The following is a 122500-nucleotide window of genomic DNA, read 5'->3' on the forward strand; positions in this document are numbered from 1 at the left end:
TAAGAGAAGAAAAGAAGAAAAAAGAAAAGAAGAAAAGAAAACGAAAGGAAAAGAAAGAAGAAAAAGAAGAAAGAGAAAGAAAGAAAGAAAAGAAAGAAAGAAAGAAAGAAAAGAAAAAGAAAAGAAAAAAGAACGAAAGAAAAAAATAAAGACGACAAAGAAGAAAAGAATAAAAGAAATAAAGAAGAAAGAAAGAAAGAAAGAAAGAAAGAAAGAAACCGGGTTAACACGCACCTAATCCAAAGCACACAAGTCAAGAGCTTCTCCATTTCGAAATTTCCATCGAAATGCGGCCGCTACCGCCAGATCTAGAACCCGGGACCCCTCGTCCAGGAAAAGGACCCAGCCATGCACATGTACTACCACATCACAGGCGATGCTGCGATACAAGTGCAGCCATACATTTAGGTGACTGTAGATAGCTTGCGCGTGACTTCATGGACGAAGCTTCTGAACGTACTGGCAGTCCACGATGGCGGCTTTGATGACAAACAAGTTGCGGTCAACCCGCTCTAATGTGATAACGACGTGACAAGAACGCCTCTGTGCGTGAATAACGAAAGCATCTGCATGTGATGTTTTGAAAACATTAATGTGACATCGCAAACGTCGCACTCCCCTATGCCGGTGCTCCAACCCGGCGGTTTCACTGACGCCATTGCAGGCCATCTATAGATCCACCCATATGGCGTCGGCAGTGCGTTCATGCGCAACCGCTCACGCGTTGCAGGCACCGAAAGCGTGCTGCTCTACCGCCGAGCCAAGGACACCACGGGACAAGGATTCCGCAACTGGACCTTTCTCACGGTCCACCTGTGGGGCGAAGATCCGCGGGGTCTTTGGGTCCTCGTCATTAGGGACAAGGTGAGCTCACACCTCGGTAGGACAACGGCCTTGTTCCTAAACAGAATCGATTCTGGCACCGCTGCAGTACGGTCAGGACAACGTTGGACGCCTGAACTCGGTCTCCATGACGCTGAGTGGCACACGCGAGCAGCCCGCCTACCAGGTAATGAACAACGGACGTCGTCGCTACGATGACGAGCAACTGGCACATGACGTCATCGACGCAGTCCCGGTGAGCAATAATACAACGTAGGAAACTGTACGTACGTACGTACGTACGTACAGAGCAGAGGTGGCGTTCTAATTATGAAGCGCTTTCAATTCAAAAAGTAAGGATTGCACAAAAAGAATAACAAAAAACACAGCACACACGGGAAAGAGACGACGTTACGTTGTGTCTTCGTCTTGCTTGCTGTGTTGTTTTGCCCAATCCTTCCTTCTTTGAATCAAAACATCAAATAGAAAGTGCACCTGAAAATGTCCCTTATAAATGAAGATGATTGGAAGATGAAACCAGCGAAAACCGCACGAAGACAGCGAAGAACAACAACCAGGCAGGAGACTTCGCTGTCTTCGTGTGGTTTTCACTGGTTTCATCTTCCGATTACCATGAACCAACTCGCCCAGAAAGCTACGTTACTGAAATAAAGATAATTCATAAGCAAGCCATAACCTTCAAGGTGACCTCAAAGCCCCTGTGCACTAAGATTGTTAACGAGTTTATTCCATTTGGCCCGATTGTTGTCCGCAAGCTATCAAGCGTGTTTTTCGTAAGCGCACATAAGCAGACGTTAAAGGGGTCATGAAGCACCCCTTGGGCTGATTGAAAAAACACATCCTGCGGAAAGCTGACACGGCTATGAACTGCTCTGCCAAATATTACAGTCGTGCGCGCCGCGTAATGGCCACAAGCGGAGCGCGAAGTTGCCGTTTCCCCAGGCACCCTTTTTTCAAACAGAGGCCGGTTCTCACTCTCGTCGGTGGGCGGGGCGTCTGTCCGCTGTACGTCGCAAGAGACATAGCATGCTTATTGGCCGATAGCCGACGTAAATCGAGAGCGGCGTTCGGATCAGATGCGCTTCTTGCCGCGGGGTGCCGCCACTTGCCGGCGCCGCACTCCTCAGTACACGGTAGCCGCACTCGCGCAAGCGAATCACAGCGGGAGAGCGATCGCGTTTCATGACGCGCGCTGGCGTAACTTCTTTCCCCCATGCCATCCCTCCCTGTCTAGCTTCCAGTGCGCTCGCCGGCACGAGAAAAGAGAGAAAGCGCTGGGAGCGTGCGCCAAACCCCCGTAACTCCGCTGATTCTTGACGGATTCGAGAAATTTTTGCGGCAATCGATTCGGGAGGCAGTACACTCCGATACTGAGGCCATTAGATCATTACTTGGAAAAGTGGTTCATGACCCCTTTAACCGACAGGAGCGTAACGCCCCGAATGCACCAGCGTTCTTGGATTTCGCGTGTGCAGTTATTATTTAGAAGAAACGTGTACATACTCTCTATAAACTGTCAGCATAGATTATATTGTGAGAGGTATTCGGTATCAGTAGCACCACGGTGGTTGCCTTCCTTTACTTATATGGAGGCAGGGGATTCCCGGCGTAGTCTTCGATCCGTACACTATCTAACCAACTATAAGCAGTGCAGCGAAGGGTAGCGCTCCTGTCTAACGAGAGCAGGGAACTCGCCCATTGTTCGCTACTAATCTTTCCGTAACGTTTCCGTTCAATCGGCGTTGTGCAGAGGGCGTTCAGAGATATACAGAGGAGGAAAGCACCGTCTAAATCTCTTGACCAGGCCCGTAGCCGGGGGGGGGGGGGGGGGGGGGCTAGCCCCTCCCCCTCCCCCCCCCCCGAAATTTTGATGAAGTAGGTGTTTTACCAAAAAATAAGTAATGAAAATAGGTGTTTTTCTCAAATAGTCAAGGATTTCAGCAAGCGGGGGCCCCCCGAAATAAATTCCTGGCTACGGGCCTGCTCCTGACTGACAGTTTTCGTAGCACTGCGTGGTAGAGTCGGTGAGTTGGATTATACGTATATTTGACTTGTGGTATTCGGGCTTGACGCAGGAGTACGAAGAAGAGGAGGAAGAAGAGGCGCATCGTGCAGCGGTCATCCAGCGAAGTCGCCTGCAGCAGGTGCTGCTCGGAGAGAACCTCATCGAGCCGAACTGAACAACCTGCGGGTGTGTGGCCTTCGAACAGACTCTCACAGAGAGCTGGTCTGCAGTTTAGAGCTTGACGCTCTTAAATCGACAAACTTTTCACATCTAGCTATGAGAAATATTGGAAAAATAAAGGTGGGGGGGGGGTCCTCCGTGTGCAGTGCTGGGCAGTATCGAAGATACATGTATCTTAGATACTATCTTAGATACTCTATGGGTATCTTGTATCTGTATCGCGATACGTCTCGAAAGACGAGTATCTGTATCTGTATTTTCGATACATTCGATAATGCATCGTGTATCTTAAGATACAAGATACTTCTATCGCAACACAGCCGTGCGAAACAATAATCGCTGGTCAAGCTCCGTTTCTCAAGCTGGTACTGGTACCACTAAGCCATCTGAATAAGTATAAAGGCAGTGACGTTATTTTATTTTTACGCCAGAGTCATCCAGTGAGGATGGAAGACCGGGGAGACAAGCACGCGGACGTCTACGCCCAGCCCACGTACCTTTTGTTTTCTCAATTTCTTTTCTGTTTAGTTGCGCCAATGTGGCGACAGTTGCTCTTAGCCACTGTCATGCGTCGCATACTCCACTGCGTGCGGCGTCTATCGCGCAAATTCTGATGTTGTTACAGTGTCGTTATTGAAGATTCTCTTGCGTCTTGCTCCGTAACGAAATGTGATGCGTGCAAGAATGGAGTTGCTTTGCGTCGCGTGGATTTTACGTATCAGCGATTTGAAGGATCTCGTGGACGTATGTTTGACTTGCATGCAATGAATTGACTTATATCCAAACAAGATTTTAACAACTGTACGCCACTGATACCGATGCTAGATCTAATAGAGCAAGCGTTTACCTAACAGAAAATATCTTGGCGTACCGTATTTTTCCCTTCCATCTGCATTTATTCAAAGAATTTATGAAATCATAATTTGATTATTAGCACAAGTGCTTCCTTAGCTGTCGTTTTGCATCACATTCATTACCTAGGTTTCTGTACCCCCGAAATTCGTCCAGCCTTCTATTTTCCCGGGCAACTTTTTTTTTTTGCCATGGAACTACTTTCTTTGGAATAATTAAGCCTTGCCCCCCCCCCCCCCCCCCCCAAAAAAAAAAATACTGGCTACGTGCCTACAGTGCAGTATGTCTTTTGTAACGCGCTCCCAAAATAAGATTTCTGCTTTATTCTTCTAACTGGCTGCTTTATTTCTACTACTGTTTACACATTTACACGTTGCCAAAGGCGATTTTCAAAACAAATAAATTATTATGTGGGCGTGCCTTGAGTATGCAGTACAAAATATTCTGCTTACCGCTTAAGAAAATAGCGAAATTGAGTTTGCATTATGATAATGGAAATCATTAGGAGCCATCTTAAAGATGTTAGGAAAGGTATTCGAGAAACGTTGTTTTACTGAATGCTCCGTTTTACTCATGAGCGTCCCAACGAGCCGTTTCACGCAATTTTCCATAGGCACTGAATTTTCTATTGTCGGAACAGGTAAGTTGACGATACTTCATGCTCATAGCTATTAAGGGTGCCGTCTGTATTGTGTTTCTGTACTCATTCAATGTGAATGCTTGATACATAACCACCTCTCTATTTTACTTATATTTATTTTCCTGTTTTAGGCCTTCTTAAATATTTGTCCTATTACTAATCGCCACGTAATGGGAGCTATAAGCGGCAATAGCGCGAATAGCGGCTGTGTCCTGCGACGCTTTGTGCAACTATATTTTTCTGTGTTGCACATGTTCTCTCCTTGCACGTTAGTGAATATATCAATAAAGAATCCCTTACGCCAGCAGCTAAGTAGAACATGGTAATTCATTGCAGTTTTACTTCATGTACGTATACACCAGGGTACCCTAACCAGGGGTCCCAAACTCAACTTATGGCGTGCTTCAGTCGCGAAATTTAGCTCCAAGGGCCGGGACAGTGAAGATGGTGGAGTCGGAGAGAGTTTGAACAAAATGACGTTTGAAAGGAAGCCTTCCCCATGTCTTATATATAGGTCATTTCTGAAGGGGATTTGGAGTCAGGATTCGAGAAACATGGTACCGATGTACACAAGGACTGAAATCTGAACGCGGATTGAAATGTACAGTTTTTGTTCCACGGTTATGTTTCAGGACATGGTGACCACATATTCCTCACGAAAGAAAGGTTTGAGACCAGTGACAGCTGTGTAGCTCACGACCACCATTTAGAAAATAAAAACAAATGGGACGGAGACGGTCATGTGTGCCGGCCGGGACGCTAGCGAACGATCTCAAACCCCGTATAGACCATGCGTTCCCCTTCACCCCCCCCCCCCCCCAAAAAAAAAAAGAAAAATGTTGCTACCAGCGTTGTTGTTGCTGTACATCTGTCCAGATATACGGTACTGTGCAAACTGTCTTTAACGGACAAGGTAAAAGTCTACACCGGTATTTGCGCCGTCGTGCGAAGGCTTCTTATTGACGTTATTGTGATTACATGGCAACCCGCTTCAGCAAGCTGAGCAGCGACTCCCATCAATTGCAAAAATGACAAGCAAGAACCACTGTCAGCGAAGTGTATAAATAGTTGTCCTGTGAAGAAGCTAAGACAAGCCGCAATACGTTGTTTTGGAAGGAAACTAAAGTACTTTGAGCAAGAAGGGCAAAATTTTTGAGATACTAACAGACATTTCATTCAAGTGAAACAAAATAGAAATTTTCAAGCAAACATTTTCGTGTGTAGGCGTTTGCTGCTACATTATATCGATCTATAATAACAAATTTGAGAATGTATCGAAGTATCTTAAGATACAATTAGCAGCATGGGCGTCCGGAGGGGGGTGCAAGGGGGGGCAGCTGCCCCCCCTTGGAATTTCGAATAATATTTTGCTATGCAGTTGCGATAAGCTACACAGCTTGATTAGCACAGTCAGGTCCTGGCCTTCAGGTTTGCCATTCAATTTCGCGCGTTACAAACTACTGACTAATCTTGCCTGTCATGTCACGGCAGTTAAAGAAAGGCTGCCAGTGCTGAATGGCCCCCCCCCCCCCCCCCGTGCATATGCACCCCCCTGCAAAAAGTTCTGCGGACGCCCTTGATTAGCAGGTATCGTATCGGATACAATTATTGCGGCAGTATCTTGTATCTGTATCTCGAATACTTTTTGTCTGAGTATCTTGTATCGTATCGCGATACAATTTCAAAGTATCTTTGCCCAGCCCTGTCCGTGTGTCTTGTGTGCCTTCTCCGTGGTGTCGTCTCGCGCTGTAAATATGGAAGCTAGAGAACAACACGCCCAACATATTGTTTTGTGGGACATCAAGAAACCCAAATCGCCATGATCGCCATAGGCCACTTTCTGATTTTCTGGTCGCAATAGCAGATGGCCAACTCTCTGTCCCGCATTTCAAGGTAGCTCGCTATATGACAGTCTGAGTACGCTCTAAGAAAAAAAAAAAAGAGTCCTTTGAGTTTTTTGTGTGAGTCTTGACTTGCCAGGTATATGACTGTCTTTAAAGAGACACGTGCATTCCCTTTTATCATTATACTCTCGTCGGAGAGTCGAGGGAACCAAGAGAGAGCTCACGTGTCTCTTTAAAAAGAGTCATATGCGTGGCAAGTCAGGATGTAACGAAAAAAGTAACGCACACCCTTTTCTTTTCCACAGAGTGTACCACTTAACTGTTGTCTTCTTCGTCGCTTTCTCACTTTGCAGGGCGGTCTCATCGCAGAAGACTCTCCTCCCGGTTCCCCGATTGCGCAACACTATGGCAGCCGTCGCGGTGGCCGATGCAGACGTGTTTCGACCCTTAATTCCCTGCACCGAAATGTCACCAACGGAACACACAGTGAATGGCGGCAGTGACCGCTGACGAATAACTGCCTGTCCTTGTCTACGTACGAACCCCAGTGCGCGGAACACCCAATAAAAAGACCTGGGAGCCAGAGTTGGTTGAAACGTCTGGCGCCCAGGCACGTTCATAACCCCGCATCCGTGGCGTGACATGTGTGACATATTAAATGACAGAACGAAAGAAAAGAATTTATAAGGGCTCGTTTTTCTGTGTTAGGCACAACCTTAATGAAAGCCGACAGACAAAAAAAGAGAGAGAAAAAAGAAAGGCAGGGAGGTTAACCCGAGTAAGTCTCTGGTTTGCCACCCTGTGCTTGGGAAGGGGAAAGTGGGTGCAAAAGAATGAAAGAGAAGAAGAACAAGAAGAGTCGGTGACTAGGCGACAAAACAAAGTCATGACTATAGCACCGTCCAAGTACTACACACCGACACTGTCGATGAACAGTCACAATTCGTCATTTAGTCCGGTTTCTCGAAGAAACCGCAAAACGCCCTCAGAGCGGCTCGCGTTGAAGACCGGATTTAAGACGTTGCATGCAGTCTTTTAACTGTATTGTAGTAATTAGGATAATTGCTACAGCGCACTTAAAAGACCACAAATAACGTCCCCTGTATGTCTTCCTTGGCTTCCTTCTCTGTTGGTTTTCATTAAATAACAGACAAAACGTGTTGCTGACCTATAGTTGGTTAATTATTCATAGCTTGTACAAAATAGCACACACACAAAAAAGGAATTTAGCATAAAACCCCGTTATAACGAAGCCTAATTGGAAGCCAAACTTCGTTGTATTAATTATTTCGTTATAACGATTGTCTTTAGTCACGGACTTCATTGAACGTCAGGAAGCGCCGGAGTGCGCTGTATGTACGCCGCACGTCCCGTTTGCTCACAGGCATGAAAAAATCATTACAAGAAATTCCACTGACGTTTATTTATTGGTTTACATTTACGGTATGTCTAGTGACGGTCGCTGCACCTGATTGCAGGCGCAGCACTCAACTGACTCCCATTACTCAGTTGTTCCGGCTCGCCGAGAATAAGTGATAGTAATTTCTGGGGTTTTATGCGCCAAAACCATGATATGACTGTGAGGCACGCCGTAGTGGAGGGCTCCGTAAATTTCGACCATTCGAGTTCTTTAACGTGCACATGGGCCTCTACGATAATTGCCTCCATCTAAATGCGACCACCGAATCCGGGATCGAACCCGCGTCATTCGATCGAGTCAGAATTAACCTTGCGATTCTAATTGTATGGGTGCTGTGCTCAAACGTAGAGTTGATGCAACTGCCGCAAGGCGGTTGTGGCTATTCCTGAGCGAGCGAGCGAGGAACTTTATTGAAAAAGACTAAAGGGATCGGGATCAGGGGTGGAAGCGGGTGAAGAGATGGCTATTCCCGAGGATTCTTTTCCTCGAAAGCCTGCCCTTAGGCATATAGTAATCCGCGGTATCAAAAATACACATGCAAATCTGCTTCATGTATAAAGTCTAACTGTGTTCGTGAGAATAGAATACGCACTCACTGAGACATCGTATAAAACTGTGAGCGTCCAATTACAAATGAATCTGGATTTTTTTTTTTTAGGTGCATTTGCGTTTCGTATGACTTGTTGACGGATGTCATGCTCCTTCGTGCAAAGCCGAGTGCGATGAGAGCGAAAAGCGGTATAGAGCAGGGTGGAACGCGTGCTGGGTGAAACCGCCTCTCCCGGAGGAAGGAAATATGGCGTCAACAACCGGTTTGGCGCCATTGTCAGTTAGCCAGCCAACATCCTGTGAAAGTTTCAAAACATATATTCAAGCGAGTTGCAAGCTGCGTCGCGTGCGGACAGGTTTTAGCCTAATCGCTCAAAAAGATGTCAGTAAATTTTCATTCCGACAACGGCAGGTTTACTCGTCCGCAAGAGATCCTTTCAGAACGAGGTTATATATGTGTCATATGTCACAAATAGTGTCATACGTCATATGTGTCATACATTATATCGTCAAACATCATGTGCGTCATATGTCAGAAAAATAGCTCCTCGTGAGACAATCTAGCTGACTTTTCTGCGCGATGTACTATCGGCGCCAAATGAAACGCGAACATCGGCAAGCATTGGCATTGGTATAGTGCGCGCCGTGATCACCCCGGGCAGGCACTCATATGCGCAGTGCTGCCAAGCCGGTTGCGCGCGTCTGTCGATGGTGAAGACTGGAGGGTGATAGTACATTGTCGGGGATTATGGCGAGCAGACTTACATCAACTTATTCGGAGCCGCGTAGCTTTCTCGGTCACAAGGAATATCCGACATCCAACGCTACTGTACAAGGTCCCCAGGAAATGTGACGTAACCTTATATAATGACTTTGCACCCAGCTAATCCTTAACAGCGGCCGAGAGGCATCGCCTTCTTCAAAATAAATGTATAATTAATTCATTAGTTATTATTAATTAATTATTATCCATCATGACGTTAAAAACCATTCAACTTCGCTGTTAAAAGAAAAAAAACACCGGACACAATACGACCAGCAGGGCTTTGCTTCCCAGCTATCTGATGAGAACGGAGCGATAAAATGGAAACAAATGGAAACAATAAACACGCAGTACACACGACGAGCACCGACAGGCTCCCGACATATGGACCCAACGCAAGCCACACACGACCGCGATGGCGCCTTGGAGGCCACAGCAGGCAGCCACATGAACAAACAAGACTCACAATGAATGTGGTGGTCATAGGTCGGTAAACTCACTCATGAGTCGACTCAGTCAGACTCAGATCGAGCCGTGAGTCTGAGTCTGAGTGAGTCCGGGTGAGTAATATTTTGGCGAGATTGGAGTCCGAGTGAGTCCGGTTGTGAAAAAATTCAGTGAGTCTGAGTCCAAATGAGTCCGGTTGAGGGAAATTTCCGCGTGTCTGAGTCCGAGTGAGCCCTAAGCGCAAAATATATTTCTTGAATGAGTCTGAGTGTGCTCCGCACTTTTTTGTCGACCTATGGTTCCACCTAAACAACTTCAGCATTAATATCAGCCTTATGTCGGCTCACGTTTATACTCCCGTCGACTCACACATACTTCAAAAGCACTAGTGTGCATACGCCAGCTCAATATTTATTGATCAGAGGCGTGAGTTACAGAGAGGGGGGGGGGGGGGGAGGCAGGTGACTTCCCTCGCAAGCTCTTTCACAGGTAGTTCTTGATAAAAATATCTCGTGTGAGTAATGTCTTTCAATAAAAATGTCCTTGCTGGAGTGCAACCACTGATAACTTATATTTGAAGGTACTAGATTAAAAGGCGCCAAGTATAACCCCATTTATTCGAGATAATGGCGTTGACACCATGGTTGAAAAAGCTAATTATGTGCTAACGGACTCATGAGTCGACTCACTTAGACTCAGATCGAGTCGTGAGTCTGAGTGAGTAATATTATGGTGAGTTCGAGTCCTAGTGAGTACGGCTGAGAGAAATTTTAGTGAGTCTGAGTCCGAGTGAGTCCAGTTGAGGAAAATTTTACCGTGTCTGAGTCCGAGTGAGCTCTAAGGGCAAAATATATTTCATGAGTGAGTCTGAGTGAGCTCCACATTTTTTGCCGACCTATGGTGGTGGTAAAACTTTATTGCCCAAAGAAGGGGACACTAGGCTAGGCGCCAGGTGTAGAGAGCACCTCCCACGTCGGGACAGAGAGCCCGAAGCCGCCGCCTCGTGCGCCTCCCGAACAGCCCGAAGTTGGTCTTCTAGTGAAGCACTTTTCCCCCGACGTTCCTTGTTCTGGGTGTAAGCGTCATTCGATACACAACCACATAGCATAGTCTACACGTTCACTGCACTGTCCAAACACATGCTGTCCGTCGGTCGATGTGCTACACGCGCCGGAGGTTGGGGTAAGAGTTCGTCTGGAGCAAGCGTAACGTGACCGACTGGATGCGCGGTATATTTCATATCCGGGAGGGGGAACTCTCGCCTGCCTAGATAGTGCTTAGTGAGCTCATTGTGAGCGAATAATTGATCCCCGTACTCGATATGCGGTCTCGTTGAGATTCCGCAGACCGCCCCCTAAGCTGCCCATGTGTGCCGGGAACCACACGATTGAGTGATCGGTGATATGTTCCTTCCTCCTAAGGTTTGTAGCGTCGTCTTGTCTATCCCGCCTTTGCTATATGCGGTTGTGAAGCTCGAGTGTTTGAGAGTTAGTGCTGTCGCTGCTTGACCTCCGGCTTCTGTGTGTAAAGCGTGAGTGAGCTGTGCGTTTGTCTGTGTCAGTCGATTACTGCTAACGAGTAGGCATGCTTTCCCGGTATGTGCGCTGCATCTACGAAAGCTGTCTGGTCGAGAAACCTTGCCGCGTCCGCTTCGAGGGCTCTGGCGCGGGCGAGTCTTCGTCCGTGATTGTGGATCGGGTGTACGTTTTTGGGGAAGTAAAGCACTGTAATAGCTTCTCGCATGACTTTAGGTAACTGCAAGGCAAATTAAGCCTTTCATAATTTAATTCTGTATGCATCCACTCTTTTTTGCTGCACTTTGTAGGTGTGGCGACGTCAACAAATCAAAATTGGCGCACATTTTTTTTTTTTTCAGAAAGCATATTACTCTGAAGAGGGCGCAGCAAAACGTTACATTTAGAATAGTTGCAAGTTAGCGGTATGAGAGCCTACGAAACGTTATAGCAAAGACATATAAGAAAGCAAAGTAAATTTTTACCTTGTAGTAATTGTGATGTGATGTTTGCCTTCTCATGTGAATTTCTCGTTGTCTCTCTTGTACAGATGATTAACAGAGAGATTGCCTGCAAGTAATTGCACAATGTAACTAATAAATTCTACAACATAGAGAGGTGTTGTAGGATCTACAGAAGCACAGTCGGAGCGTGTGCTTTGCGTAAAACAAAAACTCCAAGAATGAACCAAGGGTTTTACCGGTTTTACCACTGGAGGTCAGTGGGTTTTACCTCGCTGTAGATTGCACCGCCCCTCGCGTCAGCGCGTAGCGATCCCGCCGCTAATAACCGTCGCCGTTTCGTATTCACCCAGCGCCCAATAGGATCCCTCCACGAAACAGGGAATACTCTGGAATCGGCGTGGTCGAGCCGGTGATGAGCGTGTGAGATGCATTTACCTGGGATGAGGTGCCCGCGCGAGCTTCAGGTAAGCTAGTCGCGCCGAACACCTTCGCTGGACGCGGTCGACGACCAGGCTGCCTTGTTGGGCCCGCGCCCCAACAGCAATCGGCGAGCACCGCATCAATTTACTGCGATTACTGTACAGCCCGTTTTCCGGTGTAATCGATTGCTCGTAAGTGGCTAAAATTAACCGCTTTACCGAGCCCCAACGTGATCTTTCGGATCTGCTCGAGTCTTTACTACCAACCATTCCATATCTTTATTGGTTATGCTTAAACAGTGAATAGTATGCTTTGCTAGGTATGTTGTAACATCGCTCAGAAAAAATATATATGTATATATATTGCCCTGTTTGAATTTCTGCTAACCTTTGGATGTTTCGATTTTACAGGTAATGTATTTAGGGTGCGCATTTTTGGTCATCCTTGCCTTGCCGGGGTCGCTTGGCGTCCCAGAGGAGAAAAAGGTTGGTAGCGGTTTCTCTTTATATCTTGTTTGGTTGTTTCTTTCCCCCCTCTCATTATTGCGGCAATTGCCTAATCTCGTTAGCGGTCCGAACAGAAATGAAACTCGCATTGGGCTAACGCTTCTCTTTTTGTTTCTTTTAGCCGGCGCCAAAAACCGAAACTCCTCAAGCCATCGTTTATAACATTCCAAAACCCGTAGGATTTGCCCACATTGCGGAACATTTCGACGATGTAGAAGCATTCAAAGAACGGTGAGTGACCGAACGTTTGTTATTCTCCTTTCTCGGTACTGTTGGTTCTGTTTATGGAATGAATGAAAGTCCACAGTGTCTGTATTAGGTACCGTACATAACACGTCGCGCCCGCATGTCGCCAAATGTGTTTGTGAAAGAGTTTAGCTATTGCGTTTAATCCTCAAGTTTGCGTCTCGAATACGGTACCGGAGACCAGTCGCGGCGGCCAGATAGATACCGAAATATTTAAACCAGACCGATACCTTAATAATTTAATGAAAGCGTGTTTTATTAAGTTACACTGCCGTGTGTTTGAAATGTGTAAATGCACTTCATAGAGGTCATGTGTATGAGTCTCTGCTGAAATGTAGTTGAGGTGTTCGTGAAGTAGATGCACCACAGCTACATTGATGTTGCACATGGACATGTGTTGTTTACCTGTTCACAAGCACTGTGCAATAACAGGATTTGTACATGCATTGCATGTTCCCCATTTATTGTGTGTTTCTATGCTATCGCTGTAACATATTCATGCCGGTCCATTTCTGTTTTTTTAACCTGTATCTTAGGTGGGTGCGTTCTGAAGCGAAAAAGGATGGAGCGGAAGAAAGTGTAGCGAAATATGATGGTGCGTTATAAGCATGTTTTTCAAAGTTTCTTTCACAATTCATGTTGCTGCAGCATTTCTTGAATGAGTGCATCATTCTAGCTCATTTGCCTGAAATTTCCTCTTTGGGTGCTGCGTGCATGTGCGCATGCAGTTGCATCAAAAAGCAAGGCGTCTCTTCAAATTAATGTTCAAAACAGTCGCATACATTTTAAGACTCATCTCATTGTACCTGTGCTGAAAGCCTGAATACCATGGCAAGTCATCTGGGCATTCGCTCATGGTATCTGGAGGTGCTGTATAGGCCCCCTTTGGGGAGCCATTCACTCACGTCAGCGAAAGGAAAAGAAACCATGCAATGGATAGAAGCTGCTGCTCAGTTACAGGGTAAACACAGTTGATTGTCGCATCACCTTGTCACCGCTGCACTATTGAATGCATTATTTGGTAACAAACATCTGTACAACGGCTTCCAAAATCAGTTGGATTTTATTTTTCTTTATATAGAGCAAAAATTGTGGCATAAGGACTTTTCTATTGTATTATTAGCTCGTATTGGCTGCAGACTGGTATGCTCTCCGACAAATTGTGCCACCAGCGCAGGCAACTTATTGGTGCACTTGATGGTACATCTCCCTTCGTTAAAAACAGCTATAGCTGCATATATGTATGAATTAACTGGTCCTCGGTTGTCCCTGATAAAACGGGTAGAGCACAAGGGCATCGCAGACATGAGACATTAATTAGATGCAGGCCTCGATTGCTTCTGCGTGCAATGTGGCAGAGCTATGCGTAACTCTGGCTCCTAAAGATGCCTCAAGAGCATCTCTGGTGGTATCGGTATGCCATTGTGTAACGGCTGGCTCTTCTTTGAAACATTTGTGACCATGTTCCACATTCAAGTGGACATATGGATACTTTTTAGAGTATGCTAGGCGTTTAATAATTAGACATTTATCTGATGTTCATGTAAAGTGTTCTCTCATAGATTCCATGTTCTGTTGACTTGAAGAAGCACATTGAAGAATTCTTAATCCATTCTGCAACAGTTGCTTTTCACTATTATGAAGGAGTAAAATGTTTGATGAAACTAAAATTTCAATGACCAGAAATAATGAGTGCCCAGAAAGGATACACATGTTTAGTTTTAACTTTGCAGAGTTGCCTGTACTAATGCTGGCATCTCGAGTGAACTGTAGTTCTCGTTATTTACATGAAGACATAAATCCAATCGCAGGTCATACATTTGCACTGCATGTCCAGCACAACCTGTATAGGGCATGTGGGGTCTGAGCGATAAAGCCGCCGCTCTCAGAACACACTGAGACAGTTCACGCGGTCGAGCAACAAACGTGGACGTTTATTAAACACTTCGTTACATACGGCGAGCTCGCCGGCCGAATTAGTAACACGCTGGTAACACGCTAAACCTTATACGATGACAGTGAATACTGGGGAAACATAACACACACTCAAGACAACATAAGACATACAATACACCATAACATAAGACATACAATACACCACGAAGGTGGCGCCGCCAATGCACGACTCACCACGAGGGCCTGAGGGAAGCTAGTTGCAGTATCGTCGGTATCGTCCCCCCCTCCCCTGGACCATCATGGCAGACGTCCATCCACGCGCGCCACCACACCCCAAAAGAGACTCAGTGCTGTTTCTATGCACCGGCCTAACTTCTCCGTGGCGGCGCTGCCGCCGTTGAACTCTGGTTATAGCCAGTGCATCCCTGACCTTGGCCGATCATCTCTGTTTACCTGCCAAGCACGCGTGTTGCAAACACAGCGGCCGCGCCCAAGTTATGGCAGTCGCCTTTACAGGGGTGATATAGCACCCCCACAGGCAGTATTGAGAAGGGGGAACGACGCACAGGCCTTGCTTATATTCCTCTTCTCCTCATATGATGGCCTCTTTCGGAGTTTGTCTTTACATGCTGATATCGGTGAGATTAGTCATTAATTTAAGTGGTGTTTTGCATCGTATTGCCCAGCTGTTACATTATGATGCACACACAGAAAGATATTTCACAGGAACAGAAAGGATCTCTACAGAACGTTCATTTCACACACTGTATGAAGTAACGATTTTTCTTTGTATAAATGACTAAAATGCTAAATTTTACAAGCGTTAATTTATATTTATACTGAAAGATGACAACGACGTACAAGGTTCATTTCCTCAGAAGGCAGATATTTTATGAGGGGAAGAAAGGTTATTGGTAATCGATCGAGTACTACAAAGGTAGCATTCCTGTGAGTTCATTGAAAATCCTCGGTTAGAGATCACCTGAAGCTACTTGTGTAAATGTTTTCAGGCAAATGGGAAGTGGAAGCGTCTTCCAAAAGCCACTTGAGAGGAGACCTGGGCCTTGTTCTCAAGGTAGGCATTTCCGTTTTGCCCTGTTGTCTCGCTTAATAATGTAAACCGATTAGTGCATTTTCTCCTGATTTTCCTTGCAGTCCAAAGCGCATCACCATGCAATTGCTTCAAAGTTGAGCAAGCCATTTACCTTCGACCACAAACCCTTCGTGCTTCAGTGAGTATTCCCATTATCAAATCGGAGTGTACATTACTTTCCATGCATGCGGTCTTGTAGTTACACGACACGCAATACTTGTTTGATAATTCTATTGTGCTGTGACGAGCAAGCTTTGCTAAAGTTTTTAGTCAATGACTTTTTACCATAAGAGGATCAGGTTAGAGATAAATAGTTCGAAAAGAAAATATTACAGAAATAGTCAATTTCGTGCAAAAGTAAGAGCATAACAATTAAGCAATGTTAAGCATAACAATGTTAAGCATAGTAAGAGCATAACAGTTAAGCAAAATGTGGTTCAGGCTTGCAGAACCTCTGAATTTAATTACTGATAGGTGCTTAGCTTTCCTGAGAAATAGACCAGATTTCTTTCAGGCCATCAAAACTTGCAGAAACTTACATCTCTAGTTCAGGTTTTGCTGTTTGACTGTACATGTATTGGCATTAGCGCACCAAGCACTCATTCACTTAACATTGTATGCCAGGTATGAAGTGCAGTTCCAAGAAGGCCAGGATTGTGGTGGAGCCTACTTAAAACTTCTTTCCGACTTGGACGAGAACAAAGACCTGAAGCAGTTCCATGACAAGTCCCCATACACCATCATGTTCGGACCGGACAAGTGCGGTTCTGATCATCAGGTAAATGTCTTGCACATTTAACTCTTACTCGTAAAGCTAATCAAGAATGCATCCCAGAAAAAAAAATTTAGCCATTTAATGCCAGCTGTGTCTTGGGACTTGCAACATATACTATTAACATTAAAAACCTTTCTACATTAAAACCGCTGGGTTTTTTACAGATTTTTCAAATTGATTTGCAGGATTCTAGCATCTCTTATTGATGATCTCGCTGCCTCACTTGATAATATTCTAAACTTGGTACTAAAGCTCAAAAGTAGAGTCGAGTGGTCTTAATAACACTTTAGAAACGTGTAATGGATTATCTGGAATCCAACAACATACTTGGTAATTGTCAACATGGCTTTCACCGTGGTCTCAATACAGTAAGATAACGTTGAATTTACTCGCGATGTTGTGTAAGTCAATGGGGGTGCTCGTGCCCCCTTTAAAGTTGTTTTTGCCTCGTGGCGCCCGTGCGTCCTGCAGGTGTAGTTGGCTTAGTCACTGCCAAGCTAGAGTTGGCAATGTGCTCCCGTGGTGGTGCCACTGCGAAAGCGAGGTTACGCGAGGTCGTGACCTCTTATGGGGTTCGGCACTACTCGTGGATAGTAGTCTCTCGTGGGAGGTCCGCGGGGATCATTTCATGGCTCGTTCATCCGGACTTCTGTGGTGATTTGAACGTTGGCAACACCGCATTTGTGTTACATTGTGTGTGTGATGTTGATGTGTGTTTTATTGGCATTATATTGAGTTATTGGTCATGTTACTGTTATCTGTAGATTCGGCTGGCAGGCTCACCGTTGCGGAAAAGCTGCTAATGAATGTCCATGTATTAGTTTCAGTACGATCTTTTCTGAATCTATTTGTGCCATGAGTGGCTCTTTTGATCCCACAGGTATTAGGTCTTGGCCTACAGGTTGATGTAGTTTTCATAATTTGTCTAAAGCATTTTAGACTGCTGGTCATACCAAACTGCTACACAAACTTGGCCTTCTCTTTAATAATCCTGAACTTGTTGACTGGACCTCCAGGTTTCTCTCCATTTGTTTTTGGCATGTTCTACTGCTTGTTTCTTCTAGCGCTTCCCAGCAGGGGCGTAGGTAGAAAATTTTTCGGGGGGGGGGGGGGGGGGGGGGGGGGGGTTCAACCATACTTTATGTATGTTCGTGCGTGCGTTTGTATGCGTGCAGGTATATATACGCAAGCAAAACTGAAATTTTGGGGGGGGTTTGAACCCCCCCTGGCTACGCCCCTGCTTCCCAGTACCGTTCTTGGCCCTCTGCTCATTTTGGTTTATATTAAGACTTACTATGGAGTATAACTGTCAACATGAGTCTCTGCACTGATGACTGCGTTATATCATGAAATTGACTCTTCCGAAGGTCATTTTGATCTTCACAATTCCTTCTCACACGTTCGGTTGTGGTGCGACACTTGCCCATCTCCATCGGACTCTTAGCATGGCTCTTCTAAGAGCCCAAAACTGTTCGCATAAAAAAACACTTGTTTGCCCAATTCTTGAGTATGCATCTGTAGCATGGAATCCTTTTCAGAAAAACTATATTAGCAAGATTGAGTCTGTACAGAAGAAAGCCACATATTTTATGCATCGTAGACATGACGGGTACTCTTCACCTTTCTCTAACTTCTGTGGCCTTAATTTTACCTTTCTGTCAACAAGTCGCCAAATTGAAAGTTTCTGTACCTTTAACTGATCCTTCCCGTGCTTGTAGTTATCATAACTTAAACCTTTTCGGATTTCAGCCTAGAGCGGACATGTGTAGTTTTCTTTCCTCAATAATTGAACATCACATGCACAAACACAAGGCTAACACTTCCCAAGGCCTTTTGTGCAAAAATTGAGAATAGACTGACGCTGAAGGATCTAATAGCTCCAGAAATTCCTGACTTCACAATTTTGAGAGGTATTGCAGTACAAAAGATCAAGTGTACTTGTTTCTTCCTTTTTTCTTTTTGCTTGAGCTATTGAATAGCCTTGTTATTTCGTGACAGCGACATTTCAACTGCACTCATTTCTTTGTGCAGCTGCATTTCATCTTTCGGCATCGCAACCCCCGAAACGGCAGCTACGAAGAGAAGCACTGGAAGAAGTCCAAGAGTGTGTCAAAGTTTGACGAAATCTTCAAGGACAAAAAGCCCCACCTTTTCACATTAGGCAAGTGTAGCAGTACTTTTCTCATTTGTGATCAAAAAAGAAAAAGTTCATTGTGCAGAATACAGTAGTGACAAAATTCAATTTCCTAAGTGTGCCACTGATGAAAACTCTAATCAAGTAAACTAACACAGTATAATCTTAAATGGAACCTGGAAGGACCTGGAAAATTTTCAATTTAACGGGACTTTAGTTCACAAGAGAGAGATGTATAGGGGTACAGCTAAAGAATACTATAGGTCAAATACAAAACAGACCAAATTAGAGGCAGTTGCTCAGTTTAACAGTTCAAGTGATTAAATTTACTTAAATTTTATGGTATTCTGCTCTTACTGCCCCTATTTGATCTTGCCCTTTCTGAATTTGTTTATGGCGGTGCTAATTTTGCACTAGCACTAGTGACAAGATTTTTCGGTCTTCTTTGAAGCAAATTCAAGAGTGTTAGGCACAGAAATTAAAGCAGCTGCATGGTTAACGCATGTAGACCTTCTCTCTTGTGTTGGGGTGGTGTAGTACAGTGATGTCATGGGCGTTTTGCTAAGGGATGAATGGATGTTTTCTGTTCACTACTTCCTTTGTACACTAAGCATCTGGAAGGTGTATCCCAATCATAGGTCTCTCTGAGCATATCTGAAGCGCAATACAGTGCAATCAAATTATGGCCCCCATATGTAATGATAACAGGTTGTATTTAACGATAACGGGAGCACTTTTGTCTGTAGTACGCTGGAGGTTCGTAAAACCTTTCCACATACGTCTAGTAATGGACGTACCCATTGTAAACCGAATTACTGGCAACTTTTGCTCTGTTCTGGCATTTCACTGAGAAAGTGCAGTAGACTCTCGTTAAATGGAACTGAACGGGCTAGGTATATATATTCCAATTCACTATAGAACCGGCAAAGCATCGGTTGCTACATCACTCGCCGAGTTTCGATAGCTTCCTGGCTAAGTGCATCACAGCCTTGTGTGGTCACGTGACCACGCCTCCTACACTTCTACGTCACTGCCCAACCTCGGCGCCCAGAAACCGAAACCGAAAGTTGTCCACACCAAACGAGGATATTAAATTATTTAGCAGGAATACATGAATCTTGGTCCGTGCATCATGCTTCCTGGAGCTATGGGAAACGCTTACAGCAAAGAACGCGCAAGCCACAAATTTAGTGGCACCACCCCTTTAAGCCTGCAAAATTGCTGCTTCTGGCGAGGACAATGAAAAAGAAAGGTGGGGGTTCATTCAATAATAGAAGTGCGGTAACACGGCATCACATTGTTCTCATACGACGTGAAAACTGTTGAGCACAAGATGTTCACCTCACAAGTTTGGTCAGGAGCTCTGTAGCCCTTGCGCAGCCGTTCAAGCTTCCCTGTGGCGCAACCATGCGGAAGATTGACTTTCGTTGTCCTGTGTCCTAAAGAGTCTGATCACTCATGTTCTCTATGCATATTTTAACAAAATAAATAGTAATTGATACCACTGAATAGGGAGACCGCATAGAATAGGAACCGAATAACAGTCTAACCGATTTGCAGTCCGTTGCGATGGTGTAGCGGTTGCGGTGCTCAGCTGCTGACCCAAAGGTCGCAGGTTCGATCCCGGCCGTGGCGGTCTCATTTCTGTGGAGGTGAAGTGCTAGAAGCCTGTGCACTGGCGATGACAGTGCACGTTAAAGGACACCAGGTGGTCAAAATTTCCGGAGCCCTCCAATACGGCGTCCCTCATAATCATATCGTGGTTTTGGGACGTTAAACACCGCATGTTATTATTAACCAATTTGCATTCAAAGTTAATATCTGAACATCCCTATTAAAGGGACCGACAACTGCCCAGAACGTGAAATGAGATGACTGCACTGATGGAAAGATTGTCCGTCGCATTGACTCAAACCAACCCTGTTTATCTCGTGAGAGGCGGATTTATATTTTTATTTCTTCATTGAAAGTCGCGAAAAATGACCTTTGGCGCCTCTGGCGGCAAAATCATACACGGTCCGATGAAGCCCATTACGTGACCATTGATTGGTGTATGCGTTTGATGACTTTTCTGTTAGTACTGAAATATTGTTAATTTCTTTATATTAAAAGATATTACTCCATAAAAATGTACATATAGGCCTGCGTTAGATGTATGCAACAAAGTGGCGCTGCCTTCGCTTGGCGTAATGATCCCATGCCGTGAAAAGCCATCCATGACACAGGAGCAGGCAACCTTCGTCGCAGGCGCGCACAACGCTGTACAAATACCGAGAAGGTGTATAAAGCCACATCATCTCATTGTAACAGCTTGCTATTTTCAAAAATGTCTGGAAAGCTCAAAATAAAGGTGGTTAAGCGTAGCTACAGTAACTCCTGCGAAAGCAGAACGACAGCTTTCACAAGGGCTAGCGGCATTGCTATCAATTCTCAGCATTGCTGGAGCAAGCCTTCATGCGTGTTTGGAGCCTTTCAGATCGAAAAATACTGCTTACAAAATAACTACGTGCTTTTAGGATAAACCACGGCAGCTACAAACGCTACGAAGGGTAAGCTTCCTGTCGCGCCGTAAAAAGCTGGGTCGAGAAAAATCAGTTGTCGGTCCCTTTAAAGACGAGAATATTTTACAGTAACGACTGTACTCTTGGCAAAGGTTATTGGCACTGTTAGTTAACATGGTTATATCTCTCGTCATTTATCAAGAGCCTACATGTAGTGTAATGTTACGAGCATTCAGTGATGTTTTGGACAGTGGCAGGTAAGTGTTTTCAGCACTGCTTTACTCGCCAAGAACTCGTGGGTTTTGGTATTTGCAGTGCTGTCGCCTGACAACAAGTTTGAGATTCTCGTGGACCAGCGAAGCGAGGCAAAGGGAAGCCTTCTGGAGGACTTTGAGCCACCCGTCAACCCTCCAAAGGAAGTGGAAGATCCCAACGACAAACGCCCCGAAGACTGGGACGAGCGCGAGAAGGTACCCGACTCAAATGCAGTCAAGCCCGATGACTGGGACGAGGATGCACCGCGAGAAATCCCCGACCCCGACGCCAAGAAGCCTGTCGGCTGGCTCGATGACGAGCCCAAACTGGTGCCAGATGCGACGGCTGAACGGCCCAAGGTGAGACCCATGAATGTATTGTTGCACCTTTTGAAGGGCTTTTTTGCTGTATTATTGCATGGAGATGCAGTGCTGTTTACTGCAGTGTCCCTTCTCTTTTAGGATTGGGATGATGACATGGATGGTGACTGGGAGCCACCGTTGGTCAACAACCCCAAGTGCGACGCCGTTGGATGCGGAGAGTGGAAGCCACCCATGATCAGCAACCCGCGCTACAAGGGCAAATGGAGGGCACCGCTTATCGACAACCCGAACTACAAGGGCAAGTGGAAGCCACGCAAGATTCCCAACCCAGACTTCTTTGAGGACCAGAATCCCTTCCGCATGACTGCCATTGTGAGTTCATCTCTGCAGTAGTTTCAAGTTCCCGTGAAATGCTTGTGCAAGTAATCGCCTACAGTGTAAACAGGGTGGCTATGGGACGTTCTGCTGTGATGCACCCCAATGTCATCTTGATGGCATTGTGCTTGTCAGATTAAAAGAGCATTCATCTGCTATTGCTCAGCATGCAGTAACAAAACTCACAGGGTCCCTTATGCATTCACTTAAAACTACTCTAAGGCAAAAGCCGACTTATTTTTCTCCTCGGTCGATGTATTGATTCTCCCCCACCACCCTTTCTTTCTACATTGACATATGGTTTTGCGCTGCCTCCATGATCGGAGGCATTGCAAGCTTTCTGCATCTCACTTAGTTTTGCACTCCCTCCGTGATCGGCACACCTTTGACCAGACAACGATGTTGTGATGACGTCATCATATTAAGTCAGTGTCATGATGACGTCACAAATATTGGCAACATGTGGCATGTCACATGGTGACATGATTACACATGTTCACACCGGCGCTCGGTTTTCATGCTTGATGAGGCATTTGAGGCTTTCTCCTTTTAAAAAAACAGCGTGGAATTGGCAAATGTGCTTTGAAGCAAAAACACTTTTGTGAAAGTACATTAGAAAGTTGAGTGATTTTGTTGCAGTATTCTATACTTACTGTGCCGAATGCCTTCCCTTCCAGGCAGCTGTGGGCCTCGAGCTTTGGTCTATGTCCGACGGAATTCTTTTCGACAACATCATCATCACCGATGACACTGTGGTGGCTGACCAGTGGGCTGCTGACACTTGGGTCCTTAAAAAGGAAGCTGGGGATCGTGAAACGGTACGTCCTGCTATACAGGTTCTCTGTTCATCGGGTAGGCATCCAGGGTCTTGAGTCAATGGGATTGAACTGATTAATCCACAGTCACTGCACTAGAGGAGAAACTTGGGCGAGTTGGTCACTGTTTCGGTTTCCACATTCCTGTTACGAAACTGACAAAATTGTGATAGTTTGGTTTCTATTGACTTGATTACTAGTCCACCTGAAAACCTTCCTGGTTGATTAAACTTTAAGCTTTTAGACAAGACACATTGACATTCCATTATTTTTCATCGCATAGATCCAGTAGTTAGTGCCCAAGGTAGTGCTTAATTTGTTTATTCAAGAAATCCTTCCAAGCATCAGGTCATTGCACAACGGTGTTTCAGGGCTATATAATATTATACTAAAAAATGAAATACCAGTAGGAGCAAAATTTCAGTGCATACAAATGTAAAAAATGTTTTGCATGAGACAGCGGTGTCACATTTGTAAAGCAGTTATATATTCATTGCTGTGCCAGGGCACATCACACGCTAATTAAAATTGCTAAGTATCTTCAGAACGAGTCGCCATTCAACTTGTTCTTGCAACTATGGCATCTGTTCTAGCGGCTAGTTGTATTATTGATTAGTGTCATAAAGGAAGGAAATAACTAGGAGGGAGTGTCATGCGACAGTCTTAAATCCTAGCCATAAAGAATTTAAGGGATAAATAGGCCAGGTCACATGACAGGCAAGTGCTATTGAAATTATGGGGCAAGCGCTATTGGTCGGTTCGCTTTGGTTGCATCTGCTGTTGGCGCTAGCAGTGCCTAATCCAACCCTGGAGGCACTGCACACTGGTTGGGATGAGTGGTATTAGAGGAGGTTGACTTTCCGCGGCTAGCGGAATTATGTGACACTCCCTTCTTGATCTTCCTCCATGATTACCCTCTTCAGTTTCTGGTGTGTTGTTGAGTGTGCTCTTTACAGCCGGCTGGGAGGCTTGGCCGCAAGTACCAGAGGCTCGGCTGGTGCTTGTACCTGACCTACATTGGCCTGCCCGTGGGACTTTACTTGTACTACATCTGGGGAATGTTACAAGAGGTAGCCTATTTGTTACGTAGCCTATATGTGCTACGCAAAGATGACTGGCTCTTGTACACCACGCTTTAGATGTCTGCCAAGAGCTGCAAATTGTGTAGTGACAGCACCGAAGACTCATGTAGAGCCATGAATGCAGGCTCTGCATCACTGCCAGTCTCGCGTTTTTCTTTTGTCTCAACTGCATTGCCTTTTTTTTGTGTGTATATGTGCCTGTAGGATGCACTCGGCGTTAAAATCTTGAGTAACTACATACAGTAACCTTCATTTTTACTCAGACAGCTCCAAGTGACTTCATGCGTACTGCTGGACATTGTTAGCACGAAAGTTTTGCTGATAGACTGATCATTTTTGCAAAAAGCTTTTTCTTGTGGATCGTAAGGTTTTATGCGCCTTTGTTCTCTCTCTAAACGGATGCAAAAATAATAAAAATAATAATGTAAAGTTCTTTATTGCATTATGTTGATGAAGCAATGGCTATGCAGTTTTTAAATTTAAGTGATGAAGAAGCAGAAAATGCATAATCTGTCATAAGAAAAATGAAGGTTACTGTGTTGCAGCTTCGTCTGAAAGAAGCTTCACACCTGCTTTGCTTTAGAGGTGAGCCTCGAGCTTAGAGCTTTTTGCTGCTTTGCTTCTCGTATAGGATGGCATGTTCATGCGGCTCGTCAAGTACACCAACAAGTACCCGTGGCTCTGGGCTGTCTACGTGATAGTCCTGGGACTGCCCTTAGTTCTCATCATCACCTTCTGCTGTTCCAGCTCACAGGTGAGCTTGTGGCTTCACATGCACGCATGTATTGATCGCACACCATAAAAAAAAGCTTCAGGCTGTAGGCACCATCAAAGACCAAGGAGAACAAAACCAGCTACATCTTAACTAGAATGCATTATACAGTGAAGTCTCATTGATATCTTTTAAGGAACCATAGAAAAAGAATGAATTACTATTCAGAGAAAGGCAACATGCAATTATGATTGCAGAAAAGTCAAATAAAAATCCAAAAGGCTATTAAAAAGCCGTTAAATATTCAAGCAGACTATTCCCAGCAGGTATTCAGTGCCACAGTCAGTATACACGCTGCATTTGTGGTTTGCTGTTGCTGTTCGATAAACCTGCAAAGCAAGCACATACATAACCCTATGAAAAAGTAATGGGAATGTACAGGGGAGATGGAAAGAAACACTAACAGCTCAACGCACTGTTTGCGTGACACTCTAACCTTGGTGGCAACGGACTAGAATGGTTCTTGACTGTATCATTGACGACACTAGTAGCTTTTAGGGGCGAAGCTCCTTAAAGCGGCACCCGTTCGTCCCTCGTAGTCGTAGTGCGTAACCAGTCGTAACGCTAGTACCAGATCTTGACCTCCAAGGTGGTGCCGGTGGGAGATTTTTCCTGTGCGTTGTTGAACAATAAAAAATTCGCAGCGTGCGCGTTAACTAAAAGCCGAATTCTTCTGTCTCTCATTCCCCATTAGCAGCCATTGGCATGTTCCAGTAGGAAACGTTAGTAGAAGTGTAAGTGTTAGCTAAAAGCAGACTTCTTCTGTCTCTCATTCCCATTAGCAGCCATTGTTCACCTCCAAGGTAGTGCCTGGTGAGATTTCTCCTGTGCGTGATTAAACAATAAAAATTTTGTTCAAAACGCCGTTGATTGATGAAATAAACCAACGAAAGACGCCAGATGTTTTCTAAAAGCAAAACGAAAAGACTCCAGCTGCTTAACGAAAGACTCCAGATGTTTTCTAAAGCAATGGTTTTCCAAACAATGAAAATTCACAGCGTACATGTAAAATTAAAGTGAGCTGCAAGTCGTCATAACTCTCATCGAACCTTTAGTATAAACGCGCCTGATCTCATGTCGGTGATGATGCACTGGGCAGAATTCACGGAAGATTCACGGTTTACCGATGAACCTCCGCAGCTTCGCCCACTCATCATCATTCACTCCGTGGATATGCTGTGATTTTTTTTATTACCGTCCAGGCTATAATCGCTTGAAAAGAAATGCAAAATAGCAGAGCATGTAGATGCTGCTCTGTTCGCGTTTCTTTGCATCCCCACTGTACCTATCAACGAGGTTTTACTGTACTGGAACATTTGCTATTTAGTGAAATTTTGGCATGACTTTGGCCTCTATGCTTGGTTCAACACCAAAACTCATGCTATCTTTGGCAGCAAAATGGCCAACGTTGTCATTTCAAATTATCATTTTTTAATCGTTACTACTACTTATAAGATGTGCTTTGCATTGTAGCTTACCATTCATGTTTAAGAACATTCCAAGTCAAATGAGGGTCCCTCTCATTTGCTGTATGACACTAATCTTCATCTCAGCATGCATATGGATGCAATTATTAATGTACTGTCGTCGTTGCCATATTTGTACTTGTTACCAGCAGCTGTAAGAACTAAGACAAGATCAATGAAGTGTAATTTACACATTTATATAAATTTTGCTTTTTGTTGACATAGGAAACGTGTATCATTTTGATAAATATGCCTGTATAGAGAATGAATCTTAGCCTAACATTAGCTTACTGAATTTGTAGGTTACAGATGTCCTCAGACTGTTCAGCTTTACTTTATCTTAAGTCGGTTGCATTATAAATATTAATACCAGCATAAAACTGTCATTGAAATGGCATAGGACAGTGAAAAATGTGCATGGCATTTGCAGACATGTAGATCACGGACACACAGACCGTCACAGGTGCTGTGGTGCATGTCTGTGTCTCTTCTGCTCTTGCACTACATTATGTCGTCAAGCAAGCACACGCGAACCAAACTCAGCCTGGTTACGGTGTGTCATCAGCTGTCTGTGTTGATCGCAGGACAAGAAAGTGTCTGCAGCTGCTGCGCAGCACAAGAAGAGCGACGACGCCCCCGTGGCCGAGGAAACAGCCGAGCCGGCTGCAGCTGAAGAGGAACAGGCGACTGCACCTATAGAGGAAGAGGAGGAAGAAGACGAGGAGGAAGAGCCGGCGGCCAAGGGTGCCGACAGCGCCGATGCGGCATCTGGCGACAAGGAGACAACTGCTAGCAGCAATGAGGAAGGAGACGGAGCGGTACGTTAGGCCTGAACCTTTGGGCATGTGCACGATGCTTGTAGGTGTGAGTGTCAACGGGCATCCCTATGGGTGAAAGAATGGTCAAAAGCATTGCGACTGTTTTCTAGCAGCTGCCATAGTCTTCCTCGGCCACCTTTTATATGGTGTAATTGCTGGTGCTTTAGGTTGCCAGCTCAACAAGAACTTCTAAAATCTTTTTGAGCTTTAAGAACAAGCTGGCATCATGTTCATGTCAACCATGTTATAGGGACTCGTCTTATTTCTGCTATAACAATGCGTGATCCAGCAAGTGAAAGCCAGAGCCATGCAGGTCGAAATTGGGGACAGTTTTTATTCTTTTTGATATCTCGGCACGAGAAGCCTGTGCCAAAGCATGGGGGGGGGGGGCAATGCTCGTTCATGTTCGGAGTATCAGGGCACCGTAGTGGTAGAGTGGTTATGCTGCTCAACAGCTGACCCAAAGGTTGCGGGTTCAGTCCTCGCCATGGTGGTCACATTTCTAGGAAGGTGTACGTAGATTTAGGTGCACATTTAAGGAACCCAGGTGGTCAGAATTTCAGGAGCCATCCAACACGGCGTGCTTGATAATCACAAAGCAGTCATGACATGTAAAACCCCAGAAGTTATATCAATTAGCCTTACTGCAGCAAATGAAATTGAGGAACCAGAAAGCTACTAGAGATTAGGTTCTTCACTTGGAATAGCACTAATACTTTATTTTCGGTTCAACTAAAGTACAATTTGTTGTCACACCATGTAACAGTAAAATAAATAACAAAAATGAGACTTAACATGTATAAATGCTCACAGTAACAAACAAGAATTTCACGGACATGTACAAGTTTGTGAATACTGTTTCTCCCTGTTATGTACATAAGCTGTACTTATTGTATGATTAACTTGAAAAGCAAGGCACTGCTCCTGCTACCACTAATTGCCAGCTGCTTCCTCAGAATACTGCTTTGTATCTGTACGATACCCGTGACTGGCAAGCTGTTCTATGCTACATTACAGCCTTTCACAATTACAACTACAGACAGGACTTATTTACTCCCGATTGGCAAGATTGTCTGGTAATGGAATCATGATCCACTTCTATAGATATCCACACTTCTGTGTAAACAAGGACTGCTCACATGCTGCACTGTTCAGTGATTGCCGTTTCTCTGCAAGCAGCATTGTTTTCTAAAAGCTGTGGACAGGAGCTTAACAATCAAGATGTAAATATGGACGTCAGTACCGTCACAGTAGTCTCCCTTATGCCTTTTCTTTCGGCAGCATGTAACTAAGCCTTTTGTTTTCCTCGCACGCATAGACAAAAGCCTGAGAAGTTGCCGTCAACTCCCACCCCTTTTCAGGACGGCGAGGACGGAGCTGGTGACTCAAAGCGGTCACCACGACGACGGAGGCCCCGAAGGGAGTGACGTGCTGTGTGAAGAGACTTCTTTTTTGTACCCTGCCCAGCGGCAAAAGGCTTGGTAGCAGCAGCTGACTGGACTGCTTTTCTCCGTGAGGGTTGAGTGCCTGCAAAGTAGTGGCATCAACCAGTGTGTGTGTGTATGACTGAGACTGAAGTGAGTGTGTGCATGTTTGTGTGCTTCTTGGCAACTTAAGTTATTATTATACTTATTACTGTTCAATAAAGGTTGCTTTAGTTGTACCTACCTTGTTTGTTCACACCATTCCCTGTAGAACTTGCTCAGCTTGCTCCTGAAGATCCTCTGCTTTCTTCAACAGCAACAACTGCATCAAGTTAAGAACTGGAACTTATTTACATTGAAATGATTACAATATATTACAATCACACTGTACTCCACACAGGCCACTGGCCACATTTAACAAAACCTAACATTCAGCATTTTGTGTGTCTGTAAACATGGTCCTCAAAGCCATGACAAACTACGTGCTTCCTGTACTGTATTGTGTAAGTTAATAGCAAACACTGTGACACATAGAAGTCTTAAGTGGCTGATTGCACAGTGATCTTAGGCGACAAAAAACGTCACGAACAATTACGACACTGCCTAATGAGACTTCTGAGCGCAGCTTCGTGTGGGGCAAGGCCAACTGCGTTTTTGAAAGGGGCCCTGCAACACCTTTCTTAGTTATATTGGAATAGCCTCATTATTGACGTATGACTCTTCACGAGTCATATGCCGCAAAAATTTTTCGAACCCGTCAAGTATAAGTGGTGTTACCAAATTATAGAGATCACGTTCCGCAGCTTTCTCCCTCAACTCAACGCCGCGAGCGCGCGGAAAGCTAGGCAGCGAGTCGACGGAGGGAGCGCAGAGGAGCGAGGCTCCGCCCAAGAGCGCTGGCGGAGTTTTTTCTTCATTTTTTTTTCTCTCTGACGTCTGGGCGCAACCACGTGGTCTGTGCCGCCACTTCCGGTCGGCTTGCATCGTTCTCGTCGAGCGGAGTCGATCGCACTGTGTTGTGTATCGCGCGTGCTTGAAAACTGCGTGTCGGTTTGGTAATGTTGGGTGTGCACCTCGAACGCCGTAGTGTTTTCATCGCTCTGCCAACCATGGAAGCAAACCTGCGCGCTCGTTTGGAACGAATGACAGCTGAGATCGGTTTCGGCCCATACTCCGATACACCGCCTCGTAAGACGGCACTGGCAGACGACCCCGAAGCGCCGCCATTACCGGACGCCAGCATTGTTATCGGAGACATGCTGCACGGCTGCCTCGGTCGGTCGTGAGAACGTGCCGACGATGCAGTTCCCAGCTGACGAGGCAACACTCGAACGGCTGCCACTCTCAACGGCAACCGGCGATGGTCAAAAGCACAGAAATATTCACGTTTTCGGCACTGCGCATGGCGAAAAAAACGGAACCACGCAACTACAAGCAGACGAGCTGTCGGTGAGACCGGAAGTGCTAATATTATTGTTTGTTCGGTGTTTTTAACGCGATAACATAATATAAACATACATATTATCTACTTATTGAACTCAAAATTAACAACAAAAGTAATAATGAGGGTGTTATCGTGATTATAACATCAGCCAATGGTGGAACTGCCGACAATCGCGTCATATTTTGCGGACAAATACATCATTTGTCGAGAGAAGAGGGAGCGATTTTCAGCTGACTTTGAGAATTTATTGTAAATTCCAGGCCGTGCGCATCGCTATAATATTTGGCTCGCGTGTTCTCGGGAGCCTCGACTACCGATCGGCAGCGCTTTTTGAGCATGCTCGAAAAGTGTTGCAGGGCACCTTGAAGTTTCTGCTTTCTGCAAGGTATCGACTACGCCATAAATCATATTTTTTGTGAAGTAGGACGCACCCACTACACCGATATTCAGTCTTTCTGCGGATAAGCGAGGTACCCACTACACATCTGTAAGGTATTATGTGCACTTTGTTGATGCTGCATGTGGCTGATGAATTATGGCTGAGCACTTTGCAGTGGGTAGGAGGCATTAAACCACACACTAGTTGCGCAATTAGCACTGTGTGATCACTGGCTGTTAATTTGCTCTTCTGCCACACTTTATTACATAGGTTAATGTGATTCCTTGCCCGACATGATGCCTGTATAGGGTTTTTTTGCAAATGAGTTCCAAGCACCAGCGTGGCTCTGTGGTAGAATACCATACTGCCACGCAGTGGGCCTGGGTTCAAATCCCATTTGATCTGGGGTATTTTTTCATGTCTATCGGTTGCACCACCGATGGCAACACCGCTCAATTCAGGAACGGGCGCTAAGAGCTGCACTCTAAAAAAGCCACGTGACCTCTTGTGAGTGAGTGGCATGCACAGACAGAAAAACGTGGCCTATGCCATCAATGACTGCTTGTGACATAGCAGAGCCAATCCCAGAGGTAGTGCAGCATCACGTGAGGTCCTGAAAGGTGTTTTTAAATGCAAAGCATTTCTTAGCGAACCTTTGGCAATTTGAGCGTATCTGTTTGTCTGTCCAGCCGCCTACGTCTGGGTGCTTTCATGGTCGCCTCCTTAACTGGTTGTATACCAAAATTGGCATGGGAGAGTAAGAGGATTTGATGAATTATGACTGTCAGGTCATGATATGAATAACGTGAAAATCCTGTCGCGTACCTCATCAAACCCTTTCCTCCAGACACGTGTGGCACATACCCGTTTACCACAGGCCGCGGTGTACGGGTGTGCACCACACGTGATTGACAGTTTATATCTACCCAGGAACAGCGAGAACAGACATTTGTAACTTAAATGCGAGAACGTTAAGAAAAACAGACATCGGTAGCGTTGACCCAACTAATGGAAAGAATGAAAATTAGGATACCAGCAGGAATCGAACCCAAGCATTCTGCGTGGCAATCAGGTGTTCTACCACAGAGCCACGCCAGGTCAATAAACTGGTTTGGAAAAACAGCCTAAGCAGGCGTAATATTGGTGCGACGTCAGTTGTGGTTGTGATGCTTGCTATCTAATTTTACAAGAAAGCAATAAACATTACATGATATTGCTACGATGTGTATACTACTCCTACGATACAGGCGTCATATCAGATTAACGTCTGTGGTTCCAGTGTTGTCTCCGCTTTTATAGCAGTCTAATAAACATTCATTTGTATTCCTGATTCAGCAAGCTATATTGAAGCATTGCTCGACTCCGGAGGAATACATTAACGAAAGTTACATATGATATTCACATCAACGCACAGTAATGTGCACTTAGTCCGCCAGAACGACGCAGTGTCCTCTTCATTTCTTACGAGGCTGGGCAATGGCCTCATGCTGACCGAGGATGTTGCCAGATTGATTGACAGCCGCTTTGCAGGCTTGGCTACGTAGGCCACATACGCCCAGATATTCCACGAATACAAGTGCCATCCATTGATGTTGGTCTACGTAGCACTATCCAGGCCTACCAGCCTCAACAGCTTATACCTCAACAACGTGAAGGGTGACTTCTGGTTCCGACATGACGCCGGCTCTATTGACAGACAACTTGTTGACGAAATGACCGAGGCATCCACGATTTCCAACTGGTGTACTATACGTGATATTTCGCTACACATGGACCCCTCGTCACCGCGATCATGACCAGCTGCTGGTGCTCACTGATCACGGTGATGACCTTGTTCAAGAACTGTCAAGAACTTCTTCCGCACGTGCACACGGGTTCGTGAAACGTGCGTGTGCTCCATTATAAGGGACAAGTATAAGCACTAGATATCAGCTTAGCGCTTCTGGTGTTGTCAATACCCACGTTGCCGTTGGCAGCGTTACCCGACTGTAAACAACTGGTTATACAACACATATGCGGCTCTTCAACATATATGTGTGTGTATAAATTTATACAAATCTCTAGCGTCATTTTGTAACGTTTCGCTCAGTAAAAAAAAATTACGCCACAGACACCTTCCCGCCCCATGCTTCGCATAATATCAACTCCCACAGTGTGTGGGATCTGCCGAATATTTTTTTTTCTTTTCTTTTTTTTTCTTGGGGGAGTGAGTGAGAAAAAATGCAATGAACTGAGAACATCAAGGTAATCCAATAGGTGTCTCACACTGCGGCTCATTATGTCCTTCAAGAAGGTTGGCTCCCGATTGTATAACCTAATGCATTACCAAGTGTGCAGCAGGCTTTTGTTTTAACACGATAGCGTTAAAAAGCTTGTTTCGCAGAAATTCCGGTGACAACATCGTCGCTTGTGAGCTAAAAATTGAGAAATATGCAAATAAAATAATAAAATTCTTAGGTTCGAGTGAGAATCGAACCCAGGCCATCTGCGTGGCAAGCAGGTGTTCTACCACAGAGCCATGCTTTTTCCTGAAACTGCTTCGGAAAAAAAAACGCTATATGAATGTCATGTAGTGGAAGGAGCATGTAATATTGAGTCGCAGAAGTGTAGGATCGCACCAGGCGTCAAGACATGTGACTTGCGCAACGAGTGGGTGTTTTAAAGGCCCACCCATCACAAAGCGCTCAGACATATTTAATCATCAGCTGCAAAAGCATCAACAAAGTGAGCAGCTGCGTAGGTTCGCATGTTGTCTTACAAACGCGTAGCGAGCCCTTCACTGATTCGCAAAAGAAGAATTATGGCATAGTGAGAACTCCGCAACTTTAATTGCAGTAGGCATTCTAGGATCGTTTGAAATGGACAATGTTACACGCACAGACGTTGGTTTCCTTTCGGCATTATTGAGGCATGCACCGAGAACCAAAGCCAGGCTAGCATTTGAGAAGGCGATGCGCACAGGGCCCAATTATGCTATCGCGTTCTGCTTTTGAAGGCGAAGCTCAAGCGCCCCCCAACTTTTTCAAGTGTTAGTGTAGTATACTGCCGAACTTGTCTTCCACGTGATGGCTCGAGTAATGCTGGCATTGTGTTGTGTGTTTAAAATTATTCTAATACGTAGCACTGTCATGCAAATGACTCTCTTGATCAGCGCAAATTAGAAAAACGCTTAGACTGGCCACAAGAGTACAGTCAAACCCGGATATATCGAACTCGCAAAAAGACGCTTGTCAGTTTGATATAGAGCATATTTCAATATAAGCCTGCTAAAGAATTGGACGTTATAAATTCACACACCATTAATAAAAGCACTTCATTGACGAAGCTAGCTTGGTTGCACTTGAAGTAGTCTTCCATTTTTTTCTGTTTGAGCAACATCGCTGCCTGCGACAGCACGCATTTCTCAACATGGTCTAAAGAGTCTGAGCAGACGAGGCCACAACCTTACACATTCGCACAGAAGTGCCGGACTAGTGCGAGAGCACCAATCACCTCTGAGGATGTGGGCAAAGGTTCATCGTTTCTCATGCCTTTCTGTGAACCGCTGTAGCCAACCGGAGCCACCTTGAAAATCCTCCCTGCCAAGGAGAAAAGCCATGTCCTTTGCTTTTTGTTTGATCATGGGGCCGGACACGGGGAGGTTGTGTCCGGCCTCATGCAACATCTCCGTGTCCGGCAACCGAACGTCGACGAACCACTTGTACACGTACGGCTGCCTCGACGTCTTCATACATGGCCGTGCGTACGCGTCGGGCGCCACGAGCACCGGGTCTTTTGTCCGCTTTATCTCTAATCTCTGCCTTATTCTTCAAGATCGTGCTGAGAGTGCTCCTCGGAATCTTGCACGCTGCCATGATGTCCGACTTCTTCTCACCACGTTCGACTCGATTTATAATTTCAAGCTTCACGGCAAAAGGCAAATTCTGCCGCTTCACGCTAGCCATCACGGCACAGGCGCATGGTGCGAAGCACAACGAACGAGAAATGCAGGGAGATAACTAAACTCGCACGACAAGAGTACAAGAGGCCTTGATTGGCTGTCTCAGCAAGCGCTGCGGGCGGGTCAGGATCATTTTTTGCAGGGGGGTGACAGCGGCTCGAGTGACGCGGCACGGTCACCGTAGGGAGAGCGGGTCATGTGCCGCCGGGTTAAACCACTTTTGGAGCGAGCGGTGGGAAAAAGCGCCAGTTTCCCCGCCGCTACGAGGGAAAGCCAACTTCCGGGGGCACTTTTGCCCCGCTTGACGTTCGATATATCGGGAGTCACATGCCTAGACCACGCAAGCAAGCCAAAGAAAACTTAGAACTCTGGCAATGGAACTGCCGCGGGTACCGAAGGAAAAAAGGGCTGCTGACACAACTGATCGCTCAATCTTCAAGGCCACCAGGGGTCGTCGCCCTACAAGAGATCGGTACCCGACCAACACTTCAGGGATATGAAGCATATCACTCGAGTCAAGATGACAAGTGGAAGGTAGCCACGCTCGTGGATAAAAACATCACAACAATACAACATAAACTGGACGACAACATAGACGTACTGCATGTACTCCTCGAACTCGTCTACAAAGGCAACCAGAAACAAAGTGCTTTCATTTTAAACATCTATAGCCCCCCACGTCAAAGGCGGGCTACCATTGCCAAACTCTTCCGAGACACCCTTTGCCTCGCCAAAGAAAACCCACTAGTCATTATGGGCGACTTCAACGCGCAGAACATGCTATGGGGATACCAGAGGCGTGACTGGAAAGGCCTCCAGCTAGAGACAACGATGGAATTGTGTCAACTCATGCTCATCACAGACCCAAGCACACCGACAAGGGAGGGAAACAGTGTAACACGTGACACAACACCCGACCTCACTTTCATCACACAAACCACACGAGCCGAATGGCACAACACACTCGAAAACTTGGGAAGTGATCACTACATACTGAACATAACACTACAGACCGGACGCCTACGCAGGGATATTGGCACAGCCAAATTAACTGACTGGCAAAAAATGAGGGAAGCCCAAGAACAGGATGAAGAGACAATCACAAATTTGGAAGACTGGTGCAACAAACTTTGTCGACAAAAAGAACACCACACAAAAGAAATAGTCAGAACAACAGAAATCCCGGAGGTGGATTCCCATTTACTACATCTGTGGGACGCCAGACAAGGGCTTATCCGCCGCTGGAAAAAGCAGAAGAACAATAGGAAACTGAGGACACGCATAGCGAAAATAACAGCGGAAGCGGAAGAATACGCCATGCAACTCGCGTCGGCGAACTGGTATAAATTCTGTGACTCCCTGGACGGCACCCTGAGTACAGCCAAGACATGGCACATCCTCAAAGCCATCCTTGACCCCACCAAGACCAAAGGAGAGGGACACAAGGCCCTGGAGCGCTTACTACACACCTACCCAGGCAGCCAACAAGACCTCGTCGACGCCATCAAGGCCAAATGCTATGGAGATCCTGCTCCCTCAGAGCCATGCACAACATCATACGTGGGACAACCGAACCCAACAATGGATGAAGCTATAACTGAAAATGAAATGAGAGCAGCTATCGCAGCTACTACCCGTAACACGGCGGCGGGCACAGACCGCATCACAAACGCCATGATAAGAAATCTCAGCGACAAGTCCATCTCTGCACTCACAGCCTTCATCAACCAACACTGGGAACAAGGCACGGTGCCAGCGATGTGGAAACACGCAAGAATAATGATGATCCCCAAACCAGGCAAGAAGTTGGCAATCGAAAACCTCAGACCCATTTCGCTGACATCCTGCCTCGGCAAGGTGTACGAAAGAATCATAAACACAAGACTGCAGAAGCACTTGGAAGATAATAAGCACCTGCCCGACACCATGTTCGGTTTCCGTGCTGGCCTGTCGTCGCAGGACGTACTACTACAACTCAAGGAAGAGGTTCTCAGCAACGTTCCCCGCAACGGTGAACACGTCCTCTTAGCCATCGACATTAAAGGGGCTTTCGACAACATCAGCCACCAAGGAATACTGGAGGGGCTCGCAAACACCAACTGTGGTGAAAGAACATACAAGTACATTCAGAGCTTCTTAAGCCAACGCACAGCGGAGTTGAAGATCGGAGAGCTCCAGACTCCTGCATACCAACCTCCCAACAAGGGCACGCCGCAAGGAGCAGTAATATCACCCACGCTCTTCAACGTAGCCATGGTCGGCCTTGCCAGAAAACTGCAGGAGGTAGAAGGGCTCCGACACGCCTTCTATGCAGACGACATGACACTCTGGACCACAAAAGGATCACTCGCTGAAAAGGAAGAGCGCCTGCAAACTGCAGCTCACATCATCCAAGAATATGTCAGCCAGCGTGGTCTACAGTGCTCCCCAGAGAAATCTGAAATCTTACGTGTATGGAGAAGCAGACGTAACCACGCAGCTTCCACAGACCCATCACAAAAACTTGAGGTATACCTCAATGGAAACCTCATACCAGAGAAACCATTGATCAGGATCCTGGGCATGTGGCTGCAGAGTAACCAACGAGCCACCCACACCCTTATGCTCCTCCAAACCAGCGTCAAGGCTATATCACGCATGATATCTCGGGTGACATCTAAGAAAAGAGGGATGAAGGAAGGAGACACCCTTCGACTTGTTCGAAGCCTGGTGGTAAGCCGCATAACATATAGCCTACCTTATTATAATCTCACACAATCTGAGACCAGACGGGCCGACACCCTCTTGAGAATGGCATTCAAGACTGCTCTCCGTCTGCCGACCAGTACATCTACTGAGAAATTGATGGCACTGGGGCTTCATAACACCCTCAGCGAACTTGTTGAAGCACTTCACGTCTCACAACAACAGAGACTTGAGCGTACTCGCACGGGCCAACAGGTCCTAAAAACCCTAGGATTCCAAGCCTCGACAACGAGAGCCCAGGAAACCTGCGAGATACCTCGTCATGTCCGGGAGGGCTATCACGTTGCCCCAATTCCACGCAACATGGACCCCAACCTGCACAGCGGCAGAAGGAGAGCAAGGGCCCAATACTTCCAGAAAACCTATAGATTCCAAACTACAGCCCGTTTCACGGACGCTGCCATGTATGGGACGACGACTAAAGGAGCAGTGGCAGTGGTATGCGACCGCCGAGGCCACATAACCTCTGGAGCATCTGTCCGCCCTTGCAAGATCACAGAAGCCGAAGAGCTGGCCATCGCACTTGCCATCCGCGAAGGCCTGCATGCAAACAAGCCGCTGACAATACTCACAGACTCCCAGCAGGCCTGCAGGAACTTCCTGCAGGGCAGAATTGGTGTGCCTGCGGCACATGTCCTTGCACAAATACCAAGGGAAGGCAAGGACGACTCCTACATACAGACCGTCATATGGATACCAGGCCACTCTGGCATCACGGGTAACCTGCACGCCGACCGGGCAGCTCGAGGCTTCGTACACAACCGAGCGCTCCCTACGTCGACTGCAGCGGACCCGGAGCCAGTTGACCTCCAGTATGCCACAGTACTGAATTACCACAGAGGGCGACGCCTAAGGTATCCACCACCTCATCAAAAGCTTGCGACGAAGGAGGCCACTGCATGGCGTAGACTCCAAACCGGAACCTACAAAAACCTACACACACTACACCGCATGCACCCCACATCTTACAGGGATGAATGCCCATGGTGCGGGGCCACACCAACCCTGTACCACATTACATGGGAGTGCACACTACACGACCTCGAACACCACAACATGAACACCTCATGTGAGCAATGGGAGGCACTGCTGTCCAGCCCGGCCCTCGACGACCAGATCAGGCTCGTTCAGAGAGCAGAGCGGATGGCAAGAGCCAGCGGAGCCCTGGACTAAGGGCCCCGACCATCAGCAAGGCCCCTACGAGGCAATCCACAGGAGCTTTGCCTGTACATAAATAAAGTTTGTCATCATCATCATCACTGCTATTCTTGTTCGATGTAACCGTAATTTTCGCTATATATTCTCACTGTAACTATACCGTGTTCAGAAGTTGTTTGATATACAGGATAATTCGATGTAAGCGGGTTCGATATAGTCGGGTTCGACTGTAGCAGTTTGTGCGAGTTGGTATAGCACGACATTAAGCGTTTAGCGCAGCTTAGACAGAGTGAAGAAAAATAAAGGAAGCGGTGGCAGGTAGGACAAGAGTGTTTCAGTGAAAAAGTATAACTGCTGAAACGTTTATGGTACATCCAAATGAACCTTTCATTTCACTGTTTAGTGCATTTTTACTTGCCTTGGCTGCATCAACAATCTGACGGGACTGCCTCCTTGAAATGGGGCCCACTTTCTCGGCCAGCTCCTTTGGATCGGCACAGGCTACGTCCATTATGGAACGAAACCCAGCCTTGTGAAGCTGCCTGGCACGGCCCTGAAAGAAGCGCACAGATTTTCTACATCTGAACCACTGCGATTCATTGGGCTTCGAGTTTAGATGTGCATGTGAAATGTTTCACTTAATTTGATTAAATGATTCCAGAAAAAATATTTGTGGGTAAAAGGCGCAATTGTGTGCTCGACTGGGCTTGGTGGAGCTTTCTGCTTTGACAGTTGACATCGTGAGAGCATAAAATTGAAGTACAAAAAAAGGCACGACAATTTGTATAGGAAGTATGAGCTGAGTAGACCATCTCATCATTCAGTATAACTTCAGCTCGCTATGCAGCATTTTACACGGCCCACACTCATGATAAGTTGCATCCAACACAAATGCAGCTATTTGACTAAGCATTTCAGTACATCCACACACAGGATTATGCAGAAAAAATTCAACACTGAAAAGTTTCTCGTAAAAGAATGAATGGTTTCCAAGGGCTTATCTCCAGAATGTCAACACCCAGAAAAATTGCACAGATTTACACTTTCCGTCCTTTCCCCCCAGTTACAGCTGAACAGCATAAGTGGCTTCATTTTTATGAAGGAACCCACCTTCCTGACGCTTGGCAGCTCCATCAGAGGGATGAGTTCCATGGTGACACAGTTTGATAGGTGTTCCGTGAACTCTGGCAGTAGTACCCTGTAAGCCCAAAGTTCGGGCAGCTCCTATAGAGGAAAAAGTACTCGTACAGATACATAAAGCAAAGCTTGAAGTCAAGTGATTCATGCTAAAACCTGTACAACATGTGGTTCATACAATTTTGTTTACTTTCTTCCCATGCAATATTTAATTTCTTGGGATATTTATGTACTATATACTTTATGCGTCACAAAGGTCAACTAGAATCTCGTGCAATGTTTGTACTTAATGTGCTGCACCATAAGCAAAGTACAGCAAGATCCAAACTCCACAAATTGGGCAAATGTACAATGCACGATGCATGCAGCAACATGCAACGCCTATTGATGGAATAACGGAAATGAAAGAACAAACTTTACACAGAACAGTATGCAAGTGAAGCAAACAAAAGTGTGTGCTCATAATATTTTATACCTCTTGTGTAATTCTTATATCAACTGCTAAATCACAGAATCGATTAATCGGCTATATTCCAACAAGAGGACTGGCGTTCAGACTTTTGAAGAGTAGTGCAAATAACACAAAGAAGGCACCAGTACAGTCCTGTCCTGTGTACTCGTGCCTTCTTTGTCATTTGCGCAGCTCTTTGAAAGTCTAGTACAAACCAACTGGCCTGAACCAAAGTTTTATTGAAACCTTTAGCTTTGTGCATGCAAAGCTTGACCATGCTTGAATGCCTAGACTACTCTCTCTGGCAGTGAGTACAAGCAGCAGGCGCTGATAATGCTTTTAGGCTTGTTGCTCACCTTACAGAAGTGGGTCAGTGCAGAAGCGAAAGTGGAAGCGGATGCCAGCAACGTCTGCACCTGGCCCCTGTGCTCTTTGTACTTGGCAGCCACTTCCCAGACACTCTTCTGGTGCCACAAGTCATTCAGCTGCATGGTCTTGTAGAAGCCCTGCAGCAGCTGCTGCTCACCAATCTGCATGAGGGCAGTGGTCAACTTTGTTGGCACATTAGTCGGTTCTGCTCGACTTATAACGGACACTAAAGAGAAAAGCGGTTGTTCTTGCATTATTAAATTACTCCTTCACTATACCAAAGTCACCACGCTTGCCTCGAGAAGATCCTAGATGAGCGAGAAAATGCGCAAAATGGCAATGGGGGTGGCGATGCCGCCTTCAAGTTTCCGCACCAGTCGCCGTGACGTCATAGATTTTGACAGCATCTACTGGGGCCTTCGTAGCCCTTAGTCGGTAATAAATGAAGCACATTTGCCTTTTGAGGGAGCCAGAGATTTAACATACCAAGTTTCAGGAAATTTTCTTGAGTTAACGTGGCCAAAATACAAAAAACACTTTGAAATGTGTCACAAACGTGTGGAATTTTCGCGCTCCCGCCCATTCGTCGAAGAAGGGCGCTGTGGTGTTTGGAGAGAAACCTCCCACAACTGACTTTGGGGGAATGGTGCCTCCGGTGCTTTCCCACACCTGAAGCAAAAGGCACGTGTTGGTGGAATGCATCTCCGGTGGGGATGCGTTTGCCGTGAAAGAATTTGGCTGCTTCAGCAGTCGACATTGAACCAGCAAAGAGTGCGGTCATCGGTGTCACATGTCTCACGTAGGCGGCGAGTGCGGAGTGTCCCGCACAATGAATCGAGTCGGCTGTAACAACAGGCACCCTTGTCGCCTACCGAAGCTGGCGAGACCATCAGTGGCACCACGTCGACTCCTCTACGAGCATCACGAGCTGGCATGGTCCGTACAAAACTTTTTATTGTGACTTTCTTGTTACAGTTTTGTTACATTTCACTGTACAGTGAAAGCTCGTTAATTCACACCTCATTAATTCGAAATTTTGGATAATTCGAAATGGTCGCCGCAGTCCGGTCCGCAGTGCATAGGAGACCATGTGTAAAACGATTCGTTAATTCGAACAGAAATTGCCGCCTCTACGGATAATTCGAAGCGCGCGCCGCCGAGCGTCATCATCGTCAAACAGTAGTGGAAGCTTTTACGGCCGAACGATAGGTGGCACGACCGGTTTTTTCGAGCTTCAAGTGGCCTCCGAGCAAAGGGCGAGCAACGTATGGCCTCCGAAATCCAGGGAGCAATTTTTTTTTTCCGTAGCCCTCCCGCTATCTCAGCGCCTGGCGCCACTTGTATACGCGGGACCCGCGGGACGCTGAGGAGTCGGCGGAGTAGTCCTAGCAGTCCTAGGCCGCACCCGGCAGCGTCACTTTGCTCCTCGAGCACGTTGTTCGTTCACGCCGTCAAGCCGTCTTATTCCGCATCGAAGTTGCAAGATGCCGCGGGGAAACTACTGCGCGAAGACTGTCAAGGAGAAGGTGGAGATTTTGCGAGAGGTTGACCAAAGGAACTCGAGCAAATACGAAATTGCGAGGAAGCACGGCATACCTCCGAGCACGTTGTCAACCTACATACGCAACAGGACGGCCATTGAAAACGCCTATGAAGCCGAGGATTTTGGCGCCAGTCGAAAAAGGCTAAGGACAGCGAAGTTCCCGGAACTGGAGTCGGCTTTGATTATCTGGGTTAAAGAAATGAGAGCCCAGAGTATCACATTGAGCGGCCCTATCATCATGGCCAAGGCAGCGGATTTCGCCCTGCGCTTGGACATTGAAGACTTTGTCGCCTCCGAGGGATGGTTTCATCGTTTCAGGGAGCGGCACAATCTCGTATTCCGCACGTTATCCGGCGAGGCAAAGGAAGTGGACGCCGAAACATGCGCTACTTGGAGAAGCGACACCCTGCAGCAGTACTTGGAGAGCTACTCACCACAGGATGTGTTTAACGCTGACGAGACAGCGTTATTTTTCAAGTTGCAGCCAGACAAGACGATCACCTACAAGGGAGACAGCTGTGCCGGCGGCAAGCGCAGCAAAGAGCGTGTCACTGTTCTGGTCGCCGCAAACATGACCGGTACGGAAAAGGTCCCCCTTTTTGTGATTGGCAAAGCACTCAAGCCACGGTGCTTCAAAAACATTCGGTCACTGCCGACGAAGTACGCCGCAAACAAGAAAGCCTGGATGACAGGTGACCTATTCAGGAAGTGGCTACTGAAATTCGACAGGCGAATGGAACTGGGCGGCAGACGCGTTCTTCTTGTCGTCGACAACTGTTCGGCGCACAAAGTCGACGTTGAGCTGAGAGCAACAAAGTTAGTGTTCCTTCCAGCAAATACGACTGCGGCCCTACAGCCAATGGACCAGGGTGTGATAAGGAACATCAAGTGCTTTTATAGGTGTCACATGCTGGAGAGAATGATTTTGTGCGCGGGCGACAGGAAGGACTTCGGCATTACGCTGCTCACTGCCATGCACATGTTGGTGCACGCATGGGAACAGGTGACCGTGACCACAATCGCAAACTGTTTCCGCCACAGTGGATTTGCAGCTGGAAGTGCGCAGGATAGTTGTGACGTCGACGTGGACGGGGCTGAGGAGCTCATGCCAGTGGCATTGCGCGACACTCTTCGGGGCGTACGTTTTGACGATTATGTTGAAGTTGACACCAGTGCATCGGTGTGTGGTGCCCTGACTGATGAGGACATTATCGCTCAAGTAGCCGGTGCGCAGCCTGTTGCTGAAGAGCCAGAAGGTGAGGAAGACGAAGATGACGAAGCGCCTGTGCGCCCGTCAGCTTCTGCGGTGATGGAGGCACTTAATGTGGCGCGTCGCTTCTTCAGCTTTGAAGAGGGTGAAGAGGATTCCCTGCGCCGCGTCTGCGCGCTGGAACAGAGAGCCGCAGCTGTGGCATTCAGAGAAAAGAAGCAGATGGTCATCACCGACTTTTTTGGCCAATAAATATTTTTCGTGCCCCCACCCCCGAAATCCACCCATTTTTGCTCACTTTCATTATTTCGAATTTTGTTTAATTCGAAATTGCTCAGCGTTCCCGTGGAATTCGAATTAACGAGCTTTTACTGTAATAGTGTGTGCTGCGTCACACAAGAAGCTCCGAAGCAGGAGCACGACCTTTCTCATAGTTTTTCTTTGTATTTTTTTAGTCTCCACCGCATTGTTATTTTATTAGCATACCGCGTTGTCTATATTTTTTGCTGTACCTGTAGATTTTCATCCAGTTGTATAGTTTCCTGTGTCATTCTTTATTTCCATCGCACATATTTTTGTTTTCTTCTTAGCTGATATTAGGGATGGGCGAATAGTGAATCTGAGGTTCGAAGCGAATCCGAAGCGAATAGTGATTTGGTCGAATAGTTTCGAATCGAATAGTTCGAAGAGTATTTACCGCATATTATTGAGAAAAAATGAGCATTTTTGTCATGACACTTGCACAATATTTTTAAGGATTGGAACTAGGTATGAGTGAATGTCACTTTTTTGTAGGGGTGTGCAAATACTCGAAATTTCGAATATTTTTCGAATAGTGTTTGCTATTCGATTCGATTCGCACTGGAATTTTACTATTCGAACTTCCCAAAAACAAATACAGTCAACGTCCAATTAAAAGTGACCCCTTCAAATTTTTAATATGCTTCACCTCATCACACCCCGGTATTGCGGCAAAGCTGCCTTTAAAGCTCCATTACGGTCGAACTTTGCCAAGACACAGTCAAGGTCCGAATGGAAGTGGTCCCTAGATTTTCAATATGCTTCACCTCCTCACACCCCCGTATTGCGGCAAAGCTGCCTTTCAAGGTCCGTTACGGTCGAACTTAGCCAAGAGACAGTGAACGTCCGTTTGGAAGTGGTCCCTAGATTTTCAATATGCTTCACCTCATCACACCCCCGTATTGCGGCAATGCTGCCTTTCAAGCTCCGCTACGGTCGCAAATGCATTAACTCAAGAAAACGCTGGTTCCAATATGGAGATGAAAGATGTGGCAGAGTTGGGGACTCAATTAATGCTGTTTTGGATCTGAAATTTGGGCAGGAAGTACGAAAAATCAGACGCCGAAGCTTTTTAGCATCCAAAATTTCAGATGTTCTTATATATCGACGTCTACGAGGCAGATTTGGAACTCCGGACTTGAAGGGAGCACACCCTTGTCCGCCACATCAGTCGGCCTTCCACAGAAGTTGAAAGAGGAGGAGAGGCTGAGGAAATGGCATCTTTGCCTGTCACGTGTAAAGTGTTGTCGGCAACACTTTGGTTGCACCAAATACAATTCGGCTTCTACATTGCCTCATTATTGATAAGACAACTATGAAACACCACCCCGCCAGTGCTTCATCAACCTAGCGAAAAGAAACACTTTCATGTTGCTATCTCGTAAGAATATGCTTAGGAATCTTCTCCAACTTTTTTTCTGCAATTCCACTTCGAAGTATTCGAGAAACATTCTAGAAATATTCGAGAAATATTCGAAAAATATTCGATTCGATTCGCACTCACACTTCAATATTCGAATTCGCTTCGCACCCAAAATTTTGCTATTCACACAGCTCTACTTTTTTTGGTTTGAAATGAAGTGGAAGCAGCCCTGAATAGTATCAAGATTTGAATAGCAGTAGGGTACAAGTTATAAGTGAAGCAATACATTAAAATTTAAAAATTACTATACTTAGCACATATGAGCCCATATAACATGCTTTTAAACTTAAAAAAATATGTACGTTTAACCTTGAAGTGTGGCTTCGCGGCAGTGCAGATTTCCCCTGGATGAGTTGTTTCACGGCACAGCAACCAGACGCTGCAGTGAAACCACCTTTACAGGGGGTTGTGTGCGGTCAAATGTATATACATAGTATATTCGTTCATTTCGAATACTTCGAAATTTCGAATAATCTAAATTCGTATCGAAGCGAATTCGAATACTGTAATATTCGTTCGAATATTCGAAACGCCCGAATATTCGCCCATCCCTAGCTGATATTGTTATCTCTTTCCATTGCCCTTGTTTTAATTAAATGCTTGATTGTTCTCTATACCAAATGTCCCTGTCTGCTCAATGAGTCCGTCAGTCAACCTGAACATCTCTACACATGCAACACCACACGGATCGACCAGCCATCAAAAATTCTAAATGCACCACTTCGAGGCCTTTCAGGCGTCGCAGGCCAGAGCGTGAGGTGGAAGCCTACGAGTCTGCCGCAATGCTGTTGTTAGCCGGCGGGGCCTCACCGAAGTGTGTGACAAAATCCGTCACGTCACCATTGGAGATTTCAGCAGGAAATTTAAAAGTGAAGCTTTGGACATTGATTTTTCTCATCTATTTTTGATAAACCTATGGTGGTGAAATTAACGACACCAGGGTTTTCAGAGTATGATATATCAGCCTAAACTAATTTACTGTTTCACTTTAGTGTCCCTTAAAAAGAGACACTATTGCCGCGCATCTTATTTTCCATGAGTTGAAGCTTCACCCACAAAGACTGTGGGCAACGCGCTGCGCAGGCTGCGCCGCGATGTGTAAGAAGCTTCACAATTGTTTTAGAACGTTCCTAAAGAGTGCGCGCCGCACGCGAATGTTCCAGCTTTGTCGAGAGATAACGCCGCCACCAGCGATATCGCTGGAAAGTTCGATAGCGCCTGTATAAAAGCTGACGCGCTTGACCGCTTGTCAGTTTTATCGACGGCCAACGTTCTGTTCGCCGCTATCAGTGCACCGTGTGTATTGCTGTAGTTTGAATTTCCGTTTCCCGGCCACAAGTTCGGCCAAATAAAGAGTTTCACCTTCGACACACCGACTGCTGCCTTCGTCGACGTCACGACCACGTGACACTATACTTAAACTGACAAATTCTTTTTTGAGAAATCAATATATACTATCATTAATTTCAGACTCATTTATGAATTTCGTGTCAAAACCCTAGCACCTGAACCTCGGTGTTACGTCATGGGTTTCGGTCTTTTTACAGGGGGGGGGGGGGCTACATTGGGTAAATAAAATTTCCCAGATTGCTATGTAAAGTTTCTGACTCCCTTAGGACACAGTGTAATTAATTTTTGCTGATAAAAAATCATATAAGGCCTAACAGACAGTCAAAATCTGCATTGTCATGGCGTGTTAGTTGGTGTGGAAACCTGAACATGGCTCCGCTGCTTGAGTGTTCTACACTACCAAAAACACCACTCTTGGTGTGATAACATAATCAGTTAGCCAGAAAGGTGGGAAAACTGTACAAGACTACGCATTTCGATAAAATTGGGCACAGAACAGAGATTTCCAAAACACCAGCTAAAAGTAGCCTGCTGCGTGCAGTTTCATACTGCAATGGGCCCCATGCATTCCTATTATTCCAGAACACGGGATGATCAACTGATGCTTGTGACATGCACAATTATGAATGCTTTTGTTTCACACCTTGAGTGAGCCTCCACTGGCCAGTTTGGTGACAAGGGCTTCTGATATTCCTACGACTTCAGCCACTTGGCGCTCGCTGTCTTTCAGTTCGCCATACTGCAACAAAAGGAGAGACCGCTGCTGAAAAACCTTCTAAATTTATGGCATCATTTCAGAGATCTCTTAGACGCAATCATTATGGATTAGCCGAATTTATAACTACAGCTGACTTGATTTTACTTCTTACACTTTCAGTGCGCATGCAGTTTGACGATTACATGAATCTGAATCTGCTGTTCGAATCATAACATTTCATTCACATACAATGCCTATAGCTTCTTTCTACCCTTAGCACAAGGCCAGTCATCGCATACAGTGAAACGCTCATTAGTATTGTGAGGCAAACCCATCTTTGTTTTCTATTCATGCTTAGAGCACAGCCACCTAGACTCGATTCCATTCAAATCGAGAGCCTTCAGTGCCTCATCAGACGCTGGCCCTGAAAAACTTGGTGTGTGGTACAAAACCTCACATGACCTTAATAAAAATCAGATAAATAAAATCAGGGTCTGAGCCTGAATCGAACATAGGTATCGTGCATGGCAGTCAAGTACTCTACCACAGAGCTACAGCAATGCTTGAAACCACTTTGGAAAAAGAAGTCACATTAACGGATGTAATATTGCAAGGCAGAAGTGTAGAATCACACCAGACATCACAGCCTGTGAATTGCGTAATGAGTAGGTGGTTCAAAGCTGCCAACCCACTGCAAAGGATTGAGCTATAATTATCATCACCAGCCACAGCATCCGCAATGCGTGCAACCACGCACGTGACCTCTCAAGCTTCAGTGATGATGATAAAATAGCCACACCGAACGGCTCTCGCCTTCCGACTTGTCTCAGGCGAGTGCATAAGGGACCCTGCGAGATTTTCCATTTTGCAGCACTTACGGGATACACTCAAACCTCATTATAACAGTCTCATCTGCCACAAAAATAACTTCGTTATATCCAAAAATTCGTTATAAACTTTTATTTTTAACACTGTAGCTATGACAAGGCTATTCTTCATTTACTTCGTTATAACTAGAGGTGTGCGAATATTCGAAATTTCGAATATTTTTCGAATAGGGTTTGCTATTCGATTCGATTCGCACTGGAATTTTACTATTCGAACTATTCGAACTTTCCAAAAACAAATACAGTCAACGTCCAATTGAAAGTGACCCCTTCAGATTTTTAATATGCTTCACCTCATTACACTCTTGTATTGCGGCAAAGCTGCTTTTCAAGCTCCGTTACGTGCCAAGAAACAGTCAACGTCCGATTGGAAGTGGTCCCTAGATTTTCAATATGCTTCACCTCACCACACCCTGGTATTGCGGCAAAGCTGCCTTTCAAGCTCTGCTATGGTCGCACATGTATTAACTAAAAAAAATGCTGGTTCCAACGTGGAGATGAAAGATGTGGCAGAGGTGGGGGAACAATTAATGATGCTTTGGATCTGAAATTTGGGCAGGAAGTCCGAAAAATCGGAAGCCGAAGCTTTTTAGCATCCAAAATTTCAGATGTTCTTATATATCGACGTCTATGAGGCAGATTTGGAACTCCGGACTTGAAGGGATCACACCCTTGTCTGCCACATCAGTTGGGCTTCCACAGAAGTTGAAAGAGGAGGAGAGGCTGAGGAAATGGCATCTTTGCCTATCACATGTAAAGTGTTGTCGGCAACACTTTGGTTGCACCAAATCATGTACATAAATACAATTCAACCTCTACATTGCCTCATTCTTGATAAGACGACTATGAAACACCACCCCGCCAGTGCTTCATCAACCTAGCGAGCGAAAAGAAACGCTTTCATGTTGCTATCTCATAAGGATCTCTCCAACTTTTTTTTTCTGCAATTTCGCTTCGAAGTATTAGAAAAATATTCTAGAAGTATTCGAGAAATATTCGAAAAATATTCGATTCGATTCGCACTCACACTTCAATATTCGAATTCGCTTCGCACCCAAAATTTTGCTATTCGCACAGCTCTAGTTATAACTGATAATTTGTTATATCCGTGTTCGTTACAACGAGGTTTGAGTGTAAGAGTTTTCAATATACGAGCACTTCGTCAAACTATTCTATACTAAGTTACAGCCAACAGGTGTGAAGTAGATGTTGTGAAGGCATGGAAGAATAAATCAGAGCATGTAATGCATGGAATTGTCAGTATACCTTGCCGCCATGCCTAGCGTGCAGACATGCCACTGTCCAGACTCACCAAGCGATAGTAGGTTGGGGGATCGAGCCTGGCAGTGGGCAGTTGCCTTGGGGTGACCAAATGCAGCAGGTGTAGTGGGCATCGCAGGGACAAGGCGGATAGTGCTGCCCACAGCTCTTGTTGCAGAGTGCCTGCCATGGCCGGGTCTATAAAGCCTGTGCCACAACAGAGCCATGCATTCACCAACGGTGCTGTCAAGCAACAGTGCAAATACCAGCAGTGTCGACAACCATAAGCCTGCAAAAATAAATTCACTCAGACTCGCTCCAAAAAAAAAAAGTTCTTTGCGCAAGGCTCACTCGGACTCAGACTAACCAAAATTCTACACAGTTGTGCTCGGTCACGCTTAGATTCATGAAAGACCTGCTCAACAGGGCTCACCTGGACTTGAACTTACCAAAATTTTGCTCACCAACAATCGCTCGGACTCAAAACCACCATCATTAGCTAGGCTATAACTTTGCTAACAAAACGCAGCCAAACACTCCTAGCACAGTTGTCAGTATTCCAGTTCGAGGTTAAACTTTCTAGGGTATGGTCCTGCTCCTCAAAAGGTATACCATAACCGGATTCATGCTGCCAACTGACATGTCCAGCTGCATGAGATGTTAAAAAGCACAAGCAAACCATTTCGTTTGCGATTTTCGTTGGCCCTCTCAGGAACTTTCTTGATATTTCTGGACCGTGGTATGTACTTTCCTGTTCCTTCGAGACTGCCAAAAAAAAGGCTGTTCTTTGCCTTTTTTTCTAGGATATTTGAGGTCAAAAATGCATGAATTCTTGCTCTGTTTATTATAACGCCAATTTCCATAATATAAAATATGCCACAAATCACCAACATTTGCAAGCACGGACAAGGGTATTCAGCAGCACCTACGTAATATGAACCCTGTGAATGAGGATAGCGGCTGCCTCTCCACCAGCCTTTTGTTTTTGTTACTTCAAGTTGTGCAAGACGGCAACTACTCCAAGTTCTATCACATAATTGTAGCACTGGCAATACGCACTCTTGAATGTGTGACAAAGAGTAAAGAGTTGTGGGCATGCATACTTCTCCACACAAGGAGCTCTTAACAATAAGTGCTAAGAGTTCACCTTGATGGAAGTGCAAAAAAGCACATACAGTCTTTGAAATTAGGGGTGGTAGACAGAGAGTGGAGTGAAATAAGTACTTTTCTTTGGTTTCTATGCTGAATGACTACAAATGTCATCAGTTGACCTCTGCATTACTCATTTATTTTGAATATACCCATGCTATGTAAACAGACACTGGTAGTCACTGATGCCCCAAATGGTGCTGGAGGGCAGCAATCGTTTAAGATCACATTCAAGCAAAACAGCTGTACTTCTAAAGCACAGTCAGTATCTTTGATGCAGGCAACTATCACTTAGCCATGATGCATATACTCTATGCATAATTTAAAAGAAGTACAAGGTGTCAACTCTTACCTTTGAAAGCAGCACAGCCAAGTGGGGTAGCACGTAGCTCTCCCCTGGGATTGTGTTTCAAGACAAGGCCCGCCATACTAAGGTCGTCAAGAGCTTGGTGAAGAGTTTGCAGTGGATCTTTTCCCTCCTTTCGTTGTTGTAGAGCAAGAAGGGTTGCTTCCATCACTTTCGAAAGAGCATCCTCGGTCTTGGCAACCTGTAGAGAGACCAAATGTTTATAACTTTGTTTTAAATGGCATAAAAATATATGAAATATCATCACTGGAAAGAACAAATTTGCACAACCTCTTGAGAAACAGCCATTATTCTCATCAGTGCTCAAACCTTATTCTCATTAGTGCTCAAAAGCATTTCAATCTGAGCTTAATACTATAAACTCCCTGATTTTTATTTTCTTGCTACTCCAATTACCTATTTGAGCCACAAATCTCAACATACATAGATTGTGTAACACAATTACCGTATTATGTACAGGGGAGAAGGGGGGTTCAAAAGTTCGCAGGCTGCTATCCCATGTATTCCCATGGCAGCATGGCCTGCAGGCTTTTGACCATCCCTGCACATTACTGCAGCTGCATGTGGGGCTTCTAGAAGAAAATTTTAACCATTACATAATTTATCAAACCCCTTGTTTGGGCAACTGTAAATGTCTGCATTTGCAATTCTAGTGAAGCCACATAACTGCCAATGTGTTGAATGCTGCGCACTTCTTTTCCTAATAACAAGTACCACAGAAATGGCCTACAGTAATCTACGGCTTAAACAGCAAATAAATCAATAAAAGTAATCTGTAGTACATAACAGCACCAGTATTAGCTGTCAAGTGGTAATCTGTTCTGCCACACTAAATGGGATTCAAAATTCCAATTCCTCCTTTCAGTGCCAACTAGAGTATAAAAAGCTTACATCTGATGCCTTAATTTGATGATACCACCTTTCTTTTCAAAGGCATAATAATACTACTTGGTATATAACACACAAAAACATGGTTGTCATCTTTCAACTATCGCCGTAGTACAGCAGTCAAGTGATTTACTTACTGAACTTGCTTGCTACATTTAAATGCAGCATGACGAAACTAACACTGTGTCAATTGCCAAACACTGCATCGATTGAACAAACAGTGAAAGTCTACTCAACTTACTTCCAGTCCTATCAAACTGAGCAACAACATTTTCAGGGCCTTCTGCTCATCTTGAAGAAGATTGGAATAGCAGCTGTCAACTGGAGCCTCCAGAAGCTTCCGCACCTAGGTAGACAAGCAGAGGCGACAAATTATGTTGAGGAATCTGTTCAGCAAAACTTCTATTGAGCTAGTTGTTACAACATACTAATGTAGTTGCACTGAGTGAAAGGCACGAAGGACTTAGGACAAAGAAAATAGGACTAGTAGTGCACACTACTTGAAAGTTTTAAAGTCAATACATTAGTTGTCCTCTTCACTTTGTCCTTCGTAGGGATGGGCGAATAGTGACTTTGAGGTTTGAAGCGAATCTGAAGCGAATCCGAAGCGAACAGTGATTTGGTCGAATAATTTCGAATCGAATAGTTCGAATAGTATTTACTGCATATTATTAAGAAAAATTAGCATTTTTGTCATGACCCTTGCACAATATTTTTAGGGAATGGAACTAGGTATGAGTGAATGTCACTTTTTTGGTTTGAAATGAAGTGGAAGCAACCTTGAATAGTATCAAGATTTGAATAGCAGTGGAGTTATAAGTGGTGCAATATGTTACAATTTAAAAATTACAATACTTAGCGCATATAATCCCATAAAACACGCTTTTAAACTTTAAAAAATATGTACATTTAACCTTGAAGTGTGGCTTCGCGGCAGTACAGATTTCCCCTGGATGGGTTGTTTCACGGTACAGCAACCAGACGGTGCAGTGAAACCACCTTTACAAGGGGTTATGTGTGGTCAAATGTATACATGTATTCGTTCATTTCGAATACTTCGAAATTTCGAATAACCTAAATTCTTATTGAAGGCGAATTCGAATACTGTAATATTCGTTCAAATATTCGAAAAGCCCGAATATTCACTTATCACTAGTCCTTCATGCCTTTTGCACAGCGTAACTACATTAGAATGAGGAATCTGACCGATTAGAATGCCATCCGTGTGTTACTGCAAAGTGAGACGGCACCTTTTCTTTATCTGTATTGGGTACAATGAGGATGCTCTCTCCAGAAGAGTCCATGCCTGCTCGCCCAGCACGTCCAGCCATTTGCTGATAGACGCTCCGAGTAAGGAACTCGGTGCCAGTGTATGGCGACTTGAGAATCACTCTGCAACAAACCACCAATGCTTGCACATGACTCGGCACTATTGACACATCACCACATATCCTGCAGTATAGTTGCATGGGTCAGCGAGGACATACCAAACATTACTTCAGGCAATTATTGAAAGACCACCAAGAATCCTTCAAGTTCAGGGTACCTGCTTATGTTTACATAGCCTCAAATGTGAATACCGTAATTTTTGTTGTATGAGTGTGTGCTAGCATTTCTTTAACACTGCCGTTTGAGAGTTCACAAGAGTCAACAGGCAGCTTCCCCCCACATGGACAAAATAAAGTACTAATACCCACAGAAATGTGTGTATACCCATAGAGATGAAATTTGTTTTCACCTTGCTCCAATATTATGTACGAGTGCACACAACTGATGCATCAAAATTTCGAAATCTATATTCGCATTACATTCACAAATAGAGACTACAGTCAAACTCGTATGTATACAGCTCACAGAAAAACGGGAATTAGTTCAATACTATATCATACAATTTTATATAAAACACTTTATAGAATTTACCATATTTTTGGTGCAGAAGTTTTACGATAATGCGGTACTGCTTACGATAATGCAAGGAAGGCAGCTTCACAGCAATACACGGGCATCTTTCTTTGATTGCTATAGCAATTATATGGACACTCTTGGGGGATTTTTGCCATCGCTGTCACCGTCATGTCCCGGATGTGTATATGTATGTATATATAAATATATATATATATAGGGCGTGCGGCAGGGAGACACGATCTCTCCAATGTTATTCACCGCGTGTTTACAGGAGGTTTTCAGGGCCCTAGATTGGGAAGAGTTAGGGATAAGAGTTAATGGAGAGTATCTCAGTAACCTACGATTCGCTGATGACATTGCATTGATGAGTAACGCGGGAGACGAATTACAGCTCATGATTACTGAACTGGATACGGAAAGTAGAAGAGTAGGTCTGAAAATTAATATGCATAAAACTAAAGTAATGTGGAACAATCTTGGCAGAGAACAGCGCTTTGCGATAGGTGGCGAGACACTGGAAGTTGTAAAGGAGTACGTCTACTTAGGACAGGTAGTAACCGCGGAGCCAAACCATGAGAGTGAAATAACTAGAAGAATAAGGATGGGTTGGGGCTCATTCGGCAAGCATTATCAAATCATGAATGGTAATCTACCACTATCCCTCAAGAGGAAGGTATATAACAGCTGCATCTTACCGGTACTTACCTAAGGAGCAGAAACCTGGAGACTTACAAAGAGGGTTCAACTTAAACTGAGGACGACGCAGCGAGCGATGGAAAGGAAAATGATAGGTGTAACCTTAAGAGACAGGAAGAGAGCAGAGTGGGTCAGGGAACAAACGGGGGTTAAGGACATCATAGTTGAAATCAAGAAGAAGAAATGGATATGGGCCGGGCACGTAGCACGTCGGCAGGATAACCGGTGGTCATTAAGGGTAACAGACTGGATTCCAAGAGATGGCAAACGCGTGAGGGGGAGACAGAAAATTAGGTGGGTAGATGAGATTAAGAAGTTTGCAGGTATAACGTGGCAGCAGAAAGCACAGGACCGGGTTGATTGGCGGAACATGGGAGAGGCCTTTGCCCTGCAGTGGGCGTAGACAGGCTGATGATGATGATGATGATATAAATAAAAGCAACTAACAAAAATACTTAGAGCTGCGCAAATAGCAAAATTTTGGGTGCAAAGCGAATTCGAATATTGAAGTGTGAGTGCGAATGGAATAGAATATTTTTCGAATATTTCTCTAATATTTTTTTAATACTTCGAAGCGAAATTGCAGAAAAAAAAGTTGGAGAGAATTCCTAAGCATATTCTTATGAGATCACAACATGAAAGTGTTTCTTTTCGCTAAGTTGATGAAGCGCTGGCGGGGCGGCGTTTCATAGTTGTCTTATCAAGAATAAGGCGATGTAGAGGCCGAATTGTATTTATGTACATGATTTGGTGCAACCAAAGTGTTGCCGACAACACATTACACGTGATAGGCAAAGATGCCATTTCCTCAGCCTCTGCTCCTCTTTCAACTTCTGTGGAAGCCCAACTGATGTGGCGGAGAAGGGTGTGCTCCCTTCAAGTCCGGAGTTCCAAATCTGCCTCGTAGACGTCAATATATAAGAACATCTGAAATTTTGAATGCTAAAAAGCTTCAGCGTCCGATTTTTCAGACTTCCTGCCCAAATTTCAGGTCCAAAACAGCATTAATTGAGCCCCCACCTCTGCCACATCTTTCATCTCCATGTTGGAACCAGCGTTTTCTTGAGTTAATACATTTGAGACTGTAGCCGAGCTTGAAAGGCAGCTTTGCCGCAAGACGGGAGTGTGATGAAGTGAAGCATATTAAAAATCTAGGGACCACTTCCAATCTGACGTTGACTGTGTCTTGATTAAGTTCGACCGTAACGGAGCTTGAAAGGCAGATTCGCCACAATACGAGAGTGTAATGAGGTGAAACATATTAAAAATCTGAAGGGGTCACTTTCAATCGGACGACTGTATTTGTCTTTGGGAAGTTCGAATTGTTCGAATAGTAAAATTCCAGTGCGAACCGAATCGAATAGCAAACACTATTAAAAAAATATTCGAAATTTTGAATATTCGCACACCCCCTAAAAATAATCCAGAACCGCTCGACCGAGGTTTTGAACCTGCAACTCCTCGCTCCGCCTTAGACAAGTACGCCTTAGACAACTGCCTTAGACAAGTACGCCATGCCTCATTCATTCTCCAAGATACTAACGGCAAAATACAAACACACGCGGCGTTGGGTGAAACACACAGGACGCCACACGTGGCAAAATTAAAATTACGCGAGACGCGGGCCATGCTGCATCGTTGCCCGCGCTGTGTTTGCATTGTATCGTTGGCAACCCACGCTAGTTTTCCATTTTGGGGTTGTAGCGCAACGGCCAGGGAAATAGAAGAGCCTCCCGTGGCTCGTGGGGGCACGAGCTAGTGGGAACACTTTGGCTCTTGTAGACGGCTGAACGAGAATCACGGTCTATATGTTACACCGCGACCAGAATCCTGAGGCTAAAATTTCAGCGCAAACGCACAAGACACCGATGAAGAAAAGAAACGTATGACACAAACGCTGACTAACAACTGCTTCATTCTTTCATACGCCAATGCATATATAAGCCCAAGGCAAACTTACCGCAGACGTGCACAACAGCTCTAAACCAAAACGTGTAACAAGGATGATAGTGTATTAGATACGCGAAGACATGAAATTATATTCAGATGGGTGCAGGGACAAAAAAGTAGAGAAGTAAGAAGGACAAAGAAGTGCGTTTGCACTGTAATTTTAGCCTCAGGAATATGTACCAACTAGAGCCCAATGAAGTTTTACCTTAGTGACCAGAATCGATGGCCGCAGGAGAACGCGAGTCGTGGCTTCACGTGCCACGGCCAAGCGCCGTCTTTATTTTCTTCTCTTGAGGTTGCGCATTCTAAGGTTTTGTTTTCCACCCAAAAGAAGGTGCTGCAGGGTCTTGGGACAACACGAGCGCAAGAGTCTTAGAGTGGCTTGCGTTCTGCGCATGCATCTTGGCGGCTCGCAAATTTCTTGGGTCCCCAATCCTAAAATTGTTTCGCCGGAGTTGGAATGTGCGCCTTCGACTTGTACTTTGACATACAGGGCGTGGTCGACTGTGCTTGCGCGATTATCTCTTGACGGGAGTTTAGTACGTCTTGTGCTTTCACCGCAAAGTTTGCGTTGAAGCGATACACCACATGAAGGTCACTTTGCTCGCTGCAGCGGCCGTGTTTGCGAAAGGAGTGATCTGCTAGCTAGAAGAGCCAAAGTAGGGGTTAGTTGAAGTAACAACTGTGACAGTTCGCGCTCGTCCCATGTATACCTGAGCATTCTTTTCGTGCCTTCTTCTTTGTGTTTGAGCAGCGCGCTGCAAGTGTCGAGCTGTGACAGTTGTTAGTTCGCACTCGCCTTGTGTGTTTTCCTTTCCTGCATCCTTTGTGCTTGAGCAGCACACAGCAAGTTTCTAGCTGCACGCCGTTCTTCCTGTGACATTCCAATTTCTTGCTATCGCATTCATTGCTTCGCCCTTGATGCGAAACTGTGACTTTTTCTTGTTCTTATTTTACCTCAGTTTCCCATTTCACAAGTCAAAATTTACCAGCACTATAGTAAAGCCAAAGAAAGTAAAAAGAGACAGCACCTCTTGGCTGGCAGGTTGACACCAGCTGCCAGAGTCGAGGTGCACGTAAGACAGCAGAGCACGCCAGAAGTGTACGCATCCTCCACAATGCGGCGCTCCTCCACCGTCAGTCCGCTGTGGTGGTAGGCCACACCCATGGGCAGAGTCTGCCGCAAAACCCGACAGACCTGGCCCAGTTCTGTACGCAGCGTCTGCAGCAGAGCTTCCTTCTGCTCACGCTTATGGTTCAGTAATGACCTGAAATATAGCCATATAACTGCACTGTTGTGTCAGCTTTGTTGAAATCATTGTGTTTGTAATTAAGACCAAGAATGATCTGGCTACACCCACAAGACTGAACAGCATGTGCTCTGCTTTAACTACAGTAAACCCTCGTTACAACGAAGTCGCTTTATTCGAATTATCGCTTTTATCGAAGTGTCACGTAGTCCCGACCCAAATGCGTGTATTTTAGACCGGATTACTCGAAGCATGTCGATAGCTTGCTCTGCTTAATGCGAAGTAACAAGTTGCCGATGCGTATTCACGGCGGCGCTAAGAGCGGGCGAGCGACCGCCCAGGCCGCCGAAGTGCCTGCGCGCTTTTTTCGTCCACGACCCGCGCCAAGCGGCCTTATCTGCGCTGAGCGAGCAATGTTCGCGCTAGCGTTGCCGGGCTAAAGCGCGCCAGTGCAGACGGCCGCGGCGCCGGTCTCCGCGGCGCGGATCTTACCCTCCTCCTCCGCGCCCTACTCCGGTACGGAGGCGACCGCCGGAGGCACTCGCTCTTTGTAAACATGCTGGCTGCTCCCTGCTATGCCACTGGCTACGCCGGTGGTGTCACGTGACCAGTACAGAGCCAATGCCTTGGCGTGCTCCCTGGGTTTTTTCCATCCGTGTTTGGAACGCACTCGTGCACGTGTGTTGTGCGAGGTCTGTGTGAACCCGTGGCGTTGTGTGTATGCATCGTGTGTGCTTTTAGTGACCGTCAAGTGAAAATGACACCGCCGGTGCCCGCACGGAAGTGTCTGACATTGGAGCAGAAAGTTCAGCTGATACGTGAGGTGGAAAAAGGAGGCCGGCAGAAGTCTGAAATCGCAAGACAATTCGGAATACCGCCGTCAACATTATCAACTGTTCTGAAGAATAAGGATGCCATACTGGACGGCTTCGAGAAGAGTTTCTCAGCCAAACGAAAGCGCAATCGTGATTCTATGTATCCTGAAGTGGAAAAAGCGCTTCTCGAATGGCTGAAAAACGCTAGAAGTGCAAACCTTCCTGTAAATGGGCCTGCATTGACCGCAAAAGCCGAAGCCCTAGCCGCCCAAATGGGCAAGCAAGATTTTAAGTGCAGCAACGGCTGGCTTGAACATTTCAAGAGACGGCACGGCGTGTCTTCAAAATCGATCGTTGGTGAGAGTGCAGCCGTGGACCGCGACGTCGTGGACGGATGGCGCAAGCATCGGCTAAGCGCCCTACTTCAGCAGTATGAAGACAGAGACATTTACAACTTGGACGAGGCGGCATTCTTTTACAAAATATTGCCAAAGCGCACGTACACTACACCGGGCGGAACCTCATCAGGATGCAAACAAAGCAAAGAACGCGTTACAGTGCTGTTCGGTGCTAACGCGACGGGGGAGGACAAGCTTCCTTTGCTGATACTAGGGAAGGCGGCAAAGCCCCGGTGCTTCCGCAACGCAACGATACCCAAAGATTGCATATACAGAAGCAACAGACGAGCTTGGATGACCGCAGCCGTTTTCGAAGAGTATGTGCGCCTGCTCGATCGAAAGTTTAGGGCAAAGCAAAGGCGTGTGCTTTTTGTTATCGACAATTGCCCTAGCCATGGCAAGATTGAAAATCTGCAAGCGATCACTTTGGAATTTCTACCAGCGAATACGACCGCGATATTGCAACCCATGGACCAAGGCATTATTGAGACAACACGAAAGTTATACCGGAAGAGTCTTTTACAACGGATGCTCGTTGCGTACGATGCCAACAAGGGATACAGCATCGACTTACTTGGAGCAGTGCATTTACTATGCCATTCATGGAAAGAACTGGCACCTGCAAAGATTGCAAACTGCTTTGCACATGCCGGATTTTCCCGGTTGCATGCAGAAGACACCAATGACGACTGCGAGGACTGCGACGATCTCTACGAAGCTGTGAACAGCATCGTTGGCGGAGATCTGGAAGGCAACTTTGAATCATTTGCGATGGCTGACGCAGATGTACCCGTCGTTGCCCCAGCTACGGATGCCGAAATAGTCGACTTGCTTGGAGGCCCTGATGAGGAAGAAGAGCCGCTAGACGAACAGCCTCGCGAAATACCAACAGTGGCACAAACGCAGGAGATCCTCCGTCTGTTGCGAAATAGAGTGGAGTGCACGGGCGGCGACCACGACCTCATAATTTGCCTGAACAAACTGGAGCGGGCACTCCTCGCGCCCGGCCGAAGCACCCGACAAAGCCAGCTGACTGACTTTTTTGTGCGTGAATAAAGGTTTGTCTCAATGAATACCACTTCTGCGAAGTTGTCATGGCTAATTTAGCTGTACTTGCTGAGCTTTTATGGGGCAGTCGCGTATATCGAATTACCGCTTATATCGAATTTTTTTGCCGTCCCGTTGACTTCGTTATAACGAGGGTTTACTGTATTTACTGGTTTGTTCTACAAGAATGTGTCGCAACAGGCACTTTGCATTAGCTAATAATACTAATTGTTGGGGTTTTACGTCCCAAAACTACAATACAATAATGAAAGACACCGTAGTGGGGGCTTCGGGAATTTCGACCCCATGTGGTTCTTTAAAAAAAGGCCAACTCTGGCGATTTTTCGAGGTCAATGGATCTCAATAAAATTCGCTGAGTATGTCCCTTTTCATGTTCCTGTTATTTATGCCAAATTACAAGCTGGAGAGATACGCAGATTCATTACAAATTAATTTTAATGATTGCCCCTAGTCTCCCCACCTCGCTTCCCATAATTATTGGCAACATTTTGTGTGTGATGTCATTTTGGGCAAAGCGGATGTGACGAAACCGAGGGGCCACTAGAGCGTCTGCTATCTGCAAGGCAACAATCGTGTGTGTTTGGCCAGCACCTCATTGGCTGGGCGTGTGAATTCCAGTTCCTTGTCGTAGTGCGTGCGATGGGTGGCAAGTCGTGTTGCTTTGTGGGCTGCACACGATTCCCCGTTGGCAGTCATGAAACACTCACACCTAACGATTACCTTGCGTCTTTATATTAGAGTGTTATAGCTAGCTAGCCGGTTTATCACACAGAAAGTGCGGTAATACCGTATCGGCTAAAGAATGCAGATGCGTGAACATTACCGTATGGAAACACTTTCCATAACATATACAGGGTGCACCATGACTCGGCCTATCGGTATACGGTGAGCTGCGCGTCGTGCGAAACAATGTAGCCTAATCTAGTAACGTTGGTGCGAAAGGTGGCTCGTACTTGGCTTATATTAAATTCCTTCCGCCCTACCAATGCAATGTTGAATGCCGCTATTGCTAAACATATGCACTCTTCCCATAGCAATATTAAGAAGCTTTAGTTAGTCTGCAAACTTCTCAGCGATAGCATTTTACCGGATCGCGGCCCCACAAACTTGAGCCGCCTGGACAGGGGGCGCCATCTGGTGGTGGAATGCACAACCAGGCGAACAAAGAACTAAACATGTGTGTTCCACTTCATCGAAGAGGAATGGAATGGCGATTTTAGTTGGCCTCCAAAAGCGTTGGAATCACAGCTGTCATTTTGCAACAGCTCCGAGGAGCTTGTGCACGTAGCACGGTCAGTCACACACAAGATATATTTCTGACGGAGTCACCTTTCCCTGAACGTCTGCTCTTCGCCGCTTTCGCGGCTTTCATACCATGCGCTGGCGGGACATGCATGCCTTGCATGATTTCCGGTTTTTGCCGACTTTTACATCACGTGAAGACAGTATGCTCGATTGGGTTTCGGTTTCAGTGTTGCGCTTTCTAGCTTATTTAAAGCTATTCTCCAATTTGCTGAGTATTTCTGCTATCGGGCCGGTGACAGGAGCATCTCAGGAACATAAAAGCACCATTACTTTGACATGGCCAAAAAATCACCGGAGTTGGCCTTTAACGTGCACCAAATCTATGTACACGGGACTCAAGCATTTTCACCTCCATCGAAAGCGACCACCACGGCCAGGATTCGATCCCGTGACCTTCAGGTCAGCAGTCAAGCACCATAACAACTAGACCACCGCGGCAGATTTTCACTTTAACTGTTGTTAATATAGGAGGTGAAATTCTCACTGTAAGCACAATTCCTGGCACTGCAAGCACTGCACTGCTATAAGCATTTCGCATTTAGGACAATGCCCAGCACATTTTCAGCTCACATCACAGGGTCAGACACTAGCAGTCACATCAATAAAGCTTTTCAATGATTGCCCATGGAAGCCAACAAATTATCTATATCTCTAACGAGATAAAGAGTCAAATGCAGGTGATCATAATCACTTACTGAGGAAGGAAACGAGCCAGAAGCAAAGCCACGCTCTCACAGTTCTGCTTTGTTGGGCAGAAGACGAGACAAGAGTGCTGTGGAACCGTCTCTGCTACCAAAAGAGACAGCTGCTCAGGGTCCTGCATCTGGCCTTGCTGGAGTACAGGGGTGATGATAGCAGAAGGCTGATCAGTTAAGCTGAGAACTTCACAAGCAACATTCACATGGAAAAACATCTTTATGAGAAAGTGCAGCAAATGTTCCAGGAACTTTTATATTACTGTGAAATCCCGAGCAAGCGCCCCCCTCCCTTTTCCGGCAGATTTCAAATATGCACCAATAACCGAGCAAGCTCCTCGTGCTAATTTCACTGTTTCATCCACTGTCGTTATTCGCCCTCGCCGGGCGAATAACGACAGTGGATGCATGCATATTCAATAAAGCATTTAACTGAAAGCACGCATGGCTCCTCCGCCGCCATCTTGAATTTTGATCGGTGACCGAGCAAGGGTCCCACCTCCAAATTTTGTGTTGGAATATCTTTCACCACAGGGGGAGTGCTTGCTCCGGATTTTACAATACTTTATATGAACTGTCATGTCTCAAAAGTTATGTCACTTTTCCAGTGAGAGCAGTGTCTTAGTTTGAATTGCTAGCTGCACCAGCCACATTCCAATAAAAGTAGTAAGCAAAAACACTTGTGCATTGAGACTTCAATAGAAGTTTACGAACCCCATTTATAGTTACAGCTCCCCATTACAGCCATCCATTACAGTGTTTCTAGAAGTGACTGTATTGCTTTGAGAAAGTAAACACCACCAATCAGGAGATCAATCACACTATTCATATTGTGCATACCGGTAAAAATGTCAGAGCAACTTACTGTTTGCCTTTAGTGTCCTGCTATGCGATCCAGTTATTAATGACTTTTCAGAACAGCAAAGTTTTGAAATGTGATTTAAAGGTGAACATTGGACAGAATGTGATGCTTTGTTCCTCCCCTTATAAAGCTTTGAATGTCACAAATGCCATGGGATTGCCGCTACACAGACTGCAGTCAACTTAAGTGGCACATTTAGTGGGCTGCACACTTTTTTGCGAGGAATATGCAAGACACTTAAGGCATGCCAGAAATCAAAGTCCAATGAAATCTGAACTTTGAATGCACTATGAAAAGCAGAATGACAGAAACTACCTTGGGAAGTTTGCGGACAAGACGAAATGGTTCCTCTTCATATTTTCCCTGCTGCTCAAAAATGTAATCTTCCACTTTGATGTACTCCCTCAGCTCAACCTGTCCGAAAAGATAACAGAGGCATACTGTGAACAGTTGCCAGACACCAGCGTATAACACAAAAATGCAACATCTTTTCAACAAGTTGATCAAATGCCATGTAATTGAAAGTGCATCAAGGTGCAGGTTTTGTACTAACATCTAAGCCGTTATATAAGTCTGAATACTGACTCAAATGTAAACTTTCAGCTGGAGCATACCTGCATCATAAGGTAATCACTGCATTCACAAACCTACCAACCTGGGGACCTCGAAATTTGGGAGATCCGTAAAGTGGGGAGGGGGGCCGGAGCTTCGAATGCAATAAGCGGGACGTACCGGACGAAAGGATCCAACAAAAACTTCTGCACCGAGAAAGGAAGCAAGGTCATCCATATTTCCAATAGTGGCACTCATGCCCACAATTTGAGTTTGTGCTGAAAAAGAAGAAAGGCACAGACATGGCAACACATGAAGGAAATATGGTCAACACACTCTAGAGACAACAGGCCTTCTGTATAAGCTTCCAGCATTCTCAACGAATTGAAGTTAATAAAGTATATGGACCAATAACGAACAAACTACCGCTTATTGCCTCCACTTACGAGTATATAACAAATTAGTACAACACCATTTTATGCACAGTTCCACATACAGGCCTTCAAGCCCATAATTGCATTCAACAACTTTCAAAAATAGGTACCGACAGATTCCAACAGTCCATCACAAATTCAAGCACATCACATCAGATAGCTTTATCCCAGCAGTTTCGTTCAACTTGATGTACAGCAAGAACAGGAGTATGAAAAGGTCTACTAGGAGTAAATTCGGCAGTGACATTGTCGACTTGTTTTTGTTTTTTTATATACATATATATCCTTGAGTGACGTTGATGGCCAATGTTATGGCCTCTATGGCACTGAGTGTCAACGCTCAATTCGGAGAACAGCACTCACGGGAGATGTGCTTGACTTTGACAAGTGTGCTTTCAAGTATGGCTCCTCTGCTGCTCCCAGCACCCAGCATATGCAGCTGCACAACCAAAAGGAGAGAAATGCTTAATACATGAGCGTACTGTGGTATGCTCTGCAAACCCTTGTAAAAAGATATAGAGCAATAGCACCAGACTTTCCTACCTTAGAATATAAAAAATATAGTACTGCAGTTAAAGCCAAGAAATATTAAAGTTTGATTACATTGCTATAAGTTACTCAACACATCAACTGTTTATGCTCCCTGTTCAGTAGAATCCCTGTGGACTGGATGCAATTTTTTTAATCATACAGTTATTATCAGTCAGAAGTGCAATTAAACCTGAATATTCTCCCAGTTAAATGGAGCATGAATTAATGCTAGTCAAAGCGTAAGCTAAGATGAAACAATCAAAGGGGGACTTCAACCACTGATGTAACAAGGTATGGGATAAGACTTGCTACTCAACTTAAGCTGCCACATTAGTGTAAGGAAGTTTTATGTCATGTTGCATATTGAAGAGTGTACACAGCAAAGTTATATTGCTCCTGTCCATATGCATACGCAGGGTTCCTCATTAGCCAGGGCAAACTTTCATTGTAGCACCCCAGTTCAGTTTCATTGCAGCCCTCCCCGCTCCCCCTTCTTGTTGGTGAAGACCAAAAGACAAAATGCTTCACAATGGATTAAAAAAGAACAAAAACAAACATGAAGCGATTAAGTGCTTCTAACAATGGCAGGCCTTTGGTCCCTGGCTTTCTGGGAGTAAAGATGGGAAGTAAACAGTTCTTGGAATTACAGCATCCAGGGCCATCAGCCGCCATTATCCTCAAAAATCTAAACGGCCCTAGCGCCGCTTTCTGAACAATGACTCATGATGGGACAGGTCCGACTAAGTAACGGTATAGGGCAATCCCCCCCCCCCCTTTCTCTGTATGCATTCCTATGCTCTTATCAAACCGATGCCTCACTATGAGAATACAAAGTGTACTTGTGTGTCATCGACACCCTGGTATAGGTACTATAATGCTGCTCCAGCAAAAATGAATCACCTCATCAACAACAAGCAGGCCTAGTTCGCTTAGCCTGTTCTGTTCGATCAGCGAGTCCACCAGGAAGTGCGCTTTCTCAATGGTGGCAAAGTAGACGGCGCAGCGCTGCCTTCTTTTGGGAGGCGGCAGCGCACCCCTACTGCCTGCGTACTCTTCCACCAGAAAGTTGAGGTCCACTCCAAAGCTCGACATGGACCGCACCTGCGTTGGAAAGAGGTAGACGCACTTTGTTTGCACATATAGCACATGGTTGGGCAACACTGCGCTGCTTATGGCATATGTGTGTAAAAAGTACAGCACTACAACATCAGCTACAGCAGGACTCTAGACTCATGCCTGCAAAAGCAGTATTAAAAATTGTAGTTGACAGACTGAATTAGCAAGAGTCAACTAAAATTAATGAAAAATATAAATCAATCACTTATACTTTGTCTTCACGAATGCATAGCACTACAGTCTATGAAGTGCACAGTGGCGCAGCTATCCCATCCACTGGGGGGTTAGAAACCAAAAGAAATGTGCACATTGATGGAGGCACGAAAAATAAATAAAGCTTTCATTGTTGCAGTCAAAATTTAGGAGTGTATTTATTCTGCCAATGTATGACTCACAGTGAACCTTATGCATTTGCCAAAGACGACTCAAAGGCAAAAGCCTTCTTCTCCTCCTCATCCCACTTACCTCTTCTGAGCTGTGCCCCTGAATTTAAGCAACGTTGCCACCTACATTGTTTCATTGGCAAAACACTATCTGATTAGATTTTGCCACAGATGCAAAAGAGAATGATTAAGATACACACCTTTTCCTGAACAATGGACACATATGGTAGAACGAAGAGGACATTTTTGCGTGAGCACAGTATCTCCTTAAAGGCCAAGATTTCGGCGACCAGAGTCTTGCCTCCACTTGTTGGTAGCGAGTAGATGAGATTCTTCCTCTGACTGAGAGCAGGGAGGCTCAAGCATTCCTTTTGCCAGTCTGAAGAAGCAACAAAACGAAAACTGATGCCGAATGTTCAAGGTGACCTTATCCACTGAATAACAGACACCAAATGCAACAGTGGTGAAGTACTTGAATTGCACAGGGATACGTGCATTTAGCTGATGACCTCTTGTTAATTATTTTATTCTGTTACATATGCCTTGTGGGAAATATCCTGAATAAAAAATTTGCATAGCATTACTTTCTATTTTACTCTGATAAAGCCTAAGATCTCCACTGTTTTAACATTTTATGATGGTAAAACTGAATTGCAAGTTACCCAATAAAGATCCTGGATATTTATAGTAAATCATGAAAATAATGCAACGAATTCCTTGGCTATTTGCACACAAGTGCACCCACAGATATTCCTAGAAATTAAGGCAAATAACTACAATGAACAGCAGAAGGAAGAGAGAAAGGGACATAAGTTAGATAACTACATACTGTCTACCATGACAGTAAACACAGTACTCCATAAGGTGACTCAAATAACAAAAGTATCAGATATGACGAAGCAAAAGTTGATATTACTCAAAGAAACCACAGCCATAACTATGCCGTGAGCCTTTCCTTATCTTTTAAAAAATATTCTTATTTTTCACCAAATGTAAAAGCAGTGCTACAGGCATGCCAAGCATCACCTTTACTCATAAATTTGTCACACGAGGAATAAAGAAAAAATGAGGTGGCTTACGCAGAGTATGTTATTATTATATGCACTATAAAAATAAGGGGAGGGGCTGTCCCATGTTCCAGGCCCAGCCGTGTCTTCTTTGGGAGGGCATTGGAGAGAATGAATTAAAAAAAAGAAACATAATAATAACAACAACAATAACAACAATAACAACAACAACAACAACAACAACAACAATAATAATAATAATAATAATAATAATAATAATAATAATAATAATAAACATGGGAAGGTAGGGTGGTGCGCTAGGCTTGAAAGACAGAAAAAAACCTGTCGTCCTTTTTATTAATCTAGTCCTACTGGTACATACAATATGCAAGCTACTGGACAAAAAAGAAAAAAAAAAAGGCAGCAAAAAAAAGAGAAAAGACTGTTATTATTATTATTATTTGCAGTACTAGTAGTATGTTATTTTAGACATATCACAACCTAAAAGAAAATTATTACTAAAAACAAAAATGAGTGTTTTTGATCAACATCGAGTTTCAGCACTTTGGCAAATAGCCCGATTCTTAACCTTGCACTGAAATGCTTGAGGAGGCCGACAACACCAGAAAATAAAATGCATATTTTAATTTAATGACCTATAAATTGTAGCCAATGAGTTCGAGGCACCACTGCCACCCCCCTGCCGAAAATTTTCAATTTGCAAATTTATATATACATGCACACATGAAAATGTAAGCACGAACATACATAAAGTATTGTCGAACCCCTCCCCTCCGCTCAAAAAAAATTTTTTTGGCTACACCACTACAAGGCACATCTACTTCGAAAAATAATTTCAACTAGCTAATGTTTTGAGATAAGCGCCATCCCAGCTGCAGCCAAATGCACTTTTCCACCACTTGTCTTTTGTTTTTGTTTTTACATTTTTATTCATTGCAGGTCAAAAAAACAAATGAAACATCTATGCAAGATTTTGTTCAACACTTTGAGGAGTCACAATCAGACTGCTGTCATATTCTCAGAATTCGTTCCAAGCGAACATATGCATTGCAAACTTGCAGGTTACAATTTGCTAACTGTGGCACCGCTTAAAGCTCGTGTAATAAGCTATACAGTTGATTTCTTAATTAGTCAATCATGATTTTTTAAACAGAATATATACGCGTATGTTTGCACGGGCACGTGTGTTCAATCATACAGTCATCATAGTCGACTTCCTAATAGATTTAACTTGTAAAGGTATTCGATGAAATGTGCCTCTGAGTTTTAAAACGATGGTCAACGAAGTTGTAGCAGTTACCTGTGTCGTTGATTCTTCCACTGCAACATAAAGTTGTCCGAAACAAAGTAAAGGGCAGAACTAGTTAGTGAGCGGCTTACCGTACAGCTGTGTGATGCCGTGGTGCAACTCGATCAAGCTGCGCACAATAATTGGCAGGCCGAAAAACGTGTCTTCACAGAGTGTATCTGGAAGCGTTTGGTTCTGCGTGAGGGGCAGGCACAGCAACTTCCTCGTGTTTTCTCGAAGCTTTTCCTTCACTCTTTCGATGAGAGAAATCGATCCAGTCTGGTTGAATGGACTTAACCCGCCGAGAAAGGATGTGTTCACGAGCTGCTGCTGAGAGTCGCATTCTGCAATGTAAACAAACGCACGAGTTGCAACAACGCGTCCATATTATCGCTGCATCAAACTCGCCTGTGAAGCTCGCGTTTCTCTGTTGATCATTATCTTTAACACTCCGCTGCAGTTGGTCTAATCCACCGAGACGCCGTTCTGAGTCGCACTCTGAAACGTCAACAAAGCGCAAGTTACGAGACAGTTGTCTCAGCAATAAGTACCACACATATCAGCAATTATGGAACAAGCTTACCTGTGAAGCTCATGATTTCCTTTGTTTAATCACATCACCTCGCTTATCACACTGCGCGAAAAGGCGAAAGGCGAAAGCAATTTGAAACTTTGGCGGCTAGAGTGAAACTTTGGCGGCAAGAGCACAGTATGTTGATTGCGGAACTAGCATGTACTCCGGCTTGTCAACGTTGGCAGACGCAAGAGGGCAGCACGGTTTTGAGCTAGACGTGTCGGCAGTTGTCTGCAGGCTTACGCTACCTCATGCAGTATAATTTCAATATAATGTGAGCCTTCAAACCGCTGTTTAACGGTTAGTTTGCTTATTCATACCGTGCGCTAACGTTTTTTTCACGAGTGGCTTTCGGAACTGATGTTGTGCATCTGCGGCTCCGCGCAACACGGAGACGGCCAACTAAACTACAAGCAGCCTTAGGAATCTTGCCTTCAATTACCACATTCCTATTACTTGAGTGAGATTGTTTTTTGCAGTTCAAGTCAGTAACACCTTCCTTTCTTAACTGCTAACACAATAAAAGCCTCGCGTGCCTCCTCCGCACAGTGTCCTTTGATCGCCAGTCCGCTCACGGTGCCTTCTAGGTTAAATTCTACAAATGGCAATTCTACGGTCCAGAGAACTCAGTCTACTGTCTTGATACGCAGCTGTGATAGCCACGAACACTACAAACACATTTATCTACAGTTTAATATTTGCCTCGCTACTTTCATATAGTCAAGTGGTAATGATCAAGGACGAAACCACAGTAGACGAAACCCACGAGACCTTGAACTTGAACCTATCCGCACTATTCGTATATTCTAGGGACCGTACAGGATGATGATGATACTGTGCGAAGGTCAACTCGAGTTTTCCAGCGAACACACAAAAACAGTAGATTATGTGATGCGACTCGCGCTGCATATGCTGTGCACTATCTCACGTGTGATGGTGTGATGGTGCTCTAGTTTTGACCGTAGAGACGTGAATGTATGTAGTACGACAGTGTAGCATACAAGTTCATTTGTCAAGTGTTAGCAGGTGTTAGCTAAGCGCTTTTTCCATCGTACCGAATGTGGCGTTCAGGTTTCAGAGGTAAGTTTTGCACGAGGCGCTCGTAGTTTGCTCCGGTAGAAGAGTGCTTGCTTGACATCTGATCCTTTATTATAGGTTTTGTGCGGTGGGGACTGCGCAAGCAACGTAAACCCAAGTCGGAAGACTCTCCTGACAAGCAAGACACTCACAGGTGCGACCCGTGTTTGGTTTCTTCGCGTTCGTGGTGCGGGCTCTTGTCGTGACACGCTCCGTTGCTCTCTTTCTCTTTAGATTCGTTGTCCCAGTTGCGAATCTCGGCGCCAACAGGCAGAGCGAACATGATCGACGCAAAAGAGAAACTTGTCACGAGGACGGGCGCTTTTTCACGAACAGACCAGCTTGCAGTTTTGTGGAAACCGTCGGATGGGTGGTGAGTATATCCCGCTTCCCCTAATTTTTGACGTCCCGCGAAAGGCTTCCCCGTCCCGATACTTGCATTTCATGTAGCACAGTTCTCGCATTGCACTTCTTTTAATTCAGATGAAAGTATAATACTCGAAGTATTACGTGTGCATAAGCGCCAGGAGCAAGAACCAAGCTGGGAGTGAGAAGGTAGCTTTTATACTTCAGCTTGCATATTTATTCTGTTCTTATAAGTCAAGTGACAATGTCGCTTCATTACGAGGTGTCGGGCTTGATATTTTGTTGTTTTAGACTAGTGCAGTTTTCTGTCTTTGCCCACCTTGCGGAACATAAATTGTTACAAAATGTGTTTTTTACTTAGCACTGTGTGGGCTCATCAATGTTGAGCGAGCACTGTATTGTGTAGTAATATGTACATTAAAAATACACATTTGGCATCTGTAATTGGCCTGTAATAGCTGAAATATGTTTGTGCTGCGCAATGCCATACAGTGCGATGCCACGGAGTACTGCAAAGCTCTGTAGTGCATTGAGAAAACCTAATACATGCTTCCCCTAGCCTAGTATATTTGTAATAAAACGTATCTAGCCAGAAACAGAAAGCTTTAATAATTCAGTTTAATGAAAGGGTGAGATAAAACGTTTCTTTACTAAATCGAGAATGTTTACTTGCACTGCATAATTCCTTCATATAGTACTCTTAAATATATTACTACATGGAATTGTTGTCGTAAAAGGCAACTATTTAAAGTTTCTTACACTTGCTACAAGTTTTCTTTTTTTTTAACCTACAAAGTGAAGTGCAGCGGGCAGGAAAAATGTACTTATTACACAAACAGAACTGTGTTCCGGCATGGATGGATGGCTGTATTATGACAGCGCTACACATGAATTTCCAACGTGGTATATAAAACACTGCCACAAAGACAGCTTTAGCATTCTTGTGATCTGTTTTTTAGAAATCTTTCTGTTCCTTTAGGGAACGCTGCTTGCAGTTGGTCTAAACCTTCAGCTGCAAAGTAGGCGGTGCCTGTGGGGCAATGATCAAGCTGGCCTCTCCATTTCCTGCGAAAACGGAAACCCGGACAATGCTGCACGACCCTGCCTCAGAGTGTGCAACCTTTTACGCAACTTTGTATTTCGTCTAGTCATTGCCTCACCACGTCCCATCTCATCGAGCTCAATTCTTCCACGAGAACACGAACTCTCAGTGGATGCCGTGGATCTGTCCTCAGACGGTGACCACCTTCACGCAGAAGGACACTCCGAGCCACCACTGTCAGTAAGTTAAATTACATCTGCCTACCATTATTTAATGTGTCTCTTCCATCTAGAGCCTTCTTATCACATTTAACTTCTTTTTTCTTTGCAGTCTGCTGAGGCAAGTGAGCAACTTGCCAGTGTGATGACAGACTATTTTGCCTGTCTTGAAGACATTAATGGTGCTCAGTTGCTGTTGACCAGTGAGACTGAAGCAATAAAGAGCTTTGAGAAAGCACAAGAACTGGGTTCTACCAGGGCACACTACAACCTCGGAGTCTGTTACGAAACTGGCAGGACTGTCAACAAGGACTTGGACAAGGTAGTGTAAACCTGTGTGGCTTCACTAAAAGTATCACTACATTTCAAAGGCTTGTGTGAGGCTAGTCTCTCTCTAGTTTTGGATTGCTTTGTCATTGTTAAAGGACTACTGACAGCCGAATGTCTCTTTGTGACTTGTATGATTTATTGAGAAGGGCTGCGTCTGATAATCATTAACATAAACCACTGTGATCTATAAATAATGCTAGCATCATTCGTTGTGATCATATTTCGTGTCACTTAAAAATGCCTGCCCCAAATCATCAGCAACTAGCACCAGACCACAGAGGTCACAAGTGACTAGACTTACGATTACGTATGCTCAGATATCGGCTAGATCCGCTGGTAACGTGCAACATCCTCATCTCTCTCTCATCTCATTGCGCTCGGATATCAATGACTTTGAGAAGCACGCTTTTTGAACACTGGCTCTGCTTGTGAGAATGAACGAAACGATGTGGCTGTTGGGTGTGTTGTCTCTTTGCTTCAGTGGGCGTTGTTGAACTGTGCACTGATGCCTTATCATAGAGCGCATGCAAAATGTGAGCAGTCAAATGCTGAAAACTAAGCCTGATCCAGGAGGTGGCACACCAGGCACACACCCCTCTCTAAATTTCTTTCTCCCATAAGATGCATATAGAGGTGCAGATGACACTTGCCGTTCCAGCCCCCACTTCACGATCAAGGGCGTGCCTCCTTTGACAACACTTCCTGGCTGTGCCACCCACTGATGTGAGCCGCCTAAGATGAATGAAAAGTTTGCCCTTGTAGTTAGCAGTTCCTGCTTACAAATAATCGATGTACATTGAGCAGAAGTTGCCTAAGGTGATTTTCCCTTCCAGTATTGCCTGGCATAGATGTGAGTTTAGGTCAAGTGTGTCAGCTGTGACCTTGTAAATTCAACGTCGCTTGTCAAATCAATGTTTCACTTTCCTGCAGGCAGTGATGCACTACAGGGCAGCTGTCCTTGGGGGCCACCCACTGGCCACATACAACCTGGGAGTATTGTATCTCAATGGCTATGGAAATGCAAAGACAGGCCAGTCATTGTTGGAGAAGGCCTCTCGTCTGGGAGTCCCCCAGGTATACCGTCTTGAATGTACAACTTCTACTTTATTTAGATTTTGTGTGGTACTAGTAGTCACATGTAGCAGTGATTTTGACGTGTTTTTGAGTGTGGTGGCTACCAGTTCTCTCTTAATACTGAAGCTTCAAGTCACTTTTTAAATGCGAAGCATTTATTAGTGAACTTCTGCGACTTTGAGCGCATCTATTTATCCATCTATCTATCTAGCCGCCTACGACTTTGTGCCTACGATGTATACCAAAATTGGTATGGCATAACATGACTGTATGACGAACATAAATGACAGGTAGTAACATGACAGTCATGACATACATGTCATGTAGGGCATGATTTACATGCGAATCTCATGGTGCGCTTGCAGCCGGTTCGCTAGCTTGACATACACCAAAACTGGTATTGCGTGGCGTGACTGTATGACGAACATAAATGACAGGTGGTAACATGAAAATCATGATATGCGTGTCATGCTGGGCATGATTTACATGCCACACTCATGGTTTGTTCGCGGCCGGTTCGCTAGCTTGACATACACCAAAACTTGTATTGCGTGACATGACTGTATGAAAAACATAAATGATAGGCGGTATACATGAAAATCATGACATGCATGTCATGTGCGGCGTGATTTACATGCCACTGTCTTGGTGCGCTTCCGACTGTTTTGTTAACTGGATATATACCAAACTTGGCATGGCATGAAATCAGTGCGTGACTAACATAAAAGGCAGGTTTTGCATTATATGTAACAGAATACACGTTTCATTAGCATGATATATACCATATTGTAAATACCTGCATGCATGCATGACAAACATAGGATATACATATAGTGGACTAGATGTCGTGACATGATTGACTTCATTTGCCTCACAGACAAGCAAGGCGATGTTTGCAGCTCTTTGCTGGCTGCTTCATATTACATCGATTCCCACAGTACGTGGGATCTGCCGGATTTTTTTTTATTAGTATTTTTTAAATGATACTTTCAGGGTCAGAACACATCGCACAAGCGAGTGGTTGCAGTAGCAAAGCATATATCTCAAAATATCAGGGCACTTTTTTTGTAGTCTACCAAGTTTTCTGAAAAATGTGCATGACTTATTTTTGTAGCTTTGTTGTAGCAAAATAATGTCATCGTTTTGTGCAATCTGGGCTATTGATAAACGGTGAGAGCATCAAGCAAATAAAGAATAGAAGCATAAATAATGCAAATGATAATGCACTGCAATGTCTAGATGCAAAGTTTTAATACTTATACAACCATATCACCTGTACATGGATAATAAAAGTTGTGTAACTTAAGGACATTCACTGCAAAGAAACAGCCTGGAGTAGTACATATAAGACCAATAGTGCATAAAAAAAAGATAGAGAGGCTGGATTGAGTGCACAAAGCATACATTCGCATGGCAGGTCCTCACACTTGTGCCAAACATGAACATTTATTTGTGTGAAAATCTGAAAATACATCCGGATAATATAAGTTGGTCAAGAACACGTAACACACTGCTTATTAACAGCTAAAAGTTCTACTGCGACTCCTAATGCAATGACTGCAGTGAAACACACTTGCAAAGTAGAAAAAAAAGATTTGTTGAGTTACTGGTCAGAAGTGTTTGTTACTTGTTCTTTGTTGGCATGGGTTGTACGTCGCAAGAAGAGCAACTTTATATGTACAGTTGCGCTCAATATGAGTTGTGACACGGTGGCCGTGGTTGATGTAACACTAAGCCTGAACGATGGCACAGACAAACATTAAATTGGTTTAGAAAGTACCACTAACTGAGAGAGTTTAATTCTTTTTTTTTTCTATGTCGGTGCAGCTTCGCAGTGTTGGCGCCATTTAGAGCACGAAGAACGTGTTGCAACTCATATTGGGCGTGACTGTACATATAATGCAAACTGTTCACATCCCAAGTTGTCATTTGGGGTACACATAATATTCTTTCTGTCACTCTCTTCGTTTTTCTTTTTCCATATTTCTGTCTGCCTAGGACAGTCAAACATAGGTTTACTGAACCGCTTGGGTCCTGTATACATATAAGTAAGGTCAATTTAATGCACTGAAAGGAGGTCATCAGCATGCCCAATTAAGCTTCTGGGAAAAGATGGATAAATAAACAGGAGGCGTGTTGTGCTCAGGATGAAAATTTGTGCATATGCTGCTACAGTAAGCACATTACCATGCCTTTGAGGCCTGTTGTTTTCCTTCTATGAAACGTGTTACAGCATCCCAACTGAGTATCGCATGTTTTCTTTGCAGGCAAAGACATTTGTTGCGCATAAATATCTTGAAGCGGGAAACTATGATGAAGCTGTGCCGTTGCTGAAGGAGGCTGCAGCTGCCAAGGTACCGCTTGCACTTAGTGAAGAAATTTGGAAAATGTATACTTAAAGCTGTCTTGGTTGCTTCAGGATCCAGACGCGCTGTTCTACCTGGGCCTTTGCTGTGAGAGAGGCCTCGCTGTTCCAAAGGACAATGTAGCAGCCACGAAACTCTATGCAAGAGCAGCAAGTCAGAATCATGCTGGTGCTTTGGAGGCCTTAGCAGCCATCCAAGGAAAAGCAGAACCAAGTATGTGTTCTTGCGAAAGCCTGGCATGACATTTATCATTTCTCAAGTATAACAGTTGCTGTTTTTAAGTGAAAGCTTCTTTCCAAAAACGATAGAGAGGTTAAACAGGACCACACAAGTTCTTACAACCCATCCTGGAGTAACTTCTAGCGCTGTTGTCTGCCTAAATTATGCATAGACTAGCATTGTTACGAGTGGAATTACTAATGCCCGATCTCCCTGTATGTAATGATATGCATACAAACTAAACAACTACCCACCACAGTGGTCTAGTGGTTATGGTGCTCGACTGCTGACCCGTAGATTGCTGTATCAAATCCTGGTCGCAGCGGCCACATTTCAATGCGGCGAAATTTTTGAGACCTGTGTACTTAGATTTAGGTGCACGTTAAAGAACCCCAGGTAGTCAAAATGTCCGGCGCCCTCCACTACAGCGTCTCTCATAATCATATTGTGGTTTTGGGATGTTAAACCCCAACAATTATTATAACTACTACCTAAACATTTGGGGAAGGGCTAGAAGCTCCCTAATCCCTCTTACTGGCTACGCAAATCCTTGAAAGCAGTAAAAAGGTAACCTCTAAAGGGTTTGTCGTATTTCTACCTGCATGCGTAGCTACGGTGTCGTGCTGCTGAGCACAGGGGCACGAATTTGGTTCCTGGCTGCATACTGATTAGGGCAAAATGCATAAATGGCCATGTGCTTATGGTATTTGCACATTAAACCAGGAGGTCTAAATTGAACCAGAGCTCCCTACTTGTGCATGCCTCATAACGTTATTATAGGTTTAACATCTCAACATTAGCACCTTAGTATCTCTCAAGCTTCAGACACTCTTAGCATTGACCCACCATGGTAGCTTAGTGTACAAGGTTAGTGTACAAGGTGTCACGATGCTAAGGTCGAGGGTGCGGATTCGATTCCCAGCCATGGCGGTCGCATTTCGGTGTGGGCGATACGAAACAACACCCGTGTACTTTGATTTAGGTGCACATTACAGAACCGCAAGTGGTCGAAATTAATGTGTGCATTAAAATCGTACTGCAGTTTTGGCACATAAAAGCCCAGCAAATCCCTGGCAGATTGATCTTCCTGTATGTCTCCATCTGTCAGGGTGTAGTCGGTATGGCTTTGCAGATACTAAAGAAATGTCGCTCTGTCCCCTCAGGAGTGCAAGTGGAACCTGTCCACACCAGAGAGCCACCTGATGACCCTCCATCAGTGAAGCATGTGAACACTTTCGGTGAGTCTAGAAACCTTGGTTTTGTTTTTTCAGACAGAGAGCCATCGCTCCCAATTAGCTCCGTAGTGGTGATCTTCATTGCTGCCTGCTCCCACTGTGGACAGCTCTTTTTTTTTTCTTTGATCACGTCGGCTCACGTTTGGTGCAATCACGAGTGTGCTAGTGTCACTGTTGTGCAATTCTAGCTCACTACATTTGGCAACAACTTATATTGGCAGTGGAGCAAAGGCTACGGAGGCGGGGCCTCCACACATTTGTGTTACCACGCAAGTAGTCCGGCAGCTTGCAGCCGAATTCAGTTGCAGTTTCGGCTTTGCTTGCTTGCAGCATTCGTCAACAATTCAGGCTGACGGTATGTTACCCCAGCATAGATGTTGCAGATAACTTGCTGGGTCTCTTGAGAGCCACTTTGTCACATTTCGGGTATATCTTTCTCGGAGAACGAAACAGCGAGTTCGCAGTCGCACATGGTCCAGCCGGCATCGGGGACGCAATGTTTACTGTGAGAACAGGCACGCAGAAAACGTGGTGCTGTCCAAGAAAAAAAAATAAATTGTAAGTGTACATTAATTTTCCACGAAAAGCTCCCCATATTTGTTTTATTTTTATAATAAAGAAAGCTTTATTTATTCGAGCTAGGTAACTCTGAAACTTGGAAAATAAACATAAGTACTATTTCTTGGTGCACGCACACAGGCAAGTGTTTCGGTTCTGTAGCTTCCATAGTACTGCCAAGAAAAGTTGTTGCCGAGTATAATACAGAGCACAGTGCCAGCATTTGGCGGCCACAGCAACTATGCAGCATTAAAATGCTCAAATAAGCCACTGGCCGTGTCCTGCCCGTCAATGAGGTAGCTTGCCGAGTGAAAAGCAAGCGTTTTATAGCTGTCTCTGAAACGTAATTGTAAATTCCCTGCCGCATGCAGTGCTGCAATATTTGGCTCACACGTTCACAGGAGCCTCAGCTACCGATTGGCAGTGTTTTCTTACCATGTTCAAACAGTGTTGCAGGGACCCTTTAAGTTTGTTGTCTGAAAAACCCAGCTTTTCCTCTCAATCTGCCTAATGAGCTCAAGAACTAGTAGTGCCATCCGTACAAAGGAAACACATTTATTTCTTTCCAGAGCTGAATTTCAGTCGCAGGCTAGAAGAATCCCGAGATGCTCTCATCAAGGAAGTTCTTGTAGATGGCCATGACTTTGGCCACAAACGCCTCCAGGTGGTAGATGGCTTTGCTGCCTAGCTGCAGCCTGTGCTCATACTGTGCTGCCAGGGCAGTGGCCTCGCCCTTCAGCTGCCCATCACAGTTGGCCACCACCTGCTTCAGCAGACCCTGCATGACGAGCGACGTTTAATGGGCCACAGCTACGAACAGCAAGCTCCGCGAGACGCAAGGTAGCATGAGTGGCATCGAGTCGCAGGGTCTTGAGGTAGTAACATGGGGTTTTTTCCGGCGCTGAATGATTGTCCAGGACATCAAAACCATAGAAAAAATACCACCAGGCTTTAGAGCATCATGAATAGTTTAAAATGGTAACAGCTCTTCTATAGCCTTCCTTGGTTTAGTTTTGCAGAGGTTGTACTGTGTCATTGCCCAGAAGGTGGTCTTGTGAGAACAGCACAATGAGACATTTTGATGCCTGCTCTGACTTCCTCTACTATACTGGTCTTAACAAGTAGCGGCACCAAACCATGATAGTGTTCTATACCCATGCCATGACGTCATGATACAGTATAACCACTGGAAAGCAAAGTAAAAGAGCTGTTATACAATAACTTATTCAGGGCACCCTGAGGCTTGGTATTTTTTCTATGGTTTCGAAGTCCATAACCATCATTCAGCAAAAAAAAAAAAAAGACGGAAAAAAGAAAAAAAAGGTGAGAAATGCGGCATAAGTCCTAATGAAACAGACCTAAGCCAATCGTGGACGGTTGTGTATTGCACTTCAACCTTTCAAAGTGAAAGCGAAACTGTTCCCCAATGTCTCATTAGTCCTTCATGTGAACAAAATAAGCACTGTTGTTATACGTCTAGGAAATGAAAAGTTTTGAAGTTTCATTTTCCCTTTGTAAGTGGCGATTGTACTTAGTAGTTTGTAATACTTAGGTGACAGCAAGACAAAGTGGAAATTCAAATTTTGGTTCGTTTTTCTAATGAATCCTTGTTATTCATAGTCATCATTGTTATGGTATACAAATATTCTTCAAACCAGTGCCATCTATATTAAGAGCATAGTGAGTATTATTTGCATTTTGGTAGTGCTTCAGCTACAAGCAAGTTCACGTTATGTATTGATCCATTACAAAACTTAATATGTTGTGTCCTCCTGTGATCTATCATGCCACTGCACTGTATATTGCCCAAACATCAAACATAGCTTTGCTGCTAGTTATTGTAAATGTCTTGTAAATACCATAATTTTTCGCTGTGTACATGTTGTAGAAATGTGTGGGTTTGATTGTGCTACCTGTTCATAAGTACCATCGATACTTGGAAGTCATTATGCATATGTTGTTAGATAGTGCCTATATATGGCAAGTGATGATACAAATATAAATGTACAAATAAATGAATTTTCCATGATGTTTTGTGCTTGTGTTGGTTTACAGAGCTCATTATTCTGAAAGAAAAAAAAACACATTCAAACAAATCTTGAAATTTTTATAGGCCTGCTGTGTTTTTAATGCATATTGAAGACTTAATACTTTTTGGCTTCCCTGGACAGAGGAACACTGGTAAATATGGCTAGTGGAAGGAAGCCTATGCAACATAACCAGTCAAATCATGCTAATATTTATATTTGGACCACAAAATTTTGGGTGCAAAGTGAATTCGAATATTTAAGTGTGAGTGCGAACCGAATATTTCTAAAATATATTTCTAATACTTCGAAGCGAAATTGCGGAAAAAAAAGAGAGGATCCCTAAGCATATTCTTATGAGATAGCAACATGAAAGTGTTTCTTTTCGCTAGGTTGATGAACCATTGGCGGGGTGGTGTTTCATAGTTGTCTTATCAAGAATGAGGCAATGTAGAGGCCGAATTGTATTGATGTGCATGATTTGGTGCAACCAAAGTGTTGCCAACAACACTGTAGACGTGATAGGCAAAGATGCCATTTCCTCAGCCTCTCCTCCTCTTTCAACTTCTGTGGAAGCCCAATTGATGTGGCGGACAACGGTGTGCTCCCTTCAAGTCCGGAGTTCCAAATCTGCCTCGTAGACTTCAATATATAAGAACATCTGAAATTTTGGATGCTATAGGGTGATTCCACGTAAGATCGAACAAACGATGGCTGGTCGACCTTTCAAATTTATTTCAAAATTTTATATATTATTGCCTGATGAGTGGAAAGAAGAGATCCGCAATTTGTTTTGCCGCCAAAAATTTTTTCGAACCACAGGAAATCAATAATGACGAAGAGGTGGAGTGGAGCGCTCATCCGCTCTGCTGTTTCGGCCAACTTTCGTTATGAATTGCACAAAATAGTTAGGTAGCTGAAATTTATTTACCTAAATATATGCATGTTTTTGCTTCTGCTCAGGTATTTTTAGTTTTTATGTGTAGTGTAGATGTTTTTATACAAAACCTCAAAAATGGCCCAATCGGCAAAATTTTCTTTACTTTGAAGGTCTTTATCTCAAAAAAGCCTTGTAGCAGAGGTACGAAAATTCCGCATTCCGTTCTTCGCATGCATATCTACCAAACTGCCAAATCTTGTATTTATATAACTTTTCAGTAAAGAGATATGATCGGGCTAAGTTCAAGAAAACACCGAACAATGAAAACTTCTGACGATAATTAAAAAAAAACCCCATTTTTTAAATTTCTTAAACTTTGTCCACTTATTCTCCTCCACATCAGCTTTCACAATCATTAAAAACATGTTGCATAATGTCGTTGCACTAATAGTTACGGCCCCTCCCATGAGACCCTTAGGCAAGGATGGGCAATTCCGACTTCTTGCCCAGCAAGTGTATAAAATGCAGGCAGGATTGAATTTCTTTTTATTAAAAGGTCAGCAGGTACCTAAAAAGTAGGGGTGTGCGAATATTCGAAATTTCGAATATTTTTCGAATAGTGTTTGCTATTCGATTCGATTCGCACTGAAATTTTACTATTCGAACTATTCGAACTTCCCAAAGACAAATGCAGTCAACATCCGGTTAAAAGTGACCCCTTCAGATTTTCAATATGCTTCACCTCATTACATTATCGTATTGCGGCAAAGCTGCCTTTCAAGCTCCGTTACGGTCGAAATTAGCCAAGAGACAAAGTCCGGTTGGAAGTGGTCCCTAGATTTTCAATATGCTTCACCTCATCACACCCCCGTATTGCGGCAAAGCTGCCTTTTAAGCTCCGTTACGGTCGAACTGAGGCAAGAGACAGTCAACGTCTGATTGGAAGTGGTCCCTAGATTTTCAATATGCTTCACCTCCTCACACCCCCGTATTGCGGCAAAGCTGCCTTTCAATGTCCGTTACGGTTGAACTTAGCCAAGAGACAGTCAACGTCCGTTTGGAAGTGGTCCCTAGATTTTCAATATGCTTCACCTCATCACACCTCCGTATTGCGGCAAAGCTGCCTTTCAAGCTCCGCTGCGGTCGCAAATGTATTACTCAAGAAAACGCTGGTTCTAATATGGAGATGAAAGATGTGGCAGAGTTGGGGGCTCAATTAATGCTGTTTTGGGCAGGAAGTCCGAAAAATCGGACGCCTCAGCTTTTTAGCATCCTAAATTTCAGATGTTCTTATATATTGACATGTACGAGGCAGATTTGGAACTCCGGACTTGAAGGGCGCACACCCTTGTCTGCCACATCAGTTGGGCTTCCACAGAAGTTGAAAGAGAAGGAGAGGCTGAGGAAATGGCATCTCTGCCTATCACGTGTAAAGTGTTGTCGGCAACACTTTGGTTGCACCAAATCATGTACATAAATACAATTCGGCCTCTACATTGCCTCATTCTTGGTAAGAAAGACAACTATGAAATATGACCCCACCAGCGCTTCATCAACCTAGCGAAAAGAAACACTTTCATGTTGCTATCTCACAAGAACATACTCAGGGATTCTCTGCAACTTTTTCTGTAATTTCACTTCAAATTATTCGAAAAATGGTTGAGAAATATTCGAAAATTATTCGAAATTATTCGATTCGCACTCAATCTTTATTATTCGAATTCGCTTCGCACCCAAAATTTTGCTATTCGCACAGCTCTACTAAAAAGGTATCGCCGGCATTGAAGACGTTAATTTTGAATTTATTTGGTCACTGCAGCGGCCACGAGCGCGGAGCTACCGAGTAGGCGCGCGCGCACCCGAGATGCTCGTTGTAAGAGACGGCGCAGTGAGAGCTCGTTCTCGCGTCCTCAGACCGATTGAGTTCGAAACAGCAACACCTCTCGGGTGACTTGAACGCATGTGCACTGGAGCTTCGCTATTCTATCCGCCCTCTGTTCGCATCTCAGCTAGGCGCTGATAACAGGGCGAAGATGGAAGCAAGATGAAAACTCTATAAGGGAGCTATGAGCGCTCGCTTCACGCACGCTGCTGCCACAAAAACTGCACTGCGCCAGTTGCGATCAGTGGAAAGCATGAACGTGGCGCTCCAGTGGCAAAGCAAAATATGGATTGTCAAAGGAAAGAAAAGCAAAACTATCGGTAACCGGATGCGCTTGTCTATATTAGATGTCGGCAGCAGACGGCTTGAACTGGCCGCGCGTTCGGTGCGCTGTTCACACTTCATTCGGCGCGGCTCCTCCTGTGCGTCTCATGACGAGAAAGTATAGCTCTGAATGAGTCTATTGTGGAGACTACCTTTCGATGCACAAGAAGCTTAAAGGAGTACAGACACGAATTTTAAAAAATTTCGGATTGTTGCTCTAAATAAAAATACCGGTGTCGAGAAACGTAAAACGACTATTGTGGTGCCTGGGAATGCATCCTATATATTTTAATTAGCGCCACCTTAAAAAGACACTTTCGGTTTCGATATCGAGGGGGTGGCTTCTCAGTGTCGTTTCATAGCAGTGTGACGTCACGGAGATACAGAAATTCGCGACGTACTAGCGGGAAATCCGTCATCTGCTCGTGGTGCAATAGACAACGATGAGTGAATTGTCGTCCAGTGACCCTGACTGTGATTTCTACGATTTAGGCTGCATGCAGGACGCAGAACTCGCGAACTCGGAGGAACTGTCTTGACCTGTCGGGATAATGTCCTTGCAGTGTGCCTGGCTTGCAAATGCTCAGCGACGAAAACTTCAAAGTCAAATTAAAATATTTTATACGTGTTCTCCGACTCCAGTGTGTGGACAGCGTGGACACTGCATACCAACGAAGCAAAAAATGTCCCTTTTGCGATGTCTCAAAATCGTGTCAGTACTCCTTTAATTATTGCAAAGAAGCTAAACTTTCGCAGAGTTACCGACCTAGACATAAATGCTTTGAAGGAACGTTTAACGACCGAAAGATCAGTGACTGTCAGTGAGACGGACTACTTGTGCTACGCGTGCTTTTGCTACCACTGCAATGAAAGATATTCACGGAACGCACAGTTTAACGATGACATTCTTATGCCCCCTGAAGAAGAAATCGACGCAATTAATCAGATCACTGCGACTACCGGTGCACGTTCGTTCAAGTCACCCGAGAGGTGTTGCTGTTTCGAACTCAATCGGTCTAAGGACGCGAGAACGAGCTCTCACTGCGCCGTCTCTTACAACGAGCATCTCGGGTGCGCGCGCGCCTACTCGGTAGCTCCGCGCTCGTGGCCACTGCAGTGACCAAATAATTTCAAAATTAACGTCTTCAGTGCCGGCGACACCTTTTTAGGTACCTGCTGACCTCTTAATAAAAAGAAATTCAATCCTGCCTGCATTTTATACACTTGCTGGGCAAGAAGTCGGAATTGCCCATCCTTGCCTAAGGGTCTCATTGGAGGGGCCGTAACTATTAGTGCAACGACATTATGCAACATGCTTTTAATGATTGTGAAAGCTGATGTGGAGGAGAATAAGTGGACAAAGTTTAAGAAATTTAAAAAATGGGGTTTTTTTTTAATTGTCGTCAGAAGTTTTCATTGTTCGGTGTTTTCTTGAACTTAGCCCGATCATATCTCTTTACTGAAAAGTTATATAAATACAAGATTTGGCAGTTTGGTAGATACGCATGCGAAGAACGGAATGCGGAATTTTCGTACCTCTGCTACAAGGCTTTTTTGAGATAAAGACCTTCAAAGTAAAGAAAATTTTGCCGATTGGGCCATTTTTGAGGTTTTGTATAAAAACATCTACACTACACATAAAAACTAAAAATACCTGAGCAGAAGCAAAAAGATGCATATATTTAGGTAAATAAATTTCAGCTACCTAACTTTAATATATTTTGTGCAATTCATAACGAAAGTTGGCCAAAACAGCAGAGCGGATGAGCGCTCCACTCCACCTCTTCGTCATTATTGATTTCCTGTGGTTCGAAAAAATTTTTGGCGGCAAAACAAATTGCGGATCTCTTCTTTCCACTCATCAGGCAATAATATATAAAATTTTGAAATAAATTTGAGAGGTCGACCAGCCATCGTTTGTTCGATCTTACGTGGAATCACCCTATAAAGCTTCGGCTTCCGATTTTTCTTACTTCCTGCCCAAATTTCAGGTCCAAAACAGCATTAATTGAGCCCCCACCTCTGCCACACCTTTCATCTCCATGTTGGAACCAGCGTTTTCTTGAGTTAATACATTTGGCACCATAACGGAGCTTGAGAGGCAGCTTTGCCGCAATACCAGGGTGTGATGAAGTGAAGCACATTGAAAATCTAGGGACCACTTCCAATCTTTACACTCCCCTTCCCTTTCCCCCGGCGTAGGGTAGCCAACCGGACTCTGTCTGGTTAACCTCCCTGCCTTCTCCCTTTTGTATTCCCTTCCTTCCTTCCTACTTCCAATTGGACGTTGACTGTGTCATGGCTAAGCTCAACCGTAACGGTGCTTGAAAGGCAGCTTTGCCACAATACGCGAGTGTAATGAGGCGAAGCATATTGAAAATCTGCAGGGGTCACTTTCAATCGGACGTTGACTGTATTTGTTTTTGGTAAGTTCGAATAGTAAAATTCCAGTGCGAATCGAATCGACTAGCACATACTATTCGAAACATATTCGAAATTTCGAATATTCGCACACCCCTAACAACATCTGAAATTTTGGATGCTAAAAAGCTTCGGCTTCCGATTTTTCGGGCTTCCTGCCCAAATTTTAGGTCCAAAACAGCATTAATTGAGCCCCCAACACTGCCACATCTTTCATCTCCACGTTGGAACCAGTGTTTTCTTGAGGTAGCACATTTGCGACCGTAGCAGAGCTTGAAAGGCAGCTTTGCCGGAATACCGGTGCGTGATGAGGTGAAGCATATTGAAAATCTAGGGACCACTTGTAATCGGACGTTGACTGTCTCTTGGCGAAGTTCGACCGTAGCGGAGCTTGAAAGGCAGCTTTGCCGCAATACGAGGTGTAATAAGGTGAAGCATATTGAAAATCTGAAGGGGTCACTTTCAATCGGACATTGACTGTATTTGTTTTTGGGAAGTTCGAATAGGAAAATTCCAGGGCGAATTGAATTGCAAACACTATTTGAAAAATATTCGAAATTTCAAATATTCGCACACCCCTAGTTTAAAAGTTTCTGCCATGGGTTGATTCCATCGCCTAAATCCCAAATTTGTGGCTTCAATATGTTGGACGTGTTGCAAGCAGGTCTTCAGAATGAAACAGTAGTACTGTAACTCATAATACGATTGAGGAACACGTGTTATTCATCTTGGGATTGGTTAAAATTGTCATCACTAGGAGCCAATAAATTGTTTAAATAGGTTAGGCTCAGTGGTAGAGCAAACAAGACTGTTGCTAAGACTTACCTTCAAGATAACGTCTGGCGGGATAAGATGGGTCAATAGCTCGTAGAGCCGAGCTCTCACTTCGGACAGCCTGAATGTAGAAATGTATTGATGAATACATGCTGGCAGAGTAGACTAATGCTATTAACCACACTCGAATCGTACAGTAGTGTCTTTTACAAGCTTGTAGGTGCGAATGTACGTATACCGCAAGCACAAGTAACAGCCACCTTAGCTATCCTAGTTCCTGCTGTGCTTCACCTTACTGTCACAGCTTACATAAACAACATGGTGACAAGTCCCAAAGCATCATCATCAGCAGCAGCCTATCTTATGTGCACTGCAAGTCGAAGGCCTCCCTCAAATGATTTTTTACCCGCCTTCGAGCTGATTACACACAACTAAAACTTCTAGCGTCGTTCATCCGGCTAATTTAAAACCACCCCATTGGTATAAGCGTAAATGTGAAGTAAAAAAGAACACATGCATTTTGTGCCCAAGACTAGGATGTGCAATACTGCATAGCAACTTGGTAAGCATGGTACAGTTCAAAAACTAAACATTAGACTCTAGCTTTAGCCGCACCAATGTAGTCAACGTGAGTGAATCTGCATATGCAGAAACACTTGCTAGATCACTTCAATGTGCTCGCTAGCAACTAACGCCGAGATAGGAGGGACAACCGCTGTACTAGTTGCATCACTTATTTTTTTTTTACAAGGCCTGTATGGAAAGCAAGCTAGTCGTGTATGTAAGACGTAAAAAGTAGGCTTGTGCAAATAATTTCGAATCGAATTTGAATAGTATATATCACATATTATAAAGAAAAATGAGCATATTTGTCATGACCCAACTAACCTGCACAATATGTTTCAAAATTGAAGCAAGGCATGTGCAAATGACATTGTTTTCGTTCAAAGGGAACTTTGAATAGTAGCAGGATTTGAATTTTGGTAGAGTGCAAGTGATAACCTGTAAAATATATTACGTTTTAAAATTTACTATACTTGGAGCATATAAGGCGGTATAACAAGCTTTTAAACTTGAAAAATAATGAATCGATGTGAAGGTAACTTGTTCATCTAACCTTGAAGCGGGGCTTCGCGGCAGTGCGGATTTCTCGTGGAAAGGTGTATTCACGGCATAGCACCCCTCCACTGCAGTGAAACCACCTTTACATGGGGTTACATGCGGCTTATATATGTTCATTCGTTCATTTCGAATACTTCAAAATTGAGAATAATTTAAATTCATTTCGAAGCAAGTTCGAATACTGTAATATTCATTCGAATAGTCGAACTTCTCGAACATTCGTACAAGCCTAGTAAAAAGGCATTGCTGGGACACAAGCACAGTCATTGATACCTTTTCAAAAATGCGAAGTTATTTAACCGTTACTCAAGTTCTGTGCAGCAAAAGGCGAGGATAAATTTCACATGCTCGGGTACCACAACACCTGTGCCTTGCAGTCTTGTAGTCTTGTAGCACAACACCTGTGCTCGAACTGCATGTGCACAAGTTGCTGTATCGGTGCGAGTATCATTGAGCAGCAGACACACATTAGAGCACCAAAATGGTTGCTTATGACAGTGAGTATTATTCTCTGAAACTATGACTGAGGATTAATGATCCTTTTGTACCTACAAGCTTTATCTTTCTTTAGCTCAAGTTGTCCACGCAGTTAAAAGATTGGAAGTGCCAGTAAGTATACAAATTCAAGCTTAGTGCACCTAACTACACCAACGAGGGTTTGCTACGGACTACCAGCTACATGTGGCTCACCTCTTGACACTCTGTTCTTGAACGATCATCTTAGCTGTTTCTTCAAGATACAGCTCCCAGTCGGGCTGGCGCACCTTTTGGTTATCTGAGAATGGGTACCTGTAGAACAAGAGCATGCATGGCATTACGTTTTCATTTATAAAGACAGCTTCAAGCAGTTTCCTTACATAAAACACCTAATTATTTACCAATGCTTAGTGTCACGGTATGGTGTATGTTGCAGGGTACAACCCAAGATTGTCTTCCTACAAGAATTTTGATGGGTGATCAAAAGTCCTTAACCCTTTGAGGGTTTTCGTCTTACATGTACGGCATAGCGTTTATTCTTAAAACGCGCGCCTTTTTCAATCATTTCTCTTGCTTGGCCTGTGCTGCCACACTTCAAGAATATTGAAAATCAGTTCTGCGGAATCCCGCAAGGTGGCGGAAGGGTTAAGAAAGGGAAAATAGACAACCACCCATTTGTAGCACGAAGCCACAAGGAAATCCACAGATTTCTCAGAAAGAAAGCCTCTTGGTCGCCGAAAAATTCATCCTGACCCCGGACCAGGACGAATTTTTCGACGACTAAGAGGCTTTCTTTCTGAGAAATCTGTGGATTTCCTTGTGGCTTCGTGCTACAAATGGGTGGTTGTCTATTTCCCCTTTCTTAACTTCGGGAATATGTGGAATTTTTTTCATACGCCATGTCTCTCCGTTGTACTTTTTTTTTGCTTCCCAAAACGGTGCGCCGGCTATCGCTTGCCCATCTGAGCGCGTTCGCGGTGCAGCTGATTAAAGTGCGTGCCTTTTTCGATCATTTCTCTTGCTTTGCATGTGCTGCCACGCTTCGGGAATACGTGGAATTTTTTTCATGCGCCGATGTCTCTCCGTTGTTGCTTTCTTTATGCTTCGCAAAATGGCGCGCCGGCTATCGCTTGCGCAGCCGAGCGCACCCACAGAGTGGTTGGTTTCAAACGCGCGCCTTCTTCGATCATTTCTCTTGCTTGGAATGTGCTGCCACACTTTGGGAATACGTGGAATTTTTTTAATGCGCCGATTTCTCTCAGTCTTTTTCTTTTGCTTTCCAAAGCAGCGCGACGGCTTTCAATTGTGCATCAGAATGTTCGCACGCGGTCCGGCAGGTTTCCGTTTCGTCCTTCGGGTGGTTTTCGCTTCTTGCGCCCGCAGAGCTGATGGCTGTTTGGTTTCTAATCTCTCAAAAGGTGACCACTTGTTAATCTCTTGTTTATTGCTCCCCGGGGCGCGATTACATCTGTTTCCGTGTGGTGCTGAATTACACATACGCCGCTGCTGTGATTGCGTTTCCTGTTTTGGGGTCTTGGAAAAACTAACTACGTCTTGTTGGCGATAGGACGAACGATTACTGTAGCTTTCACTCGTTTTGCTTTCCGGAGGACGGGCGCACAACCATAGAGTTTTCTTCCGTGCACTCACTGACGCAGTTTGCTTAGCTATGGCAGCGCGCGCCGGTTGCTGTGCTGCCGGTGAGTCGAGCAGCGATTTTTCCGATGAGGACTATTCCCCAAGTGCCGAATCAGAATCTGATTCATTCGATTTCAGTTTGTGAGACGAGGATTTTTTGACGAGTTCAGACTCCAATGACTATCAAGGAGCGACATCTGAAAAGCTTGCGCGGCGAGCCATGCTTCAAAGACTATCACACGCTGAAAAGTTTTTAGTGTTAGTGCAGGAACGTTTTTAACCAGAAAAGTACTCTGGTGCACTTATTTTTGCATGTCTGTGAGCTGTGTTTAATACAATGCATAATTTTTATTTATAAAAAACTGTTAAAGGAGTTTTTTTAGGATTTTGCTTGATTTTACTACAAATAAACCATGTGTATGTAACAACAAAAACGATTTTTTGTCACTTTACGGTCACGAAAAAAAATTTTAGACAATTTATTTCAGCAATAAAACACATAACATCTGGGGTTTAACGTCCCAAAACCACGATATGATTATGAGAGACGCCGTAGTGGAGGGCTCCGGACAAATCTAAGTACACGGGCCTCAAACATTTTCGCCTCCATCAAAAATGCAGCCGCCGCGGCCGGGATTCGATCCCGCGACCTTCGGGTCAGCAGTCGAGTGCCATAACCACTAGACCACCGTGGCGGGGCATTTCAGCAATAAAAAAATTACACATTTTTGGACTGGATATCGCGAAAAAATTCGACCCTCAAAGGGTTAATGATCACCAGGGTTCCTAGGTGGGCTAGTTGGTTCATGAACATTGTCATGAACATTGTGGCAGAACAGCGCAGACAACGGGACGAAGAACATACAGGACACAGTGTAATTGAACAGGTAGCGTAGAGACACAGGAAAGAGCACTGCGGTCTTTCCTGTGTCTCTTTCTTCTTCTACCCTTCGTGCTTGCGCAGTACGCTACCCGTTCAATGACACTGTGTCCTGTATGTTCTTCGCTCCATTGTCTGCGCTGTTCTGCCACAAGGTCCTTAATGATACCCTCAATGCACATGCAATTAGGCCCCGCAGGCTGCAGGGATAATGCATTCCTGTGTGCTGTGCTTTTAGGCTTTGCATTCTATTATGAACTGCAGTGCATAAGCGGTCCGACACAAAAAATATATCCAGAGCTTGTCAGGTAGACGAAAAATTTTCATTGCATGTTATGCTCAGTAGGAACTCTGTAAAAAAAAAAATATTGCACTGCAAACACCTCCTGTGTTGTCGAAAATGTAATCGACGAAAGATGCAAGTATGTCTTCACCTCTGTTGTGGCATCAAGAATATCAGTGAACAGTTTTAAACAGTGAACAAAGTCTCTTTGACATGTTTGCCACCTATAGTAAAGTCCTTTAACAAGCAAAACACTTGAAGCTGAAGTCTCACATAGTAACGCACATTGCGTGCAATGCATAAGTCTACCTCAAAGGTAAATATGAAACCTCGTAAATATTATCCTGTCAAAGATTCGCCTAAACAAAAGTACACTGAATATCAAGGAAACAAAACAAAAGTCCTTGGATTGTGCAGCTCATGTAATATTGCATTTGAACAAAGCCCATGCTAATATCGAACTCACTGCATTTCTGTGTCAGCAACTGTTGATTTTGTTCAGTAGTTGCTGAACCTGTTTGATTTGATCTTACGTACAGAAGCACTCACTTAGAAACTGCCACTCCATTCTATGCAAAATTTGCCAGACTCAATAGAGCGGAGTTAAATTCAAACTGTTCAGGGATGTCATTCTTGGTTAAGCCATAACTGTTTATGAACAATAAGAATGTCGAAAAACCGTAGTTTAAAATCAATACTAATTTGCAAAAATGAATGATCCAAACTGCCCTTTTGAAATCTGGGCAGACAAATGTTTCAATCTGGAAAGCACCTTAAAACATAAGCGAGGAGTTGGCAACGTAGTAGTAAGTTAAACAGTAATTAGTGACTATAAAAAAAATCACATGGGCATGCTTACTGCTGAGCTCGACAGGCTTCGAGCATTAGCACAGCTCTCCTCAGGTTACGATGACTCAGCGCTGCAATAGCTTGGGCGAGGGTGTCTGGAAGGGTGATGCCTTCTCTTCGTGCCACAAGGTTCAACACTGCAATAACCTGAAAAAGCAAATGTGGCTGATTTAAGGGAGATGCCAGAACCAGTTGGGTTACTATTATCATGTGCAATCCGCATCAATTATAAAACACAGGATATAACTAGTCAGAACGCCTGCTACATGTAATTACAAAGAGTGATGTGTAATGATGTTTCCAGAACAGTTTGAATTTTTCAAAATCACCTACTCGTAAGAACCTTCAAGGCCTGTTTCCCACTACATTTTCTTCACGTTCTCAATGGCAACTTTCAAGGCCACTATCTTGTCTAATCACTCTTGCCAATTTCTAAGCATGGCCTTATTTAAACAACTGATGCAAACATAAGTGAAATGAAATGTAACTATGTATTGGAGTCATCTTGAAATTCTTCGCATTTGAATTTGTGATAACAGCACATCACATTTATATCGGCTTTCTTTCTCTCCATTTCATCATGCAAGATTTTTTAATTTTCTGACGACAGCATGTCCAACTGCAATGACCAATTTTATGTGCAAATTTTCAACAAGGCTGTCACAACTGGCTTTGAAAGAGCTAACAAAGCATACACTACAGGCATGCAAAGTTTGATTGGCATAGCCAATCCAGCAATTTAAAAATCATGGACGTTTACGCACAAGTTTCCTTGTTTAGATGTTTTGACTTTATTCACCTGTTATCCGCTGGCCACGATATCAAGAGAATATGGTATAGCTAGTACTTCTCATTTTTTCAAGGCACATGAAAATAATTAAGCATGCCTAGTATGCAGACCTACTGAACAAATGCTTGCTTTGTTACTTTTGTAAAGCTAAAGGAACAAAGGTAAAGATGGTCTTCCAGTTGTTACATTTGACATTTGTGCAAGAAACTGTACAGTGAATGTTATACTCTGCTGGCACACCTTTGGGTGGCAAAAATTTTTTTGTATGCACTTATATTTAAAGGGGCCTCAAACCACCCTACGGGCTCGATGACAAACCATATTTCATGGATCTGCGAACATCTCCAGTGGAGCTGCGAACATCTCGGCCAAATATTGTGTAGTCGTGAGAAACACATGGAGTTCACAAGTGCAGTGCAAAGTTGAAACACCACCCTCTTTTCAAACAGAGCGCAGCGCGGTTGTCAGCTGGCAGAGCAGATTCCATAAGAGAGCCCTCTCAGAACAGAGGACACTGAGTGAAGATGGGAAAGGTGAATGCTGTGCGTGTGGTATCTCCTCTCGTAGTAGGTCATTTTATAAAGTTATTTAGTCAATATATTTCTGAGGTGCATCCTACTCATTCCAAAGCTTTTCTGGTGCTTTGAGAAAAGATGCTTCAGGACCCCTTTGAAGTAATCACTTGTGCACAATCGTGAAAGGCAGCTTCACAGCAGTGGCGCCAAGCCTGAAGGAAGTGCTAAGCTGGCCAGCAGCCTCACTGTCTCCCAATGTTGTTTCTCTTTCTCTCTATCTCTTTCTTGTCTCTGTTTATTTCCATTTCTTTTCTTCTCTCTCTATCTACCTCTATCTTTCTTTCTCTCTTTCTTTTCCTGTCTTGCTCTCTCTTTATTTCTATCACAGTTTTGTGTCTGTTTTTTTCTGTCTTTCTGTCTATTTCTTTCTCTTTCTATCTTTTTCATTCTTTCTTCCCTTTCTTTCTATCTCTCTCTGTAGTCGTTCTCTCGCCCATCAGAGTTATTGCATCCCATGGCAGACAAACCAGCACACATGTTCTGGGAGCGAAGCAGAAGATGAAGAAGAGGACGAAGAGAGCGCGTGCTGGTTCATGATGATGACGATAGTTTTCTGTCGGCTCTGCACAGCATGAACAGCTCCAATGAAAAAAAGAAAAAGGGTGCAAAGCAAGCTTTCAAGTTGTGGCTGAGCCACTTACCTCGTCTACCGACGGCGCAGCCACCCTAATTGCCAGACACCTGCTTCTTATAGCAGGAATTACTTTGCTACAGGAGTTACAACACAGGATCAGCCGGCAGGTTGCCATGTACTTCTCCATGGTGCGTCGAAGGGCGTGCTGGGCATCCTTGGTAAGCTTGTCCACTTCTGTTAGTATTACCACTGAACAAGAGAGAGAGAACGTGAGAACAGCACAGACTGAAAGGTCGAGCGATGTGGAGCTAAGCTGTGTATACGTGCCTTTGAATTCCCTCTGGGCATTGCTCTCGAGCTGCTGGGTCTGCGCAACCGTCTTCAGCAACTCCTGAATCACAACTCTGTCGTGAATACCAGCCTCACTGAAAAATATTGTACATAAACAATAATGAGAAAAGAAGTACATGTACAGAAACATAGCCATGAATGTTAATGAACTACTGTTAAGCTACCTATACATATTTACTAATAACACCACAAACATTATTAACATCATGTAATGATCTCACAGTTCACAAGTTCATGCTTGAAATCAGCCCAGTTGAAGGAAAAGGAGAGGCAGAACATCATGGTGTTTTTTCGTTTTCATTACTTTGTGCTCTGGTATGAAACAACAGAATCTGAGACAAATTTCATTTCTTGCCTTTCTTTTCTTTCTTTCTTTTTAGTGGAGGGTGCATCGTTACCTGCCATAGGGCATAAAATGTATGTCAACTTGCTCATCAAAAATATATTTATATACAAATGCAGCTCATGTTGCCACCTAAATGGTGAAATGTAAAATATTTTAGCCTGGCATTTAAATACTGTCTATGGACGAAATTAAACATAATGATGATAGATGGCATTCATCACAGCTTTCTTTATACGATTATATCCACTAGAGCCAGTACAGCGAGGCAAGGAAACAAATAGTAATTCCATATTCTGTTCCTTTTTCTTTCTTTTTTCATCCATATGTTGTGTGAAAACAGCGTAAAGAATGTTGAATGGTAACATGTAATGGTGCTTGAGACTACAATCCGTTAAATTTTAACGCAATGGCAGATCTTCAAGCCGTCATTTTCTAATCTGAAGCGTCAAATCAAGTACTGGCTTTTGCATCATGTGGTTATGCATCATCAAGTAGTGTCAGAGCTGTAGTCCGTGGCGCTCACCTCGGATTCACCTCAATGTGGTAGTTGCTTGCAACGGTGACAATCTCTATCTTTTTCTTGGACGGCGTAACAAAGTTCTGATGCTCGATCCTTAGCCTCTCCACTCCAGCGCCATACAGCTCTCGCAGGACACACATAATTCGCGTCTTCTTTCCAGCTCCGGACGGTCCATATACAAGGAGGTGTGGAAAGTCACCACCATGGACCTGACATGTGAAAGCAAATAATCATGCATGTAATATAATAGCAGGTGCGCATAGACATGTTGAAAGATGAAGGCAGCTATGAGAGATTTCTAGGCAACATCAGCAGCTAAGAAATTCACCATCGTGGACCACACGGTTACGCGAGCACAGATAGTCATAATGAAGGATGAAAGCGTTGACTAGTGAAGGAATTAAGAGATGGAGTGAGTATAGGCCATACGTATACACGAGACCGCAGAAGACTCAAATAGCTGGCAGCCTCTAATGCGCGATGACACCGCTTTTAAACGCCTCGAAATAGCTGTTTTGCAGTTCGGTAAGTTATACAAGTCGTCACGGTGATGCGGCCGGTGGGTTTGATCTGGTGTAGCACACCGATTCAAACCTTTGGTAAGCTCCTACTACTCTGCTTGCCGGCTAAACTTGCCGCGAATAAAATGATCATACGCTATTTATCCAAATGACAGCTCCCAGTTATGAAGCAACAACGAAAGTACAAAGCTCGAAACCTTGGTTTCTCTTAGCAGACTCTGCCTTGCACAGGGAGTCAAGGGCGCCCCTGCCTGCGCCGCATGAGCGAGGGTTACCGGTCATACATTTCGAAGCGTTTAAGAGTTTTAACAACGTCCTCGGATGGCGATCCGAATTAAGCTACGAACGTGCAAACAATTTGACCGTGCAACGTAACGCGCTTCGAATTTGAATATAACATGGGAAACGGACGATTCACAAGCACTTACCAGTTTCTTCAAGTAGGCTGCCTGTTCATGGTGGTAGTCGAGTTTCGAAAGGTTGGTGGGCCGATGTTTATCCACCCACAAGCTCATTTTTTGTTACGATTCAGACGTCTCTTTGCGAAACGAAAAATGCGCGCGAAAGGCGCTGGAACGAGCTGGCGACTATTTCGACGGGATCGGGGACGTGCAAATAGTCCACACGTCACAAAACCACAAGACGCCCATATCATCATCATTTCAATCATTTATTTTGTGATATTTTGTGTTGGTATTCTGTGACATGACTTTACAGTTTCATTATAGTTCCACACACTCTAACGCTGGTTAGTGAGGGTGGATAATTATCCACGGGTCACATCACCCATGTTGTGGCTGGGCTAGACGCACAGCGTACACCACAAAAACAAGAACTCTCTCGTTTTTGGCAGCAAGATACCCCCTGATACCCCCTCCATCGCTTTATCCAGTGTAGAACAGCGCACCGGTTATATCAGTTATATCCATGTCCTTCTGCTCTCTCCTGTTCCTAAGTCACTCTAGCCTAGCCGAGCTGCTGTACAGTGGACAGAGCGGGTGCCTGAAATATCGATCGCGCGCGTTACACAAACGCCTTGCAGACTGGCTGCGCCCTTTCCCCATGATCAACTGTGCGAAAGCCATCTGACAAGTTTGCCAGAGGCGTGCATTTCAAACATGTCCCTCTCTGGCCAGTCTGCCTTGTAGTGCTAAAAAGAGATACAACTCCCATAAGCAGCAAAAGCTAGCTGGAGCATTCTGAAGAGCCGCAAGCCCGCATGCTTTGAATGTAAATACATGTGCATCAACATCCTGCAGTGCAGGTCATGGAAGGCAACCGCACGATTAAGAAAATAGCAGAGCAGGCATAACTCGGGTAGTTTTATTTGGACCAGATGGGAAATACAAAAATACTCAGATCAGATGACCAACTTCAATAGAGTTTGTGGCACATTGAACCTGCGGCATGCGAGGAAAACACATTTTACATTATGATTTATGTGGTTTAACATCCGAAATCAACAGTTTACACCTTGGATTCATAGCTTTATTAAAAAAAAAACACATAGCATTGAGCTTATATTAAATAGCTAGATTTTAATGGTGTTCATACTTTCATTGAGTCACTGTCGCAAACGAACCATCATTGGCTAACAACATCATACAAGGCAACACAATCATACAGCTTTGACAGCTTTCAATGCTCTAAAAACTCCAGCATGGTCCCTAAATATCTTTCAAGAGAGATTTGTTGCAGCTCTCAGACATATAAAATATTGCCTAAATGCAAATTATCTACCATTGTCTAGATATAAGTACAACATGCAGCAGGTGAACAACAATACTGAGCAATCGATTTAAGCTTAAGTAGGTGGGCACTGCCATTCCTCCTACTTCACGAGACATCTGCTATGATTTGCACATGTTCAAGCTACAGCACTCGCTAGCGTGATAATGTGCAAAACATACATTCGCCGACTGCTGTATATCGTACTACAGTTGCATACTTTCAGTAACCTTACGTTTCACCCCACAACTGTTGAAAATGTCATTTGCAAACGTGACTTGGCTCATTGAGACTGGCAACCTGCCGAGATCACGTGGCCATGGTAGAGGAAGCAGACTTCATCATAAATTGTGAAACAATTCAGTGTGCTGACGGCCAGTCAAACTTGCCATTGTGAACATCGGTTACCTCTATTTGCTCCTTGGTCACCGTATGGTCAAGCAACATCTTTCAATGACCACTGTGAATGCACCCTAGAGCAAGTCTCACCCATGAAGAAACTCAGGCTCTCGGTCGTGTAAAACAAGTCACGATTCACATTGGTCTATGTCAACTAGACTGAGCTAACTAGCTAATTTAATTAGTCCAGATCCCTTTTGTGATCAGAGCGCTACCTCTCATGAGCCTCATGTGTGCTGCGATTCACCACAGCTTTACCTCCAGGCTGCGGCAATTGTTTAGACATTGAGGTTCTTCATGCTCATAACTGGATACAGCAGGCTTTTTACTTTTTTTTTCTCTACACCAACTTTCAGCAAAGACACGGTTTCTGTAATATGAAAAATACATGTTTACTCACTGCCGCAGAGTGCCTCACTTGATCCATCAGTAAACGGCAGTACAGTTCATGACAAACATTAGAACAAAGGTTGAGTAAGTTGAACGTCTTGCTGTGCCACCTGCATGTGGTGTCACTGTCCCCTTACAGTACGACATCACAGGGAACAAGTTGGCAATGAGCAGCTTGGGTACGAGATGCTCTGCATACACTGTGGCAGAGTACACGAATCACAGATGCCACAGACAACAGAGCAGAGAACGGGAATCACATTGAGGTAAAAGAAGTACAAGTGCAACTACCTGCAACATCAACGATAGTATACGTATATATCTTTATATCTGTGCCATTCACATACACAACAAATAACAATGGAGAATAACATCTCATTCAATGCCAAAAGCAGAGTTTAGTGTTTTTCTTGTGTACTCGTATGCAAGGAAGAGAGCTCCTGTTGCTGGAAATGTTCTCAACAATGTTGGTCCCAATCCATTATAGAGGGCTAGAGCACCTGAAATAAGAAAAGGGGGGGAGGGATAACTGAGTCACAAGGTAACCAATAACAATGCTCTCATACATACTGCTTTGCACTGAACTAGTTCTACCACAGGAAAACCTTCACACCTCATAGTGCTGATGCATCACAGTTGCTAGCAGTTTGAACAGCAGACAAGAACAACACTTTACAGATCGTAGGTGTTGCAAAAGCCACCAATTTCCTGTTCCGGTGTAAAGGCTGGAATTGAGAGGCACAGCCTGTCTTTGTGTGTTCATGCTTTGCAACGATTACAGCAAAAAGGATATGCTTTTGTTTCCAGCGTACTACAATAACATTTAACGTAAATCAAGTCGGGGAGTCCTTGCCACTCTGATGGTCATGATCGACTATGCCGATTACATACCTTACTACTGCACAGAAATGTTAACACAATGCTGCGGCATCAAACGTGGCCGGTTCAAGGAAAACGTGGCTGCTTGCAATTCTGTGCAGTGACAAGCCCAGCAAGACCATGTCCCATATGTCTATGCTACTATACTCACTATTGCATCCTCTAAGCCCCACCGATGTTGCTCAAATTTAATTCTAGGCTGTAAGCATTACTGGAATGCAGATGCAAGAACAAACGAGAACAATGAAAGGTGCTTCTTGTATATGCTCACTGACTTCACCATAATCTCCTTCACAGAGTTTTAGCAACACTTACAGCATTTATATTTGCGATGGTTACATAGCAACCCTGATCCACAAAGAAGCCTTGTTGAATCTATACTCACCTTCGGTACGAATTATGGTTCTCGCTACAGAGAGGGCTGGCTCATTCGATCCTGAGATCTGAATGCGAGATTTGATAACATCGGCTGGGAAGATGGAGAGCCAAAGGCACATGCCACCTACACCCCCGCTGACAATTGTTCTGGCAACACCTGTTGATTAAGGAAAAGCACAGAGGTGAGGTTACAGAGGTTCCTACAGAGTATGCTGGGCTTAAAGTAAGGCTAAATCTATGTAGATGTGTTAGTAATACAAATAAATTAGTAGCAATACCCCATGGACAGTTTTGACGGGCACCGAACTTTGCTTGCAACCGAAGTATGAAATGCATTAGTACAGTGAGTGGGAAGTGCCCTTGAAAATAGACGTGTAGCAGTCGTTCCTGTGTACTGACTGAAGAACTGCTTGGAAGCTTCAATGGGACAGGAGTCAAAAGCATAAAGCAAGATAGCAGCGTACATTCATGCATACAATGCAAAAGAACAGTGGCCATTTTTGTCAGTTCTTCATGAATATGAAGAGGCAGCATGTTCTGTTTGTTTTCTTATGTACTTTCTGTGTGTATTTTACTGAAGCAGTCAATGACAACCCCTCAGAAAGCATTAACCCCCCTCCCCACTACACACACACCTTATGTAATGCCCTTGGGCCCTTATTATGGAATAAATGAAATTAAAGGTGGTGCAAGATCAGAGCCAGTGACTGCGTGCCATACTCACCTATTTCATCTTTCGTCTTTCCCAACGGTGTGAGTAGGTAACGAGCTCCCTCATAGCCTCCAAAGAAAAAGAAATATCCAGGCATCTCCCTGACAAGTGTAGCTGAAAACCCTTTGAAAAATCCCAAGAAGCCGTCTTGTCTGTAGATTTGCCTGGTAAGCTGCCACGTTCCACTGCAAGGCAATGTAAAAACAAAATGAGTGTAATGAGAAGCCAGACTACTATCTTTCAGTGCACATAACCATAACTGCTACAGAGAGGTATGAAATACTGCTACAGTAAGTTAACTGTATTAAATGGTTTGTGACTACAAATACAGCTCAGTTTTTTCAGTTTGAATTGAGGTATCACAAGGTATGACAAGCTTACTACTAAGATTCAAATGAATCATTTGAATGGTACCAAAGGGTACCATATACAATGCAAGTCAAACATACCAAGCATTTTGTCTAAGCTAGGTAGCAGTATCGTACAGAAAACCTTGCACGTTATGTGTACACAATGCAATCATTTACTTATTCACACTAAAAGTGAACCATAATTTTGTTGTGCCTCTCTGGTACACTATGCATTTCCAATTTAATTTGGCTTTGGATAAAAAGGTCAGTGTGGACAGACATCCATGCTAGACTGTGCTTCAAACTGTTTTAGACAAGCCGACCACAGCTTCTTTTCTCTCATTTGTTCCACGCCATCTGTAAATTTCAGTCATAGAAGAAGGTTGTCTTCTGTAGTCGCGTAACAATATTAACCAGACCAAGGTCTTATAAGCACAAAGGTAGTGTGTGGCACGTTTTCTACATCTCATGGATTTTAACGAACTCTTCGGCCTTTTCATTGTATTAATAAATGTCCGGCCTAAGTGTATGTATGTCCTCGCTTTGTGACAAGAGATGCACCCACCTCACGAAAAAGAATTCATTATGTGCTGTGCTCATCAAAAACAGTCTCGAGGAACAAGCCTTGGCATGGATGATGCATGCTCGTCCTAACCAGTCAAGAATTTGACCGCTTCCTGTTGTGACAGTGTCAAAGATAAAAACAAAGACGTCACAACTAAATGAAATAATGTACGAGAAGAAACCTTGCACTTTCACAACTCACATGCCAGCTTGGCTGGTGGCCCCATTCAAATGAGTGCTCTCTCGCATCGACTGCAACTTGCACTTGACTAGCTCAGTAGGGCACAGGGTGAGCGAAGAAAAGAAGGCAGCAAGGAAACCTGCTGAGGCGTTGTCCAGGGGGTTCAGTTCCTGCACGTTGGGCTTTCGAACCAACTTCTGCACAACCTTCTGGCACACTCCATAGGCACAGAAGAGAACCGAATTCTCCGCGATGTTGGCCACCAGTGCAGGGATGGTACCGGCGTACAAGCCCCGCACACCGTCCTGAGAGAGAGTCTTCTGGAAGCACTTGACGCTGCTGGGATACAGCTCGGGGAAGCTCTGCATTTTCACTTTGATCGTGTCGAGAGGCTGACCGACGGCCACGGTGGCAGCACCACCTTTTATAAAATAAAAAAGAAATGGTAGGCAACTTTTGCAACTTAATGGAGACAACATTAGACTTGTCACAGCTGACAGTCAACATTAGCAATTTTATAGCCAAGAAATGAAGGTTGGAGGAGATGGTAAGGATTACCAAATCACCAATTAAGAACGCATTAACAGGAAATAGACAATAAGGAAAAGGAATAGCACGCATTGCCTCTACTTATCCTGTCCATTTTCATTATCCTCTATGAGCTGTTAATACCTTCTTAATGCATTTAGCCAACTCTAGCCGACATTAGCCATTATTAACGAGTGCTGGCAGTACGCAAGTAAACACGGTATCTTAAGTCACGTGACTTAGTGAACCGCTTTGAGTGTGAATTTTGGGTCGGAAATCACAAACTGTTGCAGCGTACCTGTGGAAAATGCCAAGACACACACATAGTTAAGAGAAACGAGCACGAGATTGGCGCGTGTATGTACGTCTGACTTGCAATGCTTTAGCGGCAGACCACTCGATCGGCGTATGCGAAAGCAAAACTGCACTTAAGTTCGACAGCTGCATAATCGTACAATGCATGTTCAGGCCATTTTGAAAATTCGGCACGTTAACTTCAGTGTTGGTTGTTCGGAGAGCGGAGACCATTTTATGCTAGCACATTTCCTTTAAAGTAAATATATGCGAAGGTCAGCGCAGCTAGAGTGTACAAGAAACCCTTCTACGCTCTAGCACAGCTACGCACGCGGTCGACAGTGGCACTTCGTGCCACGTAAACCAATATCCACAGCTTGATAAACAGTTTTTTGTTTACGATTTTTATAAAGGGTGAACATTAAAGCGATTCCGCGAAGCGCCGGCCCTCCGTGTGCATCGAGTCGGGCTATTCGTGCCTTTTCAAATTAATAGCATTGCACGTGTCGATTTCCTGGCTTCGACGCGCTGCATTACACGATGGCAGCACTAAAGAAGCCACAGGTAAACGAAGCGGAAGCAGCAGCTGCGGCCTACAGCGCAACTTTTAACGTGTCGGTTGAAGATTGCATAATCCCTTCGCTTACCGGCGGTCCCAGCGACCAAGTCGACGGCTGCGGCTAAGTAATGCTTGTACACCGTTCCTCCGATCTCAGGGTGATCGCGAAGCTCCTGGAGATCGTGCAGCTCGGTAGGAAGCGGGTTCGACATGCTGCACCCGCTGAAATGAAACCGAAGATCAGGTGTCGGGCGATCCGTGCGATTCGCCCGCACGTCCGTAGGGACGTGCGAACCCGCCCGCCGAGCGAGTCAAGCGAAAGCAACTTACTTTCTGTGTTTGTCGATGCACAAATAAGCGCTGCTCTAATAAGAATGTTAGTCACGCAAACGTGTTTCCCGCATTACGTTCAAGGTCCTTCGCAGTGCCGCTTTTACGGTTTCCACACTGCTGACCGCATGACACCGGCGGCTCCGAGCGAAGCGGACGGACCACATGCGCGGCGCAAAGTGAACTCGCAAACGACAGATGGTGCGGGCTTCGTCGCTTCGTTACACAAAGTGTGCTTACAATGCACGGGGTGGCAGCACCTACTAGTTGTTTATAATTTCCCGCTAAATTTAAAAGCGTTCGTCGCAAGCGTTTCCCACTTGCGCTCTTTCAGATTCTTTCACGTTCTTCTCTTCAACTGGGTCGCTGTCTACAGAGATTTCGAAAGCGGACACTCGCGAGATGGACCTGAATCCCTGTTTTGCTCACGCAATTCTGGCCAATCACGCGAGGGCGAGCGAACGCATTCGCTTTCCGAACCATGATAAGATAGCGCTGGACACCCCTTCAGTCTACTACAGGGGCGTAGCCAAGGGGGGGCGGGGATTGGGGGGGTTCAAACGCCCCGAAATTTTTCAATTTTGCTTGCGTATATATACGCGCACACATACAAACGCACGCACGAACATACACGAAGTATGGTTGAACCCCCCCCCCCCGAAAAAAATTTCTGGCTACACCCCTGGTCTACTATATATGTAGGGCTCCGTGTTTTTGGTTTTATCCGAAAAAATCCGATAAACATTCGCCGGTAAAATTTTTGACAATTCGGATTTATCCGATAACTCCGATTTCAAGTGCCAATATGCCAACATGACCTGGACCAAAACCAACTCGCCGAAATTTTTATTATGTGGTTCTGTTCTTTATCGAAAGGGCAAGTTCTAATTGTGCTCATTCATACATCTTCTGGTCTGACCGAGTTAAAGTTTACCGCGGGTAGCTGTATTAAGCGATGTAGCTGTATTGTGCTCCGACTCAGCTTCCTACATGCAGAAGCTTCACAAGGACTTGCAACTCTCCAACCCCGAATTCAAGGCGCTTCACTTCAAAGATCCGTGCCACCTACTCAACGACGCTCTGGAGGATGGAATCAGGACGAGCTCGTTTAATGTAGTTCAAGATTCTGTTGTTCACTTTCCTGCCCTGTTGAAGTCGTCGCGGGAGCTGCACCGTAAGTTTGGTCTTGTGTGCTTGGCCATGGGCATGACCATCAAGTCGCTGAAAAGCATATGTCCGTCGAGGTCGTTTTCTTTTTATAAAGCTCTAGAAGATATTTTGGACTGCTGGCGGCGCCATCTTGTCTTTCTTGGGAAGCGACAAAGCCAAGGGAACGAAGTGTGAGAAGCTCAATTGTTGAATAACGCGTCCGAACATCGGACGCGTTATTCTGCACGTTCGGTCCCTGCCGGCGGTAAATTATCTTTTCGTCCACTTTATTTTCTTCACATTTATGTTCTAATTACTAGAAATAACGCCCCCTATACTTTCCTTGGCAATATTGTCTGTTAGTTGTCATTAATATTATTTCATCGCCTGAAGCACGACTTGCTCGTTAAGATGAGCTCGCTGTAAACGACTTGCTCGCTTCGTCTTCTGGCGCTTCCTGTTTAGCGCTAACGTTAAAAGGGCATTTTCAAAGCTGAGAATCGTCAATCGAAAGAAGCGCGCTTCGATCACTGATAGCAACATCGCAAAGTGAATGAGTGAAAAAGACTTTATTTGATTATCCGGCGGACGACTATCCTAGCCTCGCGAGAGGAGGGTCATCGCGATGCGGCCACACATCACCTTGGCGTGACGTCCAAAGTATGCTTGCGTGTTTTACAAAGCTTTAGGCTAGGGTTGTTATACGTACAGATACAGGTGCTTTGTGTTGAAGTATTTCGCTTGCGCCTATATGTATTTGTGCATTCAAACCTTCTAGAAAAAAATAAAATGTGCTTCGTGTGTTTTGATGTTTTGGTATTCAGATATGAATTGATCTAAAATTTTGGGGTTTTGAGAATAATGCAAAACTCCGAATTTCGGAGAATTTGGGATTTACGAGAAATAAACTCCGATAAACGCCGAATTTCCGACAAAAATATCAACTCCGATAAACACACGCCGATTTTCAAGAAATATAAACAACGAAAACACGGAGCCCTATATACGTATATGATAGCTCCCCTGGGCTTCCACTCACTTATATGAAACTGAGTAGGGATGTCATGTACAGGTAGGGAGGGCAGTGAGTACCAGCAGAGACGTGCCACTATGAGGCAGCTTATACCAAGAAACAAATAATAATGGTACGATGGTGTAAAAGTAAATAAAATAAAATTAATAAATAAAATGTGACGTGGCTCAGCACGTGGTGCCACTGGACGCCACCATAGAAGTATAGTCTAAGACCGGAGGTGAGCTACGTAGATCGCCTTTCGGCGATATTGCATCGCTCAAGAAAGTCGTGAAAAGGAGGTATCTCCTCTAAAGCAACGAACGCCGAAGCACAAAACGACCACTAGATCCCGACTGAGTGTACAGGACGAGCAAGCACGAGATATGATGAAGGCAAATGGGTTGACCTGCAGAATACCTGACCTTCTTTTATAGAGGATTACACACACCTCTGCTCTTCGCCCTCTGTACTGGGCATTTAAAGAGACACTAGAGAGAACAGAAGATTTTTCTCGTACTAGAAAATTACAAGTTCACAATACCGAACGCACCACTTATACCGCCAGAAGACGCCTGGTAAGCGAGAAAATGGGCAAAATGAAAGTACAGCTGGCGACGTCGCCTTGAAATTCCCGCACTAGCTCGTCCTGACGTCATAGATTTTTACGGCGTCTGCTAGGACCTACGTAATCGTCTGTGGCTAAAAATGTTTTACATTGTGTTCTAAGAGACACAAAGTCTTAACATATAGCAAGTTTCAGAAAATTTCATTGAACCACTGTGGCCAAATTACGCAAAGACTTTGAAATTCCTGACGTCACTCTGACGTGCACTTGCTAAAGTTCCGGCGCCAAATTCAAACATGATACTTTGACCTTCATTTTCTCCTTTGATAATTAACCTATAACGGCGAAATTAATCACAATAGACTCCTGAATGAATAAGTAATCTGTCTAAAGTGACTTAATGCTTCACATTAGTGTCCATCTAAGCCACAGCTGACGCACAAGCACGCGGAAAGTATTACATATGTGTCTTCAGAAAAACAAATAGGTCCACGCGTGTGTTTGTATGTGTGCGCGTACATATACGCATGTAAAATGCAAAAATTTCGGGGTGGCGGTTCGCGTCCCCGAAACCAGCCCTGTGGTTACGCCACAGCTTCAACCGCTGTATACACAGCGAATAGGGAGCGAGTGACGCTATAATGTGTATGTTTAATTACCTTTTATCTTTCTTCAACACTTGTAAGCGCCTAATGACTTACATTGAGGTGCACTTGCCGTACTTGCAATGATAAACCCCCCAGAATCCAATGAGTCATTCAACCGAATACGTCCACCGTGCACTGATAAGTAGTGGCAGTTATTCTTCGTCACGCACATTCCGTGGGTTTTTATTGTATCAGCTAGATGTGCCAGTATTCGAAACTTTCTCATTACGAATCGAATTATCGAATAGCGTTCTATTCAGTTCTGTTCTTGAATCGAATAATGTATGTTCGAAATACCGAATATGTCTCGAATATTTCTCGAGAAATCTGCACCGACGGAAAGACCACAAAAGAACAAAACATTGAAATAGCGAGGGATCACTTTTCTTGTTTTTCTTGTTGAATTACCAAGCTGTATACAGTTCAACATTTCACACGGACTACCGAAGCTACATTGATCACAGGATGAAGACGTGTTGCCAAGGCGCGAGTGCGTCCTCAATCCACTATCATCATCATGAGGCATGATGTTGATTCATGAAATACTGTTTCATTTTTAGGTTAAACGCTGGGGACGGTGACAAAGCACGACGTTGAATACTGTAGTCACTGATGCATTTCAATCTACATTTACAAAAAGAAACATTGAGGACATTTGAGCAAGTCGCCTTCAAGAGTAGAACACGCTATAGCGCAATCGGGCGCGGACCGCATCGCCTTCTCATTCGCTGGGCAGGCTTCGCTTCTCGCTGCATGCCTCAACCATGCCGTGAGGAAACGAACGACTGTGCGCGTAACATCGGCCGTTTCAAACTATCCTAGAATGCATGCCTACTGCAAGTAAAGTTGCGAAGTGCCCACTACGCCGTAATTCATCATTTTGCGAACCAGCGAAGGGCCCACTACGCGTCTGTAAGGCAATACGCGCACCTACGCAGCCGCACACTTTGTTGATGCTATGGCCGATGATTATGATTAATTTAATTATCCTTGAGCCCTTTGTAATAGGCGGGCCTTCGAACCATCATTGCACATTTGAAGGCCTGAGTTCGCTTCTGGATCTGACCCATGATTTCATCGAGATTTTTCGCTCAAAACCAACGCCGCCGACGCTGACGCTGACACCGGAATTTCTGCGATACGGGCTCTTTAACGCTATCGCTTCAAAAAATATTGAATACTCTATAGTCGCTGCTGTATACAAGCTTACCTCAGTTTACATACTCGTGGTACTTTTCCTCGGCTAAACTTAACGGCGATGTTACTTTGTCGACGTTCTTCAACGTTTGTTTCGGCTAAAGTTCTGTGGAATTCTAGGTCTGTCTTGAATATCGTTGCCGTACTAACCGAAAACTATTCAAATAGCATTCGTATTCGATTCGGTATGATCACTATTCGATTCGTATTCGGTTCTGAAATTCACTATTCGCACACCCCTAGTATCAGCCTTTCCGTATAAAATAATTGCGGACAGTTTGCACTAAGTCGCGCAAAGCATAGCGCAGCGAAGCACGGGCCCATCGCCGCTCGTACTCCCCGTCGACCGACACGTCTACATTCGAGATGCGCGGCTTCTTCCTCGGGAGCACGCAGCCAGGCTTTGCGCGATGTCTCCGTCGGTGCTACTGCGCATGCGAGGCTTGGTTAGATGGTGCGGAATCTGGTCGCTAGACGACGCGATGCTTGCTGCCTCTTTCTTTCTATCTTTTTTTTTTCCTCTCTCTCTTTCGTTAATGTTCTCTCTGTCTCTCTTTCTTTTTCTTTCTGCATTTCTTTCTCTTTATTTCTCTCTTTCTCATTCTTTATATGCTATGCTATACTCTCTGCCCTCTTCATTTCCCTCCTCCTCACACTCACTTCCGTTTCCCACCCCCTTGCTACACTATATTATACAAGGCTATGATATGCTCTGCTAGCTTGCCTGGATAGCCGAGTGGTTAGGACGCTCGCCTTTGGATCGATGGTACGCGGGTTCGGATCCCGCCTCGTGAACAAGTTCTTTCGGCAAGAATTTTTCTTTTTACATTTCTTTCCGTCTCATTGTTTGTTTATTTATTTATTTCTCTCTCTCTCTCTTTCTGTACTCGTTCTCAGGGTTATTACAGGCCACGCCGCAGCGGTGAGTAGTGGGATATGCTCAAATTCTGTGGCACATACCCGTTCACGATGATAGTTTTCGGGCATGACAGACAGACAGACAGACAGACAGACAGACAGACAGACAGACAGACAGACAGACAGACAGACAGACAGACAACGAACTTTATTGGATCCTGAAGAGTTACTGACAGTACCCCCTAATGGGAGGCTGTTGTAACCGCTGGCCGTGCGTGCCCACGTGAGGACAGAACGCCGTGACGCTCCGCCCTTTCCTGGGCCCTCTGGATAGCCTGGACTTGCTTTCGGAGTGCCGCGCTTCTGATGGCCTCCTCCCATTCGGCTTCGCTGGAGAGAAGGTTTTTAGGCAACGCGGGACATCGCCAGAGCGTGTGAGCCACGGAACAAAAGGTTTCACTGTAGTCCGGGCAAGCAGGGTCAACGTCCGAGTACATCTTACTGAGGATTCCCCGCGACGGGAAAGACCCCGTCTGCGACATTCTCAGAGTAGCTGACTGAGCTCTGCTGAGCTTCGGGTGAGGAAGAGGATAGACTCTCCTGCCAAGTTGGTAATGCTTAGCGACTTCATTAAATGTGAGAAGTGGATCGTTCTGCTGAGTCCCTTCCAGCCCCTCCGGAGCCTCCAGACCGTCGCGGCGCGTGAGTTCTCGCGCACGATCGTGGGCCAGCTCGTTGAGGTTTGGGAAGCCCTCGAGGACGTTCTTCCCCATGTGTGCGGGAAGCCAAGTGATAAAATGAGAGCCGGGACAAGCCCTCGTCTCTAGTTTGGAGGCCGCCTCTCGAGTGAGTGAATAAACTTTATTACGAGATCCGGCTTGTTTGCGGTCCGGGCTAGGCCGCACAGGTAGACACCGGGAGACCTTCTCTCCCTATAGCCTCCCTGGCCTGCTGGATGGCCCATCTTTGGTCTTCGACCTCCGAGCTGAGCATCACTAGCCGCCACCGCTCCCGGAGGGCAGTTTTTTTTTTTTTTTTTTGCACTACTGCGCAAATTAGGATTGTGCACTTGCAGCTTGTGTCGAAACCCGTGAGCATATACACAAGAACCCTTGAATATTGCAAAGAACTGGCCGGCGTCTGTATAGGTATACGACTACGAGGCGCCGACCACCGTACATGCATATATTTTTTAAAAAATATTAGTAGTGCAGCGAGCCTCTAAAAAAAAGCCTGCTTTGACTGTCAGATATTTCGAGCTTTTGTACTGGCAAGAAAATATATCGTCGGTGAATCCTAGACATATACGTCACCTTCAGAGAGCTGCTTCGACAGGCATAAATTGACGATTTGGTGCGTGATGGGTGCCTGCTCCGTATATACTGTGTTGCGAGACTCACCTTTCTTGTTTGTGTTTTTTGACTCGGTGTCTCACGGTCGAGAAGCGCAGCGTGTACAAACACCCCGCGTGCATCGACATCTGACTGCGTCGTGGTGTGATAGTGGGAAGAATGAGAATTTTTCAAATAAAGAAAAAAAAAGCACCCGATATGACAAGCAGGCCGCACGAAATATGATAATTGCTACATTAATAAAGCAATTGAGAAGCACTTTAACGACCTGCAGAGACGTGTCGGTACAAGTTCAATCAAAGTAATTTTATATTGCACTTACATATTGCACTATATATACCGAGAGGCCCACGTTAGAGTAAGAAGCCGACTGAAGAGATGCGCGTCAAGTCCCGGGAAAGAAAAGCATAGAAAACCTTACTTAAAAAGAAAAAAAAAACTATGCGCTTGACGGCGTATAGTTATATGCTGCATTAAAGATATTTAGGCCGCCGTCTGTTGTTTCACTGCATATTCCCGTGGACAGTTGAGCCGGCAACCAGCGCTTCTGTAGAGTAGAACAGAAGGAGCTACACATAACCCGACTCGTCACACGAGTGCTGTTCTTTGCGCGGATTATTTTGTAAGACAGTCGCCGCCATGATCGGACTCGCCGAGAAAGCTTGGCTTTAAGATAATCGCAATAGCGCGTTGCTCGATAACCGCAAGGAGGAGAAAACAGGCGAGCGTAGTGTGTCTTCCACGCCATCTTCTGCGGTACTGCAGTGAAACGCATCAGGCGAGGCGAGCCAGGTGAAGACTGGGACGTCCCGTGCGCGGGCGCGTAGCAGCACGATCGGCCCCCTGGGATGAGGGCGTGATTTGCGGCGGCGGAGCACAATGGGCCGCCGTTTGGCGGCCGTGACGGACGGGGCTCGCGGGAGCCATCGGTCCTCCTGGCGCGCACGATCGCTCCCCATCTCCCTCGAAGGAGAGAACGGCGCCGGAGTATAGCGCGCATACGTGCGGCATCATGGAAGAAGCATCAATCGCAACGGCTTTCTTCCCCTCCTCCCCTACATGCCCCGGCAGCCGGATCATCGCTCTATACGTCGAGGCGGCTAATGAAAAAGCGCGTTTTGGCGCCGCTCCCGTTTACGACCGAGCAGATTGGGGAAAGTTTGCCGGCCAACGCGTTGCCCGCGACGCGCAATACTCGCAACGGTGGCCGTGCACACACTTTAGCCACTTTTTCATCCCCGGATTCTGCCACGGTTGCCAGGCTTCCAGGCCAGCAGCAGGGCAAACAGTCGCGAGCTCGCGAGTGGCGCGACCCTGCTTGGCGGCAAACAGTCGTAAAATCTGGTCCCCACTTTTTCTCCCAGCACACCGACAGCGGTCAGGAATTAAATAAGCCACGCGCGGTCGTATAGAGCAATGTGCGGTCTCATTTTATGCAGACTTTGGATAAGGGGTTGCGTGGCAGGGCTCTTCTGGCCGCGGGGACGCTGACTGCCTGCAGGGCTAGAAAGAATACGTTGATACGGGTGTGATGTAGGTTCTCGCAAGTGTCTGTTAACACATAGCACGTTGTAACTTTTAAGTGTGATAGGGTGACTGCTAATATGGAGATTTATAAGCGGTAGTGAAACTAACCTCGTGCTCTCCCGATTGGTCCCGCATTCAATAGAGTCCGAAAAGACTTTAGCGTTCAACGCATACACAGTGTTGCTGATCCTCTCGTTTGCAGTGTGTCGCTTCCGTTCACTGTTTATGAGTATATACCTCCAAAGCACGTGCGCGCATCATCGGATGAACAATAACTCCAGCAGTTTGCACGCGTGATCCGCACTTAACACCGACGGTATAACAACACTTACGGATTACCACGAGAGGATGCTTCATGTGTCTGGTGTCGCCGTTCATCGGAGGTGTATGACCGTCACCGAATATGCATATACTAAAGCTTTAATAGTATGGGTCGCACTGGGAAGATGCTCGCTTGCAAAGCACCAACACATGCGCCAACACATGCGCTGGAATATCATGAGAGATATAAGGTCGTTGAATTAGTTTCCATATTCTGTCACTTTTGTCAGTGAAATTCTTTTTTAACACGAAAGTGTTTTATGCCGGGGTCCACTAAAGGCGCGTTCACACTAGAGCGACACGACACCGACGCAGACACGAGGCAGACGCAGACGGTCGGCTGACGAGTCGCCCGCCGGCGATGTCGCCGGACCGTCTGGTCACACTAGGCCGACGACGACCCCGACGCCTCCAAAGACAGCATGTCGTAGTAGTGTAACATGATGGCAGACCAAAAACACCAGCAAAACGCATCGGGAGACTGGTCGTCGGCAGGTCGTCGGGAGGTCTGTGGCCGAGCGAAAATTTGCCCATGTCGTTTCTTCGAACGTCGAAGGGGGAGATCCCCCTCAACATCCTCGGGCATTCGACAATGGGCATCTCACGCACCCCTCCGACATCTTTGCTTCCTTTTGTCTGTCCGCAACCCCGTCCCCCGACGTCGGAAGGGGTGGCGGGGGCCGCGCCGCTACACCGAGGGGGACAGTGGTAGAGGAGGGAGGACGGCCTAAATGCGCAGCAGGTGGTCTCCCGTTTCCAACTTTTGCGCTCAAGTTTAGTCGGTGTCGGTGTGCGCGCCTTCTGTGTGACAAGAGAATCGGCCGACGAAAGGCTGGGAGCACGATAACACGCGGACGGCGTCTTTCACAGATGATCGGCCGACTGTTGGCGTCGTTTCAGTGCAAAATAGGACGACGACACGACAAAAGACACTCCCGGCGACAGACCGAAATCGGTGTCGTGTCGCTCTAGTGTAAACGCGCCTTAAGACTTCATTGACGTATTTCCGTCACGGAAATGAAGTCAAAAAAATTTACACGATCAGATGGCAAAAAAAAAAAGTTCCGTCAACGGGGATCGAACCCACGACCGTTCGGTCGGCAACAACAAATGCCGGGCACGCTATCCACTGCGCCATGGTCACTTCTTTTTTATTGTCTGCTCACAGACTCTAGAGGCTTTACAAACGCACTCTCCCGGTCGGCGGGGTGGTGTCGCCCTCTGGGAGCGGTAAAGTAAAGTAATTCGTCATTACTGTGGCCTCCGCGATTACCACCTGCAACGCGTTACACGTCCGTCCCATTCAGCGCGTTTCCAATAGAAGTCAATTTTGTCAATGCTTTAACACACCGCGAGGTGGCGATCTGAGCCCAAGCGTCGTAAAAGCGTCGGCCTTACTCATAGCCTCACGCTAACCCAAACCAAAAAATACCTCTTCGACGCGCGCCTGCCTCACCTGGCTGTAAAACCGCGTTCCGCGCTCGCCCCGAGAAAAATCGCGGCGGGGCTACCGGGGCGGCACGACGCGCTTTGCGTTTCCCTCTAGTACGGCCGTGGTGTTCAATCAGATTTTAAGGTGCTGCGGGATGGCGACCAAGTTCTGCGTCCAATATGCCACACTCTTGTGGCTATCACACCTCGTTCTCTGATTACGCTTTCACCGTTAACTACTACAGCTACCACAAGGGTTTGTTTAATCACTTAACATGGACTTTAGTCGTCGGGGTGAAGATGTACCATCAATCATCAAAGTGGGTGCATCCACGTTAAACGGCCGGTGCTATAGCTGCCAGACATCAGTATACATTGTACAAACTCTCTCATATCAATTTACAGTAAACATCCAGTTACTTCTGTAAGGGCACGATTTACTTTCGTGTTATTCCGATTCTTATGACAGAGGGATCAACCACCTTTTTTTTTTCTTACCTTCGTCCAACGCAAGCCTCAGTCAACGTATGCAGTTCTCTGCGCACACATGCGTCAGAGCACATTCTTCTTTTTTTTTTTTACAAACACACAGAACACGAAGTAATGAGCACAAATTGCATTTAGTTTCACAGACATCGAAAACAAAAACGTTATTACCCGATCAAACTGCGCACAGCACGGCCTATTTCTGAGGCACACGTTCGCGCACTGTCGGTTGTCCGCTGTCCCATGTAAAGAAACAGTGCTTGGAGGTCGCAAGTGGCCATCAAGTGGTCCGTAAACACACACAGCAACTTATAGTCCGTGGCACCATTCGTCCATGCACAGAGTAAGTGTCCCGCTGTCGGCCACGGCGCCATCTGGAAGGCGCGCATATTGTCCATTGCACGATGAGCCCCGTTGGCCTGTGCGTCCGTGGAGAACCGTATAGTTTCGTGCTGCTTGAAGAGGAATCTGGCAAAGCAGCCGTCCACTCGTCATAGTAGCCGTGACCTTTATTTCGGCTTGGCTATCGGCTTGACGTAAAATCCACAATAAATGAACGTTCGAAACACTTGAATACATGACAAAACAACACCCCAACTAACTTTTGAGAACTTAGGGCATTCGGTTGAACCCCCTTGCTAAAGCTAAATGCCGTAATAAGCACATCAGCTGTTACCAGGGCAATGTATCCTCGTAGCAACGAGTTTACTTTAAAAGAAAGCGCTTATTCGACCGAGCTCCAGTCAGTGTTCCACTCTTCACTCAACACCTTATTTCCCGGCCCCCTAAACAACCACTTCTCCTCTAGCTTCGATGTGTGACGAAGGAAGTCCGCGTACTTTCTACCCAACATTTCCATCACTACTCCCCAAGTGGCTTTGAAAGGCGACATCCGGAAACCCGTACGTACAACAGCGCCAGATTTCTCCCCTAGCAGTCCCCATACGAAACTGTACGTTGACGACGGCCGCCCGTGGCGGAGAGTGTATCCACGAGTGTGCGTGTCACTATGAGTAACCATCGGTGGGCGCCGCCGCCGCTGAGAAAGGCGGCAGCGTGGCGGTAGGAACGGGCTCTGCCTTGACCAGCTCTCGGTGCAGCATCTCCTCCTGTTTCTTGGCCTGCTTGCGATCCTTGGCGCGCCGGTTCTGGAACCAGATCTTGACCTGCCGCTCGCTTAGGCCCAGCATTGACGCCAGCTCCGCCTTGCGCCGAATGGTGATGTAGCGACTGTAGTGGAACTCCTTCTCCAGCTCCAGCCGCTGGTGGTCGCTGTACACGACGCGGTACTTGTCCTTGGTCCGTGTTTTGCCTGCGAAGAGAGAAATAAGCGATGCCATATGTAGCCATTACTGCCGAAGAAGAAACCAAAAGTCGCTATATATATATATATATATATATATATATATATATATATATATATATATATATATATATATATATATATATATATATATATATATATATATATAACACGGAGGCGTTGTCAACAGTGATATAAATATATATTTCCCAACAGTTTCGGGAGGGGACCTAGAGCTGTGCATGGGCCGTATTTCCAAGCCCGAGCCCGGCCCGGGCCCGCTGACTTTGTCGAAGGCCCGCCCGAGCCCGACGGCAAAGGGCTGCGAGCCCGCCCGGCCCGGCCCGAAGTACGAAAACACAATCCCGGGCCCGGCCCGGCCCGGCCCGGCTTTTTGAACGACATTTCAACGAGCAGGTAATGCATTTCTATATCGAGCGATTTTTTCACAGAATGAAGGCAATTTTTTTATTGTCCTTTTTACCGGGCTTGGCTGGCAGAGGAAAAACGGAACGCGAGACAGCCGGCGAGTCACATCCACTCTTCTTGCGTGCTGCCAGAGTTCGCGTAGAGTAGTTACGAGTAAAGGCCAAACCCCATATGCGCCAAAATGCACGCGACAGCGACGAGCAACGAAATGGGCCGTTCGCGCGATGTATCGCGTGCTCGAAATCGCGCGATCGCTCGGTTTTTTCACATTTGGAAACCATCGCTCATCACCCGGAAGTCACAAAACACCCGAACCGGATGTACATCAGCGACGTACTAAGCAATGTACTAAGCACATCAGCTGTACACCAACAAATAACGTAATAATTATCCACGTGCATATAAAAAGTACTGCGAGACAACGGTAAACGTTTTTATTTTATGCAAATATTTTATTTGCATTGCCTCATGCCAGCAACAATGGAGTTCGCTCGCCAAAGCCGTCACGAGTATGGGGTATGCCCATGCAAGCGTCAGCTTGCACGAAGGCGATCCACATCGGGTCGCTCGTCGCTGTCGCGTGCATTTTCACTCATATCGGATTTGGCTTTAAATCTATCGCGAACAGTCGGGTGGCGCCGTCACTAGCTCAGGTGGCGTTACTTCTCTGTTTGTCGGAGTGCAACAGAGGCAGTGCTTTACCTGCTCCCCTTTTGTTTAAAGTAGCGAATGGAAAGGAAAGCGGTAAAGGGCGGTCGCGGAAAACGCGCTGTATGCGTGCTGGAAAACAATTCCCGCTCATTCTCTATATTTCAGGCTTGAATCGGGCTTTGCGCCGGACCCGAGCCCGGCCCGATAAAACTCCAAGTAGCCCGAGCCCGGTCCAGGCCCGAGGTGAAAATACGTCGGCCCGCCCGAGCCCGGCCCGCGGGCCGGGTCGGGCTCGGGCTTTCGGGCTACCCGGAACCCGTGCACAGCTCTAAGGGGACCTCCCTTCCTCGGGGGATGAGTTAAAACTGACGTCGAAGTTAGAACTTGCTTTTTGCCGCGTCCCTCTCGCCTTCAAGGACATTTCAGAGAGTGGGGGAGATAGATTACGAAAAAAAGAAAAAAGAAAAAAAAAAGAAGAGAGAAGAACACCGACGAAGTCAGAAACCACGAGGCGAGGAAAAAAAAACTGTGTATGGCCTGGAGTAGTTGTAAGTGTTTACCGGTTCGCGTCGTGCGCCGGGCCACCCAAAATTGTCGTCGCGGAGGGCAGGATGAGGCACGTGAGGGAAGAGCGTCCCCTTAATGGGTCGGCTTTCCACCTTTCATCTCCGCCCGCTCCCTGTGAATAGCCTCAAAGTGGTAGGGGAGCGTAAGCACTTTACATTGTACAAGTAGTGAAAAGAAAATAATCAACAAAAAAAGAAGAAGAGAAGAAAAGCAAGAAAGTAAACGACACTGCACACGTACGAGCCAATCAAGAAACAGGATTGGTCCCAATTATGATTTCTTATTGCCAAATTCATTTTGGCTTATCTCTCGGAGGCAGGAGAGTCTTCCAGGGTCCTCATTGATACCGGCTGTTAATGTTCTAAATTTAAAAATAAAGTATGCCTCACGTTGTTCGCGCGCGCGCGTGTTTTGGAAACCGGACTGTAAAAGAGTTACGCTGATATTTTCAAAGCTGTGGTTTGGCAAGCGTAGATGTCGGGATAAGGGTAGCTTCGGCAGTGAAGTGGCGTGGTACCGGTGATTAACCGCAGGCGAAATGGCGTGTCCGTTTGGCCGATGTATTCTTGCCCGCAAGGTTTTGGGTGATGTTGAATTTGAGATCTGAAGAGCTTGCCTTTGATTCACGCGTTGTGACCATGTGTGGGCATACCTTGCAACGAGCTTTTCCGAAGGGGCGGCACCCTGGTTCAATTTTGGCGGGGTTTGTTTTTGCTCTGACAAGAATGTCCTTCAAGTTTTTATCCCTGCGGTACACCACGCGAGGTGGCTCCGCGAAGATGGAAGTCAGTCGTTTGCTTTGCCTGATTATGTTGAAATGGCGGGAAAGTATGTTGTTAACTTGTGGCACTGATGAGGAGTAAGTTAGTACAAGATTTGTTTGGGAAGTTGTTTTGGATACTGTTTTTGGCTCCTTAATTATGTCATTCCGGTTCACGTTGCGAGCACGTATACTATGGCATCGTCAATAATGTCTTCGGGATAATTTTGTTGTGATAGGGAATTCTTTAGGCATTCTGCGTGTTTGTCAAATTCCTGTATGTCGGCGCATATTCTTCGATACCGGTAGGCCTGGCAATATGGAATACCCGTCTTGCAATGTCTTGGATGGCTACTGTTGAAATGTAGGAACATTTGCCAGTCTGTAGGCTTTCTGTAAAGGTTTGTTGAAAGGCGTTCATTTTTTACCGAAACAGTGACGTCCAAGAAATTAATGCTAGTTTTGGAAATGCTATGCGTGAACTTAATCGATGGGTGGAGCTCGTTGAAATCCCATATGAACCGGTGAAGGCTCCCCTCATCGTGGTTTTTTATATTAATAAATATGTCGTCCAAGAATGTTCTGTAATACAAAGGTTTCAAGGCGCGCCCCTCAATAAATGGGATTTCAAGAGATGCCATAAAGGTGCTCGCAAAGTTCGGGGCCATTTTTGTGCCCATTGCAGTGCCACTGACCTGAAGGAAGCGCTTGCCATTAAACTCAAAATGGTTATGGTTTAGTACAAGATCGAGAAGTTTAGACAGTACCTCGCCACTTACACCGGCCGATGAGTCAAACTTCTCATACTCAGAAACCGTAGCCCCAATTCCGTCGCGGTGGGGTATGTTAGTGTACAGTGAGCAGACGTCCATGGTCACCAGGAAGCTATCAACTGGGATGTTGAGACTAGAGGTTTCGCGGATGAAATGGTTTGTGTCCTTTAGATAAGAGGGAAAAGTCGGTGGGATGTCTTTTATCAGGGAATTAATGAATTCTGATATATTTTCTGTTGATGTACTGGATACTATCGGACGTCCCGGATTGCCTGCTTTGTGTATTTTAGGGAGTAGATAGAAGCAACCGGGAACAGAATGGGCCGGCAACATCGCTTTTAGCATTTTGCTGGTAATTTTCCCGTCCCGGCGGAGATTATTTAGCGTTGCTTTTATCTCACTCTCAAATTCGGGAGTCGGGCCTTTTGGAAGTTCTTTGTAGAAGTTTGTGTCTGATAACTGCCGTTCCCCTTCTTTTAGGTAATCCAACGTGTTTAGAATTACTTTGCAACCCCCTTTATCAGCAGGCTTGACGCTAATGTCGGCGTTTCTTCGGAGTTCATCGAGTGCTTTTTGTTCTGATTTTGATAGGTTGTTGCGAGATGACCGACTTTTTTTCGTACGCTCTGATTATATCTTTTTGGACAGCGGATATATACATATCAAGGTGTTTGTCCCTCTGCTCACTTGGACACCACGATTTTTCACCACCAGTCAATCTATTCTCGCCTGAACTGTCTTTCACTCATATATATATATATATATATATATATATATATATATCCTCCCGTCCACTTTCTCTATCTCTAACGTCCTCTATCTCTAACAAAGATAAACGAGCCCTTGAAAAATCATCTGCTTTCCTTCATTCATAGCTAGGGTCTCGTGCTGGCAGACTTAATGCCTTCAGGTAGTATGCGAGGGATTATTGGTCAGCTGCCAACTCGTATAAAGATCACGTGCTACGTGACGCCATCAGGCAAAAAAAGAGTGTTCCACACTCGCCGCCATGGCTGCGATCGGCGCTGACTAACACTCCTAGGTTTAAATCAACATATATACCCCAGAAAGTGGACGGGAGGATGACCGCCGCCGTAGCTCAGTGGTAGAGCATCGGACGCGTTATTCGAAGGTCGCAGGTTCGGTCCCTGCCGGCGGCAAGTCATCTTTTCGTGCACTTTACTTTCTTCACATTTATATTCTAAATACTACAGATAACACCCCCTGTACTTTCTTTGGCGTTATTGTCTGTTAGTTCTCATTAATATTGTGTCTAACAAAGATAAACGAGCCCTTGAAAAATCATCTGCTTTCCTTCATTCATAGCTAGGGTCTCGTACTGGCAGACTTAATGCCTTCAGGTAGTATGCGAGGGATTATTGGTCAGCTGCCAACTCGTATAAAGATCACGTGCTACGTGACGCCATCAGGCAAAAAAAGAGTGTTCCACACTCGCCGCCATGGCTGCGATTGGCGCTGACTAACACTCCTAGGTTTAAATCAACATATATACCCCAGAAAGTGGACGGGAGGATGACCGCCGCTGTAGCTCATTGGTAGAGCATCGGACGCGTTATTCGAAGGTCGCAGGTTCGGTCCCTGCCGGCGGCAAGTCATCTTTTCGTCCACTTTACTTTCTTCACATTTATATTCTAAATACTACAGATAACACCCCCTGTACTTTCTTTGGCGTTATTGTCTGTTAGTTCTCATATATATATATATATATATATATATATATATATATATATATATATATATATATATATATATATATATATATACACACACAGTCATCTCCTGTTTACCTACAGCACAATCCACTTAGGAAGACAGGTCTTTCTCGGGTTATTGTCAATTACTCATGGTACGCGTCAGCTGGCACCGTCGTATGACTGTCAATGTTCTAACCTTATCACTCCATCAAGCCCACTATTTCCTTCAACTGTGTCTCTCATTGGCATCCGCTTATTGTCGTCACAGATTGATTGATTGATTGATTGATTGATTGATTGATTGATTCTCTATACGATATACCATCCGTGTAAATGGATCGCCTCTAGTAAGAATAGAAGTGCGAAAGCGTGCTTCTCCTCATAAATACGCCTGCTGCGGCAAAGCCGTCTATTTAATTTTATACTAAACAGTTTTTCAGAATTTAAACAGCGTTGAACACGGTTCGTGACAAAACGTATGACACAGCACAAACACCATAATGTGGCGTTATGCATTAATTTTGCTCACAACAGGTATCAGGACGTGTTGTTCAAAATGGCGCCCCACTCACGGAAATGTTCATGTGCAAGCGTGCGCGTGTGTATTGCACCGTGGAAGAAGTTCAGGGAAAAAGATAGGAGCTTTTGGTTTAGTTAGTCTGATCTTGTAGACCAAGCGCATAATTAACCGACGTGAACACAGGAAGACCGTCACACAAGCACTGAGCGTAAAGTGTGCAAGAAGTTCGTCAAAACAAATTTTTAAAAAATACGACAGGCCTGCGCGGAAAGCGCAGCACAGTCACAGCGAAAGCTCGAAGAGCGGCATTTCTAGAGCCCGTTATAAACTCTCTTGTGGCTACTAATACAACTACACTATCAACGTACCCACTACGCCACAAACGATAATTTTTGTGAAGTTGGACGCACCCACCACGACATTACTCGTCATTCTGCGGAGAAGCGAGGTGCCGTCTTTAAGGCATTATGTGCAGTTTCTTGATGCGACGACTGATGACGACGAAGAATTATGACTGAGCCTTTTGTAATGGGTTGGAAGCTTTAAATGACCCACTGGTTACGTACTTCGCATTGTGTAACGCCCGGTCGTTATTTCATTCTCCCACCGCACTTTATAACATACGCTAACGTGAGAAAGAGATAGAGAAAGGTGATTAACTTTATTGAGTTTCCGAGAAAATGGATCATGGGAGCCTTATGGGCTTCCTTGCCAACCAATAGAAGTGCACTTGCGCGGAACCCACTACGCTATAAATCATATTTTTTGTGAAGGAAGGAAGCAGCCACTGCTTCCTTCCTAAACAGTCGTTATGTTTTATGTTGGGATGCTTCCTTCTATGGACACGTCATTCTGCGCAGAACCGTAGTATCTGCTAAACACCTGTAAGGCATTATGCGTACTTTGTTGATGATGTGGCTAATGACGATGAAGAATTATGGCAGATCTCTTTGTAATGGGTTGGAAGCATTCAACAACTCGCTTGTTGCGCAATTCGCATTGTGTGACGCCTGGTTACAGAATTCGCATTGTGTGACACTTGGTTGTTATTTTACTTTTCTGCCACGCTACATTACATATGTTAATGTGGCTCCTTCCCGACATGAAGACTGTATAGGGTCTTTTTGCAAGGCAGTTTCAAGCACCGGCATGGCTCAGAGGTTGAATACTGGGCTCCCACGCAGAGGGCCCAGGTTCGAACCTCGTTCCATCCTGGAATGTTTTTCTTATTTCGTTTTTTTTTTCGAGCGATAGTGGTTACGGACACCGGCGGCGACGGCGGCGGCGGCGGCGGACAACTACGGCGCCAAAAACGGCCGGTGAAATGATCTCATAACAGCTTTCGCTGTAAAAAAGCGCTGCCATTTTTGCTTTGAAAAGACACGTAATATTCCAGAGCCATAACATGGAGGGATTCACATCGTTGATCTATTTAGATACATAGAAGAATGAAGGCCTTTAGCGATTTCCACACGCCCCTATCTTGCGCAAGCTAACATTATTTTATGAACACCTGCAAAATTGATAATCAGATTCAAATCAAATCAAATGAAATCTTTATTTTGCATATTATGGTTACAGCGTTTTAAGGATATAGAGAAGAGAGTCCCAAGGTCAGAAAACCGTACCGGGACCCTCTAACTAACTTCTTACGTTATAATTGGACGGCGTTTCTGAACGCCGTAGAACGGGCAAGCATAACGAAATGGGGTAGAAGACACATCGCTGTGAAATAATCCCCTTATCCTGTCCCTGTTTCTCATATTGTGCTCCTATAGTGCTTTGATGGCAGGGTCGTGAAGCCTGCACAACGCCAAAGCACGGAATCGAATCACTCTCGTGGGACTATGGGGTGGTTATCCGATGCGTACTACACGTGGACGGATCTGGGATATTTTTTTTTCTCGACGCATAGCAGCTACTATAAAAAACGCGCAGAAGGTTGAAGGACACGTGTCAGTGGCGTAGCCAGAACTTTTTTCAGGCGTGGGGGTACGGGTGTTTGTATGTGCGCGTGTATATGCACACATGCAAAATTAGAAAATTGCGGGGAATGGTTGACACCCCCCCCCTGCTACGCCAGCGACACGTGTGTATATCGCACAGCTATCACGAAGACACAGTAATTCCGGTGCGTTTAATTAACGTTGTTTGACGACGCACATGGTTCGCGTAACGTACATGACTCATCGAGGAGGGGTTGCGGAGGGGCGGGAGGGATGTGAGACATCTTTCAATAAAAACAGTAAATGTGGCACACTTCCTTCGCCAAATAGAGACAATTAAGTGTAGGAAACGGCCTGACGATGACGATTCGACAATGGTAACGTATACAGTCAGAATGGATGACCAGACAAACATACCGAACCCAGCTTGAAGTGTTTAACGGTGTCGTAGTATGAACAAAAGACAAAAACAAAAAGAGAAAGACGAAAAAAATTCGGCAGATCCCACGCGTTGTGGGAATCGGTTTCATGCGAAGCAGACAGCGAGCACTTTGAGCCAAGCGTTGCGAGGTGGATCGACGTGTTTTTGTAATTGCAGTAGCTGTATGCACATCGTGGGCTTACCAAGAACGTCGACAACTCTCGCGGTTAAAGGGTAACTTATGGTGCGACGTAACGTCAGGCCTCACGTTAGAGTACATACGTCAGTATTATCGAAACTAAGTGCACTTTATGGTGCAATCATGTGAATATGATACGTAACGTTCATTGATGTATTCCTCCGGGGTCGAGCAATGCTTCAATATAGCTTGCTGAATCATAGTAATAAAAATGTAATGTTTATTAGACTGCTATAAAAGCGGAGCCAACACTGAAACCACAGCTGACGTTAATCTAATATGACGCGTGTATCATAGGAGTACATATGTAGTGTTTATTGCTTTCTTGTAAAATTAGATAGCGAGCACCGCAACCACAATTGACGTTGCACCTACATTAAGCCTGCACAGGCTGTTTTTCCAAACCAGTTTATAGACCTGGCGTGGCTCTAGAACACCTGACTACCTCGCAGAATGCTCGGGTTAGATTCATGCTGGGATCCTAATTTTATTTATTCTTTCCATTCGTCGGGTCAACGCTGCCGATGTCGGTTTTTCTTAACGCTCTCGCATTTAAATTACCAATGTCTGTTCTTACCAACGTACGACGTACGCGACAGGATTTTCATGTTATTCATGTCACGACTTCACAGTCATATTCGTCAAATCATTTTATCCTCCCATGCCAATTTTGGTCTACACCAAGTTAGTCTTGATCGGGCACGAAGCGTATAGGTGAAGAGGCGGGCTCGTGCTGTCAGTCGAATTTCCTTAGATTCTTGGTTTTGAAGAACGTTAATTTCGCCTTTAGTTTCTCATCTTTAATTCTGGGCTATTACGTGTCATAAACCACTATATATGGTTACATTGGCACAGCGTGGCTGGAGCATGGTGTTCTCCCACCGTGGCTGGGGGTTATGGGTCAATTTAGACCACCTTAGGTTGTTTAACATGCACCTAAATCTGCGGGTGAACATGTGTTCTTGCATCCCATCGGAATGCGGCCGCCGTGGCTGGGGTTCGCCCATAGTTGGCATTTGTACCGTATGGCACCGTCACCAGCCCGCAGCAGCAGCATAATCTTATGTGAGCTGCAGGACGTAGGCTTCGCCTAATGATTTCCAACGCCACATGTCTTGCGCGCGCAGATTCCATTTTATGCCTGAAAATTTCGTCGCTCCACGTAAGTCTTCGCCGTCCTCGGCCGCGCTTCCATCCATTGCATGACATAATTACGACTAAATATAGACAGCCTGTGTGGTTGTTAGTGTTTCCTTTCAGCCTCCTAATAAAAATAGTTGGGATTTCACGTCCCAAGACCACAATATGATTATGAGAGACGCCGTGCTCCGGAAGTTTAGACCACCTGGGGTACTTTAACTTGTGCCTAAATCTAAGCAGACAGGCCTCTATCATTTCGCCTCCATCGAAATTCCGCCGGCATGGCCGGGATTCGATCCCGCGACCTTCGGGTCAGTAGCCAAGCGCCATAACCACTAAGCCACCGGGACGGGTCCTTTCGCTGTCCTCGTTTTTTCCTTTAGCGGGAAACGTGTCATGCGGTACGCGGTTCCTCGGTCGCAAGCGCGCGAGGCTTACCCGCTTCGTCCAATAGCGGGATGGCAAAACAGACGGTGTTGAAGGCACATCGGGCGGCTGCATCCGCTCGGTCATATCCGTGGATTCGGCGGCCGTGGCACAGCGCATAT

At 45.1% G+C, this 122500-nt stretch overlaps 7 protein-coding genes across 9 annotated transcripts in view; 3 read left to right on the forward strand and 4 right to left on the reverse strand.

Annotated features, from left to right (window-relative positions):
• The window catches only part of LOC119382798 (neuroendocrine convertase 1), a 45626-nt gene extending 38591 nt beyond the window's left edge, over nucleotides 1-7035 (forward strand). Inside the window, exons 12-15 of the mRNA XM_037650654.2 lie at nucleotides 731-864; nucleotides 932-1078; nucleotides 2919-3034; nucleotides 6718-7035. Of these exons, the coding sequence (XP_037506582.1) occupies nucleotides 731-864; nucleotides 932-1078; nucleotides 2919-3023 (386 nt within the window). The 3' untranslated portion in view covers nucleotides 3024-3034; nucleotides 6718-7035. The remainder of the gene's footprint in view (nucleotides 1-730; nucleotides 865-931; nucleotides 1079-2918; nucleotides 3035-6717) is intronic.
• A 4800-nt stretch (nucleotides 7036-11835) lies between these two features.
• Nucleotides 11836-28661, forward strand: LOC119382801 (calnexin). 2 transcript variants are annotated; one of them, XM_037650657.2, is made up of 14 exons: nucleotides 11836-11985; nucleotides 12352-12426; nucleotides 12569-12678; nucleotides 13230-13288; nucleotides 15600-15664; nucleotides 15745-15821; nucleotides 16307-16460; nucleotides 18489-18618; nucleotides 21408-21706; nucleotides 21809-22042; nucleotides 22723-22863; nucleotides 24574-24696; nucleotides 26765-26998; nucleotides 28360-28661. In XM_037650657.2, the coding sequence occupies exons 1-14, from the start codon at nucleotides 11947-11949 to the stop codon at nucleotides 28423-28425; spliced, it is 1806 nt and encodes a 601-aa protein (XP_037506585.1). In that variant the 5' UTR covers nucleotides 11836-11946; the 3' UTR covers nucleotides 28426-28661. The 2 variants fall into 2 exon arrangements, with proteins under 2 accessions (XP_037506585.1, XP_037506587.1); XM_037650659.2 differs by having other exon boundaries at nucleotides 11890-12132.
• A 10-nt stretch (nucleotides 28662-28671) lies between these two features.
• LOC119382799 (helicase POLQ-like) lies at nucleotides 28672-68078 on the reverse strand. Its single transcript, XM_037650656.2, has 18 exons — nucleotides 67979-68078; nucleotides 67488-67739; nucleotides 65280-65458; nucleotides 64481-64681; nucleotides 63413-63488; nucleotides 62796-62893; nucleotides 62379-62477; nucleotides 61202-61338; nucleotides 56702-56938; nucleotides 52370-52511; nucleotides 51361-51465; nucleotides 50217-50412; nucleotides 48768-48922; nucleotides 46515-46610; nucleotides 40033-40206; nucleotides 39199-39312; nucleotides 38507-38641; nucleotides 28672-28744 (listed from the first exon to the last, which is right to left on the reverse strand). The coding sequence occupies exons 1-18, from the start codon at nucleotides 67989-67991 to the stop codon at nucleotides 28676-28678; spliced, it is 2478 nt and encodes an 825-aa protein (XP_037506584.1). The 5' UTR covers nucleotides 67992-68078; the 3' UTR covers nucleotides 28672-28675.
• Nucleotides 68079-69412: 1334 nt separating this feature from the next.
• LOC119381551 (DAP3-binding cell death enhancer 1) lies at nucleotides 69413-76249 on the forward strand. The gene is made up of 8 exons (XM_049412823.1): nucleotides 69413-69419; nucleotides 70561-70694; nucleotides 70785-70994; nucleotides 71933-72076; nucleotides 74344-74430; nucleotides 74496-74655; nucleotides 75825-75899; nucleotides 76227-76249. Exons 1-8 carry the CDS (start codon nucleotides 69413-69415, stop codon nucleotides 76247-76249), a joined length of 840 nt encoding a protein of 279 aa, XP_049268780.1.
• A 744-nt stretch (nucleotides 76250-76993) lies between these two features.
• LOC119382802 (replication factor C subunit 3) lies at nucleotides 76994-94319 on the reverse strand. Its single transcript, XM_037650660.2, has 8 exons — nucleotides 94117-94319; nucleotides 93171-93376; nucleotides 92278-92375; nucleotides 92018-92199; nucleotides 90022-90158; nucleotides 86575-86673; nucleotides 84814-84883; nucleotides 76994-77232 (listed from the first exon to the last, which is right to left on the reverse strand). Exons 1-8 carry the CDS (start codon nucleotides 94201-94203, stop codon nucleotides 77044-77046), a joined length of 1068 nt encoding a protein of 355 aa, XP_037506588.1. The 5' UTR covers nucleotides 94204-94319; the 3' UTR covers nucleotides 76994-77043.
• A 2195-nt stretch (nucleotides 94320-96514) lies between these two features.
• On the reverse strand, nucleotides 96515-101136 carry LOC119382803 (mitochondrial ornithine transporter 1). Its single transcript, XM_037650662.2, has 6 exons — nucleotides 100981-101136; nucleotides 100739-100872; nucleotides 99291-99690; nucleotides 98187-98359; nucleotides 97470-97619; nucleotides 96515-96705 (listed from the first exon to the last, which is right to left on the reverse strand). The coding sequence occupies exons 2-6, from the start codon at nucleotides 100860-100862 to the stop codon at nucleotides 96581-96583; spliced, it is 972 nt and encodes a 323-aa protein (XP_037506590.1). The 5' UTR covers nucleotides 100863-100872; nucleotides 100981-101136; the 3' UTR covers nucleotides 96515-96580.
• Nucleotides 101137-111680: 10544 nt separating this feature from the next.
• The window catches only part of LOC119382804 (homeobox protein CDX-1), a 39594-nt gene continuing 28774 nt past the window's right edge, over nucleotides 111681-122500 (reverse strand). Inside the window, exons 2-3 of one of the 2 annotated variants that reach the window (XM_037650663.2) lie at nucleotides 122391-122447; nucleotides 111681-112840 (exon numbers count right to left, since the gene is read on the reverse strand). In XM_037650663.2, coding sequence (XP_037506591.1) covers nucleotides 112536-112840; nucleotides 122391-122447 — 362 coding nt within the window. In that variant the 3' untranslated portion in view covers nucleotides 111681-112535. The remainder of the gene's footprint in view (nucleotides 112841-122390; nucleotides 122448-122500) is intronic. The other variant, XM_037650664.2, reaches the window with a different exon arrangement.

Source organism: Rhipicephalus sanguineus, chromosome 2, assembly GCF_013339695.2.
Source record: "Rhipicephalus sanguineus isolate Rsan-2018 chromosome 2, BIME_Rsan_1.4, whole genome shotgun sequence".
Lineage (NCBI taxonomy): Eukaryota > Metazoa > Arthropoda > Arachnida > Ixodida > Ixodidae > Rhipicephalus > Rhipicephalus sanguineus.

What these genes read in the sequence shown, in the direction of transcription:
- LOC119382801 (XM_037650657.2), top strand. Translation starts at nt 11,947, where the DNA reads ATGCATTTACCTGGGATGAGGTGCCCGCGCGAGCTTCAG. An exon ending in GTAGAAGCATTCAAAGAACG is followed by an intron (nt 12,679 to 13,229) that starts GTGAGTGACCGA and finishes CCTGTATCTTAG; the next exon opens with GTGGGTGCGTTCTGAAGCGA. An exon ending in CCTTCCGCATGACTGCCATT is followed by an intron (nt 22,043 to 22,722) that starts GTGAGTTCATCT and finishes CTTCCCTTCCAG; the next exon opens with GCAGCTGTGGGCCTCGAGCT.
- LOC119382799 (XM_037650656.2), bottom strand. An exon ending in CTGGCTCGTTTCCTTCCTCA is followed by an intron (nt 56,939 to 61,201) that starts GTAAGTGATTAT and finishes GCTATATTTCAG; the next exon opens with GTCATTACTGAACCATAAGC. An exon ending in GTCAACCTGCCAGCCAAGAG is followed by an intron (nt 52,512 to 56,701) that starts GTGCTGTCTCTT and finishes GGTTTGTTGCAG; the next exon opens with AGTGATTCTCAAGTCGCCAT.
- LOC119381551 (XM_049412823.1), top strand. An exon ending in TCAACAAGGACTTGGACAAG is followed by an intron (nt 70,995 to 71,932) that starts GTAGTGTAAACC and finishes ACTTTCCTGCAG; the next exon opens with GCAGTGATGCACTACAGGGC. An exon ending in AGGAGGCTGCAGCTGCCAAG is followed by an intron (nt 74,431 to 74,495) that starts GTACCGCTTGCA and finishes TGGTTGCTTCAG; the next exon opens with GATCCAGACGCGCTGTTCTA.
- LOC119382802 (XM_037650660.2), bottom strand. Translation starts at nt 94,203, where the DNA reads ATGAGCTTGTGGGTGGATAAACATCGGCCCACCAACCTTTCGAAACTC. An exon ending in CACATTGAGGTGAATCCGAG is followed by an intron (nt 92,376 to 93,170) that starts GTGAGCGCCACG and finishes AATATTTTTCAG; the next exon opens with TGAGGCTGGTATTCACGACA. An exon ending in CTGCGCCGTCGGTAGACGAG is followed by an intron (nt 90,159 to 92,017) that starts GTAAGTGGCTCA and finishes TTGCTTTTTCAG; the next exon opens with GTTATTGCAGTGTTGAACCT.
- LOC119382803 (XM_037650662.2), bottom strand. Translation starts at nt 100,862, where the DNA reads ATGTCGAACCCGCTTCCTACCGAGCTGCACGATCTCCAGGAGCTTCGC. An exon ending in GCCACCAGCCAAGCTGGCAT is followed by an intron (nt 98,360 to 99,290) that starts GTGAGTTGTGAA and finishes ATTGCCTTGCAG; the next exon opens with TGGAACGTGGCAGCTTACCA. An exon ending in AAAGACGAAAGATGAAATAG is followed by an intron (nt 97,620 to 98,186) that starts GTGAGTATGGCA and finishes CTTAATCAACAG; the next exon opens with GTGTTGCCAGAACAATTGTC.